Below are 144179 nucleotides of genomic sequence, written 5' to 3'. Positions count from 1 at the left end.
CAGCGTGTAGTAAACACGAGAAAAAGGAAATGAGGCATTTCAGCTTCACAAGCAGCCAGGTTTCCTGTCCATCTGCTACCTGCTGATGGACAGGAAATTTGAAGGTTATGTGAAGTGCTCTGAGCTCTGCGCAAAACCGTTTGTTAACATAAGGCAATGGCAAGAAAAAAAGAAGCAGCCAACAAAAATATCTGAATATAATAACTTTAGAGTCATTTTTCTGCTTATCTGTCCTTCTACCAGGCAAGTACTTCACTGTTCAATCAAGAGTCTCTAACCCCTAAGATATTGAGCATTACTGAGAATACTGACTGTAATTACTGGATGTTAAAATGCAATCCCTGAAAATGTAATGCCGCTGCTACATCACATTCCCACTGAATGCAGGAACGCATGTGCACAAATCATCAGAAGTCTTGCACCAGATCGCTGCCATTTAAAGAGAATCCTCAAAGCAAACCAAACACACTCTTCTTTCCCCAACATCTCTGACCACTTTTGCCTCTTTTGTGGCAAAAGTGCTCTTTGAGAAAGAAATTGACCCGCCTGGCACTACACAATGACAATTTACTGCTGTGTAACAGGTTGGAAAGAAATATGACATGCTTGTGCTCCATATCAGCGAGTACTATTCCAATCCAAGCACCATGTGTTATGCTTTAATGGATATGAGTGAAAGCTGTGACTCTTTCCATCCACCTAATAACTGCCCAAAGTGGAGCAGTGCTAGGCTTCTGGAGAGTTTTCCATTAGTGAGGTGAAATGGATGGTGGGGTTGAGTGTGAGTCAGGCCTCCGTGGCGGTAAAGGTACAAATGAACAACAAAGAGAAGCTTTTGATTTGTGCTTGATCTTGGTTCACCTGCTGGTCACGAGCCCTGGATAGTGGCGGAAAGAATTCTATTGCACATACAAGAGATACAATTAGATTTTTTTTCCAAGGGGGAAGGTGACTCGCTTCTCTTGTAATCCTAGTGATTGCATACCAAAGCTACCTTGGCTGCAGTGTATTATCTTTAAAACAAAGACACAGTGTTGTGCTGCTGATTTTATTTTGGATGCAGTTACCTTCCTTGGGACTTGCATAGTTTAAGACAAGAAGAACAACGGGGCAGCGTGAGGCACATGAAACCCTCAGCAGAATGTATACTGAACATGTAATCTCATTATATTTAGCCACAAATGCACACCATGATTTGACCTCCAGGAATTAATGTAATTAAAAATAAACTCAGCAGGGCTGCAGCTTCTGGAGGGATCACATGGAGCCGATCTGTCCCCTTTATGTGTCTGCTCACTTGTGCTCACTGTACCCTGTATTATTGTCCCTCCTCCGTTTAAGCCCACAATACTCAGGGCTCATTGCTGTGGGCCCCCGCATAAGTCTGGATCTGATCCAGACACTGTTTGCAATCCACCCCCCACCCCACTCTCTCAAACCCCGCTTGCTCATCCCCTCCCACCAGCGTTTTCAATCAATTAGTGCCGTTCATTAGTGGGAACACTGGGGAGGGAAAAAAAGAGTTTGACTGGGGGGGTTTGACTCCCAGCCTAGAATTTGAACCAAAACTCGCCTTCATTGGGAAGCTGACCACCACTCCAGACAGACTTGTTTCCAGGCTACAGCTAAGCCTCTTCTAGAGGCTTGGTGCAGGTATCCTCGATCACAGGAATCCTTTTTAAACTGCTTACCTCTGCTGACAACCATGTTGTTGATCTAAACTTCTAAACATGCAGTTTTGTGCATTAATAAGTTACACATGCAATTTTAAACTCATGGATTTAAAAGTGATCTAAATATCTTTAATCATTTCAAATAGAAGTGCGTTGTTTTTTTTTGCACCCTCTCATTGCAAAAGGCTGAATATAAAGCAATGCAAAACTCAGCACCGGTTATCATCCATAACACAAACAGAACGTTCTTGGCAAGTGTAAAGAAAAAAAAGAGTATGATTACAACAAGGACACAAAGACTGTGTTCATCCATCGCTTTCATAAGAGAAATAAAAGTGATGTTGGACTGGATAAATTTATTAAGTAGGGACTGGAATGAATAGTTGAATGAAATCTCTAGCTGCACTGCTTGGAGGAGATCTTCAATTATAAGTTTGAGGGTCTATTTCTCACCTGTTTTTGGATTTTCAAAATAAACGCGGCGTTTAAATGCTTTAAAAATCATCAGTGATAACGAATTTGAAACAGCTTAAAGTTCCGTGCCTTTATCTTTGCTTTTCCCTTACAGGAATGACTGAATTAATTTCACTTTTATTCAACAGCTTCTGACAATCGAAGGTCAGAGAATTGTTAATACAGTGTGATTGCAAATACCAGGATGAAGGCTATCTAAAAATGACCATCCACCCTGGCAACTAACAGGCCTGTCAGGAGTTTGCATAGACATTTAAGACTGCTAGTTTAAAGGAAGTTAAAAGCACAATGAACTGAACACCAGATAATTATGAAGAATAAACAGTTGCTGAGATATCTGCTGAAGTTTAGCATGCTATCGTGCTAGCATCATCTCATATCCTTGCATGGAAAAAACATTTGTAAGACACAAGCGCTGCCCAGAGGTCATACTTTTCTTTTCCACAGTCCATGATCATGCCCTCTTTCCAGTCATGTTAGAGGACGTTACTGAACAGAAGAGTAGGTTGGCTATTAGCTGGTTAATAGTTTATGCTGTAGCACTGTCAAAGTTGGAGTCAATAAGAAACTACAGGGCACTCTTTTAGCATGAGGTATTCTCTATATATATTCTCTCGGGCAGCTAGAAAGCCAGAGTGCGTTACAGAGCTACACTACAAGTAACAAACAAACAGTCAAACATCTGTTGTTACTTGTAGTAAAAAAAAGTCAAACGTACTAAAATAAAGTCTTTAACGCCTTAAGAACTAAAAGATCACACCGTTTTAATCAAGAGCTAGACTTTTTATTGAATGAACAATGCACACGATATTTAGCTATGCCATTACTGGGCCCTATGGACAGCAGTGTCTGTCAGCCAGACCGCCACAGTCTTTAATGTGAATTATCTCAGCAACTATTACACTGGCTGACCAGAATGTTCACAATCACCACACGATGAATCCCCTTTCCCCTATTTTCCCCCTCAATCTACCATTATTGGGTTTATTCTGAACAAAAAGGAACTCTAATATGTCTCATGATCACATAACTTTAATTTTTTTTTTTTTTTAGCTACGTTGCTTCCACATGGCCGTAATGCAAAACTATGGTAAATGGGTTGGTTCTTATGTGTATCAAAGCACTTTACACAAGTTGCTCTCTATGCTCTTTCTATGTAAGTGCTTTCTATCCAACATTCCCACCGTGACAGAGAACTTGGGGTTAGTATCTTGGCCATGCAGGTGGGAACAGACGGGGATCAAAGCACCAACCTTCTGATTAGTTGGTGATCTGCTCTACCACCAGACCCCCTACAGCCAACCCCAATACTGACATGCCTTGCATTGAAGTGTCAATATAAAATTTGAACATGTATGCTTACGTGGTAATGTGATGTGACCAATTCTAGTCCTTCACTGCATCTGATAATTCTTAAAGATAAAAATAATAAGAGTGAAAGAAGTAAAACGAGAAGAAAGAAAGACAGAAATTATGCTTTGACCTTTTCAGATTCATGATTTCAGCAGTTTTCAAAAAAAAAATTGTTGTGTGTTATTTGACCTTTCCTTATATTCAGTGTTGCACACCATAACAGGTTCAACTTGCCCACACAATACTGAAGAGCCCGATTTTTCCCACTGGCAACAACAAAATAAAGTTTAAAAAATCTCAAGGCTGTCTTATTTTTTTTGGAGAATAGCAAAGGAATTTTTAAAATTTTCTCTTCAAATCACAAACATCTCTCTCGCAGTTTTGTGTTTTTTTTAATGGGTTTATGCGTTCTCTCACCCTAGTTGTTGCGTTCCTTTGGTCTGTTATCATGTCTCTTGAGACCAGCTGTTCACACCTGCCCTGCCTTCCTGTCTGCACACAAAATCTTGCTACAGTGTAAGACCTGACAGATGCGTAAACGACTTGATGCTAAGTGTACAGGGAGTGCAGAATTATTAGGCAAGTTGTATTTTTGAGGAATAATTTTATTATTGAACAACAACCATGTTCTCAATGAACCCAAAAAACTCATTAATATCAAAGCTGAATGTTCTTGGAAGTAGTTTTTAGTTTGTTTTTAGTTTTAGCTATTTTAGGGGGATATCTGTGTGTGCAGGTGACTATTACTGTGCATAATTATTAGGCAACTTAACAAAAAACAAATATATACCCATTTCAATTATTTATTTTTGCCAGTGAAATCAATATAACATCTCCACATTCACAAATATACATTTCTGACATTCAAAAACAAAACAAAAACAAATCAGCGACCAATATAGCCACCTTTCTTTGCAAGGACACTCAAAAGCCTGCCATCCATGGATTCTGTCAGTGTTTTGATCTGTTCACCATCAACATTGCGTGCAGCAGCAACCACAGCCTCCCAGACACTGTTCAGAGAGGTGTACTGTTTTCCCTCCTTGTAAATCTCACATTTGATGATGGACCACAGGTTCTCAATGGGGTTCAGATCAGGTGAACAAGGAGGCCATGTCATTAGTTTTTCTTCTTTTATACCCTTTCTTGCCAGCCACGCTGTGGAGTACTTGGACGCGTGTGATGGAGCATTGTCCTGCATGAAAATCATGTTTTTCTTGAAGGATGCAGACTTCTTCCTGTACCACTGCTTGAAGAAGGTGTCTTCCAGAAACTGGCAGTAGGACTGGGAGTTGAGCTTGACTCCATCCTCAACCCGAAAAGGCCCCACAAGCTCATCTTTGATGATACCAGCCCAAACCAGTACTCCACCTCCACCTTGCTGGCGTCTGAGTCGGACTGGAGCTCTCTGCCCTTTACCAATCCAGCCACGGGCCCATCCATCTGGCCCATCAAGACTCACTCTCATTTCATCAGTCCATAAAACCTTAGAAAAATCAGTCTCGAGATATTTCTTCGCCCAGTCTTGACGTTTCAGCTTGTGTGTCTTGTTCAGTGGTGGTCGTCTTTCAGCCTTTCTTACCTTGGCCATGTCTCTGAGTATTGCACACCTTGTGCTTTTGGGCACTCCAGTGATGTTGCAGCTCTGAAATATGGCCAAACTGGTGGCAAGTGGCATCTTGGCAGCTGCACGCTTGACTTTTCTCAGTTCATGGGCAGTTATTTTGCGCCTTGGTTTTTCCACACGCTTCTTGCGACCCTGTTGACTATTTTGAATGAAAAGCTTGATTGTTCGATGATCACGCTTCAGAAGCTTTGCAATGTTGAGACTGCTGCATCCCTCTGCAAGATATCTCACTATTTTTGACTTTTCTGAGCCTGTCAAGTCCTTCTTTTGACCCATTTTGCCAAAGGAAAGGACGTTGCCTAATAATTATGCACACCTGATATAGGGTGTTGATGTCATTAGACCACACCCCTTCTCATTACAGAGTTGCACATCACCTAATATGCTTAATTGGTAGTAGGCTTTCGAGCCTATACAGCTTGGAGTAAGACAACATGCATGCCCATATGGAAAAGATATATATAAATCTTATAAAGTTTTTATCTGTCTTGTATGAAACTTGTATGAAAAGCATACAAGAGTGAAAACACATATAAGATCCCTTGAAAAATTATATAATGAAACCTGTATGTTTTGTATACTTACTAAAAAAATATATGAAAGTAATGAGAAAGTGGCCACTTTCATGAGTAAATCATATATGTTTTTACTATTTCTTTTCCATATGGGTGAAGAGGATGATGTGGACAAAATACTCATTTGCCTAATAATTCTGCACTCCCTGTATTTCAGATTTTTATTGTCACAGTGGAAAGTGCAGTGCTTTAGGATGACTCTATCAGGTGGTAGCTCGATCAAAGCATTGGGCTGAGTGTGCCTTCATTAATGTGTCAGGAAACCCAAAATACAGCTTTCCTTCTCTTATGTCTGGTTTTATTTGACCAGGTTTTGAAAAATTGTTTCCTGCGATGTCTGCCTAAATCCCAATTCAGTGGATTCACAATTGCAGAACTCTGAAAACACTTTTGGAATTTTCAAGTAAGTAAAAAGTCCCGATGAATACTGTTCACGAGAAGGTAATTGGAAGATTTTCACAGGGCAGACCTTTCATTTATATTTTAAAGTTTTTTTCTTCAATTCTTTAGTCATCATGAATGAAATTCCATCCCTTTCCAACATACGGGGGTTACAGCAGGCACTCAGATCAACACAAAGTTTTTGTGCAGTATCGTTGAACCAGTGGTTTCATGTGTATCCCAACATCATCATCACAGTTCAGTTCGGCTTCATTTATACAGCGCCAAATCACAACAACGGTTGCCTCTAGGTGCTTTATATTGTATTGTAAAGACCCTACAATAATGGAGGCAATAGAGAGAGATGCACAATCCAGGTGTCATTTATAATGGACTCCTCTCCAAGAAGTCCGCCTCAAAAATCTGAGGCAGTTTCAAAATCTGGCCCTGAACATTTTAGGTCGGTTTAAAAACACATCTATTGATCTGATCTGAGTAGCTGTTCTGCTCAGATCGAGGACAAAGTAAATCCCCGCTAGACGCACGTAGTCTTGGGACACCTACACAAATGGCATTCAAATCCAGCTCCATGATGGCAGCCACTCAGTTATGTGTAAAAGAGAATCAATAACACGAATAAAACCTGCAAGGAACTGGGTCGGAATCAGCACAGACACCAAAGAGCAACCTGGTCTCCAGGAGCCACTGGATGAAGCACACAACAGCTTTCATTACCGAATATTAAGAAATAGGTTTTTCTTCAATACCATTAATGTTTTTTTTTATTTTATTTTACTGAAGCACCTGCCTTTCCCACAAGCACAGACAGGCAAAAAGAAATACTAGCATAATGTGATGTTGCTGTTTTGTTATTTCAAGGCCACGGCCCACGTTTTTTTTTAATGTTCACCAGTCTGTAAAGGGAAAAATCCACTGCTGAGACTTTTTAAAAAAAAAAGCATGTAGCAATAGAACTGTGTTTTCTGCACAGCTGAATATTTCAGCATACTGTTATTTTTTGTTGTCAAGCATGGCTGCTAAAACAAATCATGTCTCTGAAAAGGACACAGCGAATGTTTGTCTCAGTCTCTCAACGTGACAGAGCTGATGTTGCCTGACTGCTCTGCTGCTGGCAGCTGGCTCTCCTGGAGCAGGTAGACCAGGAAATGAAAGCAGGTAGAGCCAGCATGCACAACTGGTCAGACAGAGCTTGAAAGAGATCAAACAAATAGAATCGTGTGTGCACACTACCTAGCCGTACAAATGATGTCTGCAAAATCATGTAGCAGACGAGCAGGCCTCATAGCCATGACGGGAGTCTGTCAGCCGGCATGTCAAGTGACAGAGTGGCTGCAGGCAGCTTGCTCTCCTGGAGCAGGTAAACCAGGTAGAGTAAACACACACAGCTGGTTTCACAGAGCTGCAGAGAGAGAAGAAATACACACATGTGAGAAGACATACATAAAGGAGCGCAGAAAGAAAATGATGCATGTTGACATGCACGCACATATCTGTAGGGAGTTGCACAAAGAGGTAAAAGGAGGGACACAAATTGTAATCAGAAAAATGGACAGATGGACGAGCATGAGATGTACAGCCAGTGAAACAAGCTGACAACTTTGGCTCAGTTGGTCTAGCAGGCAGACTGCTGTGTGGGAGTCCACTTCCTCAACTTAAGTCAGAGAGAGACTATTAATCCCTGATCACGGCCCAGCTTGTCAGTTGTGATAGCAGCAGGTAGAAGGTTTAGACTGTGGCACACCAGCTGTGGCCCACTGGTACCCTCTCCTCCTCTGTCCCTCCACCACTTCTGCAACACAAACACATGCTAAACAGGCCACTGTCTCCACCGGCTCCCACATTCAGCTGCAAATGAGCCTGCTCAGGGCCCCCAGCCCCGTTTGATGTCATGAATAATGAGGATGAATTTTCATTTGCGCAGGTTTCTGAAAACTATAATGCCTATTGTTTAGTCTTCTCACATCAAGCAGTCAGCTCTGTGAGCTCGGGAGTCTGTTTATGTGCAAGTTTCAAATACACATTAATGACAGGTTTTAGTGAGGATATTGTGGCTACGTGAGACTGACTGTGCTACCAAGTCAAATAAACTGTGGTCTTCTTTTGATGCTCAGCATGTGAAGCATCAGTGCACACACGAGGCTCCTCCTTGACATGATGGACATCTGATGAAGTGGATGTGAAGTCCTGCTGGCAGCCTTCTCTCCCTGAGCAGATGAACTAAACTTAGAAGACGTACACACGTGATTATAAAGAGCATGTAGGAAGAACACCAAGCTCACAAAAAAACTAAGGTTGCTGTTAGTGTACTAGCTGCTGGTATACGCACACACCCACAAACCTGAATGTCTCAGAAGAGAGAGAATACACAAGTCTTAAAAACTAAAATTAGTATTGGTAAAATGACAAATGTGTTATAATAATAGATATAAAGGAATGTTCCAAACACAGACAGCATAAAAGACGGACATAGAGTAGTTCTCGGGTCTGAAAAGTGAATCCAATATTAAAATGAAACCTGCCCTTTTTAAAAAAAAAATGGCTGTCACCATCACTGTGGTTGCAAAAAAACTTGCAAAAAAGTATTTTGGGCCCGAACTCAGTAATCACTTTCCCACTGAGTACACAGGCTCAGTTTTATTTAAGATGATACTAAAAAAGTCCATTTTGCAAATTGTGGTCGTTCTAAGTGTCAAAAAGGAAGATTAGCCTGTCCTCAGTTTTCCGATGTCGTCATGTAGGAACGTGTTGGGTGCCCGAAAACGTAATATGTTGACGATTTGTCACCTGGCGTAAAATGTTACGCTATGGGAGTGAGAACGTGTTGTATCCTGAATGGATAAGGATTTGTGGATAAGTCCTCAGCCAATGAAGCAGCATCTTCATAGCCATATCCACTCCTGATTCTGATTCTGACCCCCCCAATAAAATAGTGAAAGCACTGAAATTGAGGCTTTCCATGTGAGACTTCTGCAAACCAGTGGGTGATGTCATGGTATCTGTGTCCATCTGTCCACCTTTTATAATGTCTATAGGTCCAAACTCTGAGGTCACCTCTAGATTTAAGCCCTGACTTTGGAGCAAGACCCCAACTGAATATACACATTTGTGAGTGGACCACTGTTGGCATTGGTATTTAAAATTAAAAATTGGTATTTAAAATTTTAAATTTAAAATAAATACCAATTTTAAATTTAAAATAAATAAGATATTACACACTACTTGGTACTTTAAAAAAATAATGCTATACACTACTTTAAAACTACCCAGGAAAAGTTATTTGTTGCACTACTCATTACACTGACATGGTGTGTGATGCAGTGTCAGAAAAAGGTAGAGGCAGAAATTGAGTCTACAGTGCCACTAGTGTCAGCAAACACTTAGCTTTTTCCACTGGTTCTTGCTAGCTTTGTGCTAGCATGCTGCCTGCGCAGATGCTTGCAGAGACTCAGTCTTGTGTCGCCAGCAGTGGATAGCTATTTTCTGCTAGTGCACAGATTGGACCTTACCATTGTGCTCTTGTCCTTTCATGTTACAGAGAAAAATGTAATGTCCACATCGCCACTCCTCAACAGTGGTAAACTGCTCTACCACTCCTTCCTGCACATGAACTGAAGTCAGGTGATGCTAGCGTAAGTGTGCAGGAAAAATGCTTGTGTGAGTTTTTTTCTTTCCACCTGCTCATCTTGCAGATAACTGAAGGTTTTTAAGACAAATAAAAAAAACTAATAAATGTAATGCATTACATTACTACATTAAAGTCAATGCTGTGACAATAAAGCAACTCTTCAGTGAATTCTGACTGAGAAAAAAATCTTCTCCTACATGAGTTCTGTTATACCAAAACAAAGTGAAGACATTTTGAAAATAATGGGGCTGAACCGTGACAATCTGGACTGCGCTGTGGAAGAAGATGGATCGAACAGACAGGGAACAAGTGTGAGCCACAAAAGTAGCAGGTCTAGCTCTCATCGACTAACTGGCGGGTGAATAGTTGGATTTAATTGAAGCCCACAGGCTGCTACAAGTTACTATCGATAGACTGTTTATGTCCATAAGAGACTACGAGTTAACATATTATCTAACATCTGTGGCTCATGACTATATCAATGTGCTCAAACTAATCTTATGTGAATGGTATTTGACTGCCGAGGCAATGTTCACTGAGCTGAGGGTGAATAAGTTCTACTTCTAAAAAAAGACTCTAAATATTTGTTGAATGTGGTCCATTGATTTCCTCATTACCCTCAGCCTACTAAACAACCAGGCGACTGCTAATGCACTAGTCATTACCATTCAGAGTACTGGCCAAGGTCTCAGAAGGCAAACCTTTCTCTTCGATCCTCAAGGGCATTCATTGCTGTGTTGTTGTGTACCCAGTGAGTGCCAAGTTTACTTTACAGACTGAAAATAACAGTAAACTGCTGCAGGAGACCTTTTGTTTCGTTTTGCATTTCTTTGGCTGTTCTGCATTGAAAACCATGCTACATTGTGTGGTGGCCCTGGCAGTTCAACACACTGCTGCCTAAGACATTACAGGCAAGTAGTCACAAAAAATAGCAAACCTAGTAAACACATTCCTCAGAGCTCAGTGTTCAAACATATTGTCTTCCCGGTACAGTAAACTCTTGTCAATGGGTTTGCATTTGCAATGCCAAGCTATGTCTTGATAAGCTCATATTCAGCACGCTGCTCCAGCAGCTCTTTCAAAATTCAGACTTTAACTTGTAAAAAGGTATGCATTACTCCGTTAAATTGGTTTTCTTTGTGTGTTTTATAAACTAACAAGAAGCACTCAGAGAGCTCAAACTTCCACCAAGCCAGCTCACTCCACGATCTCTTACCTACATATTAATTGTTAGTTGTTTTCTTTGTTCTTTGTTAATGTACTTTAAGAAGTTTGTGGTGCAGTAAAAATAATGCCTGTTTGGGTTGACTTGAAAGAAAAGTATACGTGAAATGTGAAAATGAGAGCAGAGGTCAAATGTGACCAATAAAGTGATATTTAGAATCCAGGAACACCAGGATCATTTCATAAATGTTGCCAATTAAAACAAAGACAGCAGAATTTTAAACACAGTTTTAATACATAAAAGACACTTTATGAAACTTTGACCCTATTGACCTTGAAGAAGAGGTCAAAGGTCCAATGTCACTTAATCTTTAGATTCCCCATATCATTTCCTGTATGCCTATATATTGTCAGCGCAAACAATGGAAGTGAGAGTGACAAAGCTAGTTTTAAATATCTATATGTATCATTTTAACCTTCCGAATAATGTATCGACCTTGAGGTAGAGGTCAGAGGTCAAATGTGACACATTTTAAATTTTTATGCAGTACATTCTTTATGTTGACAACACGCACTACACTTTCAATAACCATAATTTGTTTCTAAGTTTTAAGGATTTTTTTCGGGTCAGTTTCCAACCAATAAATCGTTGAGTTGACCTTGAAGACCTTGTTGGATGTAAGACACATTTTAATGGATTGTTAATATAAAACCACTCTACACCCCTACACAGTTTTATCAGAATTCAATTAAACATTTTGTGCTCTTGTGTTTACCGACAGAATGACATGCATGCAAATGCTACCAAAACAATAGAAGGTAATTAGTAACTGAGACAACTGACATAATTATTAAGTAATTTTCATTACTGGCAAAAGGGGTTAGGTCAGGGGTCAGCAACCTTTAACACCCAAAGAGCCATTAGGACGCGATTTCCACGCAAAAGAAAACTCTGGGAGCCGCAAATACTTTTTGCCATCTAAAATGAAGATAACGCTGTATACATTGTTTTTTACCTTTATGCTTTGTGTGAAGAACTAAGGTGTGTTGCTTGTGAAATCCATGAAGTCCTACAGAGAAAATTACATTTTATTTATGTAATTAACACATTTTGAACTCTTAAAGAAATATAACAAAAGGAACTAAAATGATCCATGTAGCAAACAAAACCTGCTGTGAGCCGCCACCCTTTGAGCTTTTGGAGCCTTGACCTGACTTTTAACAAAATGATTGGGAAAAAAAGCACTATGCTGCTAAAAAAATGAAAAATAGATATTTGCAAAATTCTGCCTAAATATGTATTTTACCTGGTTAATGTGTGTGGCGGGGTGTGGCCCGCAGCCCCGCTGCAGGGGAGGTGGACGCGCCTGAGCGGCACCCGCAAACACACCTCGCCGCCTTAACGTCTGTGCCATCTATGCTGTTGTGTTGGTGTGTGTCGGGCTGTGAGCTGAAAAGCTACAGCCGGCTGTATGCGTACAGCAACCGTGTGTGAAAAGTGGTAGATGCTGAAAAGCATGTTCATGGAAACATCGTCGGGTCTGCCGTGATATGTTTACAATGGGACTTCTGCTCCTGAACCTCTGCGCACAGCGTCTGCAAATCAGGGCTGTAGGGAGTCACTTTCATCTTTACGCAGGACTGTAAGCTGTCATCTGTGAGGCGTGAGCGGTGTTTGTTTTTAACATAGTTCACGGTGGAGAATAGCTGCTGACATAATGTGGATCCGAAGATCCTATCCTATCTGAGGTTGAAAGTCTCGGTAAATGCACGGCGTTTCGGCGGGTATGCCGGCTTCCGCGAGTGTGACGCTTATTTTGAGCGATCAAAAAATAATAGAATATAATTTTGTATTTCAATATCACAATACTCTTCCAATTTAGAACTACAAGTTAAAAAGAACATAAATAAACATAAATAAAATACACTTCAGCTAAATACTTAAAAAAACAAATTTATTTTCCCAAACCACGCGGAGCCGCACTATAAGGACTAAAGAGCCGCATGCGGCTCCGGAGCCGCAGGTTGCCGACCCCTGGGTTAGGGTTACATTTGAAATTACCTGTAAATCATGCATGTTACTCCCCCTATGCTTGCTCATATTCTATAGTGCCACCCAGAGCCCTCAGCAATTCTCAGTACTGAGTAAACATCTCCATGTTGTCTGCTAAAAGCAATGCCACGATGCAACACATGAAAAATGGACTCGCTTGACAGTATTTTGGATAAACCTGCCAAACAGATTTAAGTACTAATTAAGTAAAGATGCCCCAATGCCATTGTAGATAGTTCTGATTCAAGTTCTGGTTAAAATTAGAAATAGAACTAAAAAAAAAAAAAAAAAGAAATGTGCTAATGAACTCTGACTCGAGTCAAAAAAGCCAGTAAAGCAGTACATCAAAGTAGCACAAGTACACTTTATTAGTTTGTGAAAATATTTCCTATTTAGACTAATGCTGTATTCACACCATGAGTTACAAAGCAGCCAAACTTTTCATCATCTGTGGGCTTGTATATCTGTGAAAGTGTAAAGAACATTTTAATAAATCCCGTAGTCATGCCTGCTAACATAACCTGATATTTCCCACTCATCTGACATTGCGCAAGTTAAGAATGATGCTTATTTCTCCTTATATGCATAGTTAGATAAAAAAAAAACCATACATACTAAAGTTGCAAATGACTGATTACATTTAGTACATTGTTTGCCCTCTTTGTGATGCTGTAGTCGTTTCCTGTTTAGGAGTTTTTCCCTTTAGTGGACAGCACTGCTGCTTTACACACCATTAAATATCTCACTAATATGAAAATGTGCAATCTGCTAACTCTCGGTTTCAAACAGCTCTTTACTAGGTAGAACTAGGAAATGGGAATAGAAACAAGTTTCTAAAATCCAGGTTCCCTGTGATTCCTAACAGATTAATTGTTATAGAAAACTGATGGATTGAAACTTTACCAATATATAATTAACTTTCAAAAAAAAAAAAGTAAGATAATACACTATATACAATGGTACCATACACAGTATGTGATCATGGATATGGTTGGAAATATGCAATATAGCTTAACATAACTATTGTACCACTAGGTGCGGGGATTTAGGATATGCGTGCGCTTAAATGAACATTTTTTTTCTTTCCACATCTCCAGGAGACAATCATTACCAAACATTACAAAAGCTAACTATTTAAACCCTTGCTCCTATTGAAAGCCAATTCAGAGTGACTTAAGAAGAGGTTTTTTAAAAAAAAGGAAGAAAGGGAGGAAAAAAGGAAACAATAGCCAATATAGACTTGGAGACAACGTGGAGAAGAGAAAGAGGACAGGAAAGGAATGACGGAAAAAGCTAAAGATGGAAAGAGTGAGAATAGTATAGAGAAAAAGATGGAGAAGTGAAGGCTCCTTTGGAGTGCACTGGGCTGTGAGACAGGCCCATTCAGTCCGATCTAAACACTGTGTCACACTGCGCATCAGCGCTCTCACCCGGGCAGCCAGCACTGTGGCCACAGACTCAAAGTTAACCAGTCAACTCCATTACAGTGCAGGGGGCGTGTACAGACCTGCCACACCAAAGGGATCACGCCGGCCAGCCAAGAATATTAATTGCTTTTAAATGAAGTGGAAGTCTCTTTATTGGGTGTCTGGTGTTGGTTTGTTATCTGCACGGCTGAAAAGGCCCCACTGCTCTTTGGTCTCGCCGCCTTTGAAAGAGAAACTGACTCTGGATGAGGTCACTGATCAGTGGGGGCTATATACTCCCAGTGGGTTTTTGTGTGTCCTGCCCCTTTAACTACTCCCATTGTACTCTGCCCATTGTGTCCTCAATGCGTTGCGGTTAATAAACATATTTGTTAATGATGCTTCCTCCCAGGCGTAAATCCAGTCGAGTGTGTGTTTATGTACTCATCGTGCGTGTGTTAAACCTGCAACTTTTGATAGATAAGGAACTGATGCATGCTGTGGTCTTTCACACTTTTTTTTTTAATCGCAATAGAATTTTAATGGAGAGTTGATACTGGCTTGATGTCACTGTGCTCAGCTAACAGAGTGGCAGCCTGCTGCAAGGACGGGAGGGGACAGACATCACGGGAGAATCTTGAACTTCTACAACCTGTAAGACAAGAGTCACATGATCAACAGAGCCAACTGAAGCTGTCTGTGAGCTAATTCTTGGCAGTTTGCTACTTTCTCTGCTTGTGTTGTAGGCTTGTCATGTGGTGTAAAACACAAATGCAGCTTGGAAAAACAGTCAGTAATTCTCTCTCTGTGTGTGTTGATGTTAGAGGAAGATAGTTACAGATAGTTGCTACATTAACATAGTCTGATGAAGAATTAGAAAGTGGCAACAGATATAAGTTTCTAAAAAACCAACCTAATAATCATTTCCATTGCAGAGGTTTACACTGACGCATGACTAGGTGACAGTATTAAAACGTTAAAGGCCTAGTTAAGTATTATATTTTACTGACAATTAGCATTGATTATAAGATGAAGATGTAACATGTGGTGCTAACATATTTTTTAAGATGTGGTGATTAATGTAGTAAAGTAACAAGTACTGCATTTTTGCGCTTTTCAGTAATTAGTAAAGAATCTACTTTAATGAATGTTAGATGATTCAAAAAGAGTCAAATACTTTGCGGTACATCAACACTGCCTTACATTCTTATTCTGTATAATAGTTTGGCTAATGCAGCATTCGGATTAATAAATCTAAAGTGAAGCCTATATGTAGTCTGCTGTACTAACACATTTATAGAGATCCAAACACGCTATATTAATAGATAGTCTTTTTCATACTTTGACCTTTTAGTCCACACCGTATGAAGCTAGAAAGACAGTATCTAAAATAAAAGGTATGAATTTAGAGTTTTACGGTAAAAAACCTTTTTTTTTTATCCCTTAGTTTGGTTTCTGAAAGGTATTTCGATGCCTTAGAAGGTAAACAATGTAGTGCATCTTTTATGTGATGTTACTTGAACAGTGTCTGCTCTGTCATTTGTTTATTAGCTAGACCTGCTTACTTAGCTAGCGACTACTATGCTTACAGGCTGAGCAACTAATGATTAGTGATGACAAAAGAATTATGAATTATTTCTGAATAAATTTGCATACTTCTACAAAATGAGGTCAGCAAAACCAAAGGTTGGATTGGTTTTCAAGAGGTCATCTTAATGCTCAGGCAGGTCTCATTCATTTGATCTGCTCAAATCTTTTCTGGATTTGCATCACCCCTTATCTGTCAAACACATTATTGGACATTGCTCAACACGGAGGTTTTCCCCAGCTGATAAAAAAGGACTGAGTGCAGAAAGTTCAATATTTTCCTTCAAAAAAAAAAAAAAAAAAAAAAAAAAAAAAGAAAGAAAAGAAAAGGTCATCATCAAAAATTAAGTTACATCCCTTTGATGCAGCAGGAAATAAATGATGTGGACATTTATTTCTAGTTTTAATTTGCATTTCAAATTCATGCATTCAGTTCTGCTTATGGAATGACCTGTAACAAAATGCAATGTAACAAAAGAAGCGTGGGTCCCACGTAGCGCGCCCACTTTGTTATTACGTCTCACGGGTAACTCCTCGCCACCTGGCTGTGAGTAAATGCGTTTCCACCCGTGAGCCCTGTTGGAACTACTGGCTTCCGAAGCTCAAATAACGTACAGTGCATCCACCTCACTAGTCCCCACTGAGCTCCGTGTCTGAGGCCTAGCAGGCTAGCAGGGGAAGTGGATAGAAGACATTATTTATAATTCCCTGCGCCATCTCTATCTCTCTCTCAAAAGGGGCCCGAGCACCAAACAAAGCCCTGGTGCTAGACATCTCTGGAGATGAAGACGAGCTGAGGTTTCACATCCCTGTGAATAAGGTTAGATATTAATCCAGCTAAGAGAAGAAAAAACATGCTACAGGTTGCTTTCTAAGCTTCCTTTGTGGGAGTATTTCTTTGTGTTTCTGTGTGTCTGGCTTTTGAATAGGAACCCCCTCCTTCTCACTATGTCCATTGAAAAAATTGGCTTCTAAATACAAGCTATTAGAATATTTGTGTAGATGAGTAATAAGTTATTAGTTGCAATTACTGGTCATCTATTAGTCTGGTATAATAGACTGATTAGGCAGTGGGCCTTTTAACTTCTGAAGAAGTAATTTGGAAGACAGCCTACCTTTGACAAGGCAAAGAAAGGCTTCCTTTATTCAGGCCATATCTAGCTATTGTACTAACAGACATGTTATAATGGGATTACTAGCGACTACAGTGGACTGATGAAATCAATGGCGAACGCATCATTTTGTATAATTCACAGGTACTGGAGATGAGAAGAGATTTTGGCTAGTGAGAGGGCACTTCAAACAGGATGAATAGGGAGCAGTATATGCATTACACAACCTATATTTAATGTAATTTACTGCCTATAGAAGACGATGGTGGGATTTTTTTTTGTCCCTCTGTGTTTGTTTAGGATGACTTGCACAATTTGGGACTTTTAGGGCTTTTGGAGCCATCATCACCCCGACATGTTACATTTTGGCCTGCTTGACAATGAAATGCATTTGACCTCGGAGAAATTGGAAGCACAGCCTCCTCTGTACAGGTTGTACTGGTCTTTTGTCAAAGAGGATGACAAAACCTCCATTCATATTCTGCCTGCGTTTTCCAAGGACGCTCCATTGTTGTTTTATATCCCTGCCTGAAATCTTTCATTATAAAGAACAATTACAGCTCTTGTGGTCATGGTACTTGGACTTTCTCTGTTTTCATCCATCTTTCTCTTGGCTTCTTTGTTCTTTTTGGTCCAAGGAGAAACTGGTAAAGAAAATGTGTCGCTGTAGCAAGTAAACTGCTCCCACACATTTTTTGCACATGAAAAAAAAAAGTGTATCCAATACTAAGGGCAGCAGTGTGAGGGAGAACCTGCACTGCAGCACAAGGTGCTGTAATCTTGAGAAAAATATTAGAGAAACAAAATTAAAGATTTCCCTGAGCATAGCATGACCAGCTTCTGCTCTTGAAGGCTGTGATGCATCACACAGATGGATTTCAGAAGTTCCTTATACCCCTCCCACCCTTCAGTTACTGGCTCAAGTTGTGCTTCCTGCCTCCTTGTTCACCAGTGGCCACAGATGGAGCACCATCATCTTTCCGTACGCACTTGTCTCCACTCTTTGTACCTCTGCTTCTTCCCTGCCTGTTGTTTATTCTAATGTGGTCCGAATGGAGCAGCTGGTGGTGACATGGGGTTGATTATGCTGTTCCCACAGTGACATTTTCAAAGGCGGCTGAGGAAGGCGCCGTTGTTGTCTGTGATCTGTGGATGACAGCCTTGCCTGTTGCACCAGCTCCACATTGACAATTGCATGGTGTGAGGGGAGCAGGGGCGAGCGTGCAGGGACGTGTGCAGAACAGAGCTCAGTTTGACCGATACGTGTTTTTAAAGGGAATTCAGACTACTGCTAGTCCATGCAAAGGATGCACAAGCGTGCATAAAGCTTACACCTATACCTTCAAGCCCACTAGCTCTAATCTGTTTAAAAGCATAGGATGATACTCTGCACACAAGCACAGAAGAGTGCAGCTAGTCACTCAGTCAGTCCAGCCCCTTCATTACAAGGCCCAGTTTGGATCATTTGGTCGGTAATTGCTGCCCACAAGTGAGCCACTCCACATGAATGGAAGTGCAGTAAAGCGTCAGCGGCCATGATCAGCGTCTGCTCCCAGGTAATAGCCTTTTCCCTCCCCCCTTTCTATCACTCCTTCCCTCTCCCAGGCTGCTACTCCTGTTGAATGAGAGGATAAAAGTAGTGAGGGTGAGGCAGAAGGCTTTTGGAGAAAGAGGAGGGGGCAGAGAGGCGGTGATATAGGCAATCCATAATTACCTGTAATGAGACTTTTGTCTTGGAGCATTATAGGGATGTTCTTGAAGTCACCCCGGAGGTGGTTTTCAGATGGAGGAAGAGCTGCACGCGCCTCAAGTCCTCTCATGCCCCATCTCATCCATATGTGCAGTAATAAGTAATTACTGAAGTCTCATTGAAGTCCATGTGGAGTATTCTCCGTCTCTTTCTCTCGAGGCAGATGAATACCCGCCACTCACCCATTACACAAAGTGACACTCCTGGAGATCCGACGTGTCATCTCAATCTTCCTCTTCAGTCCTACTCGTTCTTCTCTTCCACCCCCCTCAGTTTGAGAAAACAGCTGGCACCCTTTGATGTCTGACTGGCAGCTCACTGGGTCACCTTCACTGCTGCATCTGACAGGGTATCTATTCAAGCTAGTCTTGGGACGCTGAAATCATTTTCTGTATGGCACCATGATAGAAATTCTTATCATGGGCTTCCTGTGCTGCTTCCTAACACCTGGAGTGTGATAGCTCTCATGCAGGGACCAAAATGACAGAATTGCCTTGACTGTGACTTTGACTTTAGCCTATGGGTCAACATCAAAGATTCTATCAAGATGAATTCTCCCACCAAAACTGGTAACTGTTTATTGTTTCCATTGTTGATGGATAATTCGTCACAGAGGAAGAGACTTTATTACTTCTTTTTTGAGGAAATAAGCTGCTGACTAACAGGCCTGGAACAGTACTCTTTGAAAAAAAAAGTCATAAAAAGTTGTGGGTTAAAGTTATTAAGCTAACATGTTAAAGTTGCTGATATGGAGCAGACGTGTAGACACATTAATATTCAGTAATTCATTGTTTTACGCAGTGTAGGTTTGGGGATTCCTTTTTATTGAGAATTGCAAACCCTCCAAACATTTGTAAGGCTAGTGCTGCTTACACTTTTATTAGCCTACACCTTAGGTTACATCTGTCAGCCGTTGCTAATCATTGCTGTTTACTTTTAAACATGAATGGGAAATAAAATTTGGGCTAGTATGAGCTGAAGACCAAAACATTGCCCTAGGAAGTTGCAAAACACTCCTCGGGAATCATTTTGTAGGTACAAAAATGTTGTTACTTTTGATTGATTATAGATTCAACTGAGGAAATGGGCTGCTAATAACACAGTGCATAAAGATACAATTTAGAGTTGACTTGTTTATAGGGTAGTGATAAGTGGCTCAACAAACAGATAACAGAAATTGTAAATATACAGAAGTATAAGCCTTTGACTTAAAGTGAGTGAAAAAGCAACCAATGTCCAAAGAAAAACTTTGAAAGATGAGGGAACACATCTAAGGACCACTTGAAAAAAATGACAAGAAATTCAAAGCAAAATCGAGAGAAATGAAGGGTGACTCAAGACTTCTGCACAGTACTGGAACTAAGGGTTAATCTTTCCAAGTGATCCTGCTCATTGCATGCGTGGTGATTTTATCTATTATCTATATAAAATGTGGGTGAGTGGAGCTTTAAGGAAACGTTTAAGCACATCTCAATAACATAGCCTTGTTGAAGCTCTGTTAATATGCCATTCTGAAATCTAATACAGTTTCCTGAATGGACGCCTCATATTTTCATAATGAGTCTTGAAGTACACTCACAACTCGTACAATAACACAATGTATGTGGTTTCAAGAGCTCATTTCCCATTATGTAAGCACATATCTATGCATTCCCTCTTAACCAATGAACTTGTTTTCAAGGCCTTGGCTTCTTGACATACACCACGAGGACTTACATTACTGCAACACAATGGCAAATTCTAGTATAAATTAAAAACTTTTGAAAGCTCCCGGAATAATGGGATCATTTGACCTGCCAGTAAGGTGCACACCTCATATGGATATGAACTTGAAAATCAAGCTGAAAGGCTAAAGCTTTATTGTTTGAACCGATAAAAGATATTCATCTTAGCACCGCTGTTGTGACACAAAGGCACTGAGAGGAATCTGAAAAATAACACGAGCGCAATGAGGGGGTCACCAGTAGGTACTCCAAGCTTCATCTCTCAGGTGGAGTTTTAAAATGAAGTGCTTTAATTGTGTGTGGGTGTGGTTTGAGCTCTTGAGACTTCTACCAGACTTTTTTGTTGCCAAAGCAGAAAGTGACCCCTGGTCACCGCCCGTGCTTAGACTCACAGTCACGCACACTCTCTCTCTCACACACACGCATTTGCACACGAACTAACAAAACAGCTGTGCGGGTGGGCCTTGTCGTTGGCTGTGCCTGTTTTGTCTTTCGATTGCGGGAACTTGCATTGCGGTGCAATTCTCAATGCATGTTCGAGAGTGATCGTGCGCGCCATGTGGATCAGTTCTCAGTGTCCACTCGGCACTGGGACTAATTTGCATTCCTTTGTGCGTGAATAAAGGACACCTATTCTGAGGACAGAGTTTACCAGCTGCCATCCAGGACTAGTCCTTATTAGAGCCCTGCTGTTCCTCTGAGAACACCAGCACATGTTCCACACACGCTGCCGCTCACACACTACCTACACACACGCACACTCAAAGACACATGCACCCCCTCAGTTATAATCTGTGCACAAATGAAAACACACTAACACAGATGCACAAAGAGAAACAGACACACACTTTCCTTGCGGACAGAACAGGCAGTGATTACAGGCACCAGTGGCAATATTCTGTGGTTGTCAATAACAGGGCAAAGGTCACTATCTCGCTCTCTCTCTCTCACACACACACACACACACACACACACACACACACACACACACACACACACACACACACACACACACACACACACACACACACACACACACACACACACACACACACACACACACACTTTACTCATATACTGCAACTTTGGATATGAACAACTATGTCACCTTCAGTTTGGCTCAGTTTTTCAGTGCCCACAGACTTGGATGGAGTTATGGTTAAATCGAGGTAAGAGGCAGCACTCATCATTCCTTTTAGTAACAGAATAATACTTTCTTAGATAGACAAAAGCCAGAAAAACCCAGTACTCAAGGTTACTTGATTGGTGCCAACAATAACCTGCCATCCATGTTTTTCTTCCATTAAAAATCTTTAAAATGAAATGAGTTGGTAAAAGTTAAATACCAGTTATACAGGTATAAATACCAGGTAGCTCGCTGTTAGTTAAATATAAGAATGTAAAGGAGTGAGAGTTAAAGGATGATGAAAAAGACATTTTTGAGTAAAGTAAATACTGATAGTTGTCTTCTTTAAACACACATTGCGTAAGTTTTGGTGATACTGTTGCTGGATTGCAGTTTAAATGGTTCTGAATGGCAATATGTACATGCCTGTGCCATGGCGATGTCTGAACATGGTGCTATCCTCCATACAGTCAGCTCATCTCGGGTTTGCAGACACTCCATGCAGAAATCCAACCAGTCACACATTTTTTGTTCTGAATGAAATAGAAGAGATAATGCGCTATTGTAGGGTTTTTATCTTGCAATATACAGCACCTCGGGGTGACTGTTTTTGTGATTTGGAGCTATATGAATAAAACTTAATTAAATTGAACCTTAGAAGTGCTGAGTTTTAGCTTTAATTTGAGCATTTTCCCATGAAGATAGGCAATACTATGCGGAAGATACAGCCCTTTAACACATAGTCATGGACTTGCAAGTGTCCAAAAGTAACTGCACACTTGATTATTAATGTTCGCTGAGCAGCTGTGTATCTAATGGTTCCTAGATGGATACATGGATCAAGAAGGATAAATCCAAAGGGAGCTCACTAATGACTTGTGCCTGTTAGCTTGACAACTAGAGCATTCAGTATGTCTATTTCTATACAAATATACTTCATATTCTGTAGTAATACTTAAAGATATGTTCATATGTTTTGTTGACAAAATGCAGCTTTTGTAGTTTTGCTTGTGTACACACCCACAGTGGACTTTAAGTCAAATAATTAAGGAGTGATTAAAGAGCAGACTTTCAGCTTCAATTCAAAGGTTTTTGAAATAGACTTGCACTTTCTAGGAATTATAGAATTTTTTTTAGACATAGACATTTTCAAAAACATTTGGACAAATGACTAAAGAGAAATTTAATTTCCAGGTGAGCACGATCCTCCATTATTCCATCACAAATTAAGCAGACATAAAATCTGGAGTAATTCCAAGTGATGAATTTGTGTTTAGAAAGTTCACAGAAAACTCACAATAAAAGGTCCAAAGAGCTGCTGGACAGCATCGTGGTGGAGTGGCTAACACTGTTGCCTGTAACTGGGGGGACACTGGAGGATCTATTCTCCTTGGGAACTTGCAGATGGAGAAGGCAGACGAAGTTTCCAGGTGGTGGTGACATTGGAGATTGGATTGGCAGAGGATTCACAGGTTTTATGATCGATGGCCAGCTTAGTTTTTCTGGTAAGATCTTCCTTTTCAGATTAAACAACTCAGAGATTTCTTGGGTTGCAGTCAAGGACTCTTGATGCAGCCAAAGGGTAATGAATTGATGAGAGACAGGTGTGCTGGCTGGAACAGGAGGCAGGTGCAACCCTGGTCAGGGGCCTGACAAGACCTGAGCCCTGCCCAACGTGGATGTAGGTAGATAAAGTCTTCTAATGAATGGCTGATTTTCCTACACCTAGACACTATTAGGATAGTATAAGTATAGAATTCAGTGAATGAATCTAATCAGCATCATCATCTTAAATGTAAATGAATGCTTACTACCTTTGGTGTAAACCAGTCCAATATGGTACATTATTGTGAATTTCACCACAATACTGCAAACTAACCAGTTTAGCTTACTTAAACGCTACCACACTGCTTAGTAGACCTCCGTAATTTTCATGCAGAGGTTGAATAACACAAAATCAAAAGGCTGTTCCAGATCATTCCAGCCCATGTTAACAGCTGGTTATACTGAAAAACTGAAAGGACAGATGATACTTTGACACTTTGCCAGAAAAACCTCTAATAGAGCCTGCACAGTTTTGTCAACAGATGAAAACAAGTTGAAAGTGTGGAAAAGGAGAGAAACAGCTCACTTTGTGAAGCATATCACATTATCTGTTTAACATGGTGGAAAACCTGGAAATCAAAGTGACAATATACATATACATACATAAGTTATAAGTGCGGTGTTGATGGAGAATTTAGGATTAGTATGTAGCGTTTATTTTGTAGTTAGAGATGCAACAAATATCAACATAAAGAAACGGTATTTGGGGAACGTATTGTTATCGTGAATGAAAAAGTGCCCTAGTGAGCACCTTTACCTCTCCATCAATTATCAGCAGCACTTTGTAATTTAATTCAGATGTACTTGTGTAATGAAGAGCTGCAGAAGGACGCCCATCGGTGTCATTTCCCATCACTCCTCTGAATGTAAATGACTTGCAGATTAGAGGATGATTTGGGATTTAAAAGGAGAAACAAATTGCTCAATTTGTGCTAATTAGAGAAGAAGAATGCAGATAGTGACCAGTGTGGTCTTAGGATGAATACCTAATTACAGAGTGGAAAAAAATGACTCTCCATTTTTTTAGTCCACCCCCAAAATCAGGCTCTCCCACCAAAATTACAGCTGAAAAATTAAGAGTAGGACCATAGAGTTTGTATGTTTTATGCATTTGACAGAAAACATACACTTCAGTGTCTCCTGTGGTCATGGATCCGTGGGTGTGTGTGTGTGTGTGTGTGTATGTGAAGTGGTTGCTGATATTCAGGCCCATATAATGTGTTTTTCAGCCAATATTATGCCACTATTGTCCCAGTTTTCTTTATGCTTTTCTTTTCACCAGTTCTCCTTTATCCATTTTGCATTAATCGCATCTGTCCTAATTGTTCACGCGTTAAATAGAGAGTTAGTATGGCGCACAACAAGTGAGGAAGGACAATGGCACTTCAGAAATGTTGCACGCAAGCTAACACTCAAGCACACTTCAGCACAGTGACAAAGTGCAGTTTTTAGTGCTTAATCAAAAATCATTTTGAAAAATAAAAGCTATGTTAATTAGGTTTGTTATTGCACTGCTATCAATTGGTGCAGACACGCTGATCACTGAGGGAAAAAAATTAAATAAATAAAGATGATAATGTTGACCAGTAAGAGCGGAGACATGGAGGCGAGGAAGAAAAAATAATTTACATTTAAATTCTTTGCAGGCTGAAGCAGTGCTGGCAGTCTTTCTTTTTTCTTCTTCTTCCTTTGTTGTCATTGGTTGTCATTTTTCAGAAAACATTAAGGACCTTAGAGGTTGGGAGGAAGCTTGATGTAGGTGAGCCACTGGAATTTCCAAACTCCTCATACCTGCAGCACCTCAAACTGTTCACGCATCAGCACCACAGCTTCAAAGGTCAAAAGATCTGCAGCTGCAGAGACGCTTCGCCCATGTTTTCTGTGCCGGTCAGAGTGCAGTGCGTGACACAAAAGCAAGATTTTCTGCTTTAAACATAAATCGCCAAATGATAGATTCTGATTTTGTCTTCCCGGGATGAAGAAAAAGAGGCGACGCAAAATCCTGCAAAAGATTAATTGGATCGCCTCAATCAAAACTCATTTAATTAAAAATGATCACCATTGAGATGAATGCAAATGAAAGGCAGCTATTGAACTAAACCCATTCTTCTATTCACGAGCTAAAGGTGGGATGAGACTACATGGTTAATACGCTGTTTGCTCTGCTCGGATTGTGTGTGTGTGTGTTCACCATTACTCCGATTGTGGGATACTCGTAGCTGAGAGAGGGGCTATGTGATGGAGTATGACCGCTGTCACAATACAGACAACAGAAAGGCTTGGTAAAAAAATGTAATTTTCCCCTCCACTGTGAAGCAGCAGCAAAAAAAAAAAAAGAGAGAGAGAGAGAGAGAGGGGGAGAAAAAAGGAAGGATGAAGAAGGAAAAATGTGGGGGTATAAAAAAAAGGACCCAGCAGAATTATTTGCCTGTAACAACTAGGGCTTGTGGTAATTATTATAATGATGTCTCCGAGTCAAGGCAGAGGTAGTGCCGCGATCACACGAAGGCTGATCAGAAAATACAAAATTTCAGGGGGTGCATAACGCAGCCACAGTCAACTCATTAATGTGTGCTAATAAGGAGAAATGACAGAATGATGCTGGTTAGCCTTCTGCAAATATGACGGGAGGTAGACAGCTGTGATCGTTTTCTTTCGGTTACGTGCTGAAAACATGTACAGTTCTCTTTGAGGCTTCTGCTATCTGCAGTCATTCATACATCAATAAAACTAATATTCCATGGGAAACTTTTGGATTGTCGATTGTATTACATGTCATGCAAGTTGAACTTGAGTACATGCGCACAAGCAAAAACAATACATCTGCTTACATTGTGGCATGGGTTTGGATAGAGCAGAAAACTGCACAAAAAACAGTAAATAAATGACAAATATGAAAATTTTTTACAGATGATAAAATGACATGCAGAAGCTGATCATGTGTTAGTCGCTTGTAAAAAAAAAAAAAAAAGAAAAGAAAAAAGAATCAGCAATGATCCTTATTACACTAAATTAAGTGTGTATCAGTAATTAAGGATACACTGATACTGGCCAATATTACACTACTATTCAGGTGTATCAGTAGAGTTTTTTGTCCTGTTATAAATTAAAAACTACTGTGACTTTAAAACACGTCATTTATTTTACTGAAGCTGGAACCTGGAACAAAGTAGAAAAACAACACAATAAACTTAAAAAAAAATGTTGGTAAAATATCAGTATTCCTTACCTGACATTTGATCATTTTAAACATTGGTATCAATACAGGCTCAACATTTCCGTGCATTTCTGTGCATCCCTGGTAATTCGTTTAATATAGAGCACGAATGGCCATTTAAACACACCAAAAACCGCAATTGTGCAATTTTTAAAAATGTAATTTGCATTCAAATTTTAATCATATCTGTTTCTATCATATCTGAAAATTGAGCTCTATTGTGTACACAGCACGCACGGCTTCATGTAATGTTTCTCAAAGGACTGGATTTATTCGGGCTACATGCTGAAGATCTATTGTAACTTCTCAGGTAATAATGGCGCGCTCTTTTTTCTTGTTCCTGTTTGTCAGATTAGCAGATGTTACATGTTTCCCAAGTATTTCACTGCAAAACAATAAAGTTACTCAAGCAATAACAAGTATTCAACATCTTTGTCTGCTTTCTAAAAGAGCCCGGGCTTTCTTATCTTTTGTAGCTGCAGAGCAGTCATTAAAGATGCTGTTAAAAAGCTGAAAGTCCCCTCACACTTTATTTTATCATTATTAATATTATTGATTTATTAAGTTATTTGAATAACATACTGCAGTATCTGTTTTTTGGAAGAATGCATACATGTTCTTTACAGATGTGCTTTAGATTACAAAAAGACCCTCTTAGAGCAGGAGTCCTTTCATGAGAGGGGAAGGTGTGGCGTGCTGGAACTAGATTTCTTTATGGAAGATGGATTTTGGCAAACAATGTTTTGTGACCAAAAGCATTTTCTCTGTGACTCTGCGACTGGCCCAAGAAGGCATGGTGGACATGCAGGGATAGGGTAGGCTGCTGATATGCACAGATGTTCCCCCTCATATCCACGAGCGTGTGACCACAGTCACTGGTTCATCCTTGCCCGGCGCCCGCTTACGCATCTTGCCTCTTGGTCTCTCCACATTACACAGAGCCCTGTTTGATTCTGATAGGTCCTGAAAGCCAGGAGACATACACAGCTGTAACAACATCAATGCGCTTCGTCAGGTTTTCAAGTCGGGGACATGTCTTATTATAATTACTACCTTTGCATTATTTATTTTGCTCTGCAGAGGCAAATTGTTTTGGTGCTTACTGGATGGTTTTGCGTTTTCCTCTTTTCCCTTCCTTCCCTCCCTCCTTCCTGTCCTCCTTTTCCTGCTCTGGGAGAAGAGAGAAAACCGGAGTTTGGGAAGAGGGACAGGGTGAGAGTAGGTGAGGGGAGAATGGTGGGGGTAGCAAATCATTTATTTACGTTTGGCATCTGCATAATGAGGCAGGGAGCCAATGGCAGCCCTGGCCGGCTGGAGACAGGGTGGCATGCCTTCAGTTTTAATGGGCACACTGAAGAAACTTCCAATCCTTCTTGACATTTCTCATAGCGAAATAAACGTGCTCTGGGTCAGAGTGTCTATTAGCAAGATAAGAGACGAACAAGTCAATTATACTTCAATGACTACATAGCCAGGGGACCTCATTAACATGATCAGGGAGGTCCATGCTGCAGCAGCCCTCTCCTGTGTGTAGCCCCTGATTAAGTTGTGGAAGAATGACATGGCCTTTTTCCCTCTGCTCCATGCAGGAAGAGAAGAAAAAGCAGCGCAAAGAACGTAAATATATTCAAATCTACATAAGCAACCACAAACACAACCCCCCCCACACACACACATGGGCATGCACGCGGTGGCAAAGACACAGCAGACATCGCCAGGACGTGGTGTCTGACCAGCCAGCCAGAAATTGTTGACACATTCAAAAAAAGTAAGAGGCACACTTCATCAGAGGTTTGTGGGGAGGTTTTTTTTTTTATCTGCTGATAGGGTCACAGAAGTGGATGCTTTGGGAAAACATTTGTGGCAGGGGATGTAGCGAGCTGTCATGCACAGCCTGGACGGATGGCCTTGGGTTGAGAGTGGAGGGTGGGCTATGTGGGGTGGAGGGGGGGTGCGGCGCAGCAGCCGAGGCGGGGCACAGGCAGAAGCGGAGGCGCGGGTTTAAAAAAAGCAGAGCCTGGGGTTTGGTGGGCGGAGTGGTGCTGTTTTTTTCTTTTTCCCTTCCCTTCTCCTCAGCGCCGGCTTGTTTTCTCGGCGAGGACGCTGCGATCTGTTGACGCTGATGCGATGAGTGCAGACAGGGTACAGGGAGCACGGCTTGTCTTTTCTAGTGCTTGCATAGTGTGCATCATATACAGCCACTGCTTGGCCAAGGCTCCAGCTAATTAATTTGTATGCCTATTTGGACCAGTGGGAATTGATCAGCAGTCAGCTTATCAGCAGCAAAAGTGTCAACTGCTGCTTCCGACTGCAAGAAAAACACTCATTCACCCAACACTTGCAGTCTTTTATGTCGTGAGCTATTGTGGCTCTGCCTCTTGGCGTGAAAAGCAGTGTTTATACATTTACCTTTCATCTCGATAAGTGTGTTTGAAATAGTAAAGAGAATGACAATGATTTGGTAACCCTGGCCAGGATTTAAGGATTGCTAAGCACTGGCAAAAGATCACAAGTGCTTAATAGTATAGAATCAAAGTAAGACAGTAAATGGAGAAACTTCTCTGGGTTGTGTGTGGCCCTGAAAAGTAAGAGGAGAAGGAGAGACGGTAACAAGCCTTTGTCCACAGGCACACCAAGCACACACAAAGGCATCCCACTAGGAAAGGTTCCAGACGTATTTGCTCACATACCTCCATTATTGCTCTGTGAAACATGAATGATTTGATTATTTGATGACAGCTTATTTCTTAAATCTGTTTCGGCACCATATGTGTCTAATATGCGGCTCGCCCGCAATATGAATGCGTTGCCCTGGGGACTGTAAAAGGCCAGTGCAGTTTTCAAACCTGGAGGGAGGATTGGCTTGTGAGCTCAGACAGGCATACTGTGCTACGCAAAAGCGCAGCGGACTGGATTCAAGTGCATGTTCAAGGAAACGTCTTCCTATTGCCGTGCCTCTTGTATTCTCCCAGTCTTTTTTTTTTCTTTTGGATTATGAATTAATAAGACTGCTTAAGGCTATAACTACTGTTTTTGAATATCTTGGCCTTGGCAAGCCAAATAAATCAAGCAGAACAGAGCCACAGAAAGACTCCTTCTTTATGTCCATTGTCGTCCTGAGGTAATATTCTTGTTATTATAATTGGTTCCCGAGTTTTTTTCTCCCCTGGCAGGAATGTCAAACAATGTGTTGCAATTGAGACTAACTTTAACCTGCTTGGCAACCTGTGTCTAATCATTCTAATTGGCTCCTTAGAGGAGCTGACTGGATGACAGTGATGCTCTGATGATAAATCACATCAGACTGTTCACACTATTGGCACAAATTCCAAATTAATTGAATTAATCCATAATTCTTGCAGAATTTAGTGGTGATCCAGAGCCGATGACTTTGGCATTTTTCTGTGAGAGGTGATGCAGCTTCTGCTTTCTGTCAGGCTTCATCAAACATATATTTTATATATAAAATATATAGTATATATTTTTATTTTTTCATATTTAGTATATTTTTGCCGAGGTTTTAAATTACATATTACATGTGATTTATATTTCCAACACTTAGGAAAAACCACTGCTAATTAACTCATAACTAGTTACATTTTAGTAGCATTTGGTAGTATTTACACAATAGAAATACTTTGCTTAATAAAAGTAATTATTTTCAAAATTATAATATTGTGTTATGTATGTCTATTATGTCTACATATATCATAAATTACAGCTTTTTTTGAAATAATTGTGTTCTCCTTATGGTCTCACATGCATTTTGTGTTTCATGTACTTTAATGATTACCAAATGTTACTTTTTTGCAATAATGCAATTTTTGTACATTTAGTCATTTTAAGCCTTTATTTGACAGCAAGGCAGTGTTGTGTTTTAGTTTTAACTACAATCCTTCCATATCTAAATCTAACCAAGTAATTTGGTGGGAAAAGCCAAAGTGAAATACAACAGATAACACAACTGAATGGTTAGAGAAACCAAATATGAACCCCCGCGTCTGAGTTCACAGTTTTACTATTTATATAAACTACTCAATAAATTGTAGTAGAATGAAACTCTATGAAACCCACTTTCATGAAACAGCCATTTTATTGATATTGTACTCTTGATGCTAAGCTAGAAATCGCTCAGAGTTTAAAAATATCTTCTTCATAATAATAAGAGCTATATTTTTAAAAATGTGCAGGGAAAACATCTTCTAGATTGGGGGTCAATAGTGCTAGCAAACTAAGCTAAACGTGTGCTAACTAATAGTGGCCCTACCTATGTAATACACTTCACTGTTATTTTCCCAGTCTGTTGTTCCACTGAGAGTCAACCTAGTAAGTGTTTTTCAGGATTACATTTACAGTAAGAACAGTAAGTGGAATCATTAACCTTGAGTACCTTGAGTGTTTCACACGGTTCTTTAGCATAACTATAGAGCAGCAACAAGAGCTAAAGTGCGTACACCTTTAAAATACTGCTATATGCGGATTAGTTTATTTATTATTTTATTCCTGAGTTCCCTCTATCCAAAGTTTATTATACCATATGTCAGCTACTTCTCTATCTTCTATCTGGAAGTGGCTGACATCCAGAAATCCTACCAGTGGCTGGACAAAGCTGTACTGAAGACACCTCTGTGACATAGAGGCACTAATCATGGCAGCACAGGAACAAGCTCTAAGTACAAGATCCATAGAGGTTGGGGCCTATCGCACCAGACTAATGCCCCGGTGCAGGCTGTGTAGAGATGTTCTTGAGACAATCCAGCACATAACAGCAAGGTGCAAAATGCTAACAGGCAGGGCATACATGGAACGCCATAACCAAGTGGCTGGCATAGTATACAGAAACATCTGTGCCTGAAAGTCCTGAGGTTAAAATGGGAGATGCCCCCTAGCATGGTTGAGAATGACTGAGCTAAGATCCTGTGGAACTTCCAGATACAGACAGACAAACTGGTGATGGCTAACGTGGCAAACCGGCACTGCATCCCTGCTATAACTCATACCTCTAGCACAGAAACACCTGATGTTATTCTTACTGAAGTGCAAACATGGTTAGCTTTATGTAATGCAAATGACCTTGTGGCACTGAAGCACATTATAGTATAAAATTGTATAGTGACATGTACAAATTGCTTAAGAACTGAGAGACTGGAGGATAAATGGGCTGTTTTGATTATTTTTCTGCTTTCTCAAAGAACCTTTCCAACAATCGGAATATACTGACTTGCTAATTCTCCACTTCTGAATAAAATCAATTCATGAGCTATGAAGGAGGTCACACTGCGGTCTTGGGATACAAGTCTTCTTTTATCTAACTGCAAATAAAGCCCACCACCGCTTCAAGGTTTGTGCTACAACAAAATTTTCCAGTGGAGAAAACTGGAAACTCAACAAGGGCAAATTCAGACACTTTTGACCGTACACAGAGATTTTCACAATTAATCTTGCAGTACTTCTGGAAAAGGTAGTTTGTAGGTGTCACAAAGGTGAGAGACATCTGAGGTGGGCTGTAATTCTGTGTAGACGTATATGTGGTTCCTGTGAGGATTTGAGGGGGGGTTGCAGCTACGGGGAATCTTTCTGGCCATTTAGCCCAGCTAATAGCCTCTCTGCCATGCCAAATCACCCTTCTTGCCAAACATTCAGACCTGAACTCCTGACATCCCCTCAGGGGACGGAAGAAGCGCTTTAATTGATATACTGCATCTCAAAGCCTTTGAATGTAAAGGAAGGAGGAAACTGGTGTAACTAGACGAACAAAAGGCTACAGCACAGAAAGCAGGATTCATCTTCTTCTCAGCATTGCTGGTGTCACACTCGGTGTTCCTGCTGCCTCAGATCTCCACAGCAGGGATAATGCTGGCTGTGCCCTAACAAGACATACAGTTATGGTTGATTTCTTGTTTCTCAAGTCTTCTCACAGACTGGAAGAAAATACTCACTTTATTCACTTCAAATGCGGTAACTACACCCGTCTGCTTGTTCTTTTGACATGTGAAGAATAAACAGAAACCTCAGATGAACAAAAGACCAAAATCACCAGCAGGAATTAATATGCTGGATTTTCTTTTCGTACAGATTTTCATTTGGATGGTCGGCTTGTCTGTGACTGTTTAACATTGCTTATTACAGCAGGGAAGTGAGGCATGTAATAGTCATCCCTTCAATAACCTCTGAGCCATACGAAAGCTGTTAAGTCTGGAAGAGAGAACAGCACGAGTGCCACTACGCTCTCTCACAGCAGGTAGTTTTACTGTGAAAATCAATAACAAAGACTTTAAGACACTTAAAGGCTGTGGATTTTGTATTAAGAACTTATTGGCATTAGATTTGAATACACTCACTAAGAGTTAATATTACTAAGGGTTAGGATTTTTAATTTTTAGTGCTTTGTCCAAACCACCGAGTGAAAGTGATGGCAAAGGAGTGAAAACACATTAAACGAGCAAGTGAAAACAAAGCCCCTAAAAAAGCATACAGATCACAGCTGACTAACTGATAAAGCTTCAACTTGGCCACTTCCAAATGAAGACTTTAGTCCTCTTTAAAGGAGGACTGGTGTCTCTCTGTGTCCTCTGCACAGAGGCACCAAGGCCAAAGGACAGAGATTACTAGCAACCTCTGACAGAACTTGAGATCAATATGATTCAGCAAAATGTCGCAGAACACAGAACACATTGCTCCCAATCACAGCAGCAAATCTGCTGTGATTGGGAGCAATGTTGTCAAGAAGAGTGGGTCAAAATTCCTCCACAATGATGTGAGAGACTGATAAAGTCATACAGAACACCATTACTTCATGTTAATGTTTCTAAATGTTTTTGCACTAATTTACTCTTAGTTGCAGAACCACAAACCAGTATGTCACACAACGTCATACAACGTCTTCCTTGTCAAACAGTGGGTCCTACATTACCCATGATACATCTCACTCACCAACACTGTTGATTTAGGTGTATGCTAGTGCATGCTTATGTAGCTTATAGATGAACAAACTAGAAGCTGCACACAGTTGTTAACAGATTTGTCTCTTTAGAATTGTTTGTTTGAAAGATTTTGAGTAATTAGTAACGGAAAGAAAGACCAGATAGAGAACCATGACTTGTATTAAACACATTTGTGATTAGATAATAGTGTTGGAGATAAACACACACATGCACAGACACAGTTGTCGTGTGTATTACGTGCTAAGAAACCGTGGCTCCTAAATATCTATTTGCCGCCTGCAGGCTAAAACAGGTCACAGTGTCACGCTCATTTGGCCTGCTATATTTTTCACACTTGTACACGTGCCGGCTAATTTACCATAATTACCAAATTAACTGGTGAATAATTTCATTTTAATTATTACATTTTTTTCACTTCTCGTTCCTTCATCTACGTTCATAGTGTTGGATTTAAAGATGAGGCCTGTTTCGAGTGTCATGTTCAGTAAAGTGGGATGGGAAGGGACCCAATTAATATCAGATAGCTGGAACCCTCAAACAGAAAAGAAAAAAAAACAAACAGACTCTAACAGGGACATTTCCTCAGGACATATCTGAGCCTGACTAGACTAGCTTTAATTTGAGCAGTGAAGCCCACAGGGTATAGGTTTGTCTTGAAGGTAAGCACTTTGGACCGAGAAAAGACCCGAATTAATAATAATAATAATAATAATAATCTTCCGATAGTAAGCTATGCACCTGCAAAGCTCCTGTTGTTAGCAGGAGATGTGGTTAAAAAAAGCAAATCTAAAAAAATGAAAAAAAGAAAGCACATGCTTCCATACTTTCCCACCATACCCTGTTATATTTGTGTCACTTTAAGGATATCCAGCTCTGACCTGATTAATGATCAAGTCCATGCTCATTCATTGATTTGGTGAGCTAGTTTTTTTGACAGCTACTTTAAAACTCGGACATATTAGATGAATCCATATGACTATACATGGCTACAAAGGTGAACTACAAAGGCAATTTCTTCTATGGGTGGGATGTCACTGTAAAAGAAAAAAAAGGAGAAAATGTAATATTTAAGTGTACCTATATTCTCTAATAGTAATTTTCTGCATTGAATAATTTTTTTAAATGACGCTTTGACTTACATTTTCAATGAAGGGGATTTTCTCGTAACAGGTTACTTCTGTTCAGTGATGTTGTCACTATAACGGAAGAAAAAGACTTCAATACTCCTTCCACAGTTTGTGTGAGCTCCTTCGTCTTTACAAAAGATGTCTGTGCAAAACCTTTAAAACTCAGACAAATATTTTCGGTGCTGTTTTGGTGCAATTATGATTAATTACATAAAAACTTAACTGAACCCTAGTGAAAGCTCAAACCCACCCTGTGCCATGAATGACCAGCGCAGAAGTTGCTGTGAATGTTTTTCTGCTGTGCTTCCGCTTCTGCTTCCACGTCCCAACCCTCTCGCCTCTTTCTGTCTGTCACTCTGATACTCTAATAGCTCTTCTGCTCCCCGGTAGTCTTAAAAGGATCTCTGCGCTGTGGTCCTTCAGCTCACATTACCCAAGGCTAGTCCACACTCTTGAAATTGTAACCTTATGATTCTCCAGGCCAAAGTTAATGGGACACCAGAGTCCTAACCCGCCCCAACCAGCACCGTGGATTAGTGCTACTCGGATCCAATCACATCCAGGCCCATCACAGAGGCCCTTCAGACCAAGTAGCTGCAAATCTGAGGCGGCAACTCTGGGCCCAAGACCTGCCTGAGTTTACCCATAGCCCCAGGTCATGTGGCTTTGCTCACCAGCCTTTGATGGCCTCAGGGGACTGAAAGAGCAGAGGCAGAGAGAGGAAGACAGCTAGACTGACCCAGAAAGTCTAGCATGGTGAGACACATGATGGTCCCATGGTGATCTCCCCTGGTTTTCAGTTGACGAAGATGTGGACTAAAGAACATCTGGAAGGCATCCCCATGAGCAGCAAGAGGCATGTCTGTGGCTGAAGTGGGGCTGGTCAACAGACCAAGATGAGGGAATGCTTCCTGTGGGTCACAGAGGTAATCTAAAGTGAGCATGTCGATAAGGTAATGCTAGCTAAACTCACTACCTTACGAAACAGTTAGCCACTAAAATAAATACCATTAGCCCTATGAGGTGAGTTGGTTGTAAAGTCTGTGTCCTTTTTTAAGATACAGTCATGTGACAATACAACCGCAGATAACCTACAAAACTTGATATATATGCACTGTGTTATTATTTATTTAGCAAAAATTGAGCCAAAATGCAGTAAATAAAAAGCTTAGTAATGCTTCCATTGGAATAGGAATTAAGAGGGTAAATAGCCACCAGGTGCTGCAACATAATCACCCCTAACATAAGCAGAGGATTTGGCAGTTTGTTAAGGAAGAAAGATATGAGCAATGAGTTTAGATAAGCAATAGTTGCTGCCCATCAATCTTTGACTTTTTAAGACCATTTCTAAACAGTTTGAACTCCATTAGTGCAGTGAGAAAGATTATTCACAAATGGAAAACATTTAAAACGGTTGCCAGCCTTTTGGAAACTCACTCCAGTAACCTCACTCCAAGATCAGACGGATCTTGTTTCCTCAAAGAAACAAGGAGAAAGCCTCATCTCTCTAAAGAACAGTACAGCATGACTTAGATTTGCAAAGTTGCATCTGAACAAACAAGACTCCTTGAATAATGTCCTTGGGACGGGTGAGACAAAAGTGAAGACGTCCGGCCACAATGCAAAGCAATATGTTAGTTATAAAGGTTTGGGGTGGGCCACAAGACCTGGGCACCTTGCAGTCATTGGGTTGATCGTGAGCTCCTCTGTACACTAAAGTGTTCTGGAGTTAAATGTGAGTATGACAGCTAAAGCTGAGCTAAAACTGAGTCATGACAATGGTAATAATCCCAATCACAGCAGAGCAATGTTGTCAAGAAGAGTGGGTCAAAATTCCTCCACAATGATGTGAGAGACTGATAAAGTCATACAGAACACCATTACTTCATGTTAATGTTTCTAAATGTTTTTGCACTAATTTACTCTTAGTTACATGGCCCTAGAAGTCAGAGGTGAAGTCACAAATGAAGGATAAAGTTGTATTCCGGAGGACGACACTCTTAAGGTCTTTTTGATCAAATCTTGCCAATTTATTCTTAATGAACACAATCTCCAAGCCTTATTTTTTCCAAATACTTCTAAAAGTTCCTCAAAAGCCACAGAAAATGTCAGATGATGCCATTATCCCCACTATTACACCTGTTTTGGGTTTTTTTGTTGTTGTTTTTCTTAATAGCGCCCTTAAATCCGTAGACAGTAGAAGGCTGATGTATGCTGCTTCCATGTCTGAAAAGAAAGGCTATTATGAAAGTACCTTAAACCTTTCGTCACCAGCAGGGGGCAAGTCCTGTAGTTGCAAAAAGACTTCCAGTTGTGTACAAGTCCATGTGAAAACAGCCCTTGGCTCACTCAATCCATGCCTTCAAGTAAACACTTTCCTGATGAGATTATAGGCTCGATGACTAGTTTCAGGTCATACTGAACAGAGCTGGATCACTGCGACTGTGAACCTGTTTATTTTCACCACTGCTTCATTAGTTTTCTTTGAACATCCACAGTCCATTTCACGGACATCCAAGACAGCGTGACCGTGAAGCTCAACAACTGAGCAGCAGCATCCACGAGATGTCAGATACTACAGTAACCAGCCAGTTGCCTTGAATGAAAGTGCACTGTAGAAACGAGGATAAATCAGAACAGAGGAACCACTTGGTTACAGAGACAAAGAGATACATTAAGAGAGTACAAAGACAGAAAGGGAAAGCGAGGTGAGGCTGATTGCAAAACTCACTTAAAGAGAACGTCAAAAGAATTAGGTCCATTACATCCGACTGAGCGTAATGGAAGCCAGCGGGTTGACGGGGAGCTCGTGAATATGCGGTGGGCGTGCAACGGCTGAAATATCAGGCAAAACTTGTATGTTGACTAGTCTTTTATTTGACTGGATTAATGTTACTTAGCCCACATGCAATGAAGTGCATGTAATGCAAAGATCTTCATACAGACTGACTTGATTTCTCTTGTTGTTTTTAACATCCTTAAAGATCAAAGTGTAGAGACGTACACTCAATGACCTGTATGATGGACAGTTCAACACTTGTCATTCAAAAGACCCCACAGAACTGTTCTAGTTCTGATTTTAGTACCAGGACGCTCATATTAGGGGCACATTGCTCAGTCAACTCAGCGGGAGCTTAATGCTAGTGAGCTGATTCATAGCATCCACGGTGAATGGCACCTGATTCTGCATTACGTTTTGTTAGCACATCTGTTAAAATCATACAGTGGTTGTTTATGTTAGTTGTCAGTGCAGTGTGACACAAACTACAGTTTGAAAATCAGTCATCAGTTTCACTGCTGCAGCCATTCATTTATGGAACATGCTCCCACCTTCAACACATAAAGCCTTTCGTTTTAAAAGCCCACCTCCCTATTCATCAGCGTTGTCATTGTGAGACAACATGGTCATGCTAGGCCGTGTTTTCAATGCTGTTTACAGGTATTGTGTTCAGGGCTATTGGGCCAGCGTAGCCTGGCCTCCAGGCCATTGTGCCTGCCCACAATAGATAATGAGCTATCCACCCATATGCAGCCAGCAGAATATGGACATACACCCACACACGCACGCAGTATGATTTCACCAAGACAGGGACACAAGCACTCAGTCGGTGTTGTCCACAGATTTCATTGATTGAGCTATTCTGCTCACAGTTATTTTCTGTCATGAAATATTCTGACCAGGGCAACTTTGTCAGAGTATTTGGATTGAGATTTGTGCCTGAAAGCATTCAGCGGAAGGTCAAGAGCCCGATCAGGTGTTGTTCACAAGCCTGTGAGACATTCAATGACCAGCACAGTGGATGACTAATTTCAGCCACCTTTGGGGTGTAAAAATGGTTATTCAAGCTGCATGTTTTCAGAAATTTATATTGCAGCAACTTTATAATTAAATACCTCACATACTGATTGTCAGCTTGTCAAGTTGATATAATAATAACAATAACACATACAAGCTTATGTTTCTGATGCTTCAACTGAGATTAAATTGGGGGATATGATGATCTGATTTTGGTGTTAAAAATATTATGCTAAATTACTGGACACAATTCAAATGCAGCCATTAAAAGTTTCATGTGAAACAAATGGCCTGAATCTTCTTTAAACCTTCATACCTCTCAGAGCCGTGTAACAGTGGTTTGCTATTCAACATTGTGACATATTGATTTTAAAAAATAATACAGCCTTTGTAGGTAGGTTCTTTAAATTACCCACCAGGTGGACAAACTTAGATCCTCGAGCAGTTAAGGAGGTAACACAGCAAGTGGATTTACATGCCGCAACTGATGCAAAAAGAGAGGCCACCTCGCTCACGGCGGCCACATCAAAGGGAACCTGGTTATTAATGGGCACTGGAAGCTGCATTACCATCACATACACTTCGCTGTCCTCATTTACTCTCAGCAGCACACACAAATACGCACTGAACATATGTGCGGCAGACGGAGACACACACCACGACCACACAAGCTACGAGGGACAAACTGGGTTCTATAGTCAGAATAACCAGAAGCTGTTGTTGCTTCACAATTAATTAGGCAACTTATTGAGCTCAAGATGCAATATGCATGTTAATTTAATGGGTTATGTCTGGTTTTAGAAAATAGAGAAAACGCTTTGATGTTCACAAAACTTGGCAGTAAATCACTGGCAGCAAACAATTACAGAATTAATGAAGATGGAGAAGACAATAGCGCAGGCTATTGTTGCAAATACATGCATGTTATTATCTTAAAACGCATGCATGGTAAATGGGAATCAGCCAGTATTGTGCCACCGTGTTTATTCAGGCTTAGTATCAATGCTCTCTTACTGGTCATGAGTGCATCAAATGTGATGGTGGGCTCAGCTTTCTTTGTTGATCACTTTGATTTATTTTGGAGCGGTTCCATACCATAGACTGTATATAAATGATGGATGTGGCCACTGTGTCATCACCCTGTGCTTTGTGAATTGTCATTTTGAACTTTTCCTTTATGTTTATCACCATGTTGTTATTTTTGGAGCCAGAAATGACATGACTTTGACACTTGAAGCTAATTTTTCAGCTAATGCTAGTAAGCTAGGTTAGCAAAGCACTTCCAAAGATACCTGCTAATAACCAGGAGTAATTTACAGGTATAATACTAGTATTTCAATCATTCAATCACCAATACTGGAACTTAGTCTTCTTGGACAGGTTCTTAGTACAAAACGATAAGAAACAACCCCCCTTACACACACACACACACACACACACACAAACAGTTTCCTCCACTATTCAACCAGACAAACGGAATTGGATTAAAAAATACCATTCATGCTGCTTGCCTGTGCTCTACATGGACATCATCACCTCTCTGCACACCTTCCTGGCTGAAGAATTGTAAAATATTATTACTTCTATAGTTGAATAATAATCTACTATATCACCAAAAATTATTTACTATTAGCTGACAGTGCTAGGTGGTGGAGGAATGTTTCAAACCATTCCTTTAAGAAAAGAAGCAATAAAACCCCACGAAAACACCTCATTAGGTATAAAACTGCATTATTGGAAAATTATGCATAAAATATCAAATATGAAAATAATTATTTAGCTGGAAAATGATCCTTATCAGTGTTAAATGTATTAATATTACTGCTTTACGTTGCCTGTTTTATTATCATCTTGTTCAGAGACGCTGTCCTCTCTCCATCATTGTCAGAGCGTTTCTTGCTAATGTGCTAAAGGAGTTATTAACAGCTTTTTCATACTTCATCTTCTTGTGATGCTAAATCGCTGACTTTCCTTTACTTGCTAATGCTAGCTGTGTTTTCAAATAAAAGTGCCAATCATAACTGATCTCATGCGCCCCAAACCATCTGTGAAAGAACAGAGATTTATCCACAATGCCCAAACCACCAGAAAACAGATTTCCCAGCCTACCCAACTCAAGTCAATGCGATGGTAGATGGACTCGCCTGTAACACAGAGACAGCTACATTTTCCTACGAGCACGAAACGAGCAGGGCTTTCAGGGACAATAGCTGACTGTGGCCACAAGATGGCAGTAAAGTGGCGGTAAAGGATGAATCCAAACAGGTGAGGAACTTTGTGACAGCACTGTGTGAGATGAAAGGAGAGCGATCGCTTTACTTTGGCAAGATTTAGATTATGTCTATGTTTAGATTTCACTTGCCTTGCTTATCCTGACAAGAAGCCAAAGCCCCAACCTAACTGAAAGGTCCAGTTTACTAACTCAAAGTATCTACCATACCTGCCAGTCAGTCAGTGGGCAGACAGTAAGCAGAAAAGCCCCTAACTTTAATAAATTTTAATAAGGTTTAAATGGGTAGGCCATAGAGACAACAAAATAATTTAGTTTTTGATCTTACATAGACCTACATGTTCTTACACGTAGATACAATAAGGCACACCAGTAACGTTTTAACACACACGTTAACATATATCACATAATACCGTTACACTTAACTTCAAATTCAAATTATGCTTCAAATTATAGCTTCAAAAATTTACAAAAATCATTCAAACCTAAACTATATTTCTTGAATTTCCAAGATGCGCTTTATAAATTCTCTGTAGGTTATATAGGTCTCCATGTGTTTCTTTTATCTGTTTATTTAATCATTTGTATTAGTGTCATTTCAGTTATTACATTATATGCAATATAGTATAGTATGACCATGTCTAAGCTGACAGGAAGGAAAAACTGCTAATGGCCTCACTAATTTTTATTTTTCTCAGTACTGAAAATCTCAGTTTATGCAATGTTCTAATCCAGGACCTTTATAAGGGTGTCTTTGGACTGACTCGTTTTGCATGGTGGAGCAGAAGTGAGTGATTTAGGTCACATGCAAATGTCTTGCTTGTAATATTTTCAGCATGTGTTGATCCATCTGGAGCTTGCAGCAAAATAATAAGCACAAGCCTGGCTAGCATGTGCCGACATTCAAAAGGCGGCAAAGACATGCTCAAGAGCTAAAGGCAATGTGCTGTAGAGAGACTTTACAGAAGTAGGTTAAAACATTTTCCTCCTCTTGAATTTGTAAAACACTGAACAATGATCAATGATAAACCACACATTTGGACCTATCACTTGTTGATTTTTGTCTAAAGAGCAGGTTGAACTCGGTAAACGTTCACGTAATTGTTCACAAATGCTACAGTGTGGCCTATTTTAGTAGAACACTGTTTTGTTTGGTGGCGAGAGCTGCAGGGAATGATGTCTGCGCACCCTGTGTTGCAACAAAAATTAATTAAACACGACTTTGGGTCGTGATCACACATGTCATGTTAGATTTCAGTGCGAGAATGCCCACGCTGAGCGCAAGGCCTCATCTAATTATGGAAAGGTTGTCAAGGCGTTGGCGCTCCTGCTTGGTATCTGCGCGTGGTACCCGCCCGAGAAACAACAGGCTGTCGGAAACCTGCGCCCACCACTGCCTCTCAGGCTAAAACCTGTGCGACGTGCAGGCCTCACGAACTGTCTGCGAAACAGAGACGTCCCTCCGAATTAGTCACAGAATCACTCACAAGGATGGCTGAACGGTAGGGAGCTGCTGAGCAGAGGTTCCTTGATAATGGTCCTCATTCAGTCTACTTACCAGCTAGGCAGGGCACCGAATTTGCTGAGAAAATAAAAGTCGGTTTTGGTAGCAACTTGTGTTGACTTGCATCACAAAAGGGGTTGTTTTTGTCGTGATTGCAGGAGGTTAATTCAGTTTTAGCTACTAAACTAAGGCCGAGTGTGCCAATCTGGTGCGTACTGTCCACACATCAAGATGCAGATTTCTGTCGCTACAATCCTTTTGTGACACAGTCACAGGTAGGAAACTTTGATATTTGTTGAAGAAGTTTAGCGTTGTTGTGAAGATAAACACAAAGTTATAGCAAATGAAGAATTTTATTTTCATTTTGTTGCGAGCTTTTGTGCGGTTATCCTTTCACACGCTGAGCAAGGTTAATTCAAAAGGACAGAAAAGCTGCATGTTGGTTGCGTCCCGTTCTTATTTAGCGGTTGTTCTTCACAATCAATACATTTCAATTTTTAATGCAGCCACCTTTATTGAGGAAGAACAAAAAGTGGCATAGTGGTGCAAACAGAATCCTTGAAGTGTAAACTGCTGTCCAGATGACAACAGAGCTGCTTTAGAATTCACATAGCAGATGTTGCTAGCTGATACACAAACAGGTTACACAAACAGGTTTTACGAAACCTTCTTCTAAATACTTTATTTTCTTGCCAAGGCTTATAAGTCTGTGAATGACTTGGGGTTTTACACAATGTACTTACAGACAAATCAAGTTTTGGCAATAGAAAAAGATGCCTAGAGAATTTGTTTTCTTCAGTATCCACTTTGAGCTGTGAGGTCATGCAGTGTCTTACCTACCAAATAATTCGATTTAACATTTAAAAAAAAAAAAAAAAAATCATCTAAACCTTAAAATTTACAGTTGATAGAGAGGTGATGACACACGAAAAATAGCTTCTGTTATTTGATATATATTTATTTAGAAAAATCTTTCAATTCTATGGTAAAATACTCAAATTATACTTTAATATAATAAAATATTGATCAGAATCAATACGATATTAAGTCATGTATTCTTTTTAGGCAATATTAACCAGTTGTTTTCCACATACTGTCAATGATTATTAAACTGGATAACACCATCTCCACCACTGCCCTCGAGCTGGTGCAATGAAGGAATCTCTTCATTCTTTTTTTAGACATAGGTGGTGAAAATCATGGAGGACTTTGTTTTTGGGGGGTTATTACTGTACGTATAGTAGTCATTATCTTCATGCATTAGCTACACAAGTTGCAGTAGATGTAAGGGGAAATGACAGTAGAGAAGGTGCTGCTTGGTTGGAAATATAAAAGATGCACTGTGGTGACATTTAAGGCCTTTTATCGAGCTCTGCTTGAACAGTGAATAAAAGTGCCCTCTGCTGGCACAACATCACCTGAGCAGGAGCATTTTTTTTAAAAAGTGTATAAACACAGAATAGTAAAGGCTGGTGTATAAGCCCTGGGGACTGTTTCACAGCATCAGGCGATCTCTGCTGATGCACAGGCATCTAAAAACTCACAAAAAAAATTCTTTATATTGTCATTAAAGTCCAAGGCTGACTGAACTGTGGAGACAAACTCAGACAAATAGGAGAAACTGCATGTGCTGTGAGGAATGAAAGTTATTCTGACCAGTTGTGCGGCCTGGTGGATGTGCAGATGGGGGAGGTTGTTTGGATAAAATGTCAGACAGGCGAGTGGGAGGATGGGTAGACAGACTCACGCGGGCGACTTTCCCCTGGGGGTCTTTACTGATTGGCACTGATCAAAAGGTCTTAGCAAGGTGCCATTTAACATGAGACTGTAAACAAGGTCAAAAGGATGTCGGGTTACAGCTGCCTGTTACCCAGCCTGTGACCAGCAAGGTGCTAGAGAGGGCTGCAGGGTGAAGCAAACATGGAAAGGAAGCAAAGGAGCACAAACAGAATAAAGTTCAAACTAAATAAATAAATAATTATATTTCACCAGCTATAAAATCTCAGGGTCTATTTGTCAATGTGGAAATCAACTAGTTACCTCAAAGTAATGAAGAACTGTTAAATCTGTTAGCTAAAAGTCTGAGGTTTACCTTAACCTCCTAAGACCCAAACTCTTTCATGTCATGCATTTTTAATTTCTCTTTGATATTTGGACTGATTGGGACCTGATGAATGTAAAAACAAAGAATTACCAGATTTTTTTTAACATGATTTTTGTTTCTAAGAAAAATGAGAGCCACATATGAGGATATTCGTTTAAAATTTCAATAGGACAGTAGCAGTATAATGTCCCCATAAGTGGATATCAGGCCCTTGTATAGCAAAATTGAGTATTTTGGTCTAAATAACCCAAAATGTGATGTCCACAATTATAGACGCCAGGTCCTAGAAGGTTAAAGAATGGTTGTAGCTGCATGAAGTAAAAAAGCTCAAATCGTTTACAGTACCCAAGCTTATCTTAGAAATTCTGAAATGGCTAAAAGTAACAGAAATACGATGAAAACTGCTGAAATATAAATAAACAGTTCAGCTAGCTACCAGTAATAAAAAGAACTATAACAGCTAAAAGTAACGGACAGCGAAAGCATCAGTTTTGTTAGCTCATGGTAACACATGCTAAAAATATAGAGCTAAAGCTAAAACAGTTCAAAAGTGTAATAGTAGGTAAAAGTATTTGTTAAAAATGCTTAAAGATACATAAAAGTAATGAATAAACAGTATAAGTATAAATAAGTCGTATATTGTTTGAATTGAGACACTAAAACACTAGTTAAATAGTTAAATAGCTAAAGGATAGCTAATAGAAATATTACATTTTTTAAAAAGGAGGAAATGTTATCTAAATGCTGTTACTGGGTTCTAATCAATAAAGAAATGATGCAATGAGATCAAAAACTGAAACAATAGACCGTCTTGCTAGATGAATACATTTGAACCTGACAATGAGGATAAAGGGTTTCTTCCTCAATAATAGGAAGTGCTGTTAACATTCGGCATTTTGCACATAACTCATGGAATTACTGGTGTGTTCTGCTTGTGCGATTCTAAGGTTGAATTATATCCTTAAAAATTTTAACCATGTTAAAATTTCCATATTGTGCTTTTATGTTTGTGAAGACACATCTTGAGTAAAATAAGCAGTCAGCAGCACCACTGATGAACATTTACACCTTTGAACTGCATCAGGAACAGGATTTACTTGCCTTTAATGACACATTAGTGGCTGTTTGATAAAGAGGTCCTGGGAAGTAGTAGAGGGGTTGGCTGAGACTGTCCTGTGGACTAATTTGCATATTGACAGACCTGCACATACAAAGGGGTAAATCTAAGCCTTTTTAGGGCATGGAGAGACAAGTTTTTGGGGAAAATCTAACCAATAAAAAGGTAATTTAATTAAAGAAATGACCGGTTTAATTAATTTTGAAAGAGGAACTTGAAATCCTTCCCATGTCTTTTTACAGTCTTTTAAAGTAGCTTTATCAAACACCTTCTAGTAGCAACTCTTCACTTTTTAACCTCAGAAAAAACATTTGGTCGGTTATTTTGAATCACCGACTTCATTTGTTCTAAAATAAAGTTTCAAAAATGTTTTTTTCCCCCTTGGAAGATAAACTTTTTGTTATTCTTTGATGTTGTGGAATTCTCTGTTTTCAGCTCTGAATTCTTTTTGAGTGCTACAACTCTCTGTTAGACTGTCTGGCAATAAGATGTTAATCCTTTTTTTCCCCTACAAACCAAACACAGCCTTACAAAAGTCAATTATGTGTTAGTTTTATAGCTCCTGGGGCTCGCACAGCCACAACTAATAACTGGATGGTGTTGACATTGAGACATATTGATCCTCAGGTCAGAGCAGTGGTTGCCCAGGGCAGATTTGGGGATTTTAAATGGAGGCTGGAACAGTGAAAGTGTAAGGGGAAATTTTTTTTTTTAATAAAGATTGTCTCTCAGAGTTTTGCCCCGGGCGAGACGCTGAACACTGGATGCTGACTGGTCTGGTTGTTTCTTTATTGATTTCAGACTGGGATTGGCAGTGGGCTCACCAAGGCCTCTGGTACTGACTGTCTGGCGAGTGATTGATTAATTAATTCATGTAAAATCCTCCTCAATTTAATTCAAAAGGCACCAGAAGGACAGCAAATCACAGCTGGACAATAAAATATTTGGATTGAATTTGGCTCTCTCTGATACATGTGTGCCTCTTTTTTTTCTGCGTGACACAGTTTGTGAATGCATTTCTTTGTTTGGATTTGCTATTAACAAATATGCGCCAAATGAGTTTTCAGCTCAAATCACATTATTAAAAACATACATAGAGAAAGGTGATTCAAAAGCCAAGATATGTATAAGCGCCCTGTTCCACTGCAATGACATAAGGTGGCCTCTAGAGGGAGGCAGAGCACCATATCGTTCAGTGGCAGGACCTTTTACACCGATTCTCTACAAAACTCAGTGAAGGTTTTATTCAAAGTCTCTGTCCATCTTTGCCCTTTTGTCAGTACAAATGTGATCACTGAACATGGAAAATATTAATCAAACAATGTTTATTTGAGAAAGAATTTTTTGATTTCCACTGGTACAGTCATAATGCAACATCATGTTACAGACTTTCCTCAGATTATTGTGAAAAGATGCCTTTGGTACAACACTTCATGACTGCTTTGTCTTCCAGTACTTTTTTAAAACATTCCAGCGCTTTTCAATATTTATGTGTTGTCGTCACTTATTTCACAGTAACGCATATCAATAAGAAAATTATAAACAGAGCTTCTCTCATATCCCAACATCACATCTTGATGATGACAGTGCACATCAGTAGTCACCATGCCTTCCCAGGGTTTGCCTGGTCTCTATATCCAGTGCATTAAAGTTTGCATGACTGCACAGTCATGCTGTCCTCAGGCCAGCGGTACGAGTCAACAACAAAGTCATCATAGTCACAGCTGTAGGACAGTGAGCGTATATAGGCTCCTTTGTCGGACGGTTCAGGGCGAAGTGTGGCCATGTTGTGCTTGTAGGCAAACTCCATGATCTGTAACACACAGGTTTTCATTGTTTCATATAACTGGACCCAGATATGACAAGATGTATCTCCTGCACTGTGTGCATCTGCTGAGCTAACCTTGACTGCCAGTTTGAAAGAGACATCCCTGATGGTGCTGAGAGGAGGATACAGTCTTCCCTCTGCTAGGTGCTCCTCAGTCACCAGCTGAGCAAGAGCCTGTTTCAAAGCAAAGAAAGAGCAGGTACTAACAGAGAGCACAACAAACTGAAAAGGATGCATATAGACTATAGACTGTGTGAGTGAATGTTTTACCTCTGCTGCAATGAGGAATATTTCCTCAGTAATGTGCGGTAATGAGCAGGCAGTGACGCCCAAGCCCACACCAGGGAAGATGTAGGCATTGTTTCCCTGACCTGGGTAGAAGGTCCTCCCATCAGGCAGTGTCACAGGATCAAATGGACTACCACTGGCAAAAATGCCATGCCCCTGCATCACACAAAAGTATTTATAAAGTATTTACAATGCCTGTTTTCATTAGGGATGATCCTTCAAATTGGACACGCATTGGGATGCACAGTCTTCAGCACCTCTGTGAATGTATAGCACTGTTCAGCAGTACATTCAGCTTTGCTGGTCGGGTTGCTGAGGGCAAAGATGATGGGGCGTTCATTGAACGAGGCCATGTCCCTGATGATCTGCTCAGAGAAGGCTCCAGCAACAGCTGCCACACCTGGGACAGTAATGTGCTGTTTATTCCATTTGGCAACTTTTGGTTGTTTTAGTCTTCATTTTCAGCATATTCAAAATGACCTCACATTCTCACTGTAGTCTACAAATGCATTGGTGACAGATAACATTATACAATGTTTTACCTATGATAGCTGTAGGTTTCAGTTCCCGCACCACATCCTCCAGTTTCTTCATCTGTGGGTGCTCATGTGCAAAACTCTCTTTCTCATGAGTCAGGTGGTCCCGACCCTAAGAATGAAAATTAAAGGTATTCAGTTATTAGTAGAAACATCAGAGAACAGGAAAAAAAATGGGTCTGAGTTAAATATGCATGTTTATAACAGATGTTTGCAGGTTAAGTAAGGTACCTTGACAATGAGACCTTTAGAATCAACCATCCAGATCTTTCTCATGCACTCCTCTTTGGAGAGCCCCTCCTTCACCATGGCCATGGTGATCAGTTCAGCAATCCCCATCGCTGCCTGTGAGCAGACAGAAAGGATAACATTAGGATGGTGGGAGCTGATTGGCAGATTTAGTTTCACATGACTAATCCTGCCATAAAATCGCATCAACTTCACAAAAGAATATTAAACCGTAATGTGTTCTTTGTGTTAGAAAGTGCTGCTAACTGTGGTGAAGAGGATTGAGAACAGTCTTGATTAATGGTAATGAAATCACTGTACTGTTCACTAGTCAGAGTGCCGGTGCTCTCTTTTTACAGCAGAATTAGGTATGTTCTGTCAGCATTAACAAGTCTCTTCTTCAGAATGAATTTTGCACCCACCTCTCCTGCTCCTTGGAACACAATGGTATGGTCACTCATTTTGCTTTTGGTGATGCGAAGGGCGGCCAGTAGTCCTGCTACAGCTACTGCAGCAGTACCTGCAGATTAAGACAGAGGAACTTTAGTGCTTGGAGATAATGCAGCTTCACAGGGTTTTTTTTTTTTACCGCAACTCTTCCAGTTTTACATTCTGTGTGATAGAAACATGATTCCATAACCAAGCGGGACACATGGGATAAGAGACTTTGTATGCGATCCTGTCACATGATCACGTCATGTGTCATCCAATCTTAGCTGAATGATAACTAAAGTATGAGCTATTGCAGGACACCAAAGTGGTATAGAGCCCAGATATTGAGAGGTGAGGTGTGCATTTAACTTTCTGGGGACACTGCATCATTTTGACTGCAAAGCCAAGCAAGTGACAAGACTCTCAACATAAGTCAGCAGAGGCATATATGAGGGTAGACTGCTGACCTGAGTCTGCTGCTCAGAGGCCAGGAGAACTCTGCTTTGAGAGACATTTTTAAATAGAATCTAATAACTATTTTTGAGATTTTCTGACTCATTCTTATCAGGACTCAGCTTATCTTAAAGACCTCATAGTAACATATCACCCCATAAAGCACTCCTCTCCCAGACTGCGGGCTTACTTGTGGTTCTTGGGTATTTGAAAGTAGAATGGGAGGCAGAGGCTTCAGCTTTCAGGCCCCTCTTCTGTGGAACCAGCTCCCAGTTTGGATTTGAGACACAGACACCCTCTCTACTTTTCATCTTAGGCTTAAAACTTTGCTTTTAAGCCTAAGCTTCTAGTTAGCACTGGATCAGGTGACCCTGAACCCAAGCGTAGTCACATTTCTATAGGCCTAGGCTGACGCTTAGTTCTACTTTACTAACCTCTTTTCACTCTATTGTATTTATACATCACTCTGCATTTAATTATTAGTTATTATTAATCTCTGGGTCGGTTTGACAGCGTGTCTTTTGTTATGTCCTTCTCTCCTCATCCCCAACTGGTAGCAGCAGATGGCCCCGCCCCTCCTTGAGCCTGGTTCTGCTGGTGGTTTCTTCATGTTAAAAAGGAGTTTTTCCTTCCCACTGTCACAAGTGCTTGCTCATAAAGGGCCATCTGATTGTTGGGGTTCTCTGTATTATTGTGTATTGTATTGTATACTGGGTTTTTACACCTTGAGGCAACTGCTGTTGTGATTCTGCACTATAGAAAAAAGATACAATTGAATTGAAATGTAACTGAATTTTTTTAACAACACCTTACAGAATCCAAAGAGGCTGTAAGTAGAGCAGAATGTGAGCAGATATTCCAGGAGCAAACTTCAGTGCTGACTGATTATTGTTACTGCTTGTTTTTATTCCTATTGACTTAATTTTTTTTACTGTATTCAGTATAAAACCTGAAGTTAAAGTAGGAGTTTACTGTCCTTATAAAGTCTGACTGTTTTTCATGTGCAATTAGCTGCCCTCAGTGATGTAAAAGTAGAGAGTGTGACTCTGCAGTAACATTCCCTTCAGCAGTAAAAATGTACCTACAGCTAAAAAAAAAGCTGTCCACTTTTTACATAGCAGGCAAGCTGTCATTAACTTAAGTGTTTTTTAAGTCTTCTTAGGGCTGGTTATTAAGGATGCTAATGAAAAAGTCACAGGGAAAACTTTTGGAAAGTTAAAAAAATACAAGAGCTGAAGGGCAGTTTGGTTTTGACATCTGGTGTTTTTCCTCAGCTTTTTATCAGCTGTACTGACGACTGGTTTATCCATCCGTGTGTGCGTGTGTTACCTTGGATGTCATCGTTGAATGTGCAGTACTTGTTGCGGTACTTGCTCAATAGGCGGAAAGCGTTCACATTGGCAAAATCTTCAAACTGAATCAGGCAGGCCATTCCATACCTGTGAACACAAGAGCCCCATTACATCAGGCTGAGCCAAAACGGAGGATGAAAAGGAGCAGGGGAAGGAGAGTCGCTATCTTAACATCTCAAATTCAGCCCACACGTGTACAAAGAGCATTTTTTTCACTCCAGAGGGAGGTGCTCGGCAACAGCACTGCTGGCTTTTTGGTGCAAAAAGTTAACAACTGATTGAAGGTCTCAGCTTACAGAAGAGCAGCTGGTCACAATGAGCTTCAGTGAGAGAGGTCAAACATCCAATAAAAGTCACAAAAAAGGTGAGATCGGAGCAAAAGAACACCGAGCAGTGTTGGGCTCGGACCGCCTATCACATGCAATCAACACAGGAGCTGGAGCTTATGAGCTCCTACAAAAAACTTTAAAAAACCAACCAAACATCAGCCCAGCATTTCACATCTGTAAACAAGATATAGCAGCCAAATCAAAGTTTCCATGTCTTTCAGGGATTTCCTGATTTTTGGAGAGCAGAAAAAGGTTTGCAGATGTAGAAGGAAAAGCTCGGCCTGGTGTTTGTTATCAGCATACTCGAGCTTGTTTTCTTTTTTTTAAAGTGTTACCCGTCTTTGACACTTTGGATTATTTTTATGTTAATTTTTGATTTCTGCTTATATTTCATTATTGCTATGTTATTTGAGTTCTGATCCTCTTTAGTTTTCTAGGGTTTTTGTACCAGTTTAATTAGTATTTAAATTCTTGGTTTCCATTAAGCATCAGTTCCTAACCCAACCATGAGGGGCTACAAGCCAGTGTACTCCTACAGCAGTATTGAGCCCAGGCCTGTAACAATGTGGAGGGTTGCATCAGGAAGGGCATCCACCCTAAAATCTTTACTAAAGCAGACATACAGATCATGAAGAATAAGATTTCCATACACTGGTTAACAATGAACACCACCGGTGCTGTTGACCAACGGACAAGCCGCTTTGGTGACCCCTAAAGGGAGCAGCCAAAAGAAGAAGAAGTATTACGTTTAATTTCTTATTCTGAGTTTCCTCTGTGTTTATCAGTTAGTAAACTGGGTGAATGATGCTGCATTCAAAGCCGAACTTTATTGACAGCTCTAGATGGTCCAGCTAGTGCTAAAAAGTCCGTCTCTGCTGAAATTTCAAGGATATAGCTCTGTAGTCAAGAATCACGAACTTCTCTAATTTTGTAAGAAACAGCTGTCACAATGGTTTTTTTTACTTTCTTTTTTAAGCATTTTATGTAAAATACAGTCTTTAAATAATTTACACCAAATTATACTCTCTTAAAAAAAGCAAAAAAAAAAAGCACATCTCTCATCCAAAAAACTTCAGACTCCTTGGGCTCAAATGCAACAAGCCCACCAACTTTGAGTTACATCGCATGAATCGATGTCATAAAAGTGAAAAAACAAAAAACCACACACCTGCCTAAAAACAGATTCCTGAATTTTTAAATGAGATGGCACTCTTACCTAAGCACACACTGTAAATAGCTGTGTTTTTATTTGCTCCCAGACATTCGCTTTGCCCCGTTCTTCTGTGAGGAAGAAGACTAAAACAGATACAGATGTATACAGTCGCAGGTAGAGAGGCAGATAAAATACAGTACATGAAGCTGAGAGCTTTGCCATTCTATTTTATTTTGTAATGGTGTTTTAATGAAGACAGCTGGAATCTATAGTAATGATTGTGAAGCAGTAGCACATGAAGCTAGTAGCTGCTATCCATGAATGTCCACTAGCTCCAAACATGCAGCTTTTTCTCTTTGAAGAAAAGCCTTGCACTAAGTAACATTACAAGTAAGACCCTGCAGCAGACTTTGAAACTCTCACATTAACAAAAGATGTGTGAGATTACTGCATCAAAGTGCTTTAAGTTATGCGACTCTCTAAGAGTATTCAAGAACAGCAGAGAACTGTTTGTGCTCTAAGTCAGTTTCAAGACCATAGGAACATTAGGAAAGGGTGAGGTTGTCCGAAACCCGTATGAAAAGCAGAGCTCATGTTTCAGCAACTGAGTGATGGAGGAAATTGGGGACAGGCCAAGCAAACAGAGAGAGTCTCTTCTAACACCTGCAGCCCTGTCAGTGAACTGAGCAGAGAGAGAGGCCAGACATTTTAAAATCCAAGTTCCTCACTTTCTTTTTTCTCTCCCTTTTCAGTCATTTCATAAAACTCCCATCTCGGACCACAAAGGTGTGAGATTGTCTGCGCTGTTACGCAGACGTCTCACTAAAGCTGTTTCCCACTTGCTCCGGTGGCTGCTAAACTGCTTAGATTTGGAGGACGGAGGAGGATGGAGCTGAGCGGAAGCGAGGCTGTAAAAGAACGCATGAGAAGCAACCTGAGTTCAGCTGTAATAAAACCTGATGTCCTTGTGAGAGAGTGCCATTCCTTGGTCAGTGTTAATCCTCGCTGCAGCCACCAATGTCTTGTGCAGAGACTGACAGTGTAGCTGACTTACTGCCAAGACGACAGCAGTGCTGAAGAGAGAAATGTGTTTTCTATAAAGCAGTGAGCAGCATTAAAGCACTGAGAGCCTGTGCAAAGAGGAGGGATAATGAGGCCAAGAAGGGAGCTATAAACTTTTCATTGTGTTTGGGCTTCAGGAAAAAGGAGACAGGCGACGGGCGAGGATAGATGTGGCCTTGCCCAATCGCCAGCACAGCGCCCTCTGGTACGGTTTGGTGTAACTCTCTGCTGGAGAGGTCACACCAGTTCACGTAGAGCAGAGGGAGCGTAATCCTCTGTGAGGGGAGAATAGTGCTCACTCAATGCAACTATTCTCAGCAAAACCGTCAAAGCGCTGACAGATCTGGATTCAAGATCTGAATTCAAGACAGGTCTTTTGAGAGATATTTCAGAATGACTAAGCTGGAAACACACGCATATTTATGTGCATTCACTGACCATAAACTACAGACTGACTCTCTGTGGTTGTGGCAGAAAGAAAAGAGCATCTTCCTGCTCCAATAAAGATAGGGGAAGTGTTTCTGACGGCATGTATTTGTGTGCCTTGCTTAAAACACAGCTCACATTGGAGGCCGTTTGTGAAAATCTGTTTTTTTTTTCTTGATGACCTGCTGAAACCTGACAATGTACTGCTTTTCCAACTGAATTGAAAAAGTGAGGAAAAAAACTGGACAAAGAAGCAGGATTTGCTTTTATGTCTGCTTTAAAGTATCAAGGGCAGAAACCTAACCAAGCCCAGGCCCACCCAAAAGATGAAAAAACACTCGGCATACTCCTGACTGTGCTGTGAAAAATGCATTAATCTCTGAGCACAACTGGGGAGAGGTGCACAGGCTGTGCTAACGCAGAATGAGCCGTAATTGTACAAAAACAAAATGCAGATGTTTAAACAGAAGGTTCCACTGTGGATCCTGTGCCATCGGTTGTTACGGATTGGCAGCAATTAAATTAATCAGTCATTCAAGTCCACTTTAAACTTAAGTAACACCATCAATGAAACAGTCAGTGGGCATCAGCACTGGAACAAAGAGCCGTAAAAAGAAACAGGAGAGTAGTAAATGCTGAGAACAAGGAGTGAAAAAGCTGGTATTTGAGGGCAACTCACATGTTGTTTTAATTAATGTGTACTTTTTTAAACACTTAAAGGGCTGTGCCTGGGTAACAACACAGAAAAAAGGGTCAATGTAACGTGGATAATATCTCAGTGTCATTTAGTTTTACAGTTATTTGTATGAAGTATAATTATGAATCCTACTAATATACTGTAAAATAATTTATATGTTTCTTGCATTTACTATTGCTTTAAAGTTCAGCTTTGAAATGCTGAAATGTAGTGCGTAAGAACCTTACAATTCAAAATGAAGAACAGGACTTGCTGGGAGGTTTTGCGACTTGATGCTCATCTACATTATATAAAACAGTGACTTTTTTTTTTCTCTGGATAGGGGTGAAAGGTCACGTTTGGTCTTGGAGCCTTGCTTTGTCAACAGCGGTGTCTGTTCACAGAGTTTCTGAGTACCAGAAAGGGCCTCGTGGGAAAGCCCTCAAAATGGGACAGAGGGCAGGAAAAATCAAACAGCTGTTTAAGAATGTAAAACAAGACAGTGAAAAGTGTCAATTCTCCTATGGCTGAAACCAAAGACTGTATACAAAAGATGGACTTTAACACCATGAACCAGAACAGTAGCTAACAGCAACTTGTGGCACATAGTCATTGTTTAGTCTGGTATAGAGTTTCATATGAAAGTTACTGTTTTATTTAAACCAATACATCATTTTCAACTGTAAGACTAAGCAAAGGACAGTCATCAGCCCTCAAATTTTACATACCATCCTTATCCTACACCACTGGTTGTCTCTTTTATTCCTTGATTATGCTCTTAGAGGTTTCTGATGCTGACTGAGAAAACAGGTTTTCAAAGCTTATTTGAAGATTCTGCTATATTAGTGCTAGCTTTTAGTGTAAGCCAATCATTCATCCTCCAATTCAACGATATAAATGATCATGTGAAAGCAGGTGTTTTAGTCAATTTAAATGTATAAAAACAGGAAACAACCACACAGGCAGTAAAGCCTACAGCCCAAGCTTTCCTTTCATGGGACAGGAATCTGAGCTAGTGGATTAGAAAAAAATAGGTCCTATTTTTACTTAAAACCTTTTTTTCCCTGTGATTTGTGACAAAATGTTGTCAGAAAAAGAAAAGGAAAGACTCTCAGGCTCATTGTTTTCAGATTTTATAGTCTCTTGGCACTTACTGCGAAAGCAGTCTAATATATTGAGAGTAAGTGCTTACGACAATAATATTAATGTTTGACAGTATATAAAAAAAGACAGACAAGAGCCGACAGACGCATTCCCATGTGGCGAATCACTCAGACGTTTGGTGTTATGTCTGTATTTCTGAGGAGTTAACGAGTGACCCAGCTCTCACAGGAAATGTGATCTGGCTTCATCTGAGACTTAATGAAACTTGACTCTCCACTAAGAGGAAGTAGGTGGAAGTCATTTATGCTCGCACTGGTCGAGGAGGGGGAGACTGAAATCAGAGGAGAAGATTTGAACTTCTTTTGGTGCATTCATGATGGCTGCAAGAGCCAAGGTGGACCTCAGCAAAGAAGGTCACGGACAACGGTGCTCTGTCCAAACACAGCTGTCGAATCAGTGTGCATACACGTGTGTTTGTGTACACACACACGGCTGTCTGCTCCCTCCGTCCCTACAGGGGTTTGTGGCTGAGGCCTTAATAAATTCCCAGCCCCTCTCACTCTCCAGAGAGCAAGCATCTCTCAGCACACATTATTTCCTCAAATCCCTGAGCCATCATTAAAAAAAAGGGCACATTCTGCATTCTTTCTCTTTTCCTCTGTTGGTCCTTTTATCCATATATACGTCCATCAGTCTGTCTGGCTGTTCCTTAGTCTCTCATTTCAAAAATTTTAATACATTTGATTGCACTCCTATAGTTTTTGCATGCTAGTCAGAATTATCCATGAAATACCCTTAAGTCTATTTCTGTAAAATACAGCACAGCCCTTCCTATGAAATGAACAACACTATACAGTATGTCAGAGAGTACTTTGGCCTCCAAGGGTCTTTTAATGAAATTTATTCACCTAGGGTGTTTTTGATTTCTCCTCTTTCAGCTCTCTGCATGGTTTCTTCATGTAGGAGTCTCCAGGTAGGGCCCTAAAACTTTTTTGGGCACACCTTGCAGGTCTCCAAATCGAGCTCAAATACTTTTGGCCTATCCATTGTCTTTCTCCCCCTCCTACGATCCACGCCTTCTGGTTATTAGTCTGTTTTTACTTTCCATAAACTGACTTTTATCTGATTATTGTCGCCCTAACTGAAACAATCAAAGGAAAATTGTTTTCTCCATTTGCAATAATTTATGCTTGGCTGTATGGCTCTGTTCTGGGATCTCCTCTCACTCTAAGCATATGTGAAAAACATCAGGTAAGCACAGCGGCAGCAAGAACAGAACAGCGTCAGTGACAACACAAAGCAGATGTGGATGTGTGTGCATTGCATTGAATCATATCTGTTATTAATCTCTGTCTCTCTTCCACAGCATGTCTTTCATCCTGTTTTCCTTCTCTCACCCCAACCGGTCGCAGCAGATGGCCGCCCCTCCCTGAGCCTGGTTCTGCTGGAGGTTTCTTCCTGTTAAAAGGGAGTTTTTCCTTCCCACTGTCGCCAAAGTGTTTGCTCATAGGGGGTCATATGATTGTTGGGTTTTTCTCTGTATCTATGAAGCGCCTTGAGGCAACTTTTGTTGTGATTTGGCGCTATATAAATAAAATTGAATTGAATTGAGTATTTCAGTTGGCTATCTGTTATATTAATTATACATTATTTAATATAATTCATTATCATCTCAGTGTGTTGGTCCAGTACAGGACTGAATTCTTGAATACAGCTTGATTTAGGCCTTTCCTTTTGGAATTCCTGTGTCTAATACTAAAATGGCACAGATGGCATCTAAATCAAACAATTTCCATTTACTTGTTTATCTCACTGGCTTCATCTGATTTTTATTTATTTTGTAATTTTTTGCCCAAATCTATCTTTTAAAGTAATGAACACTTTATTGTGACCTCTCTGGGTTTGGATAACTTTCTCTAGTCTCATTCAGACCACCACTGTGGACAACTGTGATTTCACAATAGACCACAAACTTGCACAAAGGGCAAAGATACTCTTTTGTGTCAACCCCACGTGGCCTCGTGCTGGTGGTCACCACTGGTGATGGGACGCGGCTATGACCCACAGACAGAACAACCTAAAAAGTTGAGATAATTCTTAACGAATCCAACAGAAAAGATGTCTGCCCCAAACTTGGCTCTATGGGACTAATATTTAAATTGAGATGCACTGTTTTGACACAGTGGAAGAAATCCAGGGTACACCAGAGTATGCAGGTAGCCATCTAAAAGTAACAGCAGTACCTGAATAATCACAGTAGTTCAAAAGGAGCTGACCTTTAAGTAGAAAGCAGAGAAATTTAAATCTGGTAGCCTATGTTTTGGTCTTTTTATGGCCATTTTTTAAATGGTATTCTTTTTTTTACTTGAGTCTAAAAAAGTTTAAATCATTTTCCAGCTTTTTAAGGAAAAAACCTGTAGAGCTGCAATGACGGTTGCAATGAAATGAAAGTGGATTTCTAAGTTTGAAGTAAATTATCAAAATGCTGAGCAGAAATGTGAAGTTCAAAGTTTCCGAACCTCGGCAGAGCTGTGGCTTACCCTGTGCTGTGGGTGTGTGCAGCAGCAATGAGATTATGAGATAATTACTTTCATTTCTGCTAGCAGACAAAAGCACCACTGAACCTGATTCTTTTGTGGAGTTGGGAGTCTGGCCTGAAATCAAACAGCGGGTTGCATCACCAACCATTTGCCTTCGAACTAAGAAGTATTCCTGAAACAGCGGATTAAAAAGACTTCTTCTTATTGATGATGAGTCAATCTGGAGTATTTTAGTTCACGTTTAGTTTCTTAGAAAACTAAACATGAATATTACTTAAAAGACTGCAGAGCTGTAATCATTCATTGAATCTCTGAGCCCATAATTATTCATTTTCCGCCAATCTGGCTCCTTTGGGGAAAAAGCATTGCTGTTCCCTGTAGTTGGGAAGCTACCCGGTTATTAGAGTTGTGGCTTGCTGTTGCCAGCTGGAGGAGGCCCAGACCCAGACTTCTCCCTCTGGACTCCAGCCTCCCTGGGTTAGGATGAGGCTCTACCAGCCGTGTGTGTGTGTGTGTGGTTGTAATGGCTCCATGGTACACAGACATGTCTGAGACTCCAGTAAACACAGGAGGTACCAGTCCCAACAAGAAGCAATAGCACGTCCACAATAATTTTAGGTCAGAAAAGCAATAAACTTTAGCTCTGATAATACAAATCAAGTAAGTGACCATATAAGACACTAAATAGTTCAGTGCCTTACTGTGGCTCCAAGTGAAAGAAGCCAAAGCTAACCACTAATAAGGTTTTGCATGTCAACATGACATCACAGATCTCAATTACAAATTCTCTTTGATTGGGAATAACACGACCAGATACTTTCCCTGCACTGGATTACTGGGGTAAACACACAGAAAAGGCACATTCCTCCACAAACCAGAGGTCTCCACCAGTTGTGTGAGTGTCTTTCACATCCTTTGTCACATTCTCCAACCATTTAGTATAAACCAGTTTATGACAAACAACAAAGCTTTCCCTTTATCCTTGAAAGAAAAGAAAAGAGCTCGGTCTTGATTTATTAATAAGAAACAAATGTTTGTGGACAGGTCCAGAATAGTTGCTGCCTACTCAATAGCTAGTCAGCTGGTTTCAGTCATCTGTCTGAAAGAAACATGCCAATAAAATAAAAAGCTTCACTGACTCTCTGATCACTTCTCAATAAGCCAATGCTGCCACTCAGCCAGTAAGCAAGAGTTTTGATGAATATTTCTTAGCAACCTAAACTTCAGAAAAGTTCAAAGAAGGTGAATCAATGTGACTCAAATTCCAGACCCCTGAACCCCATGAAATTTGGCTGCATGGTAAACCATGCACTGACCATGCTAAACTGCTTAACGTTTTCCCTTTAAGAGCGCAGCGCGCTGAAATGGCGATAGCAGGCCCCAAAGAGGAAGTGGGCAAATAATAAATTGAAGGTAAATATGACCATACCTGTCTGATACAGCCTTCATAAATTCATCCAGCAGGTCATCGTAGGCCTGGCCTCGCACTCTCTTATGTCTCAGTCCAATGTAGAGAGGGTCTTTCAGCAGAGCCTGTAAAATCACAGGAAGGAGAGGAAAGGGCAACACATGAGAGAAGAACGTAAAAATCCTAGGAAGACTGAAGCTATGCAAAATAGCACTCCTAAACTGATACTGCAGAACCAGAGATATTGCCTATTTTTTTTACCCTATTCTTTGTCAAACTATGCAGTAGTTTTGGGGTTTTTTTTAACTAAAGATTGTAAAGTGAATCCAATTAAAAATTTCAACTTTTCCATCATCTAGAATGAAAGATAACAACTGATGGTGGAGACAAATGACCCTAAGAATGTAAATGTGTGACTGCGTGAGCTATAAAAAACTGTTTTCTAAATGTACAGCAACTAAACAGTCAAAGGGACCCTTCAGGCTGAGGAAATGAAGGATTGACCTTTGACCTTTGAGTGAAGTGATAAAAGCAAGTGTGTGTGTTTAAGAGACGGGGAGCGAGGGTGACACTGTTGTTTGTTAGGTGAACCAAAATTCCTCACTAGAGTGACAGAGTGCCCACAAAGTCTGCTTTGATGCATCAGGGCATATTTCACCTGAAATCTGACATGGTCAGGGATGGAGGAAACAAATTACAATTGCTCTCATGTCCGTAACAAAGCTGATTTTTGTGTGTGCACACACAAAAATTAATTGGTAGGAAAACCTCTGTAAACACTCTTCAGGAGAATTCATGAGCTCAGTTGCAAGTTTTCAGGTCATGAAGTTCATTTTGTAAATGATCAAGTAAATGAGTAAAGTAGTACTTTTTAAGAACAAACATGACAAAATGTGTTTCGATACAAAATAAGATTTAAAAAATTGCTTATTGGGTAACGACTTTTCAGCTTGCAATGTCCTTGTTTTCATGGTCTTGTTTCCCCCATTTGTGAAGTCTATTTCAATACCAAGATGGCGACAGTGAGAAACCGTTTTATCATTAATGGTTTGTTTTTTGTATCTCGTGGTCCAGCAAACGATAGCTATCTAGTTTTGCTTACTTAAGCCTGAGTTACACCCACCACCATTCTGGCTTGATCTGCAACCTGCTTCAGATGATAGATAATGATGGGTGAAGAGAACTAAAATTTAAGACATTTGTAATAATAATATCCTGTGATAACAAGTGTATTCAGAACACAACCTGAAGCACAAATTCAGGTCTTTCATCCTCCAGCATGGTGCACCTGTCACATGCAGTGTCAAATAATACAAAAACCAATTTCTAGCTAAATCTACACGTGCTGCACTCTATAAACACTGACTTCATTTGTGATGACCAAATTTGGGGGAACTGCTCCACAGTGCAGTCATGCCTCGCTGGGACAGACGACCTTTACTTATGGAAATGGATAATTAAAGGGTGGCACTACGATCAACGCGGCTTGGAGAAGGGAGAAGCCACCTTTCCATGGCAGGGTCAATAGTCACCATGTCCAAGAACAGCTCAAAAAGCTTATTTAAGACAATATTTATTTGAAGTTGACAAGTCATTTCCTGGCAGTGGTGGCCAAGTTCAACTGTAACCAAAACAAGCAAAACATTTTCATGTGGTCCCACAAGAGTTCTGATATCCCTGATATCCGAGGGAGCAGCAAAAGTTTTTTGTGTCACTCAGTTCATTTAGTAACTGCAAAAAAATCAAACCCCTGCTTTTTAAGGTGAAAGAGAAGAAGTCGTGAGTGATTTTCAAGTGTTCTGACCCCGTTGACACTGTGCTGAACTGTTGACATGAGTTGTCTTTCTGTCCCAGATTATCTGCTGCTGATTGGCTAAGCTGTCCTTTGTGCTGCACAGGCCCTCTTCTCTCAGAGGGGATTAGTCCTTGTGTATGGCTTTACAGTCTGTGCTTGTGAGACACAGGAGCTCCTATTTCACTCGTTTCCACACTAAAGACTTCAACTTCAAGATAATAATATAGATCTATATTCAAATGACTTGTTGTGCCTAGCTGAGTTTAATATACGTGTCGCATACAACATTAAACTTTGAATAAGAGGTGAAACAAAACTGAACATTAACACTGCACATCTTCTACCTGTCTGAGCCAGAAGACACCCAAGCGCTGAAGTCTGATAGCCCACCCAGGACTCGCACAAACAGCATATTGTTCAGGATGACATCACACTCTCATTTCAGCATGAGTCAGACCCAGAAACAGACAGACAGACACAATCAGGGGAGATAACAGGGTGAAGCAGAGAGAAAAAAATGAGACTACTGGAGAAACTGTTTACTTTCCTTCATGCTGTGTATCTGTTTCTGAAACCCTCTCCCTGCAAGCTCAAGCTGCTTTGTTCGCATGTTCTCTGTGCGAGAAAGCAATAAGAACTGTCCAGATACAGATATTTTATTGCCGGGTCTCACTATAGTTTACACAGCTCACACATGTGCTGCTTAAAAAATAATAGCAAGATAGCTACAAAGCATGCTCATAAACTAGTCCAGTTCTAGTTATTAGGAGGAGTGGGCTCAACACTTCCTCACAATCCATCCATTATCTTAAACACTTTTTAAGTTCAGGGTGACAGAGGGTGCTGGAGCCTACCCCATCTGTTCTAGGGTAAGGGCAGGGTACACACTCGACTGGTCGCCAAGCTATCATAACAGTCGCTCACACCTACAGCCATTTTAGAATCACCACTTAACTGGGGGAAGTCTTGGGACTGTGAGAAGAAGCTGGGGTACATAGACAAAATGCAAACTCCACACAGAAAGACTCCAGTTTCGATTACAACCAGCACTGCTGTGAGATGTCAGTGCTAACCAGCACACCACCAGGCCAACTAAATCTAACATATAAAGAATAAAAGTGCATTCTAATTCCTGCAGTGACTGCTGTCCTTCAGTCCAAAGAAAGCAACATACAGCTGCAACACATAAATAATGGAGCCATTACGCTGGCCGTGTCGTGTGCCGAATTTGGCATCACATTCTGTGTTGCGCGCCACAATCTTTGTGCTTCGGCCAATCGTGCACCTCTCGATTTTTGTAAACTGGTACGCTGCGCCGTGGTGAAGACATGAGTTTACAATCGTGTTGCTTCAATGATTTTGCTCAGAGACGTACAGATATACAGAGGGAGATGTTGGAACAGTTTGAAAACTTGAGAGTTTGTGGAAAAAACATTGCAAAAAAACAAAGTCTTGGCTTCCAGTTCTTAATAATAGTGTTCTTAATATTAGTAGGTTGTTTTACAATCCTTATTTCTGTCGTGGATTATATACAAAAAGTACTCATCTCAGGGATGCTACAGGAAACCTCCACCATACTAGTTGGCTGCTCTAACCTCTGGTCTTTTTTTCACTCACAATGCCCACCTAGGGATTTTAGCTGCCCACCAAAATAGCTAGATTCAGCACTTCTCATAAGGTGAAACAATCAATATAATTTTAGTTAAATTCAGTTTTATTTATAAAGCATTCAAATCACAACAACAGTTGCTTTAAGATGCTTTGTATTGTGGGATACAGTATTAACAAGAAAGTCCAAATATCAGACAGCCCCCTATCCTCATGCACTTGGAGACAGTGGGAAGGAGAAACCAACCGAACCAGGCTCAGCCGTCTGCCATGACCAGTTTGGGGGTGAGGGGACTGAGACAGGACAAAAGACATACTGTGGAAGAGAGCCAGAGATTAATAATAACTAATGATTAATGTCATGTGCCTGCCTGCTTCAAGTCCTCTACCATAATCCCTGTCCCCAAGAAACCTAGGATCACTGGACTAAATGACTACAGACCCGTGGCTCTGATATCTGTGGTCATGAAGTCATTTGAGCGCCTGGTTCTCTCCTATCTCAAGACCCTCACGGCCCCCCTCCTGGACCCCCTGCAGTTTGCATACAGAGCCAACAGGTCTGTAGATGATGCCATCAACATGGCCCTACACTTCATCCTGCAGCATCTGGACTCCCCAGGAACCTACGCCAGGATCCTGTTTGTGGACTTCAGCTCTGCCTTCAACACCATCCTTCCAGACCATCTCCGAGGCAAGCTTTCCCAGATGAATGTGCCTGATCCCATCTGCCGGTGGATCACTGACTTCCTGACGGACAGGAAACAGCATGTGAGGCTGGGAAAGAATGTCTCGGACTCCCGGACCATCAGCACCGGCTCCCCTCAGGGCTGTGTTCTTTCTCCTCTGCTCTTCTCCCTGTACACCAACTGCTGCACCTCCACCCACCAGTCTGTCAAGCTAATCAAGTTTGCAGATGACACCACCGTTATTGGACTCATCTCAGACGGGGATGAGTCTGCCTACAGGAGGGAGGTTGAACGTCTGGTGTCCTGGTGCAGCCACAACAACCTGGTGCTGAATACCCAGAAGACAGTGGAGATTATTGTGGACTTCAGGAAGCACACAGCCCCACTCCCCCCCATCATCCTGACTGACACCCCCATCACCTCTGTGGACTCATTCCGCTTCCTGGGTACCACCATCACCCAGGACCTGAAGTGGGAGCCCACCATCACCTCCGTCATTAAGAAAGCCCAGCAGAGGATGTACTTCCTGAGGCAGCTGAAGAAATTCAACCTGCCAACACGGACAATGATGCAATTCTACACTGCAGTCATCGAGTCCATCCTCACCTCCTCCATCACCGTGTGGTACGCTGGAGCCACTATCAGGGACAAACAGAGACTGCAGCGTGTTGTACGCTCTGCTGAGAAGGTGATTGGCTGCAGACTCCCATCTCTGCAGGACCTGTACACCTCCAGGACACTGCGGCGTGCAGCTCGGATCTCAGCTGACCCTTCTCACCCTGGATACAGTCTGTTTGACCTGCTCCCCTCAGGCAGGAGGCTCCGGTCCATTCGCACCAGAACCTCTCGCCATAAGAACAGTTTCTTCCCCTCTGCTGTTGGACACATGAACAATAACCGTATGACTGTCCCCGCCACTAACACATGACCCTACGCTGTGTTCACTGCATCATTCCATGTTTGGCACTGATCACCACCTGCACTCATGTATATATCTATCTACTTAGCACTTTTAATTCTTATTCTTATTTTTATTTTTTTCATGTCTATTTAAGCGTAATTTATGACAGTATGTTTGCACTGAAGCACCGCAGCAATTTCCTAATGTTGTAAACCTGCTCAACATTTGGCAATAAAACCCATTCTGATTCTGATTCTGATTAAATAAGTGAAAGGAGATAAGCGAAGAAGAACTATGCCCCACAGTAGTCTAAGCCACTCTGATGTTTGTTATCAAGACAAATATGGAGCTATAGTCAGAGGCTGGTTAGCTTAGCTCAAGCAGAAAAGGTGGAAACAGATTAAAACACCAAATTTACATGTTGGTACGGATTACCATGTAAGGTGTTGGAGTGGTGTGAGTTGATTGTGTTACCTCTGGACAGAGACGTGCTTTGGTTTTGCTAAGCTATGCTAAACAGTAAAGCTGCTGGCCTTGTGGCAGTGGCAGCAATCTTTTCATCTAACTCTTGGCATGAAAGCAAATAAGTCAGTGTCACAAAATGTGAACTTTTGGTTTAAAGAAAAAACAGAGGTATGTCTAGCTTGTGGGGGCCTGCATTCTTGACTGTTTGGATGGATGCCTGCCTCTCTCTACCCCTACATCCACTCAAGGACACACATAATCCCATAATAACAGCCATTTTAATAATTAGCTAGTGCTACCACTACCACATAGCCTTCCACCTCCATCTGCTCCCATCATTCCTGCAGAGTGAAGCGAGTTACCAGTGGCAGCGGGCAAGCCTCCCTTCCATATCAAACTGGTCCTGAAGAACCACACATGTACACACTCACATAGCAGTCTATTTATCCTATTACGTCTCATTTATTCTGTCATCTCTTTAGAATAACAGAAAAATGGAAGTCATCCATGGCCAGGCAGGCCACAGCAAAAGCTCTTGTACAGCTATGTATAGGTTGAATGAGCAGCAGAAATGTATATCTGTATGTTTGTGAGTGTCAGACATGTATAGTAAATCTTATATCTAACACAACATTAAAGGAATGTGCTGACAAAGAAAGACTCTTGAGCTCCTTTTCAAGATTTAAGAAGATTACTATAAATCTAATATACAGTGGTGGTGAAGGCACTTGAAAAAGCAATACATTTATCAGTGTATGTGACTCAACATGGAGCAGCAACACTCAAAAAAATCCACCTGTTTCATAAGGCCTTCAATCTTAAACATAAAAATAGTCTGAACATATAAATATGAGATATGTGGAGTTCTCCTCTTTGTACAAGCTAACAAAGGATCTCTGAAATAATCAACATCCAACTGAACTGAGATTAGCACTGTACTACAAGAACTTTATAAGATGGCACATACTTAAGCAGTCAAAAAACTGTGTCACTGTTTTGGAATGAGGTAAAAAGTCACTCTGGGATAAGAGCAAGTATGGATCAAGACATTCTATAAAGACCTGTTAAAGCTGTGCTGTGATGCCCATAAATGTCTAAAACTGCTGTCATGTACCCAAAGACCTGCAGACAGTATTATCACCCTAAAATAACATCACTTAAACAGAGCAGAAGATTCAATGTGGAAAACTAGAGTCTGTAGCGATGACAGTACGGGAAAAGGTCAAAAGGTAGAGCAGGCTTATAAAGATAAAGAACTGAGGTGCAGGACTTGGAAGAATGACTTATTCCAGTTAGAATGGCAGGAAAAAGACTAATGTAATATTTTTTTTATGAGGTTTCTAGGAAGAGAGCAGTGTTTTTGTTGTTATTATGCAGGGGATTTTTGCTGTGAGCCTAAATTCTCTGATGACGACTGTACTGAGTAAATGTTGTCTACAGTTCATCAAAGAAGACATCACCTGCATGTTCTCAAAGGTTTTCTTGGCCTCTGTCCAGTCTTACTGCTCTTTGAATTTCTTCCTGCTGCTTAATATTTCTTCCTACACTTTATTTGCGCACTCCATTACTCTTTGAAACGTCTCATCCTTAATCCACTTGAGACATCTGCTTGGAATGAAACTAAAGCCCAGGACTGAGTCATCCAAAGATGGTCTTGGAAAAATGAAGGATATCTACTGACGGATGGATCTCAGCTGTGCTGGGCACACAAGCATCTGAGTGTGCCACGCCCTTAGCCAAGGCCAAGAGTTGTGTATATATAGAAGCACACGAAGACTATTCTTAGTCTGTTTAAGGCTACACAAACACGTGCTCCATGCCCGGTTTGCATCGTCTTTCAGAGCTGCTGACATGCAGAACAGGGTCCATAGATGGATGACTACAGCTCTGTTGGCTGCTACTCCCACAAACTGGCAAAGAGGAAAGGTGCTTTCCCAACTGGCACCCATCAATGGAGCTGCTAGCCTTGGTTAGGTAAAGGGTATTTCCTGGTTGTAAAGTGTGAGATTTGTTTTCCTTTCTCGGCTGACTTCTAGTCTTGCCCACCAATGGGGGGATTAACCGCTCTAGCCCAAGGCTATTTTATTGAATTAGTTGCTGAAAAAAACATACCTTAATTTAATCTGTAAAAGCCCCACACTGTTGGACCAACGTGAACAATCTTGGGCTTTATGGATAAATGACATGGGAGAGAAGTTTAAAAGACATTTTTCACCATGGTCACAAACGAAAACAACTTGAAGAGGTCAAATACTTCTAAAGAGATACAAGATACTTCAAGAGACAACGACTTAATGAGCCCGTGATACAGAAGTCATTCTTCATCATAACCATGTAGACAGCCAAGTGTGCCATATAATCGCACTGCTTAGGGTTTAATACTAAATATCTCTCTCAAAGGTTACAAAATGCACCTCGCAGTACCTCTAAAGCTCACAAATCAACATGTCATTTTATCTTAACCTTGTTTGTTTAAGTTTCAATTCAGTAGAGTATTATAAAAGTACCAGAAAAGATAGAAAAGATGCTGCTGTAGGGACTCAGTTATATTCAGAGCTCAGCTCTTACCTCATTGTCTGTGCCAACGTCCAGCATGACAGGTAGGCACTGCTGTGGTGGCATACCTCCACAGGCTGTGTAAAGGGCCAGCTTGCCAACTGGGATTCCCATGCCATTGCAGCCGAGGTCCCCCAGCCCGAGGATCCTCTCTCCATCCGTCACGCACACAGCCTGTTAATAGATTAAACTGTCAGCCATAAAAACAGCATACAGAGGTCACACCAGAGATCTTATTATCTTATTATTTTTATTAAAAATCTGTGCATGGTTCAACTACATTCTGGTTAGAAGAAATCACTCAAACCTTTTTTTCCGTATTTGGGATATCAGATTCTTGCTTAAATAAATAACTTTGCTTAGCCTTATTTTGTTTCAACTCCAAATTTCTTCATCAATACAAGTCCACCCCACTACCAGAAAACATGTTTTTTTCCTCAGAGTGAGCCAGGCACTCCTACACCACCTGGCTTTCCACTCACAAGTCACTTTACTTATTAAGAGATAAGTTTCTCAGTGGGTTGTTTCCACAGTATATATATATATAAAAAAAACAGTTGTGTAATGTTTAATATCAGCAGCAGAACAGTTTAATGCAAAATGTTCCTAATTTGGAGCGTTTTTCTGTTTTTCTTTTTTTCTTCAGTTCTTTTTTCCAGCACTGCTATGACGCAGAAAACTCTGGCCCAAGGATTTAACAGCCTTTTTCACCCATAATCTGAATGTTTAAAGAGTGCCGTTAGCTTTCTGAATTTAAAATCCACAGCACCCTTACGAAATACCATTAGCAGCTTGTTTTTTCTATCACTTGCTAATATGTGACAGAAAAGCAGCCAAGTCATGTCAGTGGATGGCTACCTTGGCTCCAGCGTGCCCTCTGTTAAAGTAGGGCATATTAGGCGAGCTTATCATAAGACCACCCTGACAACGAGAGGCGGCATGTCAGTGCCGAGGTAAATGCCCTGCTGTTGACAGCTGCGAACAGGTGGCTGAGGCTGCAGGTATATTTGACATGCCAAGAATGCCTTCTGGTGTCGTCATTCTAAATATGGCTAGATTATGACTTGCACATAGTTGTGCTATACACAAGATTAAAGAAATAGTTGAGGTTTTTGGGAAATTGGCCAGTAAGACGGGTCAAGGGAATCAATGCCAAAGTCTTCCAAGACCCAGAGACTACTGGATTTAGAGAGAGCCCCTCTAATCATCTTGAAATATTTAGTGTAGTCATACTGTATTAAATGGATAATCATGCATCTCACCATTAAATATCACCATCTTATGGTTTGTATATGGTCTTATTTTTAAAAGAAACACCTTCAGTATACTTTAGTAAACAGTTCAGTGTTTTATTTTCTTTCCATTAGCAAACAGTCATTATTTATTTAATTGCATAAAAGGACCAAAGCCAATACTTCCCAGCTTCACAACCCTGTCATGTAATAATGTCAAGTCCCATCTTTCATTCATCATGAAATCTCCATATAAAACACAATGTAGCTGACACATGGTCATGCACATTTCCATACCTCATAAATATTTCACATCTTGCCTTATTTCAGTCACCAGTATTCTTCCGTCCAGCTGGTAATCACTTCGCTGGCTTTCAAGTTGAGTAAAGTTAAACACACCACCCATTAGCTTGTTCTACATCAATCACCACAACACTACAGCACTACTCTCTTTCTGTTTTCACACCCCTTAGTGTTAACACAGCACACAAGCACTACACATTTGAAAGTAGTGGTTTTTTGCTATGCTGTAAATCTCCATGCATTTCAAACTGTCATGGCCCTGGGTCTGTGACCCAGCATTTTATGTTCTGAATTATCATTAATAGTCTCTGATTTCATTGTTATTTATAGTTTCTAGTGTCTTGGTTTCTGTCTCTGTGCTTCCCCTGTGTTCCTTGTGTCACGTCTAGTAAAAGGATGTTTTCATGTCTGTGCTTCGGATTGTTTCAGTGTCAGTCTGTGTCTCTGTGCATGTCTTGTGTTTCCTGTTTTACTTTGATAGTCTTAGTGTTTTCAGTTTTGCTTTCCCCGGTCTCGTTGTGTGCGAACAAAAGAATATAATAACAATCGTACCAGACTTTTTTTTTTCTATCTGGAACACATGACAGCAGGTGACCACAAGACATCAGAAAAATAGACCTGAGCCAAAGATCACCAAAAATAATTACATAATTTTTGCATCAGTGTTTTTATGACTCTATCACTGCTGACCTTATGTTTGAGTTATTTACCCTTATGTCCTTTTCTGGCCAGTTCTGTAGTATTGAAGCAATGTGACCACGGTCGTGAATAGTGATAAACAGCCCCCTAGAACAGAGAAAAGCAGACATTTTACATCTTTAGATATTAGACAGTTAACCAGAAAATCCTCTTTCTCAGTCTTTAACTTTGACCTTTCTGCTCTATCAAAGCAAAATGTCACTAAGAAAGTCTTGGCAAAAGAATGGCAACACATCAACACTTTGTGCTTAAAGAACGAGCCTGAAATCTTTACCTCAGTAACTGTTTGAAGTGAACCGCTATTTCATTTCTGCTTTCTTTCTTCTGAACAAAACTATGTTGAGTATTGGAGTAATGTTAAGCCCAGGGCTTCTTCAGGGACTTTGCTTTGGACCCCAAATATCCACCTAACCCACCCAACCCTACCTCCCTTACCAAACCTCCGTCTTTGTTTTTTGTTTTTTTCTCACTTACATCAATGTCCTTTGCTCCAGGACAAGGATAAAGAGATCTCCTCAGTGTGTGGGGTCCCACTATAGTACCTTTCCTATTTTACTGACCCATCTGGTTATAGTATGTAAGGGCAAAACCTCCCTCGTATGCCAACAACAGTAAAAACATCACTATTTATAAGGATCTGCTCATAAAATGAAAAAAAGCATCCCAGATCAGTGCTTATGGTGGAAACCAGGAGGAAAATGCAAACAGTATGAGACGCTGTTAAATCTAAGAAAAAACAGAGTGAGATGAAGAGAAAGACATAAAAGTGTCAAATAAAAAAAAAAGGCTGTGATATGGCAGGAAAAAAAACACAGCAGAAAAGATTAAATTAAAAATTCAGTGGATATCCCACATGTGAACAGCCTTGAAACAGATGCTTTAATTAAGTGCACTCGATATAGTTGTTTTCCTTATTTTAGAATAAACTTTAAAACTCTATCTATGTATCTATATATGTTTTATTTATAGACAGACAGGTAGATAAACAGATAGATCCACCTTCAAATAATGAGCGTAATACTAATTGTGAATCAGTTAGTGTAATACTCTGGTATTATCTGTGAGGACAAAGCTCAGAGTCAGGGACAGCCAATAAGAGGAAGGTTGGGTTAGTGGCAAAGTATAAGATAAATATGCAATATTTTGAATTGTGAATCAAAGGTACTCTGGCAGAGTCCTGGAAATGAGCAAAATGGATTCAATTTAAACAGCTTTAAAACCACATGCTCAATAGCAAATCTTCTAAACCAAACCATCAGCTTTTAGGATAAACTTTAGCCACTTCTGAATTAAGATGTGTGTGTTTGGTTTGAGCAGGGTAGCTGATCATGCGATGACCACATTTAAATGGAAGAGATGCTTATACGTGGTAAACAACATCAGTAGTCCCGGGGCTCTCCTGGCTCTCCACGTGTCCTTCTTAATCTGTTATCGAGGAGGCCGGGCTCATACACAAAACGCTTTTTTGAACTTGTTGTTTTCAGGCTTTTTGTTTTGTTTTATTTTATAGCCACTACACACAGGGCTCACCTTTAAACATGACTATTGGATTTACTATACAGCAGTGCAACTACTCCATGAAGCAGATACTTCAAGTGTACACAGTAGTGTTTTGTTGTGTAGCATGGCAAAAGCTGACATTAAGAGACTATATGTTTGCAAGAAAGTAAAATGTCAAAAAATTTCATACATATTTTTCTTAAATGTTTTTTGAGCAAGACCCCAATGTATTAAAACTCAGTCACACCGAACCCAGGGAGCACTCCACCCTATACCAGCTGAAAACCTCAGACCTGGAGTTGGTAGTTCTCATTCTTACCATTTCACGTTTCTCAGCTACAGACTGCCCCAGTGTAAACTAGAAGTCACCACCTGATGAAGCCAAAAGAATGACATCATCAAACTCCCATGCACCCTTAAATATCATGAAGAGGACAAAGAGCTGATATAGAGTTCTACAACCAGAACAAAAACCACATTGTTCCTCTTGAATCTTAGTTCACCTAATTGGACAGATTCTCCTCTCCAGTATCTGGGAGCTTCCCAGAGAGGGTGAGGAGTGAGATCCCCCTGAAGTTACAGCATAGCCTATCAGCCATGACCTCCATGTCATATTGGAAAGAAACATCAGCCAGGACAGCCCCACAACATCCAGAGCATTAAAAAAAAAAGCAGGACAACTGTCATACACCCCAGGCACCCTGTCACTTAGAAGTTGTTTAACTGCTTCAGTGACAGGCGGCCTGGATTGATGGATGAGTTTCTGCATTATGTCCAGGAAAAAGAAAGTTTATTGGACAACAGATACACAAATAATAAATCAGTCAGGCTCTAAATAAAACAAACAGAGCATGAATGACCTAAGACACTGCCTGCTGCAAAGCCTTTAAAAAGTGCAGTGGTTCCTCTAATAAAAAGAGGCCTGGAGGTCAAATAAAGGTCACATGGCCACAGACATCTGGCATTCAAAAAGTTTTAACTCTTCTGACGCACATCTGCACGCATCTGCACATCTATGCACAAAAATGTTTAAGAGCCGGTTCAAAAGCAGCGCATTAAGAGAGTCTGCAAAATGTCTGCAGCTGTAAGGGGCTGTAGGGATCAGGACAAGAGCGAGGAGAAGGAGTGGCCTGCTGTGTGTGTTTATGTGAGGCCAGGAGGACATGAGCCGCTGCCAGCAACAGCATTATGATGAATTTTTGGGAAAAGAGAGGTGATGGAGCTGAAAGGTTAACCTCAAAATATGACTGTTGGAAAACAATTTCATACAATGAATCAAAGCAGACAGGCTGGCTGGCAGTAATTCCTAACCTCTGTCAACCTGAATATTACCAAAAACATTTCAGGTTCATGTTTTTCATTATTTCTCTTCCTCCAATACTAATTTTCTGACACTTTGTACTTTCCGGGGAGCTGTAGACCTCATGACCTGAGCCACTCCTTCGAGCTTAATCAGGATTACAGCTCATAGAATAGTAAATAAATGTATCTCATAACGTCACAAGTCATAGTGTTTTAAATCCATCATCACTGTCTATCTAGGATAATACATCTGGAACACTGATTTTACATGGACAAACCAAGCTGGATGAGTCACTGTCAATATATGGCAGCTATAAGGGAGTTGTGTACGATATGAAGCCTTTCACCCACAGATCAGGGAACAGTACTGTAAACTGTGTGTGCAGTGGACATCAACACACAAACAAAAGGGAAAAGAGAAGTGCGTATTTGTGCATATTTGTGTGAGAACATTGTTGCAGAATGAAGTCATTGCTGCTAGTTATAGGTTCAGATTTGGGTTGAGGGTGAAGGAAAATTCCACCCTCTGATAGTTTGATCGTTGCTTAGCTAACAAGAAAAAATAAGGTGAACCCCATAATTTCTTGGCCATAAAGATTTGTGGCCAACACTGATATTGTTTTTCCTATAACAATGATTTCAAACTTTCTTTGTAAGAAGTAAATCTGCTGCTCTGTCAGATGAATTCAAAATGTCTTGCAACTAAACCTTTCAGCAGTTATTCATTCTGTGTATTTATACCACATTTTTTGTTATATTCGTTTCCTATTTGAATAGCTCATACATATTTATATCAACCTTTCATAGAAAGTTTTATGTAGTCTGGAATTTTAATGTTTATTCTTATCTACATTTAGTCTTTCTACCATAATTTCCAGCTAAGGAATAACTAGCGGCCTATAGCTTACCCTTTTTTACTCTTTTATTCATTTTATCTAGCTATTTCACTATTAATGCTAAATGGACTGATTCTTATATAGCGCTTTTCTACTCTTTTGGAGTACTCAAAGCGCTATATACACAACATGCCATATTCACCCAATCACACCCAGTCTCACAAGCACTTCCTCTAAACTGAGTGATCCTAATTCAGACATTCATACTCCAATGAATGCATCGGACAGCAACTTGGGGTTAGTATCTTGCCCAAGGATACTTGACATGCAGACTACAGGTAGTGCAGAATTATTAGGCAAGTTGTATTTTTGAGGAATAATTTTATTATTGAACAACAACCATGTTCTCAATGAACCCAAAAAACTCATTAATATCAAAGCTGAATGTTTTTAGTTTTAGCTATTTTAGGGGGATATCTGTGTGTGCAGGTGACTATTACTGTGCATAATTATTAGGCAACTTAACAAAAAACAAATATATACCCATTTCAATTATTTATTTTTTACCAGTGAAACCAATATAACATCTCCACATTCACAAATATACATTTCTGACATTCAAAAACAAAACAAAAACAAATCAGCGACCAATATAGCCACCTTTCTTTGCAAGGACACTCAAAAGCCTGCCATCCATGGATTCTGTCAGTGTTTTGATCTGTTCACCATCAACATTGCGTGCAGCAGCAACCACAGCCTCCCAGACACTGTTCAGAGAGGTGTACTGTTTTCCCTCCTTGTAAATCTCACATTTGATGATGGACCACAGGTTCTCAATGGGGTTCAGATCAGGTGAACAAGGAGGCCATGTCATTAGTTTTTCTTCTTTTATACCCTTTCTTGCCAGCCACGCTGTGGAGTACTTGGACGCGTGTGATGGAGCATTGTCCTGCATGAAAATCATGTTTTTCTTGAAGGATGCAGACTTCTTCCTGTACCACTGCTTGAAGAAGGTGTCTTCCAGAAACTGGCAGTAGGACTGGGAGTTGAGCTTGACTCCATCCTCAAACCGAAAAGGCCCCACAAGCTCATCTTTGATGATATCAGCCCAAACCAGTACTCCACCTCCACATTGCTGGCGTCTGAGTCGGACTGGAGCTCTCTGCCCTTTACCAATCCAGCCACGGGCCCATCCATCTGGCCCATCAAGACTCACTCTCATTTCATCAGTCCATAAAACCTTAGAAAAATCAGTCTTGAGATATTTCTTGGCCCAGTCTTGACGTTTCAGCTTGTGTGTCTTGTTCAGTGGTGGTCGTCTTTCAGCCTTTCTTACCTTGGCCATTTCTCTGAGTATTGCACACCTTGTGCTTTTAGGCACTCCAGTGATGTTGCAGCTCTGAAATATGGCCAAACTGGTGGCAAGTGGCATCTTGGCAGCTGCACGCTTGACTTTTCTCAGTTCATGGGCAGTTATTTGGCGCCTTGGTTTTTCCACACGCTTCTTGCGACCCTGTTGACTACTTTGAATGAAACGCTTGATTGTTCGATGATCACGCTTCAGAAGCTTTGCAATTTTGAGACTGCTGCATCCCTCTGCAAGATATCTCACTATTTTTGACTTTTCTGAGCCTGTCAAGTCCTTCTTTTGACCCATTTTGCCAAAGGAAAGGACGTTGCCTAATAATTATGCACACCTGATATAGGGTGTTGATGTCATTAGACCACACCCCTTCTCATTACAGAGATGCACATCACCTAATATGCTTAATTGGTAGTAGGCTTTCGAGCCTATACAGCTTGGAGTAAGACAACATGCATGAAAAGGATGATGTGGACAAAATACTCATTTGCCTAATAATTCTGCACTCCCTGTAGAGGAGCCAGGGATCGAACCACCAGCCTTCCGTTCAGTAGGTGACTAGTTACAGCTAAGATAATCCCTAATGTATGTTTGTTCCCTACTTTAAGTTAACCATTCTGGCCATCTATCTTATCAATTTAAAGCTTAACAATTAAATGTTTCCTCTTACTTTTTACCTAACGGTTCCTCCAACTTTTAGCTAACTTTTAGTTAAGCGACTTTAGCAATTGCTTTCACCAAAAGATTAACAATAACTTGGCAACTATAACTTCAATTCTTATTTAATGGGTAGTTTTTCCAACACTATAAATTCCTGTTGTTTAGGTGTAACACCTGAAGCAGTAAGTAAACAACATTTTAAAAATATTTTCACAGTAGTTGAACAATCTTTAGGCCCATTCCCAACCACTGGAGTAAATATCTCTGGTTAAGAGGCACATTTTCGTCCTCGGATTGATGCTTTGGCTTCTACTAAATGATTTCAATATTCCATTTTTTTTAAAGTTTGCTTTTTAATGTGCCTGTTTGTGTGTGTGCATGTGTCTGGCTGCTGCTGATATAATAACCACAATGAGTAGCAGACGCCCTATTTTCTAGATGAGAGGACAGCCACAAAGCATTGAGCAGCCACGTCTGGCTCCTCCAGTGTAAGAGTGTGGAGTGAACACAGAAGGTAAAGAAAACAACCTGATGGGCCGAAACAACCCAACGGCTGACCTGCAGCCCCATACAAAACACACCCCAGGGATTGTGGCTGCTGGACGCCGTCGGGAGGGAAAGCTGCTTTCTTCACCATGACCCCAAAACACACCAGAACCCCACGAGAAAAGCAACCTCCAATCTCTGACCCGTGTCCACACCAAACCAGCCACCATTCTTCACTCCCGCCGTGTAACCTTAATCTTCACTGTGCTGGACGCCCTCAGTTAGCAAGGTTCAACTGACACAATGGACACAAATCACTGAGAAAGAGTGTGAAAACAATGTTAAAGGTCACAGCCGTGCAATATGAGAATTTGACAACTAATTAAGCAACAAATCTAGCATGAAAACCTTTTTATGGTTTGTCTCTGGCCACTGAGGAAAAACATTATGACAGGATTTAGTTCTTGATTTTAAAAACTCCTTTGAAGAGTCTAACTGAAGCTGAATGGCGCCTGCATGTTATTAGTGTGACTTTGCCCAGAGTCAGGAGGTAAATGTCCATTCAGTCGAGAGGATCCAGCGGTGACTGTATGACTTCAGGTTTTTCACTTAAAAACTAAATTAACGAGATTTTCTTGGCAGAGCCTTCAAACACACACAACACACAGCATAAAGGCTACTGATTCATTTGACAATCAGAAGTTTATTTAAAAGGTATTAAAGAATAATTAGAGATTAGAGTTAGGTTTTACAAATTGGGCACAGTTTTAAAAGAACTCTATGTAAACCGAATCTTATGTTTCACTTCTGACCCCACTTTTTTTAGCACTGCATTTATTTTGCTGTCTCTAGGCCACAAGATAAAAAATAATACACAATATTTTAGAATTTTAGTCTAGCTAATCCTTCCTTAACTGTGTACACTGTCTAGTAGGTGCATAATGTAATATGCATATGCATCGTGGAAAATTCTGAGCTCACCAAAAATTGTATTTGGTATTTAACCAAAGTTGTGATAAAAACCAAATGACACCAGATCAAAATGGCATTCCATAAATTTCTAGACTGCTTATCCAACTTGGGTTTGCTAGAGCCTATACAAATTTTATTTTAGTTTTTAGATGCTTATTTTTAATATACAAAAGATTGTAAATCGCATGACTAGAAGGCTAGTCATGCAATTTAGTACTGAGCTGCTTGAGATCACTGACATGCAAAAGCTTAAGGGTTATGTAATGAGAATAGGTATCTAAGTTGTATAGCAGTAACTGCATACCAACAGATTCACACTGGGAGGTACAGAAGGAAAACACATTTAGCTCATTAAATGACATAATTCCATTTCACCTTCACATACTGTAGTGGTGCTGCATATGCACTTAATTACCAATGACTTGCATCCTCCATACACAGATGAGGACAAAATTATTAGCCCCCCTGCATAAAATTTTAAATGTTTGTTAAAGTTTTTTCTAACATCTTTCCCAAGGAATTTCAAACATTCCTCAGCATATTACTTTTCTTTAGAAAGCATACATTATTTTTCTTTGCACCCAATAACAAAATTACTTCAGAAATAAACAAAAAATACCAGGATCAGTAATATTTGTTCCTTGACAAACTGAGCTTTTTACTGAGCCATACTGTAGCACAAACCACTGCTGTGCTCAAAGCAGCTTCTCTTTACACAGTAAAAAAAAAACTTTAGCAAGTGTTGGAACTGCCAGTAAATAAGACATCATGCCAAAAACAAAAGAAATCTGTTTAGATTTGAGAAAAAGAATTGTTGATGCTCAAAAAGCAGGAGATGGATACAAGGTTCCTACAGCATTTCCAAGTGTCAAGAATTGGAGTGAAAAGTATCATAAAGAGACCCACACAGTACATAACAAAACTGGCAGCGGTGGGAAGCCCAAGATTTCAAAGATTCTGGAAAGCCGGAAAACTAGTAAAATATGTGTCTAAAGACCCCAGAACAACTGCCAAGACATGAATGAATAACTTAGCCAAGTTAGGACTGTATTTTCAAAGAAGACACTCACTAGAACCCTGCACAGGAATGACTGCGAGGTTACAGACCAAGAAAATCTTCAGTTCTGCAGAAGAAATGCCTTCGAGCATGAATGACATACGATGAGGAAAACCTGGAGAAAGAATATGCATACTGGAAGTGCATCTTTTGGACTGAAGAGAAAACAAATACGAGCTCTCTTGCCAGAGGAATGAGCATACAACCCAAAGAACAGTGTGCCACAGTGAAACACAGAGGTGGGAGTATTATGCTGTGGCAACACTTTAGTACATCTGGAACTGTGAATCTCATCAAGGTGGAAGGAACCGTGAAGAACAAAGGATGTGTGAAGATTTTGAAAGAAAGCCTCAAGCAGTCAGCATCAAAGCTGTGTCTGGGTCATCACTTCACTGTCTTCTAACAACACACAAGTGGAAACATCTCTCTCATGCAGAACTACCTCCAGAGAGCCAGTGAGAACTTTGTTGACTGACGTGCACAAAGCCCTAACTTGAATCCCACTGAAAATCTGAAGATCAATGTCCATGCCAGAAGGCCATCAATTCTGGATCCCCTTTGTTCTCTTGAGAGATTCACAAAAGAAGAATGCTGAAAACTAGCCATTAAAAAGTATACACAATTAACAATTAGCATCAGGGAACTAATGACTGGTAGTTTTTGAATATTGTTAAATAAATGTGTTTTTGTATGAAAAGTAAAATAATGGAAATAACTGAGAAGATGTCATAAAAGTTTCTTGTTCTGTTTAAAAGCACTCGGAAAATATAAAAGGGGGCCTGGAAATTCTGTCCCCATCTATATAGCTGGGGTACATATTGAGAATGAACATGTAGATATTCATTAAACTGCAGTTAGCACATTGGGAAACCTATAATATACAAAAGCTAAGGCGCTCCAAAAACACTTTTCACTGGAAAAAAATTTTCTCTGCTTGAATTCTCTTGATATCGTTGGCTTTTCAAAACAGATTCAAAGACAGAGTATTTATTTCTGAAAGACCAATGGCTGAGATATTTAAGGTATCATTTTATTAAAGTTGGGAAGGTCAACAAACGATCACAGGAACAAAAACAAACCATTTCCCATTTTTTCATCAGAATAGATTAATCAGTTGGCCAAAGGGTTCAAGAGATGAAGAGTTAAAAACACAAAGATGAACCACAAATTTAAATGTAATGCAACTGGATACCAAAAACACAGTTAAAATAACAGTATGAAAGGAGTTATTATTTCAGGGCAATCAGTTCAGAGCTTAAATTAAACTGGATTTACACTGATGCAGAGCAATGAAGATATTCTACAAATGCACTGACATATGGAGTCCAGTCTACTCAGGAAAAGAAATTAATGGACTATCAACTAATTAAAATTGGTCCTTTAAAAACTGACCAGATTTGTTAATATTTTGAAGGTATCATGGAAGCCAAGTACACTACATTTATATAACGGTCCGTTCCACATAAGGTAATGTTAAGAAATAAAACAAGAGACTATGGAAACAAGACTAAATGCTGAAATACTAAAAGACTACCATCCATTTTCAACATTTTAAGGCAGTACCAAACAGGAAATCAGCTGATGACAATTTTGCAGGTATTTAAATTTTTGACTCCAAATTTCATGGTGATCCAACTCCAGATATCCCGGGGTCATATCCATCATCTTGAAAATCCAGCGAGGAACTGCGCAGTTATTGAACAAACCAAATTACATTCAGAAATCCACACACACATTTCCTCCTCTCCAGCTGCTTAACTTGCTTTAGTTGTAGCTCTTCTGACATGGGCGTGTGCACTTAATTCCACAGTGAATCACCACCAAACCTCCATTGCACCTTGGTTTACCAACATTAAAGGAGGAAAACACAGAGACATGAAGGGAATTGAGCCTCCAGCTTCTCATTCGCCACAGGGTCAACCAAACAGTCAGTCCTGATTGTGACATGAAGATAACAGTGTTTTGAATTTTTCTGCATGTTTCAATTTGGATTGAACATCAGTCTCCTATTGTAATTAGACCAGAAAGACAGTCGTCCTTCTCTGTAAGTGAGTTCAGCATCTTCTACGGCACACTCATAGGCGGACAGAGGCATTTCTGTTACTGGATGTGGTACCTAACCACAAGCTGTAGAGAAGGACAGACAGCACAATACTTAAGGAGCAAAACTGCCGGTTTCGACTTACTCGCTTCCTTTGCTGAGAGGTATTTAATAAGTTAATGGCTTTCTAAGAAAAGAGAAGAAGATTTTTGTGGAGAATAGCATTGCACAGCAGAGATTGTTTTTTATTTTATGACAAATGTATTTTTGTCCTTAGCTGTAAGTTAACTACCGCATCCATATACTGTAAAAGCAAAACAGAAAAAAAAAATCATCTCTAATGTTTAAAAACTGAGGTCATGCTGTTTGTTTTGGTCGACTGGTCATTTCCAGAGCAATTTAGTAAGTGAGGCCAAAAGGAGTGAAGCTGTCGGTATTAAAATAACACCCTTATGCTGCAGCACCTCGAGCAGCCAAGCAACTGACTAATCCAATAGCGCAAAAGAGGAAAACTGTGAGAAGACCAGGTCTGGCAGACCCAATCAATAACCATGTTCCTGCTGCTGCTGACGCCAATGCTGTCCACTTTTAAAATAGCTAATTGCAATGGAAATGATGACCATCAATGAAGCAGGGAAAAATAGCAAAAGCGCTCTGGGAATGGGTATGAGAAATTTGCAAACACAAAAACAATAGGACATGGAATCCACACAGTGGGTGAATAGTTTAGAATTATAATGAATGAATTCGAATCAGCTCAACAAATACAATTCCTATTTCCCTGTCTTAGTACAGCTTCTCGGTTATTGTTAGAGCAGAAAAAAAGGTTTTGTCGTGTTTCTTCAAGGAATTTATCACAGCAGTAAGTGAACTGTGCACAGAACTTTTGTACAGAACCTCTCTCATGAGTCGAAAATGAAATGTGATGGGAAGGATTCTCTTTCCAGTTCCTTCTTTTTTCCCCTTTCTCTTCACACCCATTTCTCGAGGCACTGTGACTCTCCAAAGACAATGCACTCTTCTAATGCTTCCCACTTTCCGTGGCACGCTCACACTTTGACAGGATTCCATCACATGAAGAGTGTTCAGCACGCTGCCTGATTCGCCCACAAGTGAGAACCAGCTCCAGTATTTGGCCTCAGACACTGGGGCTGCCCCCGCTTCATTCCACTGCAGCCCACTGATGTTAGCCGGGGCTTCGTATAACTAATCTGTCATGAAGATTTCGCGACTTGGGAGCTGTGCATGTGGGGGGTTAGCGCTAGGAAACTCAAGTCCAAAATGAACACAGTTTAGCCAATTTGATCAGCCTTTCATCACTCCAGATATCGTGCTGAGGCAAAACATAAGAAGACATGGAATCTCTGACAAAGGCCAACCTGCAGGTGACGAAAATAGCAAGCAGCCAGTGTGAGAATCTGGGCTTTCATAGCCAGTCGTCTGCTCTAACTGTCCGGGTGAAGGACTGTCCAGTTTCTTTGTCCGCCAAGCTTACATAACTAAAAGGGCAAGAAACAGCAGGAAAATCCTGTTCCAGCACAAAGGCCCTGCTAAAAGAATCAGAGGCACAGACCTGATGAACCCAGCTGGTTATTAGATGAGTTTCAGTCCTGTGCAACCAGCTTTTCCATTCATTTGCTACTTTTCACACACATCCTGACATTTGATTCATGCCAATGACGTTTTATGTGGGATGCAAACTCAAATTCAACTGGTTTTGCCATGGCCAAAAAGTGTAGAAACTGGTCAAAGTGTACTGTGTTTATTTGCAAATTCTCTGTCTTAGCAACACTGTGTTGCGTGAAGTATGCAAGAAGCCTAAATTATATAATTGTTATAACTATATAACAAATAAAGAATAGCTTCATGAAAAATCAGACTGATGATTAGACAGAAGGGCTCTAAAATCACTGAGCACTCTATAGAACGACAATGATTTATGACCTATTGTATGCTCAGGCTTTCACAGAAAAAATGTGGATTGCATTTTAGGGATGTCTGGGGTGGTGGCAGACTAGATGCCATAGTGTTCACTATTAACCAGATGGGAAAGTACTTTCAGAGTATCCAATTCTTCATGGCTTAGAGCTGCAAAGATAATTCATGTAATATGTGACATGAAGTGAGAAGGTAAAGCCATTACTGTATATTTTACAAAATATTACAGGTCAATGCTAAATCAAAGGTGCGTTTTTCTCTCCATAGTCATGGTCTCTGGTGCTTTTAAGTCAGCCAAAAGACAGTCCAGAGCTGTGAAATCCATACTGTCATTTGATAACTGGAAACTTCAAATAGTTCATAAACCTGGTTGTCTGGTTTTAGAGAACGTTAATAAGAGATTGTGTGATTCTGCAGCAGCTCACCTGACGCATGAGGCTCAGCTTTTACAGATAAAACCATACAGAGTACAAATAAGCATACTAAAGCTGTTCATCCTGACTTTCACTACTGAGATATGGGTTTGTGCCATTTGAATCCAAGTAAATGTGAACTTCATTTTAGACTTAATGAGCCTATTATTTTCAGTATCTGCTTGTACCTTGGTTAGACTAAGGCAAAAATAAAAAAAATCTTGGTTTGGTTTAGGAAACTAGAGTAAAAATAGGATGGAAACTTCTGCTTGTTGAGGTTATTAAGCATGGCTCGTTGAACAATTGCAGTTACTCAGTGACTGTCAGATGCACTGAATTCTTTTCACATTCTGCGACTAATTGCAAGCAGTTGCAGCAACTAAGTGACCACCATGAGGTTGAGCATCTAACACCTTCAATCTCTGGACACCCAAGGGTCTCAAGTCACGGTCTGAATTGGGCTGACTGCCGTCACTCTCAGATAGATCGTCAAACATTTGGAAATAACTGCACTCTAATTTAGAAAAACAGACTGCCAACATGTTGCAATCAGTCTAAGTTAGCCTGGTTTAGTTTTTCAAATCTATGAGGTTCTGGCTAGATTTTGAGTGTAAGGAGTTAATGTGAATTTCTGTGCATGCAGACATCCACAGATTTACATTTTGGATAATTTATCACAGTTAATTGCCCTATTATTAAAAACAGATTACATGTAACTGCAAATTTAATCCCACTCCAAAGAAAACTGATAGCAGACTCTAACTGTGCTATTCTTCACGCACTAAATTTGTTTTGAAGACAGCAACTGGCTACCAGTGACTGTAGACTTGATCCCCATCTTTGAAGCAAATATTTCAAAGCATTATGTTTGCAAGTACATTGCACACAGTTGCAATACTTTTGCTTGTCATGGTTATACCAATAATTATGTGGTTAAAATGTCCCATGTTAAAATCAGATGTTTTGGGTTGTTTGACTATAACACATAAGGAATACATTGATGCAGCACTTAGCACTTAAGCTTTTAGGTTACATTAAATGAAACTAATTAAAAAATAATAAAATCTTTGTTCTGTGTAATTTCACATAAAAAGAAGCATTCAGCTCAGTGTGATTTAACTACAGGTAAAATATTAAACCAAGTCACTAACTGTTACGATCCAATGTTGTTGGTGTTTTGTTTTAGGCGTGACTGTTATGTTTCCTGTTTTACTTTGAAGGTCTGTCTTATCTCAGTGTGTTCAATTTACGCTTCCTTGTCTCGTCAGTTCTGATTTGCCCCAGCTGTGTTTCCCTCCTGTTGTCCATTCCCTGATTGCTCCCTCTATGTATTTAAGCCCTGTGTTTCAGTTTGTCATTGGGTTGTGATCATTGTGGTGTTGGTGTTGGTGTTTTGTTAATAGCGGTAAATAGCGGTAAATAGCGGTAAATAGCGGTAAATAGCGGTAAATAGCGGTAAATAGCGGTAAATAGCGGTAAATAGCGGTAAATAGCGGTAAATAGCGGTAAATAGCGGTAAATAGCGGTAAATAGCTTTGTAAAGTAGCAACTGAGTAATTTGTTCACCTTGTATATATTGTTCACTGCAGCAGCCTAGTAGGTGTGAGAAGCCATTTTTGTTGATTATGTTTTCTCCTGCTTTTGTTTAGGAAGTTAGGTAAGTGAATTGTCTTTTGTTTGGTTTTTTTCATTTTGGGTAGGAAAGCGTAGGGACCATTAGGGAGTTTTGTTTGTTATTTTTGGCACTGCTCACTGCCAAAGCAAATAAATGGCTGCTTAGCATTTTAAAAGATACTATTGTTTGGGTTCTTGTTTTGGGTGGAGTGTGGTGGGCCAATGTTTTGTTGCGTTCAGGACACGCCTAGACTTAGAACGTAACATAAATGGGGGCTCGTCCATTCGCTGGAGGGTCCGAGGGAGGGACCGCTTCAGCCTTCCGTCTGGCTTCGCTGGAGGGTCCGGGGGACAGCTTCAGCCTTCGTCTGCCTTCGCTGGGGGGTCAGAGGGACCGCTTCAGCCTTTGTCTGTATTCGCTGGAGGGTCCAGGGGACCCTCATTGGATCGTAACACTAACATTTTGATTATAATTGATTTCACTTAACATATCTACAGATAGAATTGTAGGATGGATTATACTTGTGTTAAAAAAAGCATTTGAGCAATTCTACCCAAAAGAAGAATGTGTGCCCGGCATTTTTCACCTCTAAGAAGGAAACTGAGCTCAGCCCTAAATCAAAGTGAACGTTCAGGGAAGAGTTCAAGTGTCCGATAATTAAAACGGAAGAAAGGGAGTCACCTGGGGTCAACCTCGTTACTGCCGAGGTCACACGGCACGCTGAAGAGGTGAGGTGTCTGCAATACTACTTACTAAGATTAGTCGTAATAACCACAAGGTCAAAGTGCATTTGGTGTCCTGTAAGTAGACACTGAAACCCAACACACCTCACTTGAAGTATTAACAAGAATGTATATCACTGTCATAGCCCACGTCGTACACAAATTCAATCTATATAACAAACACTTTATGCAACATTTCTGTGTTCTATGCCACACTCCAGAGGAAATATGAACGGTATGAAACAGCAGGATGGTTTCAGGCAATTGACTTCCAATGAGCTCTGCAAAAATACACTCTAAGTAAATCATGTCATGTGTATTTACAGTATACATCTTGGTGTTACAACACATTGGCTGGGATCAAATAGGCTTGAGCAAGATAAACCAAGGTTTATTGTATTTATTTTATCTACAAATAAATTATCCCAGCAGATGCAACAAACTGTGCAGCAGGTTTGCAGAAGCACGTCGACTCATTAGGCGCTCAAAAAATAAGCATGCCTTTGCCTCTCATGTCAAGTAATCTTGTTGTACGTTTCTGGCTCACTGCACAGGGCCTTTGAGTGCTTACCATAATTCTTACAGCAATCACACTGAACAATGAATAATCACTATTTATTTACTGGACTGAGGTGCAGCGCTCTGGTTTCCGCTCCGTTTAAGCCAACTTTCTTCTGATTGGTTGACCTTCCCAAACAGAATATTTGAACAGCAGGTAGGGTGGGGCTTCTGTGCTCATAACCACAGCTGTGTTTTGCCTGAGATGACAATATCCAGGACATCAACTCTCAAGCTAACCATTTAGAGAATTTTGACTTTGCTTTGAAAAAAAGAAATGAAGCTGTTGTAATCACTAAAGACCTCCAAACTCTGTGTATGTGCTGCACAAAGCATGCTCTTTAATCAATGTATTCTTAACACTTGACCATTCTTAACACATTTAATAGACGTGAGTGTTAGTAGAATCCATTATTGTATCCACAGTCAGATGGACTGAATCATCTCCAATTCCCACTGCCTGGAACTACCGGAAGATGTGAGTTCAGGCCCTCTGCAAACACAAGTGTTTGAAATGACATGGTTTGATTTCCCAAGAGCTGCATTTAAGGCTGTGTTTATATTAACATTATACTATGTTCTCCAGGACAAGCACCACAGGAACTAACAGGGACAGTTCATGGAGAGCGGTTCACGTTCCTGCACACTCACAGAGAGGTTTCCCACTGTGCGACAAAAGTTTGGACAGATTAATGTATTTTTTATTGAAATAAACTGTGTTCTGACTGTCTCAGTTGAAAGTGAAATACCTAAAGCCAAAAAGCATTCCCTAATCCTCTCAAATAACACACTTTAATTACAGTACGGTGATTGTGTGTGCAAAGCAATCCAAGTTTGGAAGCCGTTTGACTGATTCCACAACTAATATGGCCCATAAGTGCAGATGGATATCTTCAAATTTTCCATTTCTAACCTCAGGCCAAATATCTGACAGGTCTACAAGCGCTCAATGCCAAAGTTGAGCTGAGAGCTGATGGAGCTGTCAAAACAGAGAGAAATTAGCCTTTAGTGCTTTCTCACCATTAGCTACAGTAAGCAGAGGAGACTGCTAAACTGGCTAATAAGAAGCAGAGCTGTTTAAATATATTAGTGTCAGATATCGTAGTGTCTCATATTTCAAGACAAATGGTCTTCTCTAAGTGCAAATATGAAAGCAGTAATTAATGACTGATCTGTTGACTTAGTTCTTATCAGTAAGGAGGGTGTCCCATGTCAGAATGAAGCTGACCCAGTTTCAGACGTAAGCTGCGCGGCTCTAAATTAAGATTTCATACCATTCTGTACACACCGAATAACTAAGGGGCAACAACAGAGGAAGATTCTAGCTGAGTTGTAGCAACCACAAACCACTGAATATGAATGAAATTCAGTGACCTTTAGCAATGACAAGCAAAATGCAAGCAGGCAAACTTTGAGTTTAACTGTTCTCATCTTTGAAAGGACACAGCTTATTGACATATGAGGGGGTGTAAACACATCATAGGGTTGCCCACATAACCCACATGTTTTTTTCCAATTGTGAACAGAATATATTGCTCAAGAAAAATGGGTCATTTAAGACCATGACAGGAAATGACAAACATGATCCTTAGTTGCAGGACGTACACAGAGTAATTCTTGGTAACACAGAAAAATAACTGTATATGTAGCTGAAATTCTGCCACACCTGGAAAAACTCGCATCATAGCAAATCAAACAGGCAGTTGTGGTGTACTGTCCACAAACTGTCAAGCAGACTCAATCCAGCTCCATTAGACCAAGACTGAAGTTATATAGTGACACTATCCTTCTGATGTTGTTTGGTGTGTCCCAGTGTTTGCATCATGCCATTTGGTCACATGTTTTTTTGGGGGTTGTTTTTTTTGTTTTTTTAATACCAGAACAGAATGGGAAAGAGAACACCAGAGATTATAGGTGACAAAATGCAGGCGAGCTTGGATTCAGAGTCTGGGAAATTTTGCTTTGGAATTTCCATTTAATCCAGGGGGAAACAAAGGTGGATTCAGCAAACTTCTCAGACACTTTCCCATGTGTGACGCTAAAGATTTGTATGTACCACCTCTAAGATACAACACCAGTCTGTTTACAGTGTATTCTCTATGTATTTTAACCCTTAACATTAAAAATCTTAAGTATAATTTTTAATTCAAGATTATTTTAAAGCTGACTGCATTTTTCACTCTGAAGTGTGGCTGTGGAGATTCCTTGGACCATTTTCATTTTCAGAAAATAATATAGAAAATAGTAATGAAATAGATAAAGATACCCCACTCATTTCCACAAATCTGATCTGTCGCGGGATGGCTCTTGATAAGTTACTGGGTTAGATAACACACCTGTCTTTATACATTACACAACAGTGAGGCTTGTGCAGGCCAGCTGTGTAAATCAACTCTGCTGAGGTCTGGGCAACCCTCGTATACTAGCTTTGGACCCCTCCAACATCTGTTTGGGCATCCAAGCAATACACACACATTTGAGTCTTGACAGGTATAATAAAGAAATGAAATAGTTTTGTTTCAGTTTGCCGTCTGTCTGTTTATAGGAGCTCTGCGACAGCAGTCTTAGAGAAAACATAACATTGTTAAAACAGAGTGCTAAGTAAGAAGTGGAGGATGTGGGCAACAGTGAAAAATCGGGGTATCCCATAAGGCGTCGTATATAACTCGTCACCCTCTACTGCTTTTCACTTTTATAGTTCCACCACGTTTTCTTCAAGAGATGACAGCTGCATCAACTTTGTACTAGCTGGGCTGCATTTAGCCATTTGCGCAACTTCTTTGACTCACTGTCATCATATTTATTATTGCATTTTTTTTCTCTCATCCCAAGGCTCTGTGAAATTCCCATTAAAGCTGTGAGAGAAGATCTGACCTTTCAGTTTGTGTGACATATGCTCAATACATTTTCTGCTGCATGCTGCTAAGGCACCACTGGGTATGCTTTAAAACTGCAAACCAGGCCGAGTGTGATTTACAAAGAGTATCAGATAAGTTTCATGGGGATGGTCAACAAGTCGTGTTTTCCAGTGTGGGCTGGTGAAATATTACTACTCCACGCCAAAATCTGAACTGTGGAGATGATGTGGGGGGGATAAATGCCAAACACAACTATGGTCTGTAATTTTTGTGTTTAGAAGAATGGGGACTTTTACTAATATGTCATTTGGCAGTTCCAGTAAGGTCGGACTGAAATTGATTTTTTTATTCAGCTCCTTTGGAGCTGTATGTACACTTCACTACTGATGAGCTAGGAACTGGCTGTCTTTTGATGGACATCAGTAACACTTGCATTTACCTGTTATTTCATATCAAAATGATTGCCTGCAAGACACCTGTACTGTGGTTCCTGTGTTTTTGGGAAAAGACACTGTTCATTTTAAACCAAGCCATCAAAATGTGATTGAAGTGCAGACTTTCAGCCTTAATTCAAGGGGTTTAACAAACGTATTGCATTAACTGTTTAGGAACATATAAACATATACACTGCATAGTGTATATGAAGCGCCTTGAGGCGACTTTTGTTGTGATTTGGCGCTATATAAATAAAATTGAATTGAATTGAATAGAGAATGTCACATCATATAGTAGAGCTAAAGAAAAATCATCACCTACTGTTATCTCCTGATCCATCCTGCCTCTGTCTGTGTTGAATATGGCACAGGTTTCAACACTATTCAAAATGCAGTTACTCATACTAGTTTGTGTCTAATATTAGCACTGTAAACACCAGCAGCCGTCAATGTCCACATAATTTTACTGAAGGTGGTTATGCATTGAGAGACTGAACTGAAAAACTGACCATATGTCAGTTTATTCTGATGCCATCTATATACATATTAGCAACGTGTAGAACGAAATACTGCTGATGATTTTCAGACATATCACGATACACTGGCAGTAGTGTGTTGTTCTTTGGGTTTGTGTAATGTTGCTCAAAGCAGTTTCTGAGGTTTGAAATTTGGGCATTTTAAGCCGATTTTTTTTTAAACAAAGTCAGAATCTGAAAAGCAGTGAGTTCAGACCGTGACTGGATGTAAACCAACAGAGTGTGAGACTAAAGCCAAACTTGAGGTGAGACTTGGATAGAACTGGCCAGGCAGGCTTTTAGGCTGACAGCCATTAGCCAAACCAAACCCCAACTTAATATCACAATGATTTCATGGTCATTTCTTAAAGACACAGGACAGCAAGCAGACTTTCTAAAAAAAGGAAAAAAAAGAAAAGAAAAGGCCAAATCCAACCACCTGGGTTTTCAGGCAGGCTACACTGCTCTCAGTCGTGGAAAGTTATGGCAGTTTAAATTAGCAATGGTCCCTGATAATGCAGGTCAAAGACGATTCAGCCAGGTAGTCTTAGTCCAGTACACACAGTTATTCAAAAGATATACTTAGTTTGATTACTTTCCATGTTTACACAGTAAATTGTAACACTAAAGTGTATTTAAACTGTATATGAAATCATAAAAAGGGATAGTGCAGGAAAAAAGGAGTTAGGTCTGCTGTGTCCGAAAATTTCTTTGCTTTCACTGGCTTGAACATTTCCTTGGACATAAGCTCTATATTGTTATACAAAGTCCTCAAAGTCCAGAGTGGAATTATTTCCAAATGTTTGCCACTTTCTTCATGAGGTCAGTGTAATTCCAAACCATTTCTCTGCTCCCCACTTGTTCATTACTTCTCCCGATCAAACAAAGCATATTCTGAGTTCTCTCATGGTCTACCAAAAAGAAAAAATGCAGTAAATAAACTCATCATTAAAAGTCTTGCAATCACTCAAAATCTTGAAAGAAATTCCCTTAGACTCACATATGTGGGGTAAGTGAAATTTCTTTTACTTGTGGTTCATCACGATTCAGTAGTCCTGTGTGGATTAACAATCCAGAAGAAGAATGTAGTTCTTTTTTTTAATTTGTCCTGCATGCTTATCAATCTAAATGCACACACTTGCAGTGTAACACTGTGTGTGGGCCTGAATAATGTGAAGTCACAGCTCAAAAGCCCATAATCTGCGATGTTGGAACACTTCATCATTCAGCACGTGTCCCTTTAGGGGCGGCTTTAAGTCTTCAGCTGATGCCTTTCATTATAACCTCCTGTAGCTCGACTTCTGACTTAATCAAAGAACAGCCACTCAAGACTTAGCTTGGGTCTGTTGAAGTGATGCTACAGTACAGATTTTATTATAAAGAAAATGTATACACACAATTAGATTTAAAACACAAAGCATAATTAAGACACAAACCTCAGCTTTCAGGTTTACATTTTAATACTTTAAACCAATTCTGCTAACCTCATTCTGTCCAGTCATGGCAAAAACAATCTCTTGATCGAGAGCACAATGCAAAAGCACATGAGAAACTCAGAGATTTGGTGACACAACCAACTGTGGACAACTGTTAGTGATCGATAGGTTTACCTACAGAAACCTTTTACGATTTGTAAATCTTCTAGACAGATCTTTTTTAAGTTGAAATTCAGTGTGAGTGAGTTTGGGCTATCAAGGACTGATGAAAAGTGCAGTTACCTTCCAACTTAAGTCAAAATGAGAGTGTCAGAGGAAAAAGAAATGTGAAAAAAAGAATAATTTCATTACAATAAACTCATTTTTACATTGTTCATTGAAAATAATAACACAATCCATCTTTGAAAGAGCTCAGTGAAAGGGCCTAAGGGCTAAATGTATAGGAAAAATAGTTTCTATATATAATATCACATGGTACACACTGGTGCTAAGAAGAAGAAAAGGTTCTTCACCTTGCCTTCAAGAATGCCTCTTAGTTTTAAGAAAGCCTCCAGCTTCTGACAGATAAAACTATACAGATCCCCTCAAAGTGGAATCCACTCCATCAGGAAAATGGATTGGTTCGTATCGTTTATGATAAGGGTCCCTTGAAAAGGCACGGTTGGTAGTGGTAAAAGGGCCTATGAGGATTTTTTTTTAGACACACCAAAGAGGTCACAGGAGCACTGGAAATGGCTCAGCTAGAGGTAATTATTTTCAAACTACACTTGGAATCATGTTTCTGCTGAAAAACATTTTCATTTATCACAAGTGGGCTCTTTCAACTGTCAAACAAAAGTACACAACCTATATTTATGGTGAGAACAGAAACAAACTTTGTGTGATGAAGACAGGCTAACATTATCTGCTAAACACTATCTGCTCACAAGCTTACAAACCAACAAAAGTAAGCAGAAGCACAAATCTTCTCATGATGTGAATGTATTCCTTTGTCTGACTGTCTCTCTCCTATCTTAAGATTAGTGAAAAAAGCCTTGGTTTGATAGTTAATAGTGTTCAACTTTGAGCCTCTGCTACAAGTCCTGGTGTCAGAGTGTTTAGTCCAAGAGGTAGATTAGCTGCTAATCAGATGAGACAAAGAGGGGTTCCTGCTTCCACACAGAAAGTCTTTATACCTGAATGCCACTGATTAGAACCTAATCTGCTGCCAGGGTGGTCAGTATAGAAGACATTCGTGCACATATGCACTCACACACATGGATGCATGGTGACATCAGTAATCCATTATGAAGATTTCTCAAATTTCCTTTGAGTAAAAAGCAAAAACAGAAGCATGGATTTTTACACCAGATGTACCCAGAACAAATCTGAAACCTGACCTTATCCTTCAGGATCATAGAAAAAAAAAAACCAAACACCAAAATGATGGCCACGTGTCCTCAGCAGTAACACATAGCAAATTGTAAAGGTGGTGTAGTTCCTTACAGTCAAGTCCATGGAAAATGCTATTACTCATATTTGCTTGTGGTTTTTCAATATGACACAAAGGACGTGTTCATTAAACTAAGATGTCCACTTTTTGCTCCATAACGTTACAGAGAAAAGACAAAACAGGAGAGGGGCTGGAGGGAAACAGGTGAAAGAAGAGTTTATTCAAAGGCTCTTTAAAACAAGCCCAGCCCATGTTACCATAAGTCTGTCCAGTGGATGGATAGTATACTTTTGCAGCTTGTAGACTGGAAAAATCACCCTCGCTAATGATTTATGTTTGCCATTTACAAGACAGCAAGACAGCAACTAACCATAAACTGTCCCAGATCTGGTCTCCTGTCTTCAAAGGCAACAATATTGTAGCTCATTGTGCACAGTTGGAGTAATTTTGGTCATGCCATGGTCTTCGACCACTATTTTTACAAGTGTGACTCCAGGATTAGTTGCTTACAGCAATCATCATTATAAGTTCTGGCAAACCTTTTTCCCCTCTTGTTGACATAGTAATTCATCAGTGTTCATATTTAAATTTTATTTGATCTGCAAAGGGACATGTATCACCCAAGTTTCTCCAAAAGGCATCAAAAGGCATCACTTCTCCTCAGCAGCAGCTTTTTTCAGGGTACTTATATGAACCACAGATTACATGAGATCATCATGCAATATAACCACCTGCAGCTGTTAAAATAAAAAAAAAGAAGCTCACTGGGATAGCAAATGCTGTTCACTTATTTAACCTCTGCTGAAGGACTTCTATAAAACTACAGACATTAGTTTTATAGAAGTCCTTCAGTACTTCAAGTCTTTCAGTCAGCATGGGATTTAAAATGCAGCAATCTAGATATCATTGTTCTTTTCTCGGGCTATGTCAGTACAGAGCAGCAACCTGGCTGAAAATCCAAATCTCTTAGAACCTCTTAAAGGCAGTCGGATTTGTCCCGGGTGTATTCTGCTAACCGACCCACTGATGCGCATTCAAAGAGGCCAAGCTCCCAACCCCGGAGGCTCTGGCAGCACGTTCTGGCTCACTCTGCTCTGAGACAGAGGGAGTGTATAAAATGACTCCTCCAGGCAGCTCAGTGTGAGAAGAAGGCAAGCATGCTAGGAATATTTTCCAAATAGTTTTGAAAGGATGGGGAAACAGCAAGATGTTGGATAATGTTATGTGCCTGGGAGAATTTTGGTTTCCAAGCACCTTAAATGTACCAGAGGTAAGTGTTTAAAATAAAACTGTTTGGACACAATTTGGAAAACTGCGGTTTCACAGCTCATCCAAAGAATTCGAAGAGTTTGTATGAAACCAAGACTCAATAAAGCAAAATTCTCCGGCTGCTGCAGACCAGATTCCTGATAGCAGGGAATACTGGTAGATCCCCATTGCTACTTGGTATCTTTAAAATATACACTCCCCTTCTGACATCACTCTTTGATTTCTAAGGTTATTACTGTGTTTCAGTTTAGGTCAGTTCTGTTAGTACACTACATATGTAGCTATGTAGAATAAGACTTTTTGAAAGGTTAGTGTTGTCTTAGATTGAGTGAATCCATAGTACAGTGTTTTACACAGTCACCTAACAAGTGAAAGCGCTCTGGTTTAGAAGATTTAATTCTCTTTGGGGTTATGTCAGTGAGGGTATCTGTGGTAATCTCCTGAATGAAGTTTGTGGAGTTACTCTTTGTAACTTTGGAGTAGCAGAAAGTAGCTGCTTCCAAGACATGATTGTAACACTTGTAACACATGACTGTAACTGTTGTGGTAGCTACTGCAGCGTGATTATCAGCTGTACATGTTGTGCTTCTGACCACACATAAAACTAGACAGTTCTACAATAAAGGTGACAATTTAACACACATAACAATTCTAGGATAAATGTAATATGTGGTTTCAAGTGCAATCAGGCACTGTTAGCTAGGTAGCTTATATTGGCACAATCATTGGTGTAGACAACATATCCTCCTTTTACTTCCAACTGCACAGCCAAAATGGCGACCTTTGAAAGTGAGCAATGTACAGCATTTCATGTTCAGCAAATGACTATTATGAGTACTCAAACCAAGTACTTCTGGAGCACGTGTGGCTGTAGTTGACATTGAGGACACATCTCTCCATCGGACAAAGTATGTGTAAGTATGGAAGGAAGTAATGTAAGAGCAGCGTAAGTTTTACCATTCTATCAGGTTAACTGTCTAACTCCAGCTTCTTTGTTAAACTATTTTAGTAGTCACCTTTAGTTAACCCTGTTAGTTAGTTATCAATGATATCAAACCCTAACCCTATGTTTTGGAGACAAGAAAGTCTCTTTTGGAAATATGCAAATGGTTTTTGTGTGTCACTTAGAATGATTGTATTTTCACCCATGAAGGCCTAGACTTGAGATAACATTTTTTTCTAAATGTAGGTTCCTAAGATTAAGGTCATCATTGATGAAGATTCATGTATATTATGAAGGTTTATATTTTTTACAGCTCCTGACAGTAGTTTACTAACAAAGAGTAGGTTTATATGTCTATATTTAGGATTACACAAATACTATTAATTCTTTCACCTTAAAGTGACCAGTTGATATCATTTATGACCCGAGGTCCATATTTACATGTGCCACTGTGATATTTTAAAATTGCAAAGCTGTTTCTAACCATGCATTTGTTAATCTAATTCCAGACGTTTTCATAAGTCTTGTGATTGGACCATTGGTGTGATGGGGTTTTTTATGACTCAAGAATTATACATATGTTTTGTACATTGCAGATTTGGATTTTATTGTAATTTTCTACTTCTAACTGTTGCCTTGTAATGTTTTGCAGTGACCATGGCTAACAGATAAAGAGCACAAGATTTGCAGCTGCAGAGAGGTAGCTACTTAATACCTAAATTAGCAAAGATGAAAATAGTTCAACCGATGGAAAGGAGTCAATTAAGTGAATTTGTTTTGCCTTAAAAATGACTGAAATCATGGAAAACAGAACAGTTACAACATGTGTTGTAAGAATGGCTAGAGCTTTGATAAACACAAATAAAGCCATTGAGAAGCATTCCACTTGAAAATATAAACTGTCATAAATGACCCCACTCCTGTCATTTTAGTAGTTAAAATTGCTTGGTTGCTTGAGGCTGAACAGAGTCAATAATTATAATTCCAGTTAAGTGAGGTTAAGGGCCTGTGGAGGACAGTAAAATGGTGGCCTTTTTCAGTGGGAAGCAAACAGAGCACTTGTAACCACCTGAAAAAGGTTAAATGCAAGGAGGAGGATCCAAGAAAAACAGAACAAGAGTGAAAGCAGTATCAGCTCAATATCTAGTAGTAGCTGCTCAGGGAATTTATTTGTCAGATAGTGAGAGACTTGGACCAGATGAACCTAGGTGAAAGAAAACAGATACAATCAGAGAAATGTGTGTGTGCGTGTGTGCGTTTACAGTAGAGAAGAAAGGGAAACCTGTGAATGTCTGTCTGCAAGGAGCAGAGATCCAGTCAAGGTAAATGCTGGACTGATTTCAACAGCTTACTGCGGTTTTGCCTCGAGCTGAGCAGTCCAACCAAACTACAACTTTAAGGCCTACCGCAACCTCCAAGTTTGTTTCAGATTTTATAGCATCAAAGAGTCCAGTTCCAACATAGCATACACATAGGTTAAGAGTCTTTGAGCTTCTGGTTTTGTTACAGTACAACCAGTCATTTGTTGGCACACATGCTTGAACATTTAGATGGCTTTTAGCCTTGGGTGAAATAATGATCTACACAATTGATTAAATCCCAGATTGTGCTATTCAACAATATTATTGTTGCTGCCTGTCAACTTTTTTAGCATATTGTGTCTCCACTGAATCTCTCATCCTTTTTGAACACCATAATCTATCTGCCATGTGCATTTAGATTGCATTTTGCCTTTATCCTTATACCATCAGTCTATGGTATGTTACTAGCTGACACCTGTGACCAAGCACTTCTTTTCAGTGGCGCTCGGTGTGTAAAAGGGCAGCCTGAAGCAGTGAAATATAGATGCCACACAGCCAGCAGTAAGAAAAAGACAGAAAGAAATGCTGGCTGATACTGAGCACAACAACCAGTACCATAAAACACTTAATAACTGAGTGTTAAAAGACCAACTGAGGGATAACAACATTGCCTGAAATAAGCTGATAATAAATGTAATGTTAAGTGGGTTTATTGGTTTAGGAATGTACCATTTCACAATATAAGAGGAAGAAAAACACTGTGAGAGTGACTCACCTAGGCCTTTGGAATATGAGGCTATACTGTTGGCAGGCCAGACCCACAGTGGGGGTGTAAATGATGGGCATAAACCTTTCGATGTCTGACAACAGCACCCGATAGAAGAGCTTCTCGTTGCGGTCCTGGAGCCCCATTAGGAACACATATCTGGGAGTGACAGAGAAGAAAACAGAGCATGTTAATCTTAAGCATCTTGACAAATGGTAGCTGCTAACCTAAGCTTATTGAAGTCAGATGTTAAATCCTGGATGTTTGCGAGAGACTATCATGGAGACTGAGGGATGAGAGAACACTGTGTTCACCTGGCTGCAACAGTGCACAAACCAGGGAGATTAAAGGAACTGAAGCTACTGAAAAAAAAACGAGAAAGAAGGAAAAGAAGAGAAGTATTCCCCCTAAAACCTGATTTGTGAAGAAATTTTTTACTTGTGTTCCAAATGACTGAAACAAATAAAGAGAATAAAAAATAGTTCTCAGATAACCTACACAAGCTTTTGACTGTGATTATAGATTTACTGGGAACTGAAGGTTTGCATTTGAACCAAATTAAGCAGAGCATGCCTGAAAGGGCTCTACTCCTGATCACAGAAGTTTCCATGAAGTCAAGAGCACAAGGGTGCCTCTTGTTGAGACGATAAAAAGCATGCGTGGCCTCTCTGCTATAGGTTAGGCCACAGCACCTGCACAATGCACGGTGCTGACAGCTGCTCTTGAAGAGATGTGTTTTCATATTGATGAACCCAAATATAACCATAGAACGGCTTGCTTTTGCAGTATCATATAATAAAAAAAGTTTAATTAATGTAGCCTTCAATGTGTTATTTACTGAAGACTCAAAAACAGTATGTATCTGTTTCCTACAGTAAGAACCAAAGTGATGAAACCGTGTCCATGACACCTGAGCAAACATGATCTGCTGAGGAGAACCAAAAACTACAGGAAAAAAAGCTGCCCTTGAGGTTTTCTGGGGGTTTTGCTCAATGGATTTGTTTCAGGCGAAATGACAGATTCAAAACTTCACAATTCACAGCACTAAAAAAAGAGAGTGGAAAATGTTACTCTGGGGCTCTTTGTCTGGCCAGAGTGGCATGATGAAAGCTTGTCTCTGTTGCTGAAACACTAGAAAGAGAGTCTGTCTTTTTAAAAGTAAAAGGAAATGGTGACAAAACAGTTGTGAATGGTTTGTTCTAGTCTATACTAATGGCAACCTCTAGGGCTGAAAAATGAAGAGAACTTGGAAGTGCCAAAAGCTGCAATTCCAGAAGAGCTGATTCCAACAGACTTTCATGTAAAAGCTCACAGATTTGAAACAGAAATTCCTCCATAAATAGTGACAGTTTCTGTAAGACAGTGATTTACCTGCAAAATGACTTCCTGCTCAGCAGACTGGTTGAAATATTGGCAACCTTTCACCAATCTGTTTGAGAATGATTGCAGTCAGTCCAATTTGACCTTGACTAACTGAAGACAGGTTGCTTCCCACCAGGTGACTTGCTTTATCGCCTTGCAATTTAAAGCAAGTCACCCACAGCCTGAGGGTGTTGCATGATGGGTGACCGGTTAGTACCCAGAGGTTACCGACTGCAATTCATTAATTGGCAGGTGTGCTGACACAGTCTATGGTCCACACTTAAAAGACACTGAAATGTTTTTATACTCATATAAATAGCCGTTAGTAATGTCATTTGCTGATAACATGTGAATATTTATTTTTACCTTCAAAAGCTGCTATGGAACAGTACAGAACCCACATGAGTGCGAGGGGGAAAAGTAGAGAGTAAATTATGGACTTGTAAAAAAGGAAATTAAAGGATTTCCTTTTAAAAGAAAATTCAAGCAATGGCTGAGATTAAAGCTATGTAAATTAGTTTTTAGAGTTACAGAAAATCATTCACACCCATCAGGTTTTTCAGTTTCATGCAAATAGCAGATAAGCTGTGTCAGACATATAAATTTCCCTCTGGAGTCAATAAAGTTATTATCATTATCATTATTATTATTATTCTTTTCTAGAAAGCTTTCTAGTAGGTGTCTGATTGGCTCCAGTTTTCATCAACACAAACCCAGTGGCCCTGCAGTAAGAGCATACCTGGGTAGAAAAACACACAATGGAGCACTGTCAGTCATGGATGGGCCTCCCCAGAGCCCGGAGCTCGACATTATTAAAGCAGTGTTCGATCTTGACAGAGAACAGAACAAAAAGCAGCTAATGAAGAGTTTTAAATGTCCTTCAAGAAGCCCGGTGAACTATTCCTCAAGACTACTTAAAGAAATGACAAGAAAGCTGCCTCAGAGAGTTCAGGTGTTGAATAAATTCATGCAAAATATTGACTCTCAAGTTCTGCGTTTGCCTTATACACTGTATTTCCATGTATGTTTCATTGTGTGTGGAATTTAAAGAGAGGCAAAAGTGAGATGTGATGATCACATTTGGTCCTTTTCACAATATAATCCTTTCTTTCTTTGGTGGGCTGAGAGAAAAGTAAAAGATTTGAAAGTAAACTGGTCTTCATGAGTAAAATCAACAGAGATCCCGAAACACAAAGAAGGGCACGACTGAGAAAAAAGGTGGAAACTGCGTCGACACGTGGCTTCAGTTGAGCACAATAATAGACATTTTACATTTTTCTTCAACATTTTAATGACTTCAATTGTGACTGTCAGTCATCAAACCATCAAACAGAACCACACAACTAGTTACGTCTCCATAGAAAATCCTAATAATTTCCTGTGGGGTGATATGGTTTGATCTGATGCTGGCAAATGTTGAGAAAAAATTCTTTATCCATTTTTAACCTTAAAAGGGAGCACACTCCCACACCCAGGAAACAGCAATATTTACAGTACACACTGCTTTATAAAGCAGTATCCCTGCTGACTTATTGGATGCATTGTTTCCTTTAAAGTCAACCTAGTGGGGCAGCTGACTTAGGACCTCATCTATCTCTTCCTTTATCTGTCTTAGCATGAGTGATCAACAAGCTCTGCTCAGCCTTGGCTCATTTTAAATCTATTAATGCCTTTTAACAACATCACTGGATGTGAAGTTCCCCTTCAGCTGTACCATTTTATGTCCTGCAGTATTGTGCTTGGCGAAGGCTTTGAACATCCATTTCCTGTGTTGACGGTGCAGTCACAGCAAGTATTCGAGTCGCTCCATCATCTCAAATGGCAAATGCATGTGCTCACAGTGCCGTTTCTCTTTTTTCAAAAAATTCAAAACCAAGACAAATTCCACACGTGGGATTAAAATAGTATGGGAAGATGACATTTTGAGTTATGCTCAATAAAAAAAATGAATGACAACGTCTAGCGTTAAACACCAAAGAAGGATTCAGAGTCACAGGACAGACTGTATGTAAACACAGCATGCTCGAGCAACGACAGGCAAATAGCGGTCTGTGATCTACGAGAGCAAAACTCATAGTTTGGAAGACGCTCAAGTCCCGGAGAGATTGTAAATGACACCGATAGGGCATGGGAATGGCAATGTCAGGCTTGTAATAACTGTTTTTATATGCTGACGCTGCACTGTTGCTATGGTGAGAAATGAGGAGGCTGTTAAGAAGCTATCTACAGTAATTCCTGCTGACCCTGAATCCTGTCTCACAAGCATTATAGTGACAGCTAACTAGAGCAAGGGGCAGCTTCACAAACACATATTATTCAGTGTGCTGCAGATAATTCAAAACAGTAAACCAGACGATGACTTTGACTGATCAAAGAGCTCGAACTGAAATGTTTGCAAATGGCACTTTCATTGCACAATGGTAACAGCATTGAGTCTAATGAAGCATGTAAAACTGTCTGCACTTTTCATTTGGACCACATGGAGGGTATGACAACAAGAAGAGGTGGCAGGAGAGATGGGGAGAATAGCGTGCAGGTTTGTTAGGTAACATCTATGGGGTTAGGAGATGGATGTGGACTTTAGAGGGGCGGATCACTAATCCCTTTCGTGTCTTGAAGGCTTCCAGATGTGGAACTCTCTGCGTGCACTAGGAGGATTAGTTGAAATTCAACCCTTCATGGGCTGCTGATTCGAAGCTGATAGAAGATAAGGTGGGTAAGTCATTGCAGCTTGACTGTGAAGAGATTTCCCGTCTGTGTTAGCCTGTGCCAGTCTCACCTGTCCAGGTCATCTCTCTTCATGTCATAGTTCTTGAGCACTCGCAGCAGCTGCATGTCCTGACTGGCGAAGCAGGGAGGCAGCAGGCCGTGGATCCCCACCTGGAGACGCTCCTCCAGGGAGAAAGCCATGCCCTACAAACACACAGGCACAAAATAAACACACAATCAAAATCCACTGTCTGCCATCATAATAACACACACATGACCTTCAGACTGGGTGAAACCACTGACTGTGAGTCCCAACTATCTGGTATAGTAAGCATACAGGAATGCAAAAGTCTGTTTTACTGAGCTCTTAGTATTTGACTCTCCGTTAATGGCAGGTAGGCATTTTTGGAATTTTCTAAATGAATCATAAGAACCATTTAGACACACACTCATGCATCAGTCTGAGTGCATCCCTATGTGTCAGCTTCATGTCTGACTCAGCTCCTCTGTCACTTTTCATTACCCTCAGCAACTTTTCCAATAACATTTACTTACCAGTCACTGTGCGTGTCTGTTACACTGTTACTGTTGACCCTAAACAGCAATACTGTGTATATAAAAACATTTTATGCCATGGTCTCTGTTTCTAGTTTTGGATTAAGATATTTAGCTATGATCCATGATGGCCGTTCCTAATCCAAAAGAGAGCTCACTCTGGGGAACCTGTGTGTATGAGGCAGAGGCAGCTTTCTGCAGCACCGAAAAATTGAAATGGATTACATTTGAAACAGCAGATGAGTGTAGATCGATTGGTTCAACCTTAATTACTTTCTTTAAATGATAGAATTATCTGTGTTTTTCTGCATGTCCTGCAATTAAAGCAGCACTAATCATCATGGTGTGTGTTGCAATACTGCTGTGAAATGTGAATAAATGAATATTTTATGGAACACATTCACCACTTATTTGTGTCAGCTCCGGCTGACTGCTTGCTCTCAGACGGGCTCCTCGCTCTCAGATATGCCGCCTCTAACTCACATTCTGGTGTGATGTCAACATTTACTGACAAAGCCACGTACATAACGGGGCTCAGGCTAATGACCTGTTTCAACTTTGACCTCTGCGTTGGCTTTTATCTTGTTCACCCCCTGACCTGAACTGGAATACTGGAAAAACATGCATGAGTGGAGCATACAAAGAAGAGACTGATCACACTTAGGAGAAGTAATGCATCTTAAAGTGACAGTAGAAAGAGGTGGGGTATTTTGGATACTTCAGCTCCTCTGAAAGGATGGCTGTCCCCAAAAAACCCATAACAAGCATCAAGCCCACGTTTAAGACTGGAACAGCTTTGACTATTCTCTGCAAGTGAGGCATGATACGTCGAGCATTTTCAATCCATAAAAGTGCAGCGACCCGGTGAAACCTCAGCTTCAGCACGCCAGCTACTGTTGCTGACTAGTAAGACAGAAGCGAAGCCCTGCTGTAAACGTCCCTGTGCTGGTTTCCATCCCCGGGCCACCAACCATTTACATGCAACCCTGCCAAACCTCTGGCACATTTATGTTTCTGGTTGTGTTAAAATGGTTCTGAAGTTGTTAAAAAAAAGGTACTTGATCACAGGACCCGCTGCTAAAGAAAAGCAGCAAAGCATGAGACACAGAATAATAAAATTCTGCAATTTTGACGTCACGTGAACCATCAGTGCTGACCACGCTTCAAATTAGCTTTGCATTATTTGAATAAAAAAGCAGATGGTTTCCAAACTGTTGGTTTTAGATTTAATCTAAATGATTCTGGGTAATGAGGCGAAAGAAACAAGCAAAGACACGCCATTGCCCTTTTTGGCGGGAGATCTGAAAGAAAAGGATTTTGTGTTTTCTTAATTACCTACCAGCAAGCAGGAATTACTGTATGTAACTACATAAGTTAACAGCATGTAAACATGAAGTCTCATAAATCTCTTTTCTTTTTTTTTAGTGACAGTACTAAATCTAAACTTGACTCAGGGAAAAACAAGGCATCAGTCATTTGAGATACTGAATTATGCACCCCAATCCGTCCGTCGTTAGCCGAGGCTCTGTGTAGCCTGTACTTAACGGACCTCAAAAGGACAGAAGCAGTTCTGAATTACAACCTTCCCCAATTATCAAAAGAGATTTTCTATTTTTCAGAGAGCCAGCTGTTCTCATCAGACTCTATGTGAGTTTGGAGCAGCAGCTGGACATGTCTGCAGCAGCAGACTATGCGAGAGTCTTAAAATACACACAGCAAAATGAGCTTAATATGAGCCTATAAAATCAGATTCCTCACAATGTTCCTCCATTAGCTGAGATTCACTGGCTGCAGCACACACTGGTGTCCTCTGGGGACTGGCTGCTTTAGACACAACTCACATTTGAACACTAAAGTTAAAAAACACTCAACACACACCCACATAAACAGACAAACGGGAGCCTTTAATTAGCCGAAACACGCTTTATTTGCGCTGGCTTACACTTCCTTTGGGAGAAATGGTTTTCTTGCACAGATTAACTGAGCAGATTTGCACACATGTAGCTCTATAATTAGCCTGCCCAATTGTGCGCTTACGTCCTACTTTCACAGTGCTTTCACAGCTCTCAAACTCATTAGATTTCACTTTCACACTGTCAGATTGTATGTGCAGGAAGGGTTTTAAAACAGCATTTGCATGCTAACTGAGTGATGTTTTTGGCTGCTTAATGACTCAAATCAAACACGCCCAAAACTTGTCCTGACTGAGGACATTTCTGCTGTTGTTCATTTCAGGTTATTTACAATACGCATGTTCTATTTTTACCTCAGTTTACAACAGATACACATCAGTCATGAGACTGTACTTTAAAGAGCCAACATATTAGTGCACTTAAACCCAGCGAAACTTATTTTTGGTACTTCTAAAGAACTTTTTTTACATGCTAAAGTAAGCTGATTGTTCCTTTAGTACGAGGAATGCTAACCACTATGGACATTAATAAAGGATGCACTCCATTCCTGCATGCACTTTGTCGCGAAATCGATCAATGTAGAGCAGTGTCACAAACCACGGAGGCCCCAGAAAAGTGCAATCAAACGTTGAGTTTATTAACAGCCTGGAGAAAACATCAACATATGTCTTTTGACCAAAATACATGTTGTGGACACTTATAAAGCAGTGGGGTACACTCCCCCCATGGCGTCAATGACAGATTAAAATAGGTTCCAGACATTAGTCACAGTTAATCGTACATCTTGTACATCTTTAATAGCTATAAGCAGACATAGAACTTCTCTTTTCTATAACACCTTCCATACAAGGTAATAAACTTCAAGCCCTCAGGGTCTCTGGGGCTAATTATTGACTCTGGTCATCTGTTGCCAAGTAGAGTAAAATATAGTAAGACACCAAATGAGTTAAGGCCTCAGGCCTGACACATTCCTAGATTATATGTATTATATGTACTGTAAGCATGCATTGCAGTTATCCTTCTATGTTCTAGTTTCCCTCAGCATGTATCACCTGGACAGTCACGCCAGTGAAGCTTAAAACCCTTAATGAACCGAACATCAACTCAAAATAAGCACAGATATGCAATATGTATAAAATACTTCCAACCGAACTTGTAATAAAAGTTAACATAATGGAAGGATCCTCAAATGCAATATCAATACTGTAAGAAATATTATTAAATGAAATAATGCTGTAAAGAATGTTATTAATGCAGTTATAATGATGCAGATTATATGGCAGCAATAAAAGAATTTCTGTATCTCCACAACTTCCAATGTTAGAAAGTAACAGAGCAGTTGTGCTTATAGTCTTGTGTTGAATCTGGTGCATGTATCTCCACTGAACTGCAGCTGTTGATGGCAGCCAGCAAGCTTATAATGGGCATACTTAATCCAGTTCAATTCATTTGAGTTTTATTTATATCACAGAGCCAAAAATAATGGAACAGCCACCTATGAGCCCGCACTTGGCAACAGTGGGAAGGAAAACTCCCTTTTAACAGGAAGAAACCTGTAGCAGAACCAGGCTCAGGGAGGGATAGGATAAATGTTTGCCTTACTCTGCTCTGCTGCCTTGGTGAGCTTTGCAAAGCAGCACATGAACCAGTTGTCCACCTACTGGAAGACTACTTCAGCATGGTTCAGGCTGAAACAGCAGTTGAGACCGCCACATCTCGTCTAGTTTGCAGACAGGGAAACAAGAGACAGAGATATAATAGTGTGGAAGGAAACTTTGCAGTCAGATGTGCACAGCGTACTTTACTAAGGTGGATAATAAAATTAGTATCTCGGGGTCTTGTTCGCGAGTGATGGGAGAAGGGAGCCGGAGATCGACAGACGGATTGGGGCTGCAGCTGCAGTAATGCGGACACTGCACCGGTCCGTCGTGGTGAAGAGGGAGCCGAGTGTAAAAGCGAAGCTCTCAATTTACCGGTCGATCTACGTCCCTACCCTCACCTATGGCCACGAGCTGTGGGTAGTGACCGAAAGAATGAGATCGCGGGTACAAGCGGCAGAAATGAGCTTCCTCCGAAGGGTGGCTGGCCTCTCCCTTAGAGATAGGGTGAGAAGTTCGGCCATCCGGGAGGGGCTCAGAGTAGAGCAGCTGCTGCTCCACATCAAAAGGAGCCAGCTGAGGTGGTTCGGGCATCTGACAAGGATGCCCCCTGGGCGCCTCCTGGGTGAGGTGTTCCAGGCATGTCCCATCGGGAGGAGGCCCCGGGGCAGACCCAGGACACGCTGGAGAGATTATATCTCTCGGCTGGCCTGGGAACGCCTTGGTATTCCCCCGGATAAGCTGGAGGAGGTGGCTGGGGAGAGGGAGGTCTGGGCCTCTTTGCTTAGGCTGCTGCCCCCGCGACCCGGCCTCGGATAAAGCGGATGAAGATGGATGGATGGATGGATGGATGGATAATAAAATTAAATATAAAAAAGTAGGTCATCAAATATAATTTTCAAGTGATAAAAATTCTGCTTACTTAAACATTTAAGGAAGGAGAATGGCTCATGGCTCAGAGAATGCCATCCAGTCAGACAAATGCAGGAATCATGCATACACTAACTGGACTGGTTCTTATATAGCACTTTTCTACTCTACCTGAGCACTCAAAGCACTTTATACAACAAAAATGTGATGTTCACACTGTTAACTCCTTGCTGGTGATGTTTTATTTCCTTCCATGCAATGTGCCGAGAAAATTTAACTGATTAGAAGAATGTTTAGGGGACAGATTTTTTATTGCCAGGAATCATTTTTGTTCATACTCAAAAATATGCACCTTTAGCCTGGTGCGAAGTTGCTCTGCAGGTGAACTCTGTGACCTGAGAGACATCAGTGTTGGACATGTTTCTTTTAAGTAGAGAATTGCATAATGTCTTAATCTGTTCGCTTTAGGTCTCAGGGTCTAAAGAGAAAAGAACAGAAAAAGAAAAATACACCAGAAAAAAGCAAATATTGAATTTACACTGTACAATATATCACAGCTCTTGCCCAGTGCCACGCTTCATTAAGAATAATTACCGACATGGTTCAGAGGCAACCAGTTTCACATGTGAAACAGATACCATCCACTAAGTCTGGCCTTAAATGACCAATTAACATCCCTGACAAAGGATCGAGCAGCTCAGCAGTCCAGAGGGGGAAACACTGTGCTCCAGAATCATTTCATGATTAAAGATAAAACCTAGCGGCCGGGTCAGACCTAGCCACTTGGGACGACAGAAGAAGAGTGCAGGGGTGGGGTGCATAAGATGGCTTTATGGTAAGAAGGATTAGCAGTACATGGTTCAGAGAGTTTGGCAGGGCAAAGCATGGGAACCACTAACACCAGATTTGACATCTTTTTGACTTATGACTTGAATATTGACTCTGCACCACCCGTGTTGTCAGCATGACAACAAGAACTGCCAATCTCTTCAGTCCTGGAGTCTTGTTTGTCTTTCCCTCAACATGCTTGTCGATCGACCTAATAATGTATAAAGAAGACCGTTCTCTCAACACGAGCCAGGGTAAATACATTTAAGGAATGGTGGCCTGAGCTTTCATCTAACAGCGGAAAAGTTAAGATAGCTGCACATGGAGAAAAATGTGGACCATTGCTCTCCTTTAGTCCAACCGAAAGTTTGCAGAAGAATTCCAACCGTCACTCACATATATAGCTCAGTTAATTATGTAAGAAAGTCTCAAACTAAATGACGCAGCATGCTAACAAAAGATCCACATATTCTTAATAGAACAAATATCAACATTTGTCTTCACTATATTTTCTTGGTTTATATTCTTTAAAATGAAAGTACAGTGACAAACGTAGACACTTGTGTATACACACAAACCATCTCTATGTTTGTTTGTCTAAACACAGGTTTCTGAGTTTCACTGCTGCTGTTCGGGAGCCCTAAACTGGGCTGGGCGGGATAAACGCTAGAAAGCTTCCACATGGCCCTAACCACATCTGAAGTGCCCGCACCCTGTGCCAACACATGTGATGCCCGCAGCCTCATGTTCCAGAAGCCGCAGTAGCAACCTTAACCTGTAATCTACCCACTGGGCAGTGCCAGCTCTTAACCTTGGACTGGTGCCATGCCCACCCCTAAACACTCAGTGGATAGAGGAAACATCTAATTAGATGCCAGAAGGCTAAACAACAGAGATGAAAGTACAAGTCCTTTGAAGCTGATAAAATGCCTTTCTGTTCTTCCTATGGAGTTCAAAGGGTGGGCTTGGTGCAACTTTTCAGCATGAAGATTTAGAAACCTAAACATTCTGCTGTCTCAGCCTTTTAATTTCCTTCAGGCCACTACCACACAGAGTTCAGTCTAACATTGAGCTTGTAAGGCTGACAGTAAAGCCACTCCCTTCAATACAGCCTTCAACTATTCCTTCATGTAGAAATTCTTTAATGTCACGAGAGGAGAGGGCTTCTTATCCCAACAATAACACGGTCCAGAAACACTTTCTCACACTGATATTTCACTGTGAAAAGCATGCAGTGAATGCTGTATGTTGGAATTTCCTGCACACGATGACAAATTACAAACATGAGTGAAACAAGTATATGACTGTCATGCATTCAATGCAGTGTGATATGAAACAACTGTTTCCTCATGGGGCTGATAAAAGGGCTGTATCTGCTGGGACAGGCGAAGCATTTTAAAGCTTAACAGAGTCATCAAGGATAACTTGATTTGAACTAACTTATATTCCGAGGTATAAACAAACATCAGATCCAGTTATGTTACGCAAAGAAACAATGTGATATAATTAATAATGTAAATGTAATGTTGTAGTTCATTTTGGGGAAACTGAGTTCTGGCTGCTGAAGTGAACAGAACATAACAAATCAAAGCCTTCCATCACATCCACCAAGTCAGATAATCATGTAGGAATTGAGCTCTGTATTAGCTGTAATGTGAGCTGAAAAACCATGCCCACCGAGGAAGCAACCCGAAAAACGACATCAGAAAAACAAACAAACAAGGAAAAACAATTCTCCCTCCTGACATCTGTACATGTGGGAGACTTTTTAACTCTCTTATTTAACTTGCATTACAGGTTAAAGCTGCATTTTTAGTAATGTGACTGCTTGAGTAACAGGTTAGTGCCACCAGCTCTTTCCCATATTTCAGTGTAGTGGAACACAATCTCACAACCATGCCTGTGGTGTTATTGTTTTTACTGGCATTTTTGCCAAATATGAAGCTGTCAGGCTGGAGAAAAAGAGGAAGGCCACAGAGAAGATTCACGGATGTAGTGAAAGATGACATGCAGAGGATTGGTGTGTCAGAAGAGGATGCTAGGGACAGGCTGAGACAGAGGCTGATGATCTGCTGTAGCAAGTACCGACACCATTTAATATCATAGACGCACGTTTTATTTTTAAATAATAGCCAGCCACACAGACTGAGTTTCATTTTTCTCCATTTCTTATTGTGCTCCCTGAGCTTCAATGTTTCTCCTGCAGAGACAGCCCCTATTGAAAGTGACCAGAGCCTAGCACGAAACGGAGGCCTTTCCCCATTGAGCCTCTCTCAACCACAATCACAGATCAGACAGGGGGACAAAAGCCCACAGGCCTTCGACAGGGAAAGGGCTCAAATGTTTGGCACTGAGATAAGACCTGGCAGAGATGTGTGTGGTCACAGAGCACTTCTTTATTCAGGGCTGTGTGGGAGAGGGAGTGTGGGAGAGCCAAGGCAATACACAACATGGCCTTCATGTACAACATGTTTAGCACATAAACTGCTGGATGAAGGTGGTGTATAGTGATAGACATCTTAACCCCACTCCCTCTCATCCATCTGTTGCATCCTTTTTTCTGCCTTTTAAAAAAAAATGTTATTGCTGCTGTTGCAACTAATGATTCAGCAGTATTTATGAGAGCTGCAAATGTAGAGTGAAAAAAATAGGGCAGAAAAGGGTTTGTACATAATAACAGGTAAACCACATCATATACACTGTAAAGCTATAAAGGCAAAGAGGTTTATGGGGTGTTAATGCATGTCTTTAAAAGAAAACTAAGGCAAAGTAAGCTTGATTTGCAAGTCATAAGTACAGTAAGTCTCTAATCTGAGGGTTGGGCTGGGAATCAAGTAATCTTTTAATTGCATGTATTCAGGATCCTCAAAGGTTTGATGTTTTGGCACTATTTGACCCTTTAATAAAATAAATACTGGAGCTATTTTAAACATGTCAATAACATTTCATTTGCCACAAGTCATTGAAAAGTAGAGTTTCAAATCCTTTTAAAAGACTGTCTCAGAGACTACGGTGCTGTTAAAAAGTATTTGGCCCTTTCGAGTTTTCTTATTTGTTACACTTAGATGGTTAAGATCACAAAATGCAGTTTTTAAATTATGATTTTATTTATCAAGGGACAAAGCTATCCAAACCTAACTGATCCTATTTGAATTTAGCTTACTAAAAAATGAAATAATTAAATACTTCAAAAGGGGGACAATTACTTACTTACAATTACTTAAAAAGGGTTCAGGTAGGTTTGGATAGCTTTTGTCCTGTAATAAACAACATCATTATTTAAAAAACGCATTTGCATTTACTCATAATAATATCAAATCGACTAATTTCAAAATTCTCTAAATTATTATTTTAATGCAAGAAAAGCCTTCAATAACTTGTTTGGTTTCCCTTACAGAACTCCTTCTTTTAGAGACTTCTGGGCTGGATGGTTTGCTTCCCTGAACCCTGCTAGCATTTTAGTGAGTGAGTGGGCGAGAGTGGTAGGATATATTTCACAACTTGGAAAGCAAAGAGCAGAAAAACTTTATCCTGGCAAAAAGAAGACACCCTTTTTAAATGGCTGGCAATACAAAAGTTGACTTTGAATAGACCTGAAATAAAACTGCAGAGGGGGGTAACATTTGCGTAACATTAAACGGCACTGTGAGAAAGTCATCTACAGCGGTTAAGTTCACCCACACTGCTATTACACCATAGACCAGTGGATCTGGATTCACTTCGGCTGATGTCAGAGCTCCTCAGACCAGCGATCTCGCTGCAGCTGACCAAACAGGGAACAGAGGACTGCTGAGGTTGTTCCCATAAACACCACCACCAGCGCCATCTACTCTACCCCTCTATTACTGCCACGTGTGCGCCCCACAATGCAGCTTAGACTCATACAGTTAGATGTGCAGCCTACAGTAGCAAGTAGGACCTTAGTTAACTATGTCAATGTGTCTGCTAAGCCAAAAACAATGTTTCTTTTCCTTGCATAAAAAAAAAAAAGTTGCCTTGAAGCTTAAGAAATACCCACGTAGACATCTCAATTCCTGAATCTGAATACAATATGTGCCCCAGGCGTGCCGAGTAATCCCATTCAGACTCCAAAACACATGCAGGAGACTGGTAAATATCAAGAGTCAGCTGAAACTGAATTAGAAACTTGCTATCACGGGAAGCGTCCTGATGAGTTCATTCGGTTGGCTGACTGTGACCCACACCGGGGGAGACTCTGGCTAACAGCTGAGGGAAAGACTGAGTCATACGCCTCCTTTTCCTCCATCACAGTTGCAGTGTTTAGAAACACACACATACACACACACACACTATAAAGAAATAGTGATTTTTAATGCAAATTTAAGTAAAATCATCATAAGCACGTACAGCTTGTGCAGACAATGTGCACAGGGTTTTGTACGTACTTCACAAACACACACACCACACTCAAAACTGTCCTAAGACCTGGTTTTGAGGCCCAAAAACATGAGCAGTGAGTCAGTTTAATCTCGCCACAAGAGAAGAACCACGCCGCATGACGTCGTCATTGTCCAGCAGCGCACCGTGCCATCCTCTTGTTTAATCAATAGCGGCATGTATGTCTAGACACTGTGAAAACAGCTGGTGGGGGTAAGACAGTGGATATCCCAGTGGAATGACAGATTTATCCCATTGTTATCATAGCTGGGATTAGCAGATAGAATCCAAAGATTAGAAAAACAAGGAAAAGTGACAAAAACAAGGAAAAGAGCGGGAAAAGAAAGAAAGAACGTAGGGGGCACGGCTGCTGTTTTATGAGGTCAAAGGCAGAGCGCTGGGGCAGCCAGCGTTTGGCTGGTGGGGTGACTGGCTCACTGGATGTAATGGGCCAGTAGTCGCAGCTATTTAAGTCTGTGATCAGCCAGCCGACCAGGATCGTTATATAACAGCAAAGCTAACCACCACCACCACCGACACACTCAGCTCAGCCTCTCTCTGGTGCTGCCACGTAGGAAAAGAGAAAGAAATTTTATAATAAGCTGAGCTGTAAGCAGAACTGAACTCATCAAACTTCTGCTTGTTAGTGGCAAAAGCATCCTTAGGCTGTCATGGGGCAAATTTTGATATAAAAATCCAAACTCTAGTCCCTTTAAAAATATTAGAAACATTCCTCCTCCTCACTCATAATTTCTCTCTTACCTCCCATCTGACTCCTCTTTCTTATCTATGCATATCTTAGAAAAAGCAAGCAGTCTGTGTATGCATGTGTGTCTGTTTTAGAGCATGATCATCATTTAAACTCCATATGGAGTTGGCACATAAATGGTCTAGGGTTTCAGAGTTCCTTATATCCTCAGGCAAAAAAAATCCAAAAATCTTGGGTTAGCCGTGGCTATCTGGGTCAGCTGAGCCTGAATAGTCTCCTTCTCCTCCTCCTGCTTCCCTGCACAGGAAATAATCCAAAGTCTGCGAAGTTGCGGAACACGAATCTTAAATTAAAAAAAAAAAAAAAAAAAAGTCACTGAAATAAATGTCCGCTGGGTCCAACATGGTCAGGTCATTCTGTCACAGTCTGTGGGAGGCAGACTGTATGGATGACGAAAAAGGGCCCAAAATGCAGACACCAAGATAAGCGGAAATAACTTGAATTAACAAAAAGCAAGCCGTTTAATATGGCTGATAGAGAAACACAAAATAATACATGGGGCAAACAAAGATGAGAATAAACAATAATCTAAACTGGCGAACCTTAAAAAGGCGCATGGGCGCAACAGACAACCTGACACTGAACAAAGGAGGACAGAGGACTTAAGTACACAGAGAGATAATGAGGGGATGGGAACAGGTGGGACCACAGCTGGGACAAATCAGACCTAACGAGACAGGGGGAAGCAAAACTAGACACACTGCACATAGGACAAGGACTTTCACAATAAAACAGGAAACAGAATGGAAAGCAGACATAACAACACGAACGTGATAACAAGACACGCAGCATGAAACACATAAAGGGTGAAGGAAACTTAAATACAGGGGAAGAAAACACAAGAGGAATCTAAAAAACAAATGAACTTAGCTAACGTAATGAACTTAAACATCAACATTAAAATAAAATAAAGCTTAAAACGCTGGGTCAACAGACCCAGGAACGTGACAAGATGTATCTATATTTTGTATTTTGCATTTTGTAAACTATAGTTTTATGTAACTTTCTTTCAGTCATTTTCAGCAGACATCTTGCTAAATGTTAATCTGTTAGCTTGCTTTGGCTGTTGTCCCTATGGTACTTACACTGAAGACAATAAGCTAAAAAAAATTAGGCAGGCTCACTAACACGTATACATAATGTGTGAGCCCTGCATTCTTTCTCTGATTTAGCTTTTTTTTCCAAGCTTTGTGGCATTAATCACTATAACTTCAACAGTAGTCTGTAGCTTTGATCTTAAGTATTAGAGCTGGAAAGGAAGTAGGTGGAAAAAGAGAACAAAAACAAGTGTTAATACCCTTTCATAGTGCAGTCTTCAGCATCTAGCAGTGCACAGCCAACAACCTGTGGGGCACTGTAGAGGTGTGTGATGGTGTTCTTGTGTATATTTTACACCACTGTAAGAGCGTAAGTGTGTGATTGATGAGGGATGAAAGAGAAGGAAAAGAGAAAGAAGGAGTGAAGGGCTAAATGAATGCATTCATTCATGCCACCGTGTGCATGCATGTGTGTTTTTGCTCACTCTGTGCATTTTAACTGCAAATCATACAGCAACCATAAATTTGGATTGAGGTGTGCACTGACTGGTTCTTGGCCAACACAAATAATGACCCCTTATACTCTACTGATGACCTTTTCCCTGTAACTCTAGGCTCCTTTAAAAATATTAGAAACATTCCTCCTCCTCACTCATAATTTCTCTCTTACCTCCCATCTGACTCCTCTTTCTTATCTATGCGTGTCTTAGAAAAAGCAAGCAGTCTGTGTATGCATGTGTGTCTGTTTTAGAGCATGAACATCATTTAAACTCCATATGGAGTTGGCATATAAATGGTCTAGGGTTTCAGAAAGGGAAAGTGATGTAGGTCTCAGTGTAAACCTAAACCTGCTGGATACTGGAAACATACTTCACAAGGATACCTTTCCTGATTCTGAGGAAGCAAGGCTACTTGCATCACTGCACCCATTGTTCAAAATGGCCAGGGAAGTCATCCTTTTCCATATAAATTCTATAAGCATCAGCAATCAAGTGGAAACACCAGCAATATTAGAAAACCTTGCATCCTGAAACAAAGGCCTGCTCTTAGAGAAATGTGACCTAAGCTGTGTCTGAAAACCACGCCACACCCTGATCCTCACTAAACCTTGGTAGATGTCCTCAAAAAGGACTGTCTGCACTTTACAGTTTGCTTTTCAAGAAACAATTTTTAACAAGCATCTGTGAAACCGGCTGAATTTTTAACTACACATCGCTCAAACTGGACAAAAATGCTTATTTGCTGAGGACTATTCTCAGCTGTGGGTGAATACACAAAAAGTCCTTCTAGAACACACACGAGCAAAAACTGAAAAGGGCTGAAAGTGGCCTGTTCTAAAAACAAAGCGTGCCGGATGATTGCTGGAAGTCTGTGCTGCTATTTAACTCAATTCCAATACGTCCATGTTTGTTTCATCACTGATATAAGCAGCAGCACATACCAGTAACCTGCATCATGTTTTAAATGTGTCTCTAAAACATGCCTCTTAAAATAATCTGGATTAGAAGACTGGCGTTGCCCCAAAAGTATGTTTTAAAAAGCTCCAAAACAAGTTGTTTCAGATAGTGGACTGACTGAGGAGCTGTAATTACCTGTGTGGCTTCGGAAAAACAAAAGAAAAAAAAATCAATCAAAGAATCCACTGAAATGAAGGGAAGCATAAACACTTTGACTGACACAAGGTTAGCACATGTTCACTGGGTTTAGGGGGGGAAAAAACAGCTACTAAAATGCCTGTACATTTTGGAGAATGTACACAGTGCATCAAAAGCCTGTGTGGTTAGACATTTGCTTCAGTCAAGCTAAACTGTTAGTCTCAATAAACAAAGGACAGGGAGACAGTTAACAAGTCTGAGGCAGGAATGTGATGGCAAAGGTCAGAGATGTCTGTGTGGAGTTAAAGCTCACTCGTTCATTTCAGAACTCCACACATGGCAGATAATTATAGGCTAACTGGACCGACCGTGGACTTCGATAAATAGGAGTGGGTTTCTGTTAAGCACATGGCAGGTGTAACAGTCTTTTCCTGCATTTTATAAAGGCCACCCCGAGGACCACTAAAGTGTTTCCTCCCTCTGAAAAGTAAAAGTGAAGGGTTTCTTAAATGGTTCTAAAAGTACACAGAGTGTAAATGGGAAGTGTATTTATGGCTTCTGCCTTGCGCTTGCAGGTGTAACACTGATGGATGGAAAATCTTGCAGAAATTTAAGCTTGAATGTGTGTGCATGTATGAACGAGTGCATGTGCATGAATTTGAGTCCATGTAAGAAAAGTGAAAGGTAAAATGTGTCAACTTGGCATAGTGAGGGAAATACTGAAACTCTCCAGAAGGATCTTGAGTATGGTGAACACTATGTTAGGGGTTTCCTTTTTTAGTAGAATTTTCATTACAAATAGTCATGATCAATCCTATGTGAGCACTTCATGTTAACACAATTGTTTGCTCCAAGTGCCATAAAGTTGACCACATGAAAGTGAAGAGAAAAGACATTTATGTTTCTGCTGCTCATTGTATTTTTTTCCTGTTTGGGTGTCTGTGAAAATACTCGACAGCCGAGGGAAGAGATTTCCACAGACTCACAGGATGTCACAGGACACAGGATTCACTTCAGTCCTGGCTGTTCCATGGGGTGCTCATCACACCCCTAGACCAATGAGACCTGTACCACAATATTTATAATCACTTTGCAGGTGCTTAATTTAGCAGGACATAATAAGGCTTATGTAAGGTACTTTCTTTGGTTTTGTACGTTTTTTTTTTTTAATTTTACAAAAATTGAGCGCACTTTACATTATATCTGTACATAATACACAAAATACACAAAAATTAATTGTTGACATCCTTTTTATTTTTAAATGAAGTAACATTTCCTACATTTCAGAAATTTTATTTAGACTCACTTTACTCAGTTAGCTCATTGTTTCTGGTTTCTGTGGTGTTTAAATTTATGATATTTTACATAAAAATTTCAATTTAGACCAAGTTAAGGTTTTACAAGAACAGCAGTCCTTTTGTTCTATCTTTCCCAGTTTAATTCACCAACAACACCATTATCAGGATCTTTGTTTCTACAGCTGTTCAGGGTAGAGAGGTAGAAATTTACCTCAGTTTCAGCTAGGCTTGTCTGGGATTTGAACCCGGGACCACTTGTACCCCTAGTTTCATTAGGGGTACAAGTGTACAAGTCAGCCATGTATATCCACAAAATATACAGAATGGACCCAATCACAACAGGCAGCTTCTACAACTTACAGGTTGAAAAAAAATCACATACATAATATAGTTGATGTTGGTCCTAAAAAAAAAAACCCTCAAATCAGCAGTCTGCTACATTGTTAAAAACAAGGAATGCACTGATCTGCTCAGCAGCACCAAAGGGTCTGAACAACCAGAGAAGACAATTAAAGTGCACGATGACAAAGTTATTCATACGGTTCAGAAAAACAACGTCACAACAGCTAACCAAATCAAGAACACTTTCAAGGAAGCAAGAGTATAATTGCCCACAATCAAGAGACACCTTAATAACAAACTATATGACCCCTGTGCCACAACTGGAAACAGGAAAGCCCAACAAATTTCTAATAAAACCTGCACAACTCTGAAAAAAAAAAAAATAGATGAAACCATGATGACTTTGTAGCAGAGAAGAGAAAAGTATGGAGAATGAGAGGAACAGCTCATGATCTAAAGCATACCACACCATCTTTCAAATATGGGGGAGGCAGTGTTATGGCATGGGCACGTATGGCTTCCAGAGGAACTGGGCCACTAGTTTATTGATGATGTGAAGTTTTCTGAAGTGTACAGACCTGTACAATCTGCTCAGGTTCAGCCAAAAGCTGCCAAACTGTTTGGACAGCACCCAGTTACTAGTAACCAGTACCAGTCACAGAGCAGGACTTTCAGCTGAAGATAAAACTGAAGGCAGTGAGACCAACAAACAAGCAGCAACTGAAGGTGACTGCAGGGAAGGCTTGCAGAGCTTCTCAAGGGAAGATTTGGTGATGCGAGCTAGACCTCAGGCAGAAGTCCAGAACAAATGAAAAGGGTTTCTATCTAATTATTAAAAAACAACAATTATTCATAAAATGATGTTAGTTTGTTCAATTACTTTTGAGCCTCTGAAAATGTGGAACTATACATAAAAATAGCTGTAATTCCTAAACAGTTAATACAAAAAATGTTTGTAAACCGTGTGCATTAAAGATGAAAGTTTGCACTTCTATCGCTGCTTAATCTTAAATATGCTGTGCTGGTGTACAGACCCAAAATTTAAAAAAAAAAATAAGACATTTCACTGTCCAAATACCCCTGAACCTACCTGTATGACACAATATTGTCTTTTTTTAACATACATAAAATACACATCTTTTTAGATAAATGTGGGACTGGGTTTAAAAAGTAAAGTATCTCATAAATCTCTACTTTCCCTGTCAGCTGGTATTATCCATATTTTGCTATGGTTAGGATTTATAGCTCATGTCTAAAGTTTACATCCACTATTTGTCCATGTTCCATCAAAGCAACAGGACAATCTGCAGCAAAGTGTAGGTGATGGACATCACATAAAACACACCAAAGGACAGTTCATAACTTATAAAGCATAGCAGCAAGTGTGTGGAAATAAAGACTGTACAATGCCTTATAAAACTGAGCAGTGACTTGAACAAATACTACCTTTAACACCCGATGTTGTAGATGCAAATGTCCAAAATTAATGACTGCAGTGTCATTTTTATGCCCAGCTAAGCTCTCACTTTTGAATGTCTGTATTCAGTGCGAAGGTAGAGAGAGCATTACCAGCTTTCTTTACCATTTGAGTTTCTAAGCAAAGGCTAGATACCCCCATCTGTTTCCTGCTAAACTGGAAGCCATAGCAGAGTTCAAGAGGATTACCCTCTGAATAAAGCCCTTTAAATCCATCCTTTCCTCTCAGGAGGAAGGCAAAACGCACACATCAGCGCCCAGCTGTCTCCTCTCAGGATCTTACAGCCTGACTAAGCTTTTCCTAAAAAATACCTTGCTGCAAATGTGCCATGTCAGGCGTGCATGTGCACCTAATCAGATCTGCTCATTAGCAATCGAACTCTGTTCAGCGGCCCAAATGCATCCATCAGAAAGCTAACTAGTGATTTCTATATCAACATTTTAGCCACATGTTGTTAATAATACTGTCAAAGAAAAGCAACGAGGAAAAAGCAGACTGAGAAAAGAAAATGAGGAATTAATGGACACAGGTGGAGTCCTCACTACACAACCAGAAGTTTATTATGTGAAAATGTTCTTAAATTGTTAACATAAGCTGGAATTGGATTGTTTGTTACGTGCCTGGTAAAAATCACAATGAAACCCATAGAACCATGATGACTGCCATGATTTTTATTTTTATTTTTTTTAAATATAAAACATATAACAATTGTTGCATTACTTAATATCAAAACCTTAATCTAAAGGACAATGGCAGGGTAATGGCAACTTTGCACTGGGTATGGGTTTTATGTGCTCAAATAAAACTACTAGTAAGAAGGAAAAAAAAACTATACAATTGGAAGTATTTCTGCAACCAGGGGAGTCACCCACTGCTGGCTACTAAAGAGAATGCAGGTTTTCAGACTCTTTCAGAAAACTTAAAATCCCCATAGTACTATGTCAGCGACTGCTGGCTTACTTGTGGTTCCTTGGATATTTTGATTTTAATGTAATTTTTTTTTTCTTTCTAACAGTAGATACTTTTTTAATTTCACCTGTTGAGAATGAAAAAAGAAAACAAGCAGAAGAAAACGAGAGCAATAGAATAAACAACATCACAATGATCTATGGGAATATAACTGTAAATACTAAATATTAAACATTATTGTGCAGCACGTAAGATCGACAGCGCACAGTGTGCTTTGAGGTAGAAGCCAAAAAGGGTGTAGTTTGTGTGTGTGAGCACCCGTGTGTACACCTGTGAGCATGAACGCGCTTGTTTTTAAAAGGTTCCTTCATGTAATGATCTGCTAGAGGGTGTGGGGGGCCACAGCCCCGTCCACCAGGGCATGAAGCAGGTATGGAGGAGATCAAAACTCCAGACATCCAGAGGCCCTCAGAACACAAGAGACCAAGGAAGACCAACAGAGGGGCAGCCGCGCCACTGTCCCAGAAAGAGCTGACGAGAGTCCCAGATGAGGGGTCACTCAGCAGCCGCGGAGCAGAAGCCAGGAGGGGTTGCAGTGACGTGCCCGTGAGCTCCGCCGGCAACCAGCTGTGCCAGAGTGACCGAGCCCCAGGCCGAGAGGCCGAGGGCACCCCACTCCCGAATTGGCCCGAGCGAGCCCCAGGCTCCAGGCCCCGATAAGCAGCCACCAAGGAGTGAGCCGGTGCGTACCTGGACGCCCATCCCCGGACACAAAGAACCAACAACGCACCGATGTCTGAATGCGTCTGCCACTGGTAGGGGAAGTGGTGGGGGGAGATAGGCCTCCATACCTTGGAGGACCTGGGATGTCCCCAGAGAGGTGGCGTCTGATACCCGACCTGACATATGGACACAGACAAACAGGCACACACAGATACAAACATCCATTCCCACCCTCATGTTCTCATATGCAATATGCGATTTTAATTAAATTTTTAATTCCACTGGCTTCACCGGACTGTATTGCACAGCTTTTAAAAATGGAGTAAAGTAACATATTTTTCTTGCCCAAATCTGCAGACAAATTCTGAGCTCTGAGTCACTCCTTACTTTCATGGGTCATGTACTCCGCCTAGCAACCCTGAGTTCTGAGACTGATCAACAAGGTCGTCTTAAATCCTCCATCTCAAGCAAATATGCAAAAGCAAAGTTCCTTAAATCAGGAGGTGCCAACTTGCGAATGCAGAGACATGTTGGTCAAACAGCCTTGAAAGCGGAGCCGCTATTGACCTAAGGAGGGCAGCCTTAAAGTGGGTGGAGGCAGCAGACATGCAGAGTTCCTTAAACACATCCAGTTCCCTTGAGACAGCCCTTTTCATGCTGCAGAGCCCAGGTCCCTTAGGAGCCAGAGAGTTCCTGGAAAAATGCCCAAGGCCCTTAAGAAAATCAGCTCTGTGGTCCAAATGTTCACTTTCAGCTAGTACTGCAGCATTCATCAGACACGTTTGGGTGACAGCATGAGCCTTGACAGCAATGTGCAACTCTGCAAGTGTTGCCACTCTCCTGTTATGAAACTTAATTTATACTGTTTATTTTCTGCCATAAAAAGCAAGTAATACCCTCAAGCTGATTAATGCAGACAGGAAAACACAAATAAGACAGATGTCTTACTGAAGAGTCCGATGGCTGACCTGTCTTAATGGAACAGGAAATCTCCCACAGACGGCCAATCCAATTTCAGAGTCTGTCCTAAAATAACTGTCTAATTCGTCCGTCAATACCCAGAAGGAAGAACAAATATATTTTAAAAGCAGATTGTGAACAGTCAATTAAAGCAGTCAATTAAAGCAGTCATGACTCACGGTATACTCTGGGTGAGTCACTGTGTCACATATATTTGTGTCCTCGTTATTTATTTTAAGGTCTATTTATTGATCTGAGTTTCCTTTGTAGTGTCTGCCTGAATTTGCATTTTTTGTTTTTGGGAAAAAACACCTGTGAATCTACTGCTCTACTAAATTTAAAAAAAATCTAAAAGTAATTAACCTCTCTTTACTATAAAAACACTGATACAGTTAAAAAAATTTGGGTCATCAATAATGCTATATATCATGGTCAGATGTCAGAGGTAACACATGTCTTTCCATTTAAAAAAATGTCATAGTTTTTTTAATCAAGGGTGGAATAAATTTTAAGAAATTCACATAAATTTCACAATTACTCAAAGTTTTTCTAAACTTTATGTGTCATCAAGTTTGTTCGGTGTATGAAGGGATTTGCCCTTGTGAGGAAACCCACTGATTGCTGAGCGAAGTCAGCAATTCCTTTGGAATCAACTGACTTTGCTGCTCAATTTCACCGCTCTATCTGCAGGCGTGACCAGGCCTTTACCCTATTGATTGAAGGGCATTAAAACTAAGCACCTCCTTTTTCATGAAGCTGCAACATCACAGAGCCTGTCAGTCTGCATGCCATCAGTCATAATGATAGCCATCTCTTCTGTCTCTGGAAAAAAACATTTGCACATAATGGTCATACACTCACAAGCTGCAGAACACTGAAACCAAACACTACTCTTAAATTCTGATGCATCTTTGTTAAGTCATGACAAGACCTCCAGCGCGCTAATATAACAGACAAAAGCAGCATTGAGGAGGGGAGGGGAAAACGACAGGCTGAAAGAGGAGGGATGAGCTTCATAGGAGGGTGATGAGGCTCAGACAGTCTCCCTCTTTCTGTCTGGGACAAGCTAATGGCTTCTCCGTTGCACTCATGTGAATGAGTAACACAACCCCCCATAAAAAAGTGAGCTAAGGAGGGACCGCTAGTTGGAAGGAATTGCTGTTAAACACATACAAGAAGTGTATGTGTGTGCGTGCAGACAGTTGAATTGACAGTCTGATCACGTTACACGAAGTTTATTTGAGCCAGCCCTGGAGAAAACACTGATTAAAGCACTCATGGTGCAGCAGGTTAACAGCACAGCATAGACATGTGTGTTCGCCCCTGCGTGTGCACACATGTGTGCGTGTGAGTGTGTAAAGCTCAGGTTAGCGGGGTGATCACTGGAGGGGAAACGAGGGTCCACTTTCTCTCTCGCTGCCCGATCCACTCCAGTCTATCAGAGGAATGTCTGTTCACCCGTGATGTGACCTTAAACACCTGGCCACACCTGGGACAACTCTCACACATGCATGTCACACACACATCCGCATAGCGAAGCGCATTAACAAGTGTAGCTGCTCTCTATGGAGTTTAGCACTGAAACTCTTGTACTGTTTTCAGTGCTTAGGCTTGTAATCTGACTGACATCATCATCCCTAGTTTAACCACAGACAGGCACTAAACAGCTTGTAACACCCCCCTCCCATACACACACACACACACAAATTGACGCAACAAACTTTCTCACACACAATACGATCAGGATTAAAATGAAAAAAATATAGAAAAAAATATATAGAAGCAAAGACAGTTATGATAGCTATGATGCTAATCTGGATACAGAAGAGGACTTTGTAAACCAGGACTTTGTAAACCAGTAGCTATGTCCATCTTTGATATACTGTGTATGGTTAGAGGAAGCTTAGTTTATCTGGGTCTTACAAAATGCAGAAACAAGCCTGAGACAGCCCAGCTAGTAGCTTATTCTGCCATCTAAAACACTTTAGCTTGAGCTAAACACTAATATCAGCTTATTTACCATCTTGCTTAGTTTAACTTTTAAGCATGCTAACATTTGCTAATTAGTGCTAAAATTACAGCTGTGGCTTATGGGATTTTTGTTTTGGTGGTATTATTATCATAAACCAAATAAAACAATCAAGCGACCAATAAGAACATAGTTATTTATCTGTGTCCGTCTATCCTCAAACCATACAAACGTACTAGAGTAGAAATCAAATGATGTTAAGAGTTCTTCATCTTCATCCTAGGAAAACATTGCTGTCCTCATTTGTCTTTTATTTATGTCTTTGACTCTGGGTGCCATCAATCTGCTCATCCACAGAAGCAAAACAGTGCAATTCCCATACTTCTGAACTCCTCGTGTTGCAAAAACTTAACATTTGTCAGAATTTGGCAACACAGTAAGTGCTCCTTGTTCATTCCTGCTTCCATCAAGAGATCCTCATGAAATGCTCTAATTTAAACCTAATGCACTATCATCACAAACACTCAAGGATTTCCCCTAGGATGTGAAATGTTGATTCTACAATAGGTGGGTGCTAGAAAGCTATGGTAATGATAAATGCACAAAAAATCCCAAGGTCCATGGGAACCTTGGCTAGCAGCACAAACAAAGCATTACACTAATGCTTCCCCAAAACAGCAAACTGTCAGCATGAAACTTTTCCAAGTCGTGACGGTGCAGAAAACAAACTCTGTCCTCGTGTCTCACTGGCACGGTGAATCAGCAGCCATCAAAGTTCCAGACTCCACTGGCTAAAATCAGTGCCATGTCATCACTGTGTTTTCTTTTAAGGAACTGTGACACAACTCAGTTAGAGAGCATGCAGGCTTATGAAAACCTCATCAGGTTTTGATATAGATGCAGAGCAACTGGAGCTCATTATGTTTCAAATGGAACAAACACCAAAGCACAAGACAAATGCCCAAAGGAGAGGATTTAGAACCAGACAACAGCAGCAATATTCCCACTTCCGAATTAAAGGCAGTTTTTATTTGTTGCCATTTGTTCGTTAGTTGCTAAATTTATTTATGTCTCAGTTTGAGGAAAATGCAAACCCGGCAAAGGAAAAAACAAAATCCTTTGCTGAAACAAAGTTACAGCCAAATGGGAGAAAATCTAACATGAGAGCTTAATGACTTCCAGTTGCTTGAGCGTTATCAGAAAGGTTTCCATTTTGGCATACCAGGACATCTTCAATGCCCAATCAGATAGACTGCTGTTTGCTGCTCGCCAAATCTGAGCGAGCAGCAAACAGCAGCCATCTGAGCGGCCATCTTGCAACATTATATGTGGAGGCTGTGGTTACAAATGAGGCATCCACATGGACTTTCCATTTTGCTCAGTATTCATGGGCTCAAATGATGCAGAATGTTAGTGATCTTAATGAACTTAACAAACAAAACATTATTGTTTAATCGAGGGGATAAGTGTAGGTTTACGTCAAGTTTAGCGCACAATTTCTCTCTCAGAAGCTAACTGTATTTGAATGCAAGTCTTTGTGAGTCTGCTATTGCTAAGGTTGATGGTTTTTTTATGCAGACAAGGTAAAGACCGTTCAGATCCCGTGAATGAGCATCTGTTAGGAACAGCATCCCTGATTAGGCGCTAAGAGCATTTTTAAGGATGTAGTTGTTGTTGTTGTGTTTTTTTGGGTTGTTTTTTTTTTTTTTTTTTTGAGGCAGCAGCAGACGGAACCAGCGTCATAGAGAGACGCACTGAGTGCCTGAGATTCACACAGATGCCTCATTTAAGTGTGTTCAAGCAGAGAGACAGAGAACTTCTGTGGAGCGAGGCCAGCGCTCTCTTCACCGCCACAGAGGACCCTTTCTACCTCTCGCACCCCACTTCATCTCATTATTGCGTGGTGCGCACACGCAAAACACACCTATAATATCCGGTTCCACCTCTGGAGAGAGCACATTAACCATGAAGTAAGTTGAAGCCGTGTTTGTGCGTGTGTGTGCGTGTGTGTGTTTGTATGTCCATACATCAGCTGCACAGGCTTACGTGCATGTATGGGGAGATTAAAAGGAAATCGAAGCCTGTCGATGTGAGGACAGGCTGCTTTCAGCGCTACGTCCCCTCAGCATCAATTAACAGGTTGTGCAGTGACTGCCTCCTGTTTGGGGTGAAGCAGGCCAGCTGAGGGAGGTAAACACACCTCATCCCCAGGGCTTGCTCAAATCAGGAGGAGGGCAACAAGGTGCCACTGCCTTAACCACAGAAGCACGCCTGTGTATGGCCACTAACACGCTTTAACAGTCATTTCCTACCTTTTCCTCCAATTTCCTCGACCCCCGGGTCATGTACAGCACTGAGAAAAGTTTAGCTGTCTACATCATTTTCTTTTCTGATATTACTCTAACCTGAGCGTTTGTGTGTTTGGGTTAACGTTAGACAGCTGATGGGAAGGTTACTTTGACCTCATACAACCACCAATTAAGATTAACCAAGATTATAACCATGATGTATGGGAGCATTTGTGTCTTATCTTCTCCCCAAGCCACCAAGCAAAGAACATTTCTCTCTGAGAAACTGTTTGTGCTGAGTACATTCACAGCAGGCTCTGCCAGTGCTTGCTTCTGAAAGTTTTGTGTTCACATAATGAATCTTATTAATTCTTTCTTCCAAAACAATATAACGCCACAAACTGTGAGCTCATTTAGGATGGCTAACTTTAAAATGAGATGAAAAGCCATCTAGTAAAATAAAGAACAAAGGACTGGGCTGCTTGTTACATTCCTCCTTGACACCACTGCAAAGAAAGAGTGCAGAAAGAAGAAGAAAAGGGCAGTAGGCAAAGAGTGTGGGAGAGAAATTATTTTAAAATGGAGATAAGTGTGTTTCTGTGTTACTTTAGTCTGGATTTCTATGTTTAAAGTCTTTGCATATCCTTTATTTAAAGAGACAAACTAGTGCCACAAGCTAAGTGACAGACAGCCTTCTTTACGATCCCTCCCCTACACTGGGACCATTTAAGGCCCACATGTGTAAACTGAGTCACGAGCAAACAGTTTACTGGGTCAGCTCTAAACACAGGGTCAGGCATCCACAATGGTCTCTATGACAGTCCTCTTACTATAAAGAAAGGGTTAAAACACACACACACACACACACACACACACACACACACACACACACACAAACACACACAATTTCAAATTAGTTCACTGAAAAATTCAACCAATAAAATTCAAATTTTTGCAACAGAAAATGAAACTGGATGTTCAAGATGTTGTTGGTAATAATGACGCCCTGAGAAACAGTGCAGAACTTGGCAATGGACATGTAATGGTTGTAAGAAGTAATATATTAGTAGTACATAGAAGTAGTATTGTAAGAAGGAGTATATTTAAAACACAGGGACACTTCACACACTAAGGTTTTATTCTTTCTGTATAATAATATCTGGGATATAAGGAAGAGCTGACTGAAGTTGTTAGGAAACCTGCGGAAATATGGCTGACATTTTTTTTATTTTGTGGAAATGTTTTTGAATGAATTGGCTGACAATTTGATCGCAGCACAAGATCTCCTCAATATGTCTGTGGTATTAACAGAGTTTGCTTTGTGAGCCACTGATTTAATCAGCATTTCTGAACCAAGACTCACCCTGGTCACGTCGATTGCTGCCAGGACTGATGTTAATATTTGATGCCTATTTGGTAAAGCACACAGACAGCATGCTGGCCAACAGTGGCAGCACCAAAGTTGCCACTCGGGAGCTATCCTGGCAGTCCCCGTCTTCTTTTTGTGAAGAAAGCTATAACTTCAATTTCTCCTGAAGTTGTATTTTTGGCTTTTAGGCTTGTATTTGATAGTGACAGTATCAAACAGGAAACTGGTGAGAGGAGGCGGGTGGGTCTGGTCGCTTGGTGACTTTCTCCAAAAATATGTTTTTCCCCTACAATTCATACTTCATAACAGCTTCATTAGTGTCATGTATTTTTTTGTATAGATGTAAAGATTATGACTTATATTACATTTTAAACTGCTCGCAAAGTTCACTTGAGGAGGTAAAGTGGAGACTAGGGGTTGACTCATTGGTGGAACCATTACTTTTAATTTTGTTTCATTGTTAAATTTTTGTTCGACTTTCAAGCGTTGTTAAATTTGGTGTCCACTTTCTGCTTGAGTAGCTTTATGTATCAAAACTAAACACAAGACTGGGCAATATGGGAAAAATCTATTCATGACAATTTTTTTCACATCAGTCGATAGTAATATATATCTCAATATACATCAAGTCACTATTTCATTCATATGAGATGAAAGTAGCCTAGTGACATCACTCCGAGATTAGTGACACCGTTTCCACCCTCACCCTTCATGGTGTTTTTGTTTTGAAATCAGCTAATTTACTGTGGAAATGTATGATTTTTTCCCCCAATGAGTTTACAGTTTTGTTTTTTAAAGCACATATTCTGTCAATTCACAAATATTACCCATTTTATAATTACAGGACATCCTTTGCAATGACCTATAATTTTAAACATTTATTTCAGTGAAGCTTATTTACACTGACAGAAAGGGGAGTTTCACTGGTTCAGGACACTTAAGATCTATGTGGGCTGGACAATGTAGCCCACAACGTAAATGAGTTTGGCATCCCTGTTCTTTACCTTAGACTGTCACTTTCTACTCCTTTAGCAGGTAAAGTGATCTATAATTAAGCTGTGCAACACAGCATTTCCCATAAACCATATAACTTACTGTCACAAGGAGGATGTCAGTATATTTATTGCAGTCGAACAGATTTCATACTAAGCATGACACTGCATAAAATGACACAAAGGTTGCCTGTTTACTCTGCAGCAGTCTGGTTTATTTTATCAAACACTGTTTGACATTCATGTGGAGATCAGTCAGGGTTACATATATACAAACAGGACTTTTATAAAGGAAGACTAACACGATCAATCTGTGTCTTTATTTCAAAGCTCACAACCACCACACAACAAAGGATGGCCTTTATGAGTCTCGCTGGACACACCCACATTACAAAAGGTGCCATAATTTATTCTTATTAGTCATATTGCATTTGTGTATACACATTTCATTTCGCCCAGCTGCTCTATACACACTTAAACACACATACACAGGGTTGACATGCAGCGCGAGGTGCTATCAGGAGTGGAGTGATTAACCTGCCTAACAAACAGGCCTCTGTGCAGCCACCATTTCTCCACCCCTCACTTCACACAACCACACACACACACACACACACACACACACACACACACACACACACACACACTGGCCTGTTTGACCTCCACTATCTCACTTATCAGTTGCCAGGCTGGCAACTGCTTCATCTGCAGTAAACCAACTGCAACGTTTATCAGCCCGGAGCAGCTTATATTTAGAAAACAGGCAGTGTTCGTATTTTCAGTGTGTATTATGTATATTGTATCTGTAATTCTGGTCAAATAAATCCAAACAGCCCAGATGTCAACCTCAGATAGGCCTACTGTTTTGAATATTTTCAGATAGTTTCCAAGAGTCAGACATATTCGTCTACTGAGAGGCCAGAAAAAACAGGTCAGAGAGAAAAAACAGACAGCAAGAGCGTTCTAAAATTAGCCTGAAAAAGGTCAAGTGGTTGTGGGGCACACTTGACATAAGAGCGAACCTGAATTTAGCCAGTCATTCTGAAGGTCAGTCAGCACCATGGACAGAGATCCTGTCATCACAGCCTGACCTCTGGGGCCCCATCTCACCACAAACACCAGGAGAAAACACTGGAAAGGCTCAAAAGCTGCCAGACCCTCATTGTTTACTGTGTTTATGGGAGGAATGGACACAAGTACATCCTACTGATGATACAGCAAAAGGGTGGTCATAAGGCTTGAGTTAGGTATGTTTTTCAAACTTTAAAATGTAAAGTCATCCCTTTTTCTCATGACCTGAGAAGAAGCAACTCAGCACAAATTATTTCAAGAGTAAGCAACTTCCAATAGCTTTCTGTTCCTCATTTTACTTTAAAACAAAGAAGAAAAAACAAGCTTTCAACTTGATGTCTCGTTACATGGTGTCAGCTTCTGTGACTATGTGCTGAATCACATTTTAGTGTACAGTAAATGGGATGAGCTGAGTCACTCTTACATATGCAATATCCCGCCATGGCTGTCCGGGTAAAGCGATATGTGACAGGGCAGTATAACAAAAGGCCAGGCTCTCCGTGTAAGCGAAGCCTTTGGTCTCTTTAAATCTAAATATAACCGCGTCTAAAGCTGATACCTAAAGCGCCTAGCCGCTGTTACATTCACTTACTCGCCTATGGCTCCGACATGGGTCCTGTCACATCACGAAGATTGTTATATGACTAAATAAATATATCAAATACACTGGAGCTTTTGTAGTAAAATAACAACGACACACGAATTGTAGAAAACAATTAAGCTAGGTGTGAAACTTTATATTAGCAGCTTGATTACTCAATACCAAAAAGTCGTTGTCGGTTTGTACCAAATCACTGCCACAATAAAATAATAATAATAATAATAATAATAATAATAATAATAATAATAATAATAATAAGTTGCCGTGTTTCCTCGCCCCGTTCATATCGATATTTGAGAATGAACTTTCCCGCTGTATTTAGGGTGCTAATATTTCCCGTAGCCCCCGAAGGCATCAGCTAACTTGTTAACCTTGTTCATTCATGAAAACTGAAACCTCGCGCGCGGGGCACGAGCGCTCACCTTGTTCAGGTGGGGGTTTCGCGTCACATCGTAGCCCCTCTTCTTGGTGTGAACGAAGTTCTTCCCCTTGTCCTCGGACCTGTGCATCTCCGTTTCCACTGACTCTCGTCTGACTAGTCCGTGTGCCATGTTGTTGTCGCTTTAAATAGAGCGAGCCCCGTGAACTGCTGTTTACTCAACAAGTGGATGCGCAGGTCCAGCCGCAGAGATCTGGTCTTCACGTCTGCCGCTCGGGGAATCTCTCAGCCCAACAAGAGCCAAAGTCTCTTTTATCAGTGTTTTATCGTAATTAACCGAAGGTCTCGTTATGAGCAAAGTGCCTCCGTGTTACCTGACCTGGCAACCGTTACCAGGTTACATGAACAAAGTTACAGACTCTCATAAGAAGACATCATGTAATCCCTTATAACTGGCGTAGTGACACATCTTAAGACTATGTGTAAAGGCGATATTAGGCTATTTAAGGAAAGACTGCAAGGTTATTAATGTAGCCATATAGTCATGCGACCATTTCTTTATAAATCAGTAAAAAGGTTAGATATACCTCCCCTTTTGTAAAGAATACATTAGCCACAGAGTTCAGGCAAAACAGTTCATATAAGTAGTTATTATTTGCACGTGGTTTATATGATAAATGCACTTAGTGCACTAGCCCATTGATAGCAGCATATATGTAAAACTCCTTACTTTTAGTTATTATGCTCAGTGTTTATGGAACAGTCTGCCCGACGACCAGAGGGCTGCTGAGATTGTTGAGATTTTTAATATCCAGGTAGGGGGGTTAGGCTGGTGGGGTGAAGAGAGGGTGTAGTGAAAGGAATTAAGTGAATCGCTGTATAAATAAAGTTTTGCTTGACTGAAGTAGTCACAGCAGTAGGACCCTGTTAGTAGGCCTTGTGGTAGCAATGCTTCTGCAACAATAAGTGTTGCACTGAGCAAATAGTTTCTCAGAAAAATACAGTCAGTTCATAAACTAGCATAAAATATTCAGTATAGATATTGCCTTGGATTATTTCAGACTGCCCAACAAGTCTCTGATGAGTTGTAGTATTTGTTACAAACACATAGCTAAGATCATTTTCCAGCACGGTGAGTCTGAGGCCCATGACAGCACAGACATTTGAAGCCAAGGTCAACCTCCAGCCTTGACACAGTCACAGAGTTATGTAACAGCAAGCACCAATGACATCTGACAGTCAGGAAGAGAGGTTATTCAACCCTCACTCCATATGTCTGGTGTTTATGGTGTGACTGCTAACAAACCAGAGCAGACTTTACCCACAACCGGATGATTTGTCTAGATCGATGAACTTTATCCTAGTAGGGATTTGGAAATTGGACCCATTTACACAAACACAACACATAAATTTTTGTTCCTTAACAAAAAAAGTTTTAAAGTTATATATATTTTTTTTTTTCACATGACTGCTAGTGCATGTGACTGAACGTTGAGGTGTTGCACAACTGAGGCTGGTTTTTATGGCACAGTATTTCGCTCATGTTGCAGGTCTAAAGACTATCAGACTGATAAAGTTATCTTAAAATGCCTGCAGAATGGAAAGTGAAAAACCTCAGGTGAGTATGAAGTGCAGGAGGAGAAAACTTCTTGAGCCTTATGAACAGTATTGGTGTCTTGTATATTGGTGTAAGGTTTTAAAGACAAAAAAAAAAAAAGGATGTGCTTATAGTTATGGGATTAGCTTATAGTTAACACTGCATTGCTTGCAGTCACTTTAAGGCCAGAAATATTGAGGATAGTAGTGCAAAATTAGTCTGAAATATAGATAAAGGCTATTTCCATGAATTTGAACTTTAAAATGCTGCATGCCCAGAGGTACATATGGATCAGCTAAGAATGATTTTTAATTACTTAAGTTAAAAGAACATTATTATTGCACCTTATTCAGCTGAAACAATTAAATAATTAAAGCTTGGACAGTTTAAACAGCTCAACAGCCTTTGTCTAAAGCAGGGGTGTCCAACTCCAGGCCTCAAGGACCAGTGTCCTGCAGGTTTTAGATATCACCCCGGGTCAGTACACCTGAATCAAATGACTAGTTCGGCCTCTGGAGAACTTCAAGACATGTTGAGGAGGTAATTTAACCATTTAAATCAGCTGTGTCGGATCAAGGACGTGTCTAAAACCTGCAGGACACAAGCCGTCGAGGCTTGGAGTTGGTCACCCCTGGTCTAGTGTATCCACTACCCTTCCTCTGTACATTTCTAGACTATCTCAGCCTTGTCTCTCAAACTTTGCCTCCAAAATGCCAACCCGAGCTGTCTCTCTGACGTACTAGTTTCTAATTCTGTCCTTCCTGGTTGCTCTGGCTGAAAATCTTAACATCTTCAGCTACTGTCACCAAACCATGCATGAAAGCAGGTGTCACAAACCTTACCTTTCACTAATGCTGCTGTCATTCTGTCACAAATCATCCCTGACACTCGTTTCCAACCTCTCCACCCTGCCTGCACTCTCTTCTTCACCTCTCTTGTGCACTCTCCGTTACCTTGGACTGTTGATCCCACATATTTAAAGTCATCCATCTTCGCGAACTACTCCTTGCTTCTTCACCTTTCCACCTGTCTCCCTCTCATTCACACACATGCATTCTCTCTCACTTCAACTGACTTTCATTCTTCTTCTCTGTAGAGCATACAACCACTTCTCCAGTCTCTGTTCCACCACTGTTCTCATACATGTCCTGCACTATCCTCCCATATTTCTCTGCGACTCCTGACTTCATCGTGCAGTGCCACAGATCCTCTCTTAGCACGCTATCATATGCTTTCTCTATGTCCAAAGTGAAGCTCCTTCAGACCTTCCATATATTTCTGCATCAACACACAACTGTAGTGCTCTTTCTCCACATGAACCCATACTGCTGCTCATCTCACCTTCTGAACCGAGCTTCAACAACTCTTTCATGGCTTCATGTCATGGCTCATCAACTTGATCCCTCTGTAGTTACTTCAGCTCTGCACATCGCCCTTGTTCCCTGTTCCTTATTTGGAATAGGTTTATTTAATATGACTTATATAACCATTTTCCCCCATAATAACTTAATATACTATTATGGAAAAATGGTTTTCCTGCCTTCTAGTCTGTAATGAATCACAAATTGAGTGAACTTTACCAGATCTGCACTGTAACGTGAGAAAAGTTTGTTTTCTTTTTTGAAGATGCATTTTTGGCATTTGGCTGAAAGAGGCTGGGGAGAATGACTTGCAGGAAATGGTTTGGGGCACACTCAGACCCAGGCCCCTGCAGCACCCAATAATATATCCCAGCAAGGTTAGGTTTTAACTTAAATGATAGGTACAGTGGATGTACCTGCACATCTGATTTGGCACAGATTTTACACCAGTTGCCCTGATCATTTAAGGCTCTAATGTCAACTTAAGATAATGGAAACTGCAGATTTTGTAGTGCTTTATAACCCCCGAAATGTTTGTCTGCAGTATCCCAAGAATACCTGGGTAGAGTGGTGAAAATTATTGGCTTTCTGCTACATATTCCTCTCATCAGTTGAGTCACATGGTAATTAATCTTAAATCAGTTTCAGCTGCACTCAAAATATGTTCATGATCAGGCTACTGGGGTTCACCTGAGGTCACACAGTGTTGCACAGTGTGTTGCAGGCAGTGTTTTCATCAAATCAATGTCAACTATAAACTTGGACAAACCTGGCTGAGCTCTGTGACACCGTGCATTTGTATTTCTCTGTCATTCCATCATTAATTAAGTACTGATAATGAAACAAGCCAAAGAGTTTGAAGAAAAAACAAACTTAACAGAAAGAGTTTAATGCATAGATGCTTAATTAGGACTGTAGGTGTGGCGGATCACACAAATCAGCTTGCATAATGCCACCATCTGTCATCACATTTTAATTTAAATTGCTCCTGTTTGTGTATGATTCCATCACTTGTAGTAAGATATTAATGAAGACAAGATTTTGCGTCATGAGTATTCGAAGACAAATAACATTCCAGAGGATATAAAATGACCTTTTAAAAAGTGTCTTGAGTTCAGGTTTTAAATGCCAAATTTGATACTGATAAAACAGAAATATTATTTTTGGCTAAATATAGAAATGCAGATAAATCAGCTGTGCAGGTGTTGAAAAACCGAAACTGGCGTCATGTCTATCACATGGGTCAGCGCTTGATATTGATCAGTGTCTGCAGCCAAAGTGTTTCCAAACTGATAAAAACCTCCTTTTTTTATAAATCAGACTTACACTCTATGTTTGAGGAGCTAATCTGTTTAGCAAACATCTGCCGTCTGTTTCTGTATCCGGCTGGAAGTTATTTGGAGGGTCAGGCAGGACGCCAGTTGGCAGTGTGAGGCATGAGGAATGCATGAGAGAATATGGGACGTACCAAGAGCCCACCCATTAAAGGTAATCGCAGTGCTGGAACAGCTGGATGTTCTTCAGGAAGTCATCCACCTGGCTGGATGTGTTTATGAATAAACAGAGAAAGAAAGCCTACAATATAATTTTTTCTAATCCAACATCAAAAAGAAATATGTGCTTGTGATGTGCTTTTACACTTTAGTTGTAAACATACACACACTGTAAATGCCTGTGCCAATTTCCTCTGTTTATTTCAATTCTGCCACTTGTAATGGAAGTATATATAATAGCCCAACGTCCTAAAATTACCAAGCAACAAGCGTTAAGGAAGCCATGTGTGGATTAAAGGCTTTTTTTTAAATGGAGGATTGTGTCACTATAGTGTACATCAGTTACACATAGTTAAAAAATAGTGCCAGCCTCCCATTTCATAAAGGATTGTTGGTAGCAAGTTACAGATCCAGTTGTTGATTGAACACATAGACAGTATATAAAGATAGAAGTACTCACTGTTCTGTCACCCAGTGGTTGGCATGGTTCTGTTACAAAGTCTCAAACTGGGCATCTTGCTGTTTAGCTATGGTGCTGCCATTTTGCTGTTTTTTAAACTGGTCACAAAGAGTGAGATACAGTGTTTGTTTATAGGGTCGCAACCTGTAGGGCCCTAAATCATGGCCTGTATTATCCTCCTTGATCCTACCAGCGAACACAACTTACAAACTCGTGTTGTATTAAGTAAGACTTTGCCACTAGTGAGTGGGGCCACTTAGACGTCTCTACAGTTCTTTTTGAAACCAGAGGACTCGCCCCCTGCTGGTCATTAGAGATAATGCAAATTTATGGTACTTCCGTGTCCGTTTTATATATACAGTCTGTGGTTCACTGTCCTGCCCCTGTTTGCAGGTATTATGAGTTATTAGAGCCAAACTTAATAGAGAGAAGACAAAAGGAAAAAAAGAAAAACAGAACTCAACAGACAAAGAAAGACTTTTACCCTTTGGTACAAAACTTTTTTTGGTGTTTCTGTACCACAAATAAGGCCTTCTTGAGTTGGACAAGCTAACACTTCACACAGAAGAGAGAGTAAGACAGGACTTTGCGTGTGTGTTGAAGACAGGTTTAATTATTTATTTACATTTTTTAACTTAGCACCCGAGCTTGTGCCTTTGCCTGTCTGATATAACACCGTATAATTCAATACAGTGCACAGCTACTCTTGCAGCTCTACTGGCTTGTTTTTTTTATCCACAAGTATGCATGCACAAATGATTTTCTTTACACAAATACCCCAAGTAGAAATGCTGTGAATTCTGAGAACATCACAGAAGAATGACTGTTGCTGAAAATTAGCATCCAGCAACAGATGTGGTGAATAAATTTCTTTGAGATCTAACAAAGCTTTTGTTCCACTGGAAAGAAACTCGTGAGGTTATGCATGCTTTCATTTTTTAGCACTTAATAAATAAATAAATAAATAAATACAGCTGATTTGGATTGGAGTGTCTTCAGCCTAATACCTGTTATAAACCAAAGCATAAGGAAAGACTGCCATTTATTGTTAGGTTAGATGAAAGGCCAAGAGACCATCCAATGCTGAGTGACCACTGACATGTGGATAAATTTTTTTAGTAAAAGTCTATTTAAAGTGTATTTAAAGTCTGCAATAATAAAAGTCTAGAGTCAGCATTACAAATAATGAGATGCCATAAAATGTCATACCAGTCCATCCAATAGATATTGTGATATCTGGAAAGTGTTGGAAATAGCAACTGACTGGGCAACATGTGTGACCAATGATAAGGCTTAAATTGCACCTCGGCTAATGATGCAAGCGTTAGATAAATGGCGGTCAGACAGATCTGTGAGAATGAAAGATTACTTTAAGCACACAGGCTTTGCAGATAATGAAAGACAAAGAATAATGACTGCTTGTGATGTAACATCATAAAAAGTGCTCCTTCCAACAATAACTTGTTACATCATTAACAGAATGATTGTATGCAGTTTACCTTTGATTTCAGTTGCAACACCAACTCTATGACCCTGCTGTGCCAGCTGTTTTAAGAATATAACCCCTTGTTAAAGCATTTTAATAATGGGCTTGTTTTGTAGAGCTGCCTTAATAGTCACTGTGAAATCATGCAGTGTGCATTATACACAGTAGCCCCTTTTTGTGTGTGTTTTAATTCTAGTTTATCCCTAAGGGACTTTTCTGTGCAGGAAAAGGATAAGACAGCAGACAAAGACAAATACAGTTACTAGCAATCCAATCAGTCAGAAACCCATGGTTGTCTCACTTACCTCCATTAATTCGACTGCACACTGACATCAACACCTGGCCATACTTCCTGCACAGTAGCTGATGGTAAAGCATTCACAGACATGTCCATTAAATGTAATTAGAGGCAGACTCGTGGAGTGGGAAAACAATATCTACTTGTCTGCATATACTGTAGAAAAGAGAGCTCAGATCAAGTTTAATCACAGTGTCTGTAAGACTGATCTAACAGGGTGGACACCTTTTTAAAGTAGACAATAGAGATACAGATGAGTTCCAAGTCATTTATTTTGAAGGTAAGATCACTTGTAGGATTTCTCCTGGCAGAAAGGTTGTCATAGAAGCGGCAGATATAAAATTTAAATGCTGCAAGTGCCTTTACCAATAAACATGTCGGAGGATTATACAGATCTTATATCAAAGATGATATGAACCACACACACTCTTTCTTTTTCCTTTTTCCCTTTTTTTACCCACTGCCTTCATGGTGGTGAGGAGCTCATGCATATCAGACTCTGCATGTTGACATCGACTGGGTTTGTGGGAGGTAGAGTCTGTTTACATGCCAATCCATTTCCATTTCTATTACTACTCACCTTAAAAAAACATGTTTTTAAAAAGCCTAAAAAAGGCAGAAGTGTAGTTTTCTCTCAGATTTCCATATGCTGAAGATGATTATTTTTCACCCATGATTATTTTTCTCCTTTTTAAGGAGAAGTGGTAAGAGCAGATCAAATGTGTGTGTCTAACCTAAACTTACCACGCAAGGAGTTTACTTCTGATTGGATCACTTCCAAACTTGTCCCGCCTTTCTACACAGCTTCATTAGGTCTGATTGGATCTCATCTCTCAAGAATATTTTCATAATTTTTTAAAATCTTGTTTTTGTCAACAAAACTGTCAGTACATTTCATTTTAGTTAGGTGTATTAGATTTTTATTGAGCAGCAAAATTCAGTGGGTGTGACCTTTCATGAATCCTTTTAAGAAGAGACTGTGTAAAAATGCTCAAAATTGATATCGATGTTAAAAGACACAACTTCTAAAAATGAGAAATGGATCACTGAACATATTAAAACAAGTGATCGCTTTAGCCAACAGATGAAAAATGCAAAGGTCAAAGTGCAAGGCGACATGACAGCTTCAGGTGAAAATGTTAGTCCGTTGTGTGAGGCCTCAAAATCATGTTGACCTTTCTCTCCTCTTTGAATATTTAGAGGCCTGGGCCAATTAACTCTACCTACAATGACCTTTGTGTGGTTTGTTTAACATGAAGAACAACTTTTCCCATAATTAACCGTTCCATAACTCCCAGAAGCCATTCCGCTTTTTTTAAAAATGCCAACATTTTAGAGGAAAGTCTGAACAAGAACCACATTTCCTCCTTTGAGGTACGTTTAATAAGCTATAACTGTTGTTGTTTGGACTCTGAACAGAACAGCTCAGAGGCGTTGGGCCTGCTGCGCACCTTCAGCAACAGCAGAGGAAATGGGTGGATGCTTTCAAGGGGTTCCCAAGGGACGCTGCACTTCCAAGTATGCTACATACATACATGACTGCTTTCCTTCGCTTCTACTCCCTCTACTTTGAGTCCATACATGACCTTCCCCCAATCCCGCAAATCAATGGGCCCTTTCACTGATCACGCTTCATAATGACCCACTGTTTGGTTCCATGGATTTTTGGGGATGTGGAAAAAGAGAGAGCTTTAAGCTGCAGCCTTTCTGTTTTGTATTATTAGAAAGGGCTGAAGTGACATGCATATACTTCAAGAAGGAGTTGATCTTAATACATCATTCCATTTCAAGTTGGCCCTGAACAGATCCTGAGGAACATATTACTGAGCCGTACAGATAACATACTCTATGAATATGTCTCAGGATGAATCAATGCTTTCCTGTTTTTTACACTTCCAAATGTCACAACAGGAATCGAGACTCATCAGACCAGAAAACATTTTTCCAACATCATCTTCTATTGCCCACTTTTGCTGAGTCTGTGTGAATTGTAGCTTCAGTTTCCTGTTCATAGCTGACGGAAGTGGCACCCAGTGTGGTCTTTTGCTGCAGGGTTGGCATTGTTTGACATCTTACACATTCAGAGGTGACCTTCTACGTACGTATGTTGTAACAAGTGGTTATTTGAGTTATTGCTGTCTCTCTCAGCTCAAAGAAGTCTGGCTATTCTACCCTCACCTCTGGCATCTGCAAGGCATTTTCTCTCAGTGAAACACTGCTCACTGGATATTTTCTGTCCTTTCAGGCTATTCTCTCTAAGCCCTAGAGATGGTTGTGTGATCTGCAGTTTCTGAAGTACTCAGACCAGCCCATTTGCCAAGAACAACCAACCAGATTCACTTATATTACTGTTGTCCTTTATGTTCATGCTCAGTTTAACCTCCAGCAGGTCGCCTTGACCATGTGCATTGAGATGCTGCAATGTGAATGGCTTATTAGATATTTGAAAAAAACAAGCAATTGAATAGGTGTACCTAACAAAGTGGCCAATGAGTGTATATATAATTAAATGCTACTTAGCATGCTTGCTATCACCCATATCAGATGCTAATTTGCTCACTTGCTACTCCAAATGTTTAATGTCTAAGAAAACATAAATTAAAAAAGTATGGATTTAAAATGACAATTTGATAAATAAAAAATACATAAATTGGAAAGCACACAAATATTACAAACAACACACAACTCATTGGATACAGTTGCAAATTAGATACAGAGATGAAAATAATAATAATTTTTTACTCACAACATATTGATTTATTAATACCTACATTTCGTTTTAATATCCATTTACATGCATATTTAAATGCTACATTTAGTTATCTAACAAGTAGGTGACTTGTTCCTTATTTTATTTCCTTTTTTGGATTTTGGCAGGCAGAACTAAGTAGTATTGCGCTTTTGCATATACTTTACTTTTTAAACCCTGTATCGACTTCCATTTTTTATAACAGCTTAAACTGATGCTGTGCCTTGTGTGTTTGTTTAAGAAATTGAAATAAAAATGTCTTGCGGGGTGAGAACATTCTCTGCTTCCATGGAAAATTTAGATTATTGCGTTTTACAATTTCTAACAAACCACTGCTGAACAGAGACTGTTTCTGGCACAGTCTGGCTCTCTCTGTGTGTTTCTGTCTGTATGTGTGTGTGTTTGCATGCAGGAACATGTGAATAGGGTTTTGCCTCCTTTATAATGACTTTACTGACTGTGGCAGGGGTGTGGTCTTTGGTTCTGCTGCAATGGAGGGGGGTGCGGTAAGCTTATGGGGCTGTGCGGGGAGGACAGAGGGGACAGGTAAGAGGGATTACAACAAATGAACTCTGCCCTTTTTAGTGTCTGGAGTCAGAGTGTGTGTGGTGTGGGAAGGAGCTGGAAAGCTGGCTTCCCAGTTGAACATGTACCGTGCAGAAGCGCTAGGAAACACTGTACTTAAAAATAAAGGCACTCAGATTGACACTCGATTGCTGTGTGGGTCCTGATCATTTCACACTAATAAAACGAGGAGTACCATTGAACTCAGTGTGACTGCAGGATTTAAAAAAGGCATGCAGAAGCGAGGCCAATGTTTCTCATAAACAAGTGAACAGAAGCAAATGAAGCTCCAGCTCAAGAGTCAAACTGCTAAATGGGATTGGACAGAATGATCCAAAGATCCATCATGCATTTCAACAAAACCCCCTTTATTCTCCAGGAAAGACAGCAGAGATTAGTGCGTTACACTACTCACACGGTGTGTTTATATAACCTTTTTGTTCCTGCATAATGTCCGAGTCTCCTTCCATCAACATAAAAAATCATTTCTAATTCCCCTATTTTCTTTCTTACTCTGAAGGTATTTGCATATCATTGCATATTTACAGTAATGTGCAAAAGACTTCAACAACCCCTTCCTTTGAGTTTGTAGAATTCTAACAGGCTTGAAAGTCAATATTTTGTAACATCAACTTTATTCTTCAACACATATTGAACTCTCTTAGGCAAGCTTTCTTTTAATTTCTTTAAGTAGTCCTCAGAAACATTTCTCAACTTCAAAAGATTACAAGAAAGTCTGACTCCTTGGATGGAAACAAGATCCCATTTGCACTTTTTATAAGTGTTTTAAAAAGTGCATATACAGTGACATGGAAATTCTGGGCATCATTGGTTGAGTAAATTTTAAAGAGGGATAAATATAAACATGCATATTTTACTTGACCGTGTAAAGCCAGACTGTGCCTTCTGGGGTCATGCGATGTAGGTTTTTGAGTTGTTTTAGGATCATTATGTTGCTGTAAAACCTCTTTTCATTTTTAACCCTCTTTTTTTTTTTTTTTTTTTAAATTACATGATATTGGATACAGAATTGATCCAATTTACTTCTTCTCTTCAAATATCCCAAATTATACTGGCTTCTATAAACCCATCCTCTGCCAAACAGTTAGAAGTGTTCCATAGAAGTTTTCATACCTTTGCTCACCGTAACCAAAAATGTCCTATTCTAACTTCAACAATGAAAAGAACTTTTCAAAATACAACTGTCTCTTTTAGATGCAAATGTCTAAGGATACAGGAAAAGCTGTGTACTGGTCACTCTTCCACGAGCATCATATTTGTGCAGGTGTGGCTGTACAGCAGATTAATGCACCATCATTTAAAGGGCCACTAAATCGTCCAGAAGGTGCTTTGCAATCAAAAAGGGGTTTGATTCCCCTTTCTAGAAAATCTACCAAGCTGTTGTCAGGAAAAATTTCCTTGGACTTCCAGATGTTCCTTCATCTTTCCCTGGTAACAGTTATTTCGACTAAAATTGCTTTCCTATCTTCTCATAGCCTTGTCCTGCACTGGCGGCAAAGACTGTTTGTCTTCATTTGTGCTAAGCAACTACTCAGAGGAATAACAATGGCTTTTAAAATTTTGAAAAATGACAGTGTTAACACTCTAAACCTTCCCTTTGTGAGAGTCTGTCTTCTTTAAACATTGCATGCCACAGCAATGTATTCAATGACAAAAAACACTCCAGTTTATTTTAGTTGTTAGGTAGACTTTACCAGCACACTTTCACATCCGAAGCTATGAATGGGTCCTTCTTTGACCAGATCGGTCCTTCTGAATAATAATAGCCCCAATCTGCAACACAAATACCTTTTTCTGCCTGTTTTCTCCTGCCTCTCAAATGTCTCAATCTCTGGCAGCGTGTTGGGAAATGAAAACACCTCCTCAGTCCAAATCTCTTCTCTTAACAAGAGGTCTGTCAGAGATAAACTTCACATCTCGCCTTGTTTGTCTCTGCATGTCTAAACAGCTTCATCCGAGCGGGACGCGTCACAGATCTGTTACCCTCAGCTCAACAACAAGCATGAATTGTTGGTTCCATTTTCCCCCGTGCTGCCAAATAATCTTCACTGGTGATGCACTATAATCTGCAAAATATATGTTTGCTGTCAAGGTTATTGCACAGTGTAGGTGAGTGATTTCAAGCCAACATTTTGTGCAAACTATAAAGCCTACTCCACGTTTTGCATACACGCTATAACAATAGGAGATAAGGTTTCTGTTTGTATTTGTTTTACTTCCTCTTTGTGAGTTCAGATTTCTCAGCTGTACTCTGTGTATTGACACTGTGGATAAGGACTGAAGTCATTTCTAAAGAAGTTTTCTTAAACTTGCCTGTCTGAAGGGGCTGAAAGTCCATCATCTCTGTGAGGTAACCGTGCAAGAGAGGTCAGTAAAAGCACCGCCCTATTTTTGGTTGCCCTTTTCAAAGGAGACTTGGAACCTTAAATGCGATTCTGTTCATGCTCTTTGGGGCTGACGAACTAACCATGACTGCACAGGAGCACAAATTACAAGATCATCAGTCACAGCTGGAAACCTCAAGTGTCCAAATACTATGCAAAAAGCAAAAGGAGCTCTGTTTCCTACCCTCAGGGCACATTTGATTTTTTTTCAGTGGAGAGGGGATTAAGGACATTCAAATTGGATGTTTCAGGCATGCCATGGACTTTGTACTTCTTCTTTTTTTCTTTCTGCAGGAACAGATTATGAGCAGTCAGTGCAAATGTGAGGCCACACACAGCAACACTCCTGGCACAGATGCTAATGACAAGACTGCAGATCTAAATGTCCTTAATGTCTTTGAGAAAAAAAATTAGTGCGGTTTTGTTGTCAATCTGGGAACTGGGCAGACTAACAGAGGCAAAACCAATCTGTCATTCTGAAAAATCACTCAACGCAAACCGGACGAACCAAAAAGAAATGCAATACAAAGATCATTGGCAGCGGTTCTTGTTTTGCCCTGACTTCCTCTCATGCCATCGTCAGGTTGACAGGTTGTGGTTCTTGGTGCAAACAAAACACAGTTTGTCACACAGTCTGGTGCAAACATTCATGTTCTTTGTGATTTGTCTTCTTCTTCTTCTTTACAGCATCCATTACAGCTCACAAAATCAGTACCCTGGCATTAGACCAAGAGTAAAAGAATCGATGATATTTGTGAAAACAATAAAATGAGCAAAGACTTCCAGACTCGCTGAAAAATAGCATTACAAATTCTTTTGTGACAACAATATGAAAGAGTGAGCTGTATAGTATGTGACCTGCCTTCACAAGTTTGCAGGAAAACTGCAGCTGCCTGTTCATTTGCACGATATTTAAAGGAGCACGTGCGACTGCACTGAGCCTTTCAACGTGTACAGTCTGGACTCTGAAAGCAGGCTGACCATTTATCCAAATATTTACTATTAAAAAGGTTATAAACTGAATGGAGATCTAAGAGAGACCTTTGACTAACTGACCTGTTACTATACATGTATACAGTATTAGCGTTTTCATGTGTGTGTGAAAGAGAGAGAGAGGCAGTCAGTCAGGCAGCGAACCCTATCAGATCAATGGTGGTCTGTTTACTCTGCTGCAGTGCTAAAAGGGCGTTCAGTTGTCAAAATAAAACCTGTGGAAGTGAACTGTGGGTCAGCGAGTTTGTTTATTAGTGTGGTTTACGTGGAGGAGTAGGGCACCTTTAATGTGTGCCGCTATATACAGCAAAAAGGGCAACAAAGTTCTCTGTGAAATATGGAGGAAGCCAATGTGCATCACTCACTGGCAGAAGTACAGACTTTCTTTACTTAAGTAAAAGTGAAAAAGTACAGGCTGGATTAATATAATAATAAAGCAATATTAGTACATGAGTCAGTGGGATTTAGAAGGTGGGGGAACCTAAAGATCTGTCATAGTGGCTCAGCTTAGGGAAAAGAATCACAACTCAGTAACAATAATTTCTAATGGTGACCTGTTGCTCTTTGTGGATTTACACAACTGAATTCAACAAGATGTTATCAAATGCTTCACGAGCTATCTTGGCTTTTTTTTTCTATCTCCTACACTGACACTATACTGTTTATACTATCTTTGTACTCAGCAGTATGGACTTGATATCAATTGGAATTATGGGACTGAATCTTAGCATCAAGCTGAAATACAGATTCATTGCTGCTACACCTGATGTAACCTAACTCTGACCATGAGTACCACAGCCACTGTGCATCAGTCCAACACAGTGCTTTACTGCAAATCCACCACAGTACTGCAAACTAACCTGTCTATCCTGGACAAAGCAATTTTTTCATTAAACATTTGAATAACACAAAATTAGGTTAGCTTAGTTTGTTTTGCAGGAAGTTTCACAATATGAAAATATATACTTTATCAAAACACATCATATTCAAATCCAATATGTAATTAAAATGATGACATCACATGTAAACTTTATCAAGTGTCACTGAGCAGTCCTTACCTTTAAATCTAACCTCTCTTCTTCCTCTCTGGTCTTTCTTATCTTTCTCCATCTCCCTCAAAATGAATTTTAAGCTAGCAAACATCAGCAAACTGCACACGAACATTTTCCGTGTTTGCTGATGTTTGCTGAACTGATAGAAAACTGCATTTGAAAAAACGTGACACTTAAAAGAACGTCACTCCCTTTATGCTTCCTCATCTTGAGTAGCACTGGCTAGATTCTAAAGTACCGCAGCCGCAACTTACGGACACCTGCACTGACTCCTACAATCGGCCCCAGTTTTAAACCCGTAGTATAAACGCTATGAATGATACTGTCAAATCTAAAGTAACACGCCTGTTTTAAAAATGTGTGAAAATGTAAGAAGTAAAAGTAAAAAGTTGTCAGAAAAAAGTACAGATACCTGAAAATTCTACTTAAGTATAGTAACAAAGTATTAGTATTTCATTACTTCCCATCTCTGCTCACTGGTTTCTGGAGTCCACATTTTGAATCTTCAGTGTTGGCATTTTGGCCACACCCGCTGTCTTTTCCGGAACCAGAAGATACATATTTAGATGAAAGGGTGAGGTGAGGATTTGTCGGCTAATGCTAGCAAGCATGGTTAGCAAACTGTATCTATAAACTCTGAGTAAATGCTGCAAAAGTTGTCAATACAAATTGGGTTCAGTTCGGGGCAGCAGTGTAAATGTTGACATCAAATTTTGATTTAGTCATTTAGTTTTAGTCAAAATTTAGTCATCAAAATTCTTTTAATTTTAGTCTAGTTTTAGTCAGCTAATCATTATATGGTTAAAATCTAAAATTGATGCACTTATACAAAGTATGAAAGTTAGTTGTGTTGTTACAGGTGAGAGTTGCTCCACGCGGTTTACAAAGTCTTATTTTCATTGGCATCCATGCAAAATATGTCTACTCTTGTCTTCCTCCCGAGCCTTGATATTTTGTTGCATTTTCTTGAGAAACAGGGAACTACTTGTACTGTTTCCCAAAATTATTCAATAAATAAATGATCAAATGTGCGTGTCTCTCCTTACTGACAAGAAATTACTTCTGACTGGAATGCTTCCAAACTCGTCCCGCCTTTCTACACAACTTAATTTGTTCTGATTGGCTCTCGTCTCTTCAGAATATTTTTTATCTCGTTTTTATTCACTGACAAAAGCGTCTCTCATCATACTTTTTAGTTACCATTATCTTGCTGTTGGTTAAAACTATGGCAAAAATTATTATTCAATGAAAAAAACTGGAGGCCAGACAGGGTTATCTAACTTGCATTAACCTGTCAATCAAGACAGCCAAACCTTAAGCTTTAAGACAATGCAAACAGGTGATAGGTCATCCTGCAGATTTTATGAAGGGCAAAAATAGTTTTATACATCAGACTGCTAATGTTTTCATTTCAACACTGAAGCTTGGCATGTTAACATGAGAGTCTATGAGGATTTACCCAATTTTGGATCCAGCCTCAAGTGGCCACTGGAGGAACTGCAGTTTCCAGCATTTCAAGCTTTCAGACTGCTTTGTTTGGACAGGAAACAAATCTTTGTGCTGCTTTTGTTTTATCTCTTCAAGACAATAAATCACTAAGAGCAGGAAATCACTGGCAGTCTCTTAAATTACTGTGTATGAATAAAGGTAAATATTTGCTCAGGGATCAAAGTCAATAAGAAGGAATGTCTCCACAAAACTTTGTGTACACCTTTAAGAACCGCACCCATATACTGGTTTACTGCTGCAGAGGTTTGTAATGTCTGATCCTGAGCGCTCAGGCACACCACTAAGAACCCATCTAGTAGTCCAAGTGCAAAGAGAGTACTTCCTGTCAGGGTGTGACACACAACACAAAAGAACCTCTGTCCCCACAGTGCAGCCCTGACCAGGAATATCACTCCCTGCTTTTCTGTTTGGAAGATACAGAACAGGGT

At 40.3% G+C, this 144179-nt stretch overlaps 1 protein-coding gene across 1 annotated transcript; it reads right to left on the bottom strand.

Annotated features, from left to right (window-relative positions):
* Positions 1-46601: 46601 nt before the first annotated feature.
* me1 (malic enzyme 1, NADP(+)-dependent, cytosolic) lies at positions 46602-128178 on the bottom strand. The gene is made up of 14 exons (XM_040013030.1): positions 127828-128178; positions 99914-100047; positions 95782-95931; positions 69367-69442; positions 67134-67295; positions 59132-59235; positions 50390-50499; positions 48598-48695; positions 48179-48292; positions 47954-48059; positions 47669-47811; positions 47394-47567; positions 47199-47297; positions 46602-47108 (listed from the first exon to the last, which is right to left on the bottom strand). The coding sequence occupies exons 1-14, from the start codon at positions 127954-127956 to the stop codon at positions 46941-46943; spliced, it is 1767 nt and encodes a 588-aa protein (XP_039868964.1). The 5' UTR covers positions 127957-128178; the 3' UTR covers positions 46602-46940.
* Between the last annotated feature and the right edge of the window lie 16001 nt (positions 128179-144179).

Source organism: Simochromis diagramma, unplaced genomic scaffold (assembly GCF_900408965.1).
Source record: "Simochromis diagramma unplaced genomic scaffold, fSimDia1.1 OVJJ01000618.1, whole genome shotgun sequence".
Lineage (NCBI taxonomy): Eukaryota > Metazoa > Chordata > Actinopteri > Cichliformes > Cichlidae > Simochromis > Simochromis diagramma.
This window is presented reverse-complemented; position numbering and strand designations above follow the sequence as displayed.

Excerpts from the sequence above, each read along its gene's own strand:
- me1 (XM_040013030.1), bottom strand. The coding sequence starts at position 127,956 with ATGGCACACGGACTAGTCAGACGAGAGTCAGTGGAAACGGAGATGCAC. Across the intron at positions 47,812-47,953 it reads GAAACCTACAGCTATCATAG|GTGTGGCAGCTGTTGCTGGA; the intron begins GTAAAACATTGT and ends TTACTGTCCCAG. Across the intron at positions 47,298-47,393 it reads TATTCCTCATTGCAGCAGAG|GCTCTTGCTCAGCTGGTGAC; the intron begins GTAAAACATTCA and ends GCTTTGAAACAG.